The sequence below is a fragment of the Bubalus kerabau genome, chromosome 15 (assembly GCF_029407905.1).
Source record: "Bubalus kerabau isolate K-KA32 ecotype Philippines breed swamp buffalo chromosome 15, PCC_UOA_SB_1v2, whole genome shotgun sequence".
NCBI lineage: Eukaryota > Metazoa > Chordata > Mammalia > Artiodactyla > Bovidae > Bubalus > Bubalus kerabau.
This window is the reverse complement of record NC_073638.1, coordinates 3445427-3589605: the sequence shown is the minus strand read 5'-3', so window position 1 is coordinate 3589605 and position 144179 is coordinate 3445427. Positions and strand designations below refer to the sequence as shown.

Here is a 144179-nt window from a genome sequence, read left to right as displayed (position 1 = left end):
TTAAACCAATTTTTGTAACACATTTCATAATTCATAATTTATCTCATTTAATAATTGAACTCAGTGTTGTGCTAATTAGAATAAAAATAAAACCTAGACAATTTTGTATAATTTTCTAGTTCAAAATTGGTTTATCAAATTATCTCTCACAAAAATTTGGAGAAATTAGTCTCTACAATAGTCAGTCTGTTCTGCTTACCTACTCTGAGAGGCTGAAGGGAGGCCTCCTCCCTTTCATGTACTTGTTAGAAACAAAATATCCATTAATAGAGATAAACACACAAACAAAACAATGAACAGGCTTGTAGGAAGAAGATTGGATAATTTGGCCCTGCAGAAATGAGAGTAGTACCTCTCTTTGTGTCTCCGAGTTTATAGAATCCAATTAGGATGCCTCCTGAGTCCTTATTACATTTCCTGGTTTCGGCTGTGTGAGAAACAGGTAATTCCTTTCTTTTTTGTGTAATCTCAGTTGAAAGGCTTCCTGTTACAGCTATAACACAACATATGCATTACTAAAAATAATTGCAATATGCAAAATCATCAATAAAAAAAAGAACTGAGGGTAAGTGTGAAGTTAGAAGCAAAACTCCTCAAAAACTTCATCAAGGACACAAAGAGAAAAGTGGGAACTAAAAAATATATAATTCCCTGTTTTATACATGCTAAACCATCAAGAAAATATTCATATCATAATAGATACTGCAATTACCTTGTGGAAAAAGAAAAGACTTTTCTGTAAAGGGACATAAGATGGATTAAATCTTGTGATTTATTGTTAAATGCCAGAAACAATACACAAAGTGTAATATTTTGCAGACTTAAAGCCTGAAGCTTCTTCTTCTTTTTTTTTTGCCTCTGAGAGTCAGGTCCTTCAAAGATCTGTTTATAGGAGATATTTGTTTCATAAAAATTAAAAAAAAAATGTATATGATTCATAGCCATCTTCAATAACTTTCTGTATAAATTCTGGAATTTCTTTTATAGCTTTTAATCTTAAATCATGGCTTTGTTCAATAACTGAAAACTGGAAATTTTATTGATTTTTGAAATCACAAACTGGTATTAATAGGAGCCACTTCTGCAGGATTTGGCAATTTCTGTTTAAAATCTTATTTTATAAATAGTTCTTTATATTTGATTATGGAAAAGGTTTTCTAATTTTTAATGTTTGGTCTTCAGTATAAGTGCAACAATCTTTCTATTACTTCTACTTCTTTATGTCTTGTTCTTACTGACTTTGCAGTGCTTGATGTCTTTCCAACCACAATAATTCTTTTGTTTTCATAGCATTGTCTCCGATGGTCCCCAATGTACATTCCCTGCATGCTTGTTGTTTGAAAGTTATCACATGTTCATTTATTTCAAAACGTTTAATTATTTCCAGCTTCTTTCCAATATTTATGCTTTTTCTTTTCTTTTTTCCTTTTAATAAATTGCTCTGTGTTTCCTGATCACTGAGATATATTTGGTATGTTGAATGAGTCTCCAAAAATGCACAATAAATAAATATTAAAATGATCCTTTAGCATAACACATGTACTGAACAGTGAGCCAATAAAATAGAATGTTTGAGGTATGCCTGTAACTTGGAAGGGTTAATTTTAAATTTACACTGGATATGCTTCTGTGACTTTAACCCATTTTTTGTTATTGTGAGCATGCTTAATACCCTACAACCTGAGCAGCCAACCTCTGAAGAACCTTAAGGAAGTGAAACTAGCACATTCCCCAGCCTGGGGCTTGCCATTCTAGGGGACATTTGCAAGGATTGAATAGTGTTTTACTTAATTTTCTCACTTTCCCCCATCTCTCATCCATAAAAGAACCTGGCAACTAGGCCCTGACAAGATGGTTATTTTGAGGTGCTAGCCTGCCATCTTCTCAGTCAGCTGTCTCCCCAATTAAAGTCTCTTCCTTGTCTCAACACCTCATCTCTCGAATTCATTGGCCTGTTATGCAGCGAACAGAGAGAACTTGGATTCAGTAACATGCCCATGTACTCATTTTGTGCATTCCTTTGTGGCTCAGTTCAGCTGGGTACATTTTTTTTATTCACCCAGTATTTCTTGCACATAAATTTACATACAAGCCAATGGAAGTTTTGCATTGTTCTTAAATTACTTCCTAATAGATTGCATTGGGACACACATGTGTTTCAAAATAAGTGTGATGGAAGAACTGACTGTACTTGAAACATAAAGTAGCTTTAGTAAGACACTTAACCTGTCTATTTTTGTAAGCAAACATAACATGCGGCATTAAAATATATTTTTTAAAATTGCAATTATATTTAAAAGTTAAGTAGCCAGCTTTAAGAATAAAAATGATCTAATTTAAATTTTCAGAAGTTTTGGAATATGCAGTGTTAAAGTGTCAGGGGAGTGTGTAATTTCCTTGGTTCTGTCTCATTGCAACAAAAATTTGAAGCGATGAACAGACTGGTATTACAGCCCTCAGACTAACCAGTGTTATAGCCCTGTGTAATTTCCTTGGATGGACCAGTGTTACAGCTCCGTGTTACAGCTCAATTTTATTTAGAAAGTAAAGGAAAATACATTCCTGAGGTGTGAGGGCGGGCCAACCCAAAAGACACAAAGAGAAGAGAAGCCCCGGTCCAATTTTGGCTCCTCTTTTTATATGTTTTTTTCTGCTCCCTTGGGCCTGCCCTATGTAAATTGGGCTAGCCAGGAGTGCTGTTTGTTTTACCTGAGGTTCTCACTCTGCCCTCTGACATTCTTCTGTTCTATTTTCTCGGGCTTTTCCCTTCCTTGTCTTTTAGCCACCGCCATTCTGGACTCCTTTTTTCTATTCTAACTACCTAACAGTAACTGATTGTCCTTTATACATAACCAGGTTTTGTTTCATGGATAAAAAGCCCAGACTCCCAAGATTGCCTTCTGTATCTGAATCATCATATTACTATGTAACCTTAAGTAAGTTACAATAAATGATTGCTTTTATTATCTGTAGAGTAATGATTAACTGTTTCAGTTGACTCAAAGGGAGAAAATCATAGTCTAAAAGTATCTGTTTTACTGTAAGTAAATAAAAATTGATTCAAGACATTGTGTTTACACAATAAAAGGTAGTGTATAATAAATTTAGCATTGGTTCAATTCATTCTCTCAGTCGTGCCTGACTATTTGAGACCCCATGGATTGCAGCACGCTAGGCCTCCCTGTCCATCACCAACTCCTGGAGTTTACTCAAACTCATGTCCATTGAGTCAGTGATGCCATCCAGCCATCTCATCCTCAGTTGTCCCCTTCTCCCTTCAATTTTCCCCAGCATCAGGGTCTTTTAAAATGAGTCAGCTCTTTGCATCAGGTGGACAATATTGGAGTTTCAGCTTCAGCATCAGGCCTTGCAATAAATATTCAGGACTGATTTCCTTTAGGATGGACTGGTTGTATCTCCTTGAAGTCCAAGGGACTCTCAAGAGTCTTCTCCAACACCATGGTTCAAAAGCATCAATTCTCTGGGGCTCAGCTTTCTTTATAGTCCAACTCTCACATCCATATATGACTACTGGAAAAACCATAGCCTTGACTAGACAGATCTTTGTTGACAAAGTAATGTCTCTACTTTTTAATATGCTGTCTAAGTTGGTCATAATTTTCCTTCCAAAGAGTAAGTTACCATCTGCAGTGATTTGGGAGACATATATGTTTGGAAACATATATGGAAACAAAGAAATATTGCTTATTTTAGAATTTACCCCCTATTCTGTCTTACCACATTTTAAATTCTTCATGTTGAAATACACCATTAAGAGAGGGACCAGAAACAAATAATAAATACCAAAAATCCACTGAAAAGAAATTCTGTTAGTATTGGAATAGATTAGAACTTGAAAAGCATTTTCTTTAATGGAACAGATTAAATTAAATATTCAAGGCTTTGTTAGCCATACAGTCTCTGCTGCAAATCATTAAATCTGCTATTATACTCAAAAACAGTCATAGAAAACAAACAAATGGCTATGGCAGTATTCTGATAAAACTATATATTTATAAAAACAGATGGTGATCCAGATTTATCTCAGATGTCCACCAGGAATAAATCCTTACAAAGTTAAAATAGATTTTTAGAATACCTACCTTTTCATTATAGAGTTAATCTATCTAGAGATGAATAAAGGATATTTCAACAGTCCCACATTTAATTTTGTAATATTAGCACAATATTAGCACATCATTAGATTATTCCTGGTGGCTTAGTTGGTAAACAATATGCCTGCAATATGGGAGACTCAGGTTTGATCCCTGGGTTGGGAAGATGCCCTGGAGAAGGAAATGCAACCCAGTCCAGTATTCTTGCCTGGAGAATTTCATGTACAGAAAAGCCTGGAAGGCTACAGTCCATGGGATTGCAAAGAGAAAGACACAACTGAATGACTAGCACTTCAGATTATTTCACTAATTTCTGAAGAAATTCTGTTCTAGTGGTTGTCAATATTGGGAAGATTATTAAACATATCTGTGAGGCAGAAATCACTAGGCAGTTTCATTTTACTAAAAAGAACTGACTTGGCTTCTGCATAGATGGATCTATAATAATTATTTCATATAACAGTTGTATTTCCGATTAATTAAACCAAGTCAGTGATTATATATGTTATTTTCTAAGACATCAGCATATTTTGCCTAAAGGACATCCCAGGCTTTGTACTAATCTAACAAATTTTAATATTTACTAACATTTACCAGGTTTTTGCAACCTCAGAAATAGTGCCATGGTAAACTGGAAAATTCTTTGTTTCAAAAGGAATTGTTCTGTACAACGTTAATTAGTTAACAGCATTCCAGTTTTCTCCCTACTAGATGCCAAGAGTGCTCCTGCAGTCAAAACAATAAAAACTGGCTCCAAAAATCATGGGAAAATATAAATTGAGAACCAGTGACATTTACTCAGAAATTTTATATATATATATATATATATATATATATGTGGTATTTAATGGTATTGTTATATAAATAACTATGATAGGGAGCTTCTAAGTTGGCTGCCAATAATTCTTAGCTCCCTGTTGTTCAGTTGCTAAGTTGTGTCTGACTCTTTGTGACCCCATAGACTGCAGGCAGCACACCAGGCTTCCTTGTCCTTTATTATTTCCCAGAGTTTGCTCAAACTTGTATCCATCAAGTCAATGACACCATCCAACCATCTCATCTTCTGTCACTGCCTTGTTTATGCTTTTGCATAAACTTCTCCCTTGAGTGTCAGATGGAATTAATGATTTGCTTTAACCAATTTTCTGTGACAAAAGTGATGAAATGTAACTTCAGAAATAAACTTAATGATAGATTATGTCTTGATCATCTCTTATTCTTGCTCTTGCTCCCTCTGATGAAAGACAGCTGCCCTATAAAGTGACCCAGGTGGAGAGAAACTGAGAGACAACTTCAACCAACAGCAAGTAGATAAAACCACTGGTAAAAACCATACCAGTGAGCTTGGAAGGGGACCCTCCTTCAGTTGTGTTTTGAAATGACTGCAGATCCCAGTGACACTTTGTTTGCTGTGTCTGCATGTTGATCTCAGAAACTGTAAGATAATAAAAGTCTGGTTTTAAGATTTTAGATTTTGAGGTATCTTGATATGCAGTTATGGATAATTAATACTGTGGTATTTCACTTAGTTAAAATTAATTTGTTATGAATTTTAGACTTCTCAATTTTTTTTTCATCTTTTATAAGGCAAATTCCAGGTCACTGAGTCATCTAGTGCTCAGCTGTCATGATTTTTTTTTTTTCTTCTTCTTCAGTTTTAATTTCCTTTTTATAATTTGTCTAAAATCTCTAATTTACACTTCATAAGACATACATCCACTACTAGATGATGGAAATGTACAAGAAAAAGAAAGTATTTGTGAAAATAGCAAAAGACTGGTATGCATAATAACAAAACATCAAGAAATACTTGTTTTTTAGTATGTTTTAGTGTGCTTTAGTGTTTTGAGTATGTTGCTTCAATATAACCACAAAATCTAAATTTTAAATTAAAAGGAATTATTTTGATGTAGTTCAAAAATTGATATTGCTCCAGATTTTGGAGCCCAAAAAAACAAAGTCTGACACTCTTCCTACTGTTTCCCCATCTATTTCCCATGAAGTGATGAGATCAGATGCCATGATCTTAGTTTTCTGAATGTTGAGCTTTAAGCCAACTTTTTCACTCTCCTTTTTCACTTTCATCAAGAGGCTCTGTAGTTCTTCTTCACTTTCTGCCACAAGGGTGGTGTCATCTGCATATCTGAGGTTGTTGATATTTTTTCCCGGCAATCTTGATTCCATCTTGTGCTTTTTCCAGCCCAGCGATTCTCATAATGTACTCTGCATATAAGTTAAATAAGCAGGGTGACAATATACAGCCTTGATGTACTCCTTTTCCTATTTGGAGCCAGCCTGTTGTTCCATGTCCAGTTCTAACTATTGCTTTCTGACCTGCATACAGATTTCTGTACAGGCTGGTCAGGTGGTCTGGTATTTCCATCTCTTTGAGAATTTTCCACAGAGCTAGTGCAAATATAAAATGCTAATCATAGAGAGAATGCAGAATTACTTTATGTCCATTTTGCTTTCATATTATCAAAAAAGAAAATGACTTCTGAGTGATAAAAGGTTGAAAAAACACATGACTAAACAGAATTAAAGACATAGAAATAGCTAGGCAGATTTGACTCAGCAGGCCTGGGTTGCATATTTCCAATAGACATCTGTCTTTAAGACTGGCTCTTAGTTTTCTTCTGGGAGATAACCTCTGATTCCTTAATATATTCTTTCTGCCCAATAAGAATGTTTTTGTATGTCTGAGGTCTTGGGACTTGCTGTTCCGGAATGGCCAGGTAAGTTTACCCTAATAGTATAATGTATATGAATATCTGTTTTTGCTCCGGGGGAAGCTAGAGTCTGAGTAGCTAAAGTCTCTCATACAAGCTATGAATGCTTAAATGGCTGGCAGCCAGTGAAAATTCTACAGTTCAAGGATCAGGTGAGCTTTCCTAGTCAGCAATATTTTTCCTGTGTTGTTAGACATTGTTTCTAGAAGAATCTTTTCTTTGTACCAGTCCACTGGGAGAGGGACACCTGAAAGCTTGTGTCTGTTTTTTTCCTATACTTGATCTCATGTGCCTTTTCCCTTTTCTGAATTTACTCTGAATCCTTTGACTGTAATTGTAAACATGAGCGTAACAAATCTTCTGAATGAATTATATGAGTTCTAGTGAATCTTCAAGCCTGAGAATGACCTTGGTGATCCATAATGGAGAGAAAATTGTAATAATCATTATAAATGCACATAGTTTCAGATGAATTACACATTTAACTACTACAGTAAACAGTATTTATATTATCAGGATTGAATGGAGCAAGACCCTGTGGGGCTCCTGTGTGTGGAAACATTTCCATATCCTCTGTTTCTTGTTTGTAGGGAATAGACTCCAGCCTCCATGATCTTCCCTGAGTTTGAAAGGGCAGAATCTTGAAGCTGGTGCACTGGGATGACCCAGAGGGATGGTACAGGGAGGGAGGTGGGAGGGGGGTTTCAGGATGAGAAATACGTGTACACCTGTGGTGGATTCATGTTGATGTACGACAAAACCAATCCAATATTGTAAAGTAATTAGCCTCCAATTAAAATAAATTTATATTAAAAAAAAAAAGAATCTAACAGCTGCTAATCATGGAAGGGAGGGCTTCCTCAATGGCTCAGCAGGTAAAGTATCTGCTTGCAATGCGGCAGACACAGGAGATTCAGTTTCAACCCCTGGGTTGGGAAGATCCTCTGGAGAAAGAAATGGCAACTCACTCCAGTATTCTTGCCTGGAAAATCGCATGAACAGAGAAGCCTGTTGGGCTATAGTCCAATGGAGTCGCAAAGAGTCTGAAATGAGTGAATGACTAAGAGCATAAGTATAAACACAATCAGAGAAGGGAGGGGCAAGGGAGGAGCATTCAAGGAACAGTAGCGCAGCCTTGGAGCAGGGTCCTGGTTCCACTCAAGCAGTACACACAACAACATCTTTTAGTTCTTCTGTAGAACTAAAACTCCCACAAACGGAAAATGTTAGCTTTCTTCATTCCAGAGATCAATTTGATAACCTCAAGAAGCTCATCAGGAGACCTCTTGAGGCCAGATTAAAAGAATGTAGGCCCTGTACACCCCCTCATCCTTATCAGCAACCTTGCCCTTGAATCATTGATATCAAATTTACAAAATCCTCCTGGCTTAGGACACACAGTTTTTCAAGGCTTGAGTCCCCCTGTGTCTCCCTTTGCCTTGCAAAGTAATAAAGATTTTCTCTTCTACTTCACCCAAAGCTCTGTCTTTGAGATTCGATTCAGCACCAGTACACAGAGGTGGAGTTTTTGGCATTGATATTGCTTTTGATACTTTTTGTAATGTCACATAAAATAGGTACTGGAATACTTGTCATTATCAAATATGATACCAATTTTGGTATCAATGATAAAACTATAGATGCACGAGCTTAATATCAGATTCTGGAAACACTTGATAACATATTATAGAGCAGACAGTGAGCATAGTGGGAACAGGCATTATAGAATAGATACCTTTATAACTGAAGAACCTAACATAGCACATGATACATATAAATGCTCAATACCTGTTTGTAAAACTAAATGAGTTCTAAGAACCTAAAAAAAGAAGGTATCACAAGGGATTAGCATAGTTACAGAATCAACATGGAAGCATAACCTCATTCCATTAGTATTTTAAGTAAAGTGGTATCTAGTAAGAATGGTCAAGCAGATACAACTCACAAGATGATCTGGATTTCAGAAAAGTGTTAAAATTTCTCATGATTTATTTATTTACCAGTTGGAGAAATGTAGGCCAGATGAGAGAAAAATCAAGTTTGGTCAGAGTTGGACGATAGTACATTTAGATGGTTGAATTACATCTCCTCCACTGATCACTTAAAATAAAAAAAGAGTGATCATTTAGACTCTGTCCTAAGCCTTATCCTATGTAACCCTTTTATCATTGACTTGGATGAAGACAAAAATGTATGCTCATAAAATTTTCAGGTGACAAAAAGCTGAGAGAAATGGTTAATATACGGCATATCCAATCAGTATTTGAAAAGTCCTCAACAGCAATTTGTGTGGAAAATATGTCAGTATTTAGTTGACTGCCAAAATCAATCAGCTGTGACTGTCAGGGATGTTAAATAAATGTGTGTTGTATATAAATTGAGTGGTACAGATATCTGTGCAAATATGTGTGTATGCCTGTGTGTTTCACTCATGGCTGTAGGAAATTACCTCATACAAAATCAATGGAGCTAATAGAATCCATCCAAAGAGGTTGTCTTAACTCAAAATTCATGATTTTTCTCTTACATGTCAGCTATTCTCATATTTATGATCAATCATGCAGTACATAATCATCATCTTTAAGATTCAGCAATTTCTAAGAGTCCTAGTGTGACCAAGAAAGTTGTGTCCTAAATGGCTTTATTAATTCAGGAAAGTAAATTGTCAAGAGGTATTAGGGGTCATCTCAGTAAATACATACTAAACTGTTTTCAGTGATCTATTTTAGAAAGAATTTTGTGTTAGTGATTGCTTCTAGATCAAAGGGGTGGAGAGATGAAAGGCATGTCACAGGACCACCTGCAAGAGGACGTTGAAAGCAGGAAGATTATCTGAAATGTCTGATCAAGAAAAGAAAAGTTTGCTTGAGAAAGGGAGAGGAACAGCCTCTCCTTATCACTTTAAAGGATATAAAATTAATAAGCAAATAGCTTTGGGAGTCATAAGGGAAAATAAAGTTTAAAAAATGTTGGAACATAAGAGGAATTTCCAGCATGTGATTTTCCTCTCTGGTACTCATCCCTTCTGTGAAAATCTCTGTGTCTCACAGACTGTTGTGGGTCCTCTCCCTGTTACCTTCCTGTGGACGTGTCTACAGGAGCTAACACAGGATGCCTTTCTGTGAATTATAACTCTCTTGCTGCAAGCTGAGCTTGAGAATATAATTAACTTTGCTGATAGGAAACTGGGAAATGGATCACAGGTGAACAGCATGATATGGTGCTGAAGTAGGTGGGGAAGAAAACTGCCTCTGAATACTTCAGTAAATGCAGGGGATACTTACTTCTCATTCCATTAAAAGTTATCAGAATATTTATTGTGGCTATTTTTGACTTTAATGGAATACAGTGTGTAAGAAAAGTTTGCATAGGGTGATAAGAGCTAGATCCTGAGAAAGGCAAACAAGTATGGTTTAATTGAAATGATTAAGTACCAACACCTGTCCTAGAATATGACAGCAAAGTTAGGCCCTAAATGGTGCTTGGTAGGAGAGGTCAATTTCATATACTTTAAAATAATAGCATTATTATTATTACAAATGATATGGTGTTTAGAAATATAATTTATTGATGCATAATTTATCAAATATAAATTATATAAATATTATTAATATAATAAATTATAAATAAAGCATAATTCTCAGTAGTATAGTGGGGTTATAATTGCTACTTCAAGCTGTCAGAATGAAAGTTAAAATTTTAGAATGTTCTTCTACCCATACCAAATTATTTGGGTATCTAATACATACTTGGGATTAGAATATTATTTTAATTCATTAACCTCTTGGAGTTGAGAGTCTAATGGGCAAAGAGAAGGAAGTATATCTTCAATGAAGATATACCAACAATAAAGTGTAATTGACAACATCCCTAGTTTCTTCAGTGACCTGGTTCATGAAGAGAGAGAAAAAGCATGTATGTGTCATAGAGAGAGAGATGGAGATAAAGAGATGGAGCTACAAGGAAAGAAAGATAAGAGAGATTGAGATTGGCTTGTTAATTACTTTTAAAATGGAATTAGCTTGTAATAGCATTAATCACTATTCAATAAAGTGAAATCGCTCAGTCATGTCTGACTCTTTGCAACCCCATGAACTGTAGCCTACCAGGCTTCTCCATCCATGGGATTTTCCAGGCAAGAGTACGGGAGTGGGTTGCCATTTCCTTCTCCAGGGGATCTTCCCAACCCAGGGATGGAACCCAGATCTCCTGCAGCACTTTACCATCTGAGCCACCACTGAAGCCCACTATTCAATAAGGTAACTTCAATAAGCAGAACTCTCACTTCATTGTAGCTGATTTGCCTTTTAGAAGATAGGGGAAATAGAATTTGGAAAAGGAAGACAATTATATAAATAGCTTAGTTAAAAATAGTGATGAGGTTTTACATAATTAAATGCAGTCTGCAAGGATTCATTTCAACACTGTCTTAGGCCAGTTTTCCAGAAACAGACTCTGAACTGGCAATTTGAAAGGGGGCTTTTCATTAAGTACAGTCAGCAAAGGTGCTTGAAGAGGTGAGGAAAAATCATCTGAGTGGAGGAAGAATTTGAACTACATTTCCACAATTCAGTTATCATAGAGCCCTCAGTTGATCTCACATTGGGTTTAGGGGCTATGATAGCTCTTTAGAAAAAAAAGGGGCCCAAACTTTGCCACTGACTCCATTAAACAGTTGTTGGATATGGGCTCCCTTTAGGAAAATATTGTAACCTTGGTGAGGGAACTTTCTTCAACTAAAGCAATTTCAGGGGAATCATACACCTGAGAACAGCTAGTGGTTAGCGGCTCAGGGAATAGGAGGTGGATGTAAAGAAAAGGAAATCTGGCTTGGGCATCACAGGATCCACCACAAACATCTAGATGAATCCCATTCACTAGATTATCATTAAACAGTCCCAGAATTTGCCTCTTTAGACAGAGTACTTAAAAGCCTTAAAGAGGCATGCAAGCAGGCTCAGTCACTTGTGTCCGAGGGATTCTGCAAAGCTATGGACTGTAGTCCATCAGTCTCCTCTGTCCATGGGATTCTCCAGAGAAGAATACTGGAGAACGTTACGATGCCCTCCTCCAGGGTATCTTCCTAACCTGAGGAATGAACCCACATCTGCTGCATTGCAGGTGGATTCTTGACTCGCTGAGCCACCTGGGAAGCCTTTTAAAGAGGCATAGCTCCTCAACTCAGCCTCTAAAAATTCAGCAGAAAACTCAAGTATAGAGTTTGTAATTGACAAGCATTTGGAGGTAGCTCGGAAGATGAATGGCAAAAGGAAAGTGAGAGATTCTAAAAAGAGGAGTATTAATCACACAAAACAGAATAGTGTAAAGTTATTGTGTTAGAGGGGACAAATGGGAGAGGTCTGCTTGCTTTTGTTTTTCCTAAACTAACTTTCTGAGGTGCGGCAGACAAATTACAGAAGATAGAATTAAAATTGATTCAGTCCATGAGGTCTGCCTCTATTCCACCTAAATAACACTGGAAAGTCAGGAGCAAGCAATAAGAATTCATAATTTCACAGCTTAAAATAAAGCTATGAAAATCATCAGAATGATAAACCTATAAGGAGAGAGATGTGTGTGTGTGTGTGTGTGTGTGTGTGTGTGTGTGTTTTAAAACTATCTGGTGCAATTCAAAATGAAAGGAAAGAATTATTAGAGGCCAAGGAATAAAGGAATAAACAAGACCCATGGGAAAGGTAGCATTGCTAAGAAAATAGCAGATACTTCTAAAGAAACAGATATTGCCAAAAATGTTCTCTAGAAAAAGACTTTGCTCAACAATCCCTAATTAAAGCTTGCATATCTATATGAGAGATTGATGTCTTTATAAATGCACTTGAATATGTGAAATATATTTATTAGGATATATTTCCATTGTGGAATTATTGCAGATTGCTCTGTTTTATAAAGTTACATTATTGTACACATCCAAATTTATATTTAATACCAGGATTTATGTCTTTTGAAAATGGAGTCATGTAACTGCATCTTACAAACTTATAATTGCACAGAAAATTTCAGTGAATACTTGGTAGAGAGAAAATGCTATAGAGTGTATTCCATATGGTAAAATAGTCACATTTCTTTTGCTCTGGAGTCTGGATGTCCGGGTTCAGATTCCACATTTACCACTTAATAAGTGAGTTCAAACAGTTACTTGAATTCTAGATTCAGTTTTCAAATATGTAAAATGGGGATATTCTTTGTAATTACAGAGCTTATTATAGTGTCTAGTACATTGTAATTATTCCATGAATGACAACTATTATTATTATTACTATTAATTTTTGTGGTGAGCAGAAGTGTTAACAAACTTCCTTAGAATAAAAATGTCTTAGAAAAATAAATGTGGATAAGGAGGAAGAATGAGAGTTTAGTGAGTATAATCAATGAGGTTTAGTAAAACAGAGATACTTGAGGCATGAGAAAGTATGAAATAAGGATTATTTATTCCTAGAAATGAGTTTATATCATTATTTTGAGGAAGTTCATTGGTATACATACATATTTTCAGTAGTTTGATGGGTTAATGATTTGGTGGCCTAATGGTTCTTCACATTTGACTATACTAACAGTAAATATTTATTAATTGCCTACTATGTTTCTGCTACAGTTCTTGGCACTTTACATATTTAGATTCAACTAAGTTTTCCTCCATTTTTTTTTTAAATCAGATAAACTGAAATCCTATTTCAAGTGGAAAAAAATATGATGAGTGTTTCTAGTAACTTGAATATTATTAAATTGAGAAGTCAAAATATAATCCCAGACACACTGATTCTAGAGATTATTATCTTAAATAGTACACTGTTCTATAGTGTATCTACTTGCATGTGTGTGTTCAATGCAATGTAAAACATTGGTGAATAAGCCTGTTATTCATGAAATCAATTCAAGAGGATAAAGTTATCTGATTTTTAGTGATTCTCTAGTACTATTAGACTGTCACTACATATAGTATTTATAGTTCTACCTCTTGGTAAGGTTAATAAAGGGTGAAAATTAAGTAGGGTTTTAGATTTTCTATCTTAAAGGAAATCAGTCCTGAATATTCATTGCAAGGACCAATGTTGAAGCTGAAACTCCCATAATTTGGCCACCTGATATGAAGAGCTGACTCATTGGAAAAGACGCTGATGCTGGGAAAGATTGAAGGCAGGAGGAGAAGGGGACGAGAGAGGATGAGATGGTTTGATGGCACCACTGACTCGATGGACATGAATTTGAGCAAACTCCGGGATTTGGTGATGGACAGGGAAGCCTGGCATGCTGCAGTCCATGGGATCGCAAAGAGTCGGACACAAGTGAGTGACTAAACTAATACTCATTCCAAGTCCTGAATGGCTTACATGGTCAATGGGAAACGGGAACTGTGATTACATGCACAGTACCTATCCATTGATAGGTGGCTTATCACATAATTATTAGAATCAATTGATGAGAAATAAGAGTACCACAATCAACGTAGTCTAATGGACCAACTATCAAAAGCATTGAATTGGCAGCCACTGGTGGGTAACAGTAGGATCACTTTATAAGAATTGACATCATTCTTCCACTGTCTTATGGTCATACACATGGATATTCTATTTTTAAATATGAGGGGCTTTCCTCCCCGCCAAAATTATTTTTTACTAAAATTTTGTATGTTAGTTAGGGCTGCAATAACAAAATGCCACCAACAATGAGCCTTAAAGAACAGAAATACATATTTTCACAATTCTGGAGGCTGGAAGGCTGAGATCAAGATGTTGGCAGGGCTAGTTGCTTCTGAGATGTCACTCCTATAGATGGTCATCCTCTCCTTGTGTCTTCATGTGGTCTTCTCTCTATATGAGTATATTCAAATTCCCTCTTCTTATAAGGACACCACTCTTCAAATAGTCACCATTATCTCCAAATAGAATCACACTTTGAGGTACTGGAGGCTAAAACTTCAATGAAGGAAGTTTGGGGAGTTGAGCCATAGCACATTAAATAAAGTAAATATCGTTCAGTCGTGTCTGACTCTTTGCGACCCCATGGACTGTAGCCTACCAGGTTCCTCCATCCATGGGATTTTCCAGGCAAGAATACTGGAGTGGGTTGCCATCATGGAATAAAAATATATTCTACACTCCACATGATAACAATTATTTTATATTGTCACCCAAGCCTACATGCTACGACAGTCCAGTAGAAGACTCAAATTGAAAGAAGTAATTCTAAACTTTGTTCAACATAGTCTACAAATGAGTCAGATACACAAAAGTGGGGTAGAGTTTCCTTCTCATGTGGTATTTCATTCCATTGATGGGGGATGGAAAAGAGGAAAGCTTCACAAATTCAGATTTTACTCTCTATACCTTTTGTAATCAAAGAAGAATGCTCACACTATACACACACACACACACACACACACAAACCAGGATGTCTGACTTCATTGTTGTTTTTATGAAAGTGTAATAAGCCTTTTGTTTTTCACCTAGTAGTAGCTATGGTTACATTTATCATATTTTCTGGAAGGTCAAGGCCTTTCAGTCTTACCAATCTAGAATATAAATAACTGGGTACTAAATTTATAACACAGGGTCATCAAAAAATTACAAAATAATGGAATATAAAAGGCAAATCCAAATTGAAGGTAAAAAAACTGGTGATAAACTCAGAGTGTAATTTCACTTAACAATTCCTTATTAATCTGTGTAATCATAAATTAACCATTCTTCATGTACCTGAAATGTTTTTCTCCACTATTTATTTCTGCCCCTTAATTTTACTGTGAAGGAAAGAACAGACAACATAATTTTCATGTTCTCCAGGGGACTATGATTAGAATGTTATTATTTAAATAAAGATACAAAGAGTAAGCATGAGCTTAAGTTAAAGCTCCAGTGAATATAGTGGGAATCTTGATAGGCTTAAGAAAAACTATTTTTAAATCTCACCTTTTAGTCACATTACTACAAAAGTAGAGACAATAGTGTTAGATATCTGTCATGTACCTATTCTAGCCTCAACAATTATTACATCATGACAATTTCATTTATTCTTAACCATACTCAGACTCTTTGTCTTTTGATTATGCAGAAATGAGTCCCAGGAACTAAAACTTTTAGAAATAAATATTTCAGCATGTAATTCTAGAATATTCTTTAATAAATATATATTCTTTAATAAATATACCTACAACAGTATTAACATGTTCCTATAAATAAAAATAATTTCTCTTTTTAATATATTTATTTTTAGAGAAATTTTCTGTTTACAGTAAAATCAAAAACAATGTACAGAGATATCACATATATTCCCTGCCCCACTCATGAATAATATTTCCCACCAGAGTGGTACACTTAGTACAATTGATGAACCTGCCTTGATATATCATTATCACTCAAAATTTATACTGTGTTTCACTCTTGGTGCTGTTACATTTTATGGCTTTGGACAAATGTATAATGATATGCAACCATAATTACGCTGTCATACAGAATAGTGTCACCGATCTAAAATTGCCCTGTTTTCACCTATTTATTCCTCCCACCTCACAATCCCTGGCAACCACTTATCTTTTTACTGTCTCCATAGTTTTACATTTTCCAGAATGTGACAGAGTTATAATTATACTGTATGTAGCGTTTTCACATTTGTCTCTATTACTTAGTGGTGTTCATTTGTTTCCTGTATGTCCTTTCAAGGCATGATGATTATTGGCTTTAACTGCTGAATATTAGTAATACAATGTATAATAGTGATAATGATATCATTATATTTAATGCTATGCATAAAAATAATTTTTTCTTAAAAATAAAATAAAATGTGTAGTCAGTTTACATTTTTAAAATTATCACATATATTGTTTTAATATTTGAAAAGTCAAATAAAATCCATATATTGCAACTGGTTGAAATGCAGCTTAAATCTCTCTCTCTTTTTTTTTTTTTTTAAATGTGATGTTAGATTAGGTCTTGTTTGTTTGTTTGTTTAATTTTATTTTATTTTTAAATACATGTCTCTCCTGCAGTCTCTTTTTTACTGTCATTGTTGTTTTTGCTGAGGAGATTAAGAAATATGTTGTAGAAAGTTCTCACACAGGCAGATTTTTTCTAATTGCCCACTGATAACAGAAAAACAATTGCCTGAGATACCTATCACCATAAATATTTTTCCTAGAATGCAAACAGCAAAGAAAAAGAATACAGAGGAAAAGTCTAGGATGTCAAAGGATTGTGTGGAACACTAAAGGAAGAGCCTGTTACTAAAACAAACATGTGTATCACAGACACATGGATTAGAATCTTGATTCTGACGATTAAGAGCTTAACATTGGACAAGTTCTTAATATTTTTGGTCTCAACTTCCAGGTATGTAAAACTGTACATAAGTACATAAGAGTTAAATTGCTGAAAACAGAAGTTTCTTTTTTATTGCTTGATTTCTTTTTAAAATTATTTTTAATTTTTTATATTATATACCTTTTAAAATTTTAAATTATTTTTTTAAAGCATGAAAGCTGCCACAGAAAATGTACAATTCTTACAGAGTAATAACAGTGACGGCTGGTATCAAAACAATCATATGAAACAAATTATCTTTAAAGAAGAGTATAGAGGAAATATTTAGTGATGTTGAAGGCTTGTGTGGAACATTAAAAGAAATAACCTGTGACTGAGAAATAAACAAATAAACAAACAGAAATAGTATGGTTTAGATGTTTGGTTTGGATCAATAGAGCCAAAGTTAAATTTCAACTTTGCATATGCTTTCTGTATAGATTTTGGAAGTGTATTGACTGATCTTTAATTTCCCTCATCTTTCAAATGGATACAATAATATTTACCTCAAAGAGATGATATCAAGATTAAAAGAAACAAATTAGTAAGAACATTGAACTAATTTGCTTCCTAAAGTTCATAACTGTCAAAAATATGATTGGAGGGAAGAGTCTGTGTGAAGGATATATAAATTAAATGTTCATGTATTTATCTCAGCTTTCCTTCGTGCCTACTTGTATACATACACATAATGCTGGCTTGGAGTGACTGCAGTCACAGTGAATCTATCATTTGAAATAATTAATGTGCATGATCCTTAAAATATTTTCTTCACAAATATTTTATAGCTACCTAATTGATTTACAAAGTTTTGTTTGGTTTGTTTCATTTTTAAAGAAGAAGGAAAACAAAGTCAGAAAGAAATACAGAGGAGCTTGCACTCCTTTTGGTGATGTTTCATTTCCTTGGATGGGGACAGATGTGTGACTGTTTATTATTTTCTATGTCTACAATACTACCTAATAATTTTTAAATTATTATTCAACTATACTTAGCTAGCACTCAGAAATGGGAAGACTTTTAAAAATTGTGGAATAATTTAGTTTCAAGTTACAGATAATAAAGTATAAAGATGTGCAGAATGTGTTAATAATGAATGATATGATTATTGATTATAAAGTTTCATTTCCTCTTTCTGTGCTCTTTATTTATTTAATATCTTCTCTTTCTCATACACCTGAACACTTCTCTTCCTTTAAGGATATTAAGTCTCCTTTTCTGTTGCTAATGTTATATTGGTTGACTAATTTAGGGAATAAGGTCAATAACATATAGACTAGATACTATGGTTCCCATACTGTACCAGTATTTGGCTGGAGCTAGTTAGTAGAGATTTCTTAGCTTGATGGAAGTTGGAAAAATTTTTACATTAAATTTCAAATATTAATATATTTTTCTTAGTCAAGCCTGTATTGAAAAGAAAAATTGCTCACTGACTGTTATAATTAATATTTTTTAGAGTCCAACTTAACATTTTAATGAATAATAAAAGACAGGTTTTATATATGTTTTATATGCATGTTTATCTTACCTCATTCAATTTTTTCATAATTATTAAGGCAAGTTCTGATATAAATTTCCAAACATATTTCAGCAGATTGGGAAATGCTGAGTTTTCCACTAGCCTTTATATTCATTATATTTTTGAAGATCATAGTTCATGATTACTTCAGAATGAACTATCTTTCTATGTTTATTCATTTGGAGTAATTGCTGCATTAAATGTTTCAGATATACTTTTTTATAAGAAGTAAAACATTTATTTGAGATCAGATCATTGGTATTTTCTGAAAACATTTATTTTTGCCAGTTAGAATACACTCTATGTTCTGGTAACAGAACTTCATTTTTGCTTTGTGTCCTAATCATGCAGCCTTTATTACATGATTTAAGTCATTCCCAGAGCTAGACATGAACTGAGGACTAAGCCAATTGGTAGATTTCTTCCATATGACCACAAAGGTTCAAAAATGGGTCCATGACCTAGATCAAACCAATCAGAATCACTAAGCTGGATGTGGAGTTTTGAGAGTGAAATTCTAGAGCAGCAAAATCCTCAAGTGACAAAAAGAAGAGGAACTCTTTGATAATAAAACAAAGAATAATAAAAAAAGATAAGAGACAGAGAAATAAACTATATTACTTTAACATTGTTTGAACCAATGATCAACCATGTCTGAACCTGGCATATTTCTTAACTTCAAGAATTGAGTCTAATTAATCCTTTACTACCTATTTAACCTAAGTCACTTTGGTCCTCACTCACTGTGTGTGTGTATATATATATATATATATAATATTTAATATTATGTTTTATTATTTTTTTCAGTTAACTAAATATTCTAATATTCTGCTCAACATTTTGTTAGGTCACCAGAATTTTGAAATGCTATATTCACAGCATTAGGCACATACTGAAGAGTCTTTCATGTCATGGACAATTTCCTTTGATGATCCCCAGGGACATCAAGGTGCAAATGTTATTCTCAGCTCCTTGGCAGAAGAACTAATTCTGTGATGACTAATCTCAGTATGTCTCTGACCTCTAAAAACTGTGCCATATCTGATGAATGGCATCCTAGGAAACAAGGCTTGACACATTTGCTTCTTTGTCTGAAATCAGTTGAGAAAAAACAAGTTAAAATGCATTTTAGGGATGCATTTTGGTCTTTCACTTGGATTAAATGAAGAACAGTGTATTTATTTTCTAATAAATAATTCACTTTCTGAATTAGTTTTTAGGCAGAGAGGTACATTTGTGTTTCCAGAGGTATAAGCAAGAGTGATGATTGAGAACTTAATATAGACATAATCTCTAGCTTTCCCTGATTAGTTCTCCATGGATTTTTGCCAGGGATTAACGTACAGCTGCAAAATTTGCATGGTAATCCTTGGCTATACAATTTGATGGCAGACATTATTTAAGTCATGTCCCTAAAACTAATAAGGATAAAGCATGCATCATTTATTGATTTGCACCTTCATATGGATAGATAAGCAAAGAGAAGATAATAATCTAAAGTTACAAAGAAGTCAACACAGAGATAAAACCTGACAGTAAAATATCTAAGTAAGAAAATTGGATTATAAGCCAATTAGTGCAGAGTGGCTTCAGGGAAGTGATGGGATGTGAGTTGAAGCTCAAATACAGGGTTGGATTAGATGAAAATTAGGTATTCCCATTAGGAACAGAGAAGACATGGACAATGTAAACAGTAAAATTGTGAGCAGTAGATAAAGCCTGGTGGAACAAAGTGGTCATGATTGGAAGAAATATGACATAAAGCTAAAATAAAACTGGTGTAGAACTATGTGAAGGATGCGTTAATAGCAGTGAAAGAATTTTGAGATTTATCTTTAAGTGATAAATACTTTTTATTGGTTTTAGGCCTTTGCACGTAGCTAATACAAAAAAAAAAAAAAAAACCTTGACAAGCACTGCTTTTGCTTCTAGAAAAACAAGTAAGTGAACATTACATAAGTCTTTTCATCAGAATAGCTGACTCTAAAGTGAGTATATGGAGTAGAAAATGGTCAGTGTTCCAGTCTCTTATGTGGAAATGAAAGAATTAAATTCAATTACAAATTTTAAATCATCTGTTGGGACCAAAGGAAGACACTGTTTATATCACACCTCTTTAACTGTAGGATGGAAGGCAAGGTTATATAAACATGGCTTTGGGGGGAACACCTGGAACTGCTCTGTAAGATAACACTACACATAACTGTTGAAATGCTTTATACTTATGGCAAATCAAAACTTTAAATAGTAAAGCATAGAATGGAGGTGCTTAGGAAACAGCAACAGTAAACACATGAATATGCCATTCAGCAGATGGAATGAAAGGAAATGATCACAGGTCTCTTTAAGATGTACAACAGTAGTAATGGGTCCAAAAGCAAATAGCAGGCTTAGCATGGAGTTATCACATAGACTAGAGATCAATGTTGGCTTGAGAAACGAATAGATATTAGTCAAGCAAAAGTTAATATTTGGACAGGGGAGATAAACCGTGTTCCAGACTGAAGTACAGCATGAGAGAAGATGTAAAATTGATGGAGACAATGGTGCATTATCTGGGTTCCTCTGATGGCTCAGTGGGTAGAGAATCTGCTTGCAATGCAGGAGACACAGGAGACAAGGATTCAATCCCTGGGTCAGGAAGATCTGGAGGAAGAAACGGCAACTCACTCCAGTATTCTTACCTGAAAAATCCCATGGGCAGAGTAGCCTGGAGGGTAATAATCCAGAATGTCACAAAGAATTCACTACAACTGGGAGACTAAGCACATGGTGCCTTACAGAAACTGAAAGGCATGAATTGCGTCTTCTAAGGAAACTGGAAAACATGGGTCTAGAAATGCGTAGCCAAGTGCCAAGGCTTGAAAGTTTCATGGCCAAAATAATAAGCACTTTCCCAAGTGATAGAAAAATACTAAGTGCTAACCACAGAAATAATTATTTCCAAAATCTCTCTATCTGTACAAAGATATCATTGTTAAAAAATACTTTATTGAGTAATTTCAGTTCAGTCAGTTCAGCCGCTCAGTCGTTTCCAACTTTGCAACCCAATGGACTGCAGCATGCCAGTCCTCCCTGTCCATCACCAGCTCCTGGAGTTTACTCAAACTCATGTCCATCAAGTCAGTGATGCCATAAAACCATCCCATAGTGTGTCATCCCCTTCTCCTCCTGCCTTCAATCTTTCCCAGCATCAGGGTCTTTTCAAATGAGTCACTTCTTCGCATCAGGTGGCCAAAATATTGGAGTTTCAGCTTCAGCATCAGTCCTTGCAATGAATATTCAGGACTGATTTCCTTTAGGATGGACTGGTTGGATCTCCTTGCAGTCCAAGGGACTCTCAAGAATCTTCTCTAACACCACAGTTCAAAAGCATCAATTCTTTGGCACTCAGCCTTCTTCACAGTCCAACTCTCACATCCATACATGACTAATGGAAAAACCATAGCCTTGACTAGATGGACCTTTGTTGACAAAGTAATGTCTCTGCTTTTTAATATGCTGTCTAGGTTAGTCATAGCCTTTCTTCCAAGGAGCAAGTGTCTTTTAATTTCATGGCTGCAGTCCCCATTTGCAGTGATTTTGGAGCCCCCAAATAAAGTCTGTCACTGTTTCCACTGCTTCCCCATCTATTTGTCAAGAAGTGGTGGGACTGGATGCCATGATCTTTGTTATCTGGATGTTGAGCTTTAAGCCAACTTTTTCACTCTCCTCTTTCACTTTCAGCAAGAGGCTCTTCAGTTCTTCGCTTTTTGCCATAAATGTGGAATCATCTGCATGTCTGAGGTTATTGACATTTCTACTGGCAATCTTGATTCCAGCTTGTGCTTCATCCAGTCCAGAATTTTGCCTAATGTACTCTTCATGTAATTTAAATAATCAAGGTGACAATACACAGCCTTGACATACTCCTTTCCCTATTGAGAACCAGTCTGTTGTTCCATGTCCAGTTCTAACTGTTGCTTCCTGGGTAATTTACTCTACCTAATAAAATGTATATTATCCTTTCTTTGCTATATTCAACCTAAAACTTAAACCAATATATACATTTTATAAGAATGGAAAACTTTAATTCTGACAGCTTTTTAAAATATCTATTTAATTAATAAGTGTTTTTAACTGCCTTCTGTGTGAAAAAAACAATCTGTGCCAGTTGCTAGAGATACACAGATTAAAACATTAATCAGATAAAGTACAAAGTCTGAAAGATGAGATCAATTTATAAACAAGTCATCTAAAGGGGCAATTGGATTAGTAAAAAAATGGAAAAGGAAGTAACAACAGTGCTTAGAGTTCTTTGGTGCTCAGCTTAAATATTGATTTGTGGGGAAAGATCTCTCAATGGCAATTTGATAAAATATTTGATGAAAAGTCATATAAGCATTGAAAATAAGCTTGCAAGTTGAAACTAATTTCAAAGAACAGAAGAAAATCATGAAAAATATAAGCACTGAGATCAGATACAAGTTGAAATAATTAGTAATGCGCCAGGCATTCTTACATACAACAAAGAATTAGAGTATATGTCTTGCCCTTATGGATGCTACATTGTAGTGAGAAAATGGATATAATAAATGAATAATTACAGTATCAGAAATATTAAAATTTATGAAGAAACATAACTGTGTTAGAAGTTAGGGAATATTGGGTTGTATGTCAGGAAACAGTCTCTTTCTGACACTTGAATAAAGACCTCCAAAAGGTAATGGAGCCCTGCAGGCATCTGATAATCTGATTGTGGTGCTGCCTGAGTTTAAGGAAAAGCAAATGCATTGGTACTGAAGGAGATCAGATCTTTAAGGGTCTACATAAAGGCTCAATGTCAGGTGTCCACCTAAGTTAAGGTGAAATAACCCTAAGAATCCATATCAGTATGCACACATTTCAAAAACTATTTCCTTCCCCAAGCAAAAATTAAATGAATAAGATACTAGACATTAAAGCCAAACAAGATTGCAAAGAGGACTGGGTCCAACCACTGCAAGTTGCAGATGATAAAATTGCATACAGAGAAACAAAATTATTAGCAGAATGGGGTTGGGACTAGAAATTAGGTCCTTTCAATGATAGGCAGTTTGTTCTTTCCTATTATCCCTGCTGACACACACAAAGTAAGCTCCCAGGGGTTGTCTTGCTATAGCATCTAGCTTAGTATTGAATACAGTAAGCTGCATGTTTCACTACCTTTTTCAAAGTGACATGACAATACAGAAAGTTGTTGTCATTTTATCCATGAAATATTACCTATAATTTATTGAAGACAGAAAAGCCAATTTTTATACAGTAAAACTGCTTTATCCTTAGGCTTTCAATAGGAATAGCATAAAAATATTTTTTTAAAACTAGGGAAATTTGGGTATCACTTTTGGAAGGAACTCAGCTACTTTCAAAAAATATTGCTTGATAGGCTCACTTCAACTCTCCAAGATCACTTAAAATAACTAAAGCTGACTTTTTTGCTTATTTTTGAGTTTTCTGGAATATGAATCAATTTGCTATCTTCTATTCCTTTAGTTTTTATTTGGATTTTGTGAATTTGCTAAAAGACATCTTTTCTTAGCAGGGTTCTTTGAATCACTTGCACCTCATAAAAGTCCATTATTATTGCCTCATTCCCCAGCTTCTACACCTGGGCCAGGATATTGCTTCTGACATGGTTTTGTGACCTTTGTAAAGCTCATGGCCTTTCACTCTACTAGCTCTGCTGTTCCAGAAAATATTAATGTGTATCTGTCAATATATCATCAACAGTAAGTGATCTTGGCACAGGCATTGCTGTCTGAAGTTAATCACTATATTTCTGCTGATGTCAGTCTATCTATAGCCTTCAGATATATTTGCATTTTTGCATTTATTTTTTAATGTTTGAAAGCATGTTTTGTTATAAAAATTTGTAAATATTCTTAAAGAAAAAGAAGTGATAAATGGTAATAGCTTCTTCCCTATCCTACTTAAAATTTTGATATTTGGCAAAACTAATACAATTATGTAAAGTTTAAAAATAAAATAAAATTAACAAACAAACAAACAAAACCTCATAGTACAGCTTAAGTATAATATTAGTAAGAGTCAATTCTGAGAGTTCAGTCCTAAAGATAAGGACATTTTCTGAAGAAAGGGAAAAGCACATAAGCAAATGGGAGAGACATTGTGAAGAATGAATTTGTTTTCTTCCCAATTCTTAGTTTTAGAAATGACAGTGCAATTGCCATAGCAGTAAAGTTTGTCTTTTTTTTTTTTTTTTTAACATATTTACTTTCCTTTGTCCTTAGAGTCCTTTGTCTATGGGACAGAGGTTTCACCAACAGTAATAGATTAAATTGTTTTACACTCATCCCACTAATGTTCTGTGCTGTGCTTAATTGCCCAGTCATGTCAGACTCTTTGCGATCCCATGGGCTATAGCCCACCAGGTTCCTCTGTCCATGGGGATTCTCCAGGCAAGAATACTGGAGTGGGTTGTCATGCCCTCCTCCAGGGGATCTTCTCTACCCAGAGCTGGAGCCCAGGTCTCCTGCAGTACAGGTGGATTCTTTACCCTCTAAGGCACCAGGGAAGCCCTCTAGGTGGGGTCTAGTTCTCTCACCTTGAATCCAGGCAAAGGTTGTAGACTACATGCCCAAAAGAATAGTGTGAAAATGATGTCACTAGTTTCCAGACCTAGATTTAAGAAATTTAGGTGACTTCTGCTGCCTGTCCATTGAATACTCATCTTGGTTGCCAGCTGCCATGCTCTGAGGAAGCTTAACTAGTCCTTAAGAAAGATTCTTGTAGGAAGGAACTGAAGTATGTTATAGTCCAAGCTGAGGTCCCAGCTGACAGTCAATGCCAGTTTTCCAGCCATATGAGTGAGCTCATCTTCAAAAACTATCTTCGGGCTCCAGTCAAGCTGAAGTAAAGGAGCCAGTGATGAGAACCTCATACCAACACTGCACAAATGTCAGGATAATTAAAAAAAAAAAAAAAAAAAAAAGATTCTTTGGTTTTAAGTAATGAAGTATTGAGTGTTTTTTATGTACCAAAAGAGTTCCCATTCATGAACATATACATAACAGTCAGATTTGCTATTTCTGTAAGAGTGTTCTGTACTTGCTTACACTAAGGGACTATATTCTCCACAAAGCTATTTACATGTACTTCCTGAGAACAGTGTTAATCTTCCTTTAGAGCAGGTGGATTAATTAGTTACTAGAAGAATAGTAATATGATTGAAGAAATTTGCACTAAATCTTGAATGGCTAATTGTGTGTTTAAGCCACTCTGAAAGCTTTAACTAGCAACATTTTAACAAACAAAATAAACTGAAAAGCACTGGGAATATGGCCAATATTTTGTAATAATTGTAAATGGAGTTAATCTTTAAAATTTTATTTTAAAAGGTTCAATGCATGATACAGGGTGCTCAGGGCTGGGATGACCCAGAGGGATGGGATGGGGAGGGCAGTGAGAGGGGTGTTCAGGATGGGGAACACATGTACATCCATGGGAGATTCATGTCAATGTATGGCAAGACCAATACAATATTGTAAAGTAAAATAAATAAATAAAACTGGAAAAGATTATTGAAAAAGTTAAAAAAAAAAAGTTGTTTCATTAGATTTCAACAAACCAAAGAACACATAAATATTTTCCCCTTCAAAAAACAAATCGAAAAAAAAATATTAGAAAACATGGGAAAGAATATTCTCAGAAAGGGTCATATTCTAGAGTATACAAAACATATGGATTGTCCTTAGTGTTTTGAGCCTTTAACCTGAATAGGTTAAATCAAGGATATACCTCTTCTGTTAGTTATGAAAGAGGTGACGTATACTGCATTGCATTGTATTTTAAATAACCCATTGTTCATCCTCAAGACTAGTTTGTATGTTTCTTTAAGGTAGGAGTGAAGTCTACTTCATCTATATATTTTAGCACACAGCTAATAAAAGGAATTTTGTACAATTCAGATATTAAAAAAGAACATTTTATGTGAAACAATATGTAGCATTCCGTACACATGTTTACTACTTTTTTATTAAAATATCCAAATCTCATGAGACATCAACATAAAACAGTTGTTAAATGAATTATATATATATATATATATATATATACACACATACATACACACATATGCATATGTATGCAAGCTTATGTTTATATGTATGCACACACACACACACACACACATATATATATATATATATATATACACACATATGTACACATATTGGATGCAGAGGCCCCACAGAGACTAAGCAGACATATCTTTAAGTGTTTGAGTATCTCTTGTAGAGTCATGGGTCAGCAGTGGCCTGCCGCAGGGATGGGGCGCTGGATGCAGCAGACCTGGGTCACCCATCATGTGGCATAAGCCCTCATGGAGGAAATTGCCATTAGCCCCACCATAGAGCTTCTGGGGAGATGACCCACAAACTGCAGAAAAAATTACACCAAAGAAATTCTCACACTGTTAAGAAACTTCTAGGACTCACAACAGATCCAGCATGGGGAATCTGAGGATCCCCACTGGGGATCCAGCAAAGGGAAAGAGAGCCCCCAGGGAATTTGACTTTGAAGGCCAGCGGGAGACTGAGCAAGATTTGCCTGTGAGTGTCCAGGAGTCTCCAGTGGAGGCATGGGTCGACAGTCTGGCCTCAGGTCAAACAACCGGGAGGGAATGCAGCCCTGACCTGACCATCAACAGAAATTTGGATCAAAGAATTACTAAACATGTCCCTGCCCATCAGAACAAGACTTAGTATCCCTCACAATCACTACCTCCCATCAGGAAGCTTCCATAAGCCTCTTATCCTTATTCATCAGAGGGCAGACAGATAAAAGCCACAATCACAGAAAACTAACTAAATTGATCACATGAACCACAGCCTTGTCTAACTCAATGAAACTATGAGGCATGCCATGTAGTGCCACCCAAGACGGATGGGTCATGGTGGAGGGTTCTGAAAAAACATAGTCCACTAGAGAAGGGAATCGAAAACCGCTTCCGTATTCTTGCCTTGAGAAACCCATGAACAGTATGAACAGGTAAAAATATATGACACTGAAAGATGAACTACCCAGGTTGGTAGATGTCCAGTGTGCTACTGGAGAAGAATGGAGAAATAACTCCAGAAAGAATGAAGAGATGGAGCCAAAGGAATAATAATGCTCAGTTGTGGATGTGACTGGTGATGGACATAAAGTCTGATGCTGTAAAGAACAATATTGTGCAGAAACCTGGAATGTTAGGTTCATGACTCAAGGCAAATTGGAAGTCATCAAACAGGAGATGGCAAGAGTAAATGTCGACATTTAAGGAATCAGTGAAATAAAATGGACTGAAATGGGCAAATTTAATTCAAATGACCATTATGTCTACTATTGTGGGCAAGAATTCCCTAGAAGAAATGGAGTAATCCTCAAAGCTAACAAAGGAATCCAAAATGCAATACTTGGGTGCAATCTCAAAAATGACAGAATAATCTCTGTTCCTTTCCAAGGCAAACCACTTAATATCACAGTAATCCAAGTCTGTGCCCCAACAACTAATGCTGAAGAAGCTGAAGTTGAACAATTCTGTGATGATCTACAAAATCTTCTAGAATTAACACCCCCCCCCCAAAAAAAAAAAAAAAAGCTGTCCTTTTCATCATAGGGGACTGCAATGCAAAAGTAGGAAGTCAAGAGCTACTTGGAGTAATGGACAAGTTGGGCCTTGGAGTACAAAATGAAGCAGGACAAAGGCTAATAGAGTTTTGCCAAGAGAACGCTTTGGTCATAGCAAACACCCTCTTCCAACAACAAAAAAGACGACTCTACACATGGACATCACCAGATGGTCAACATCAAAGTTAAATTGATTATAGTCTTTGTAGCCAAAGATGGAGAAGCTCTATACAGTCAGCAGAAACAAGACCAGGAGCTGACTGTGGCTCAGATCATGAACTGCTTATTGCCAAATTCAGACTTAAATTGAAGAAAGAAGGGAAAACCACATTCAGGAATGACCTAAATCAAATCCCTTATGGTTATACAGTGGAAATGACAAACAGATTCAAAGGATTAGATCTGATAGCCAGAGTGCCTGAAGAACTATGGATGGAGGTTCATGACATTGTAAAGGAGGCAGTAATCAAGATATCCCTAATAAAAAGAAATGCAAAAAGGCAAAATGGTTGTCTGAGGAGGCCTTTTAAATAGCTGAGTAAAGAAGCTAAAAGCCAAAGAGAAAAGAAAGATAATACCATCTGAATGCAGTGTTCCAAAGTATAGCAAGGAGAGATAAGAAAGCCTTCCTCAGTGATCAATGTAAAGAAACAGAGGAAAACAGTAGAATGGGAAAGACTAGAGAAAAGACTTCAAGAAAAATAGAGATAACAAGGGAATATTTCATGCAAAGATGGGCTCAATAAAGGACAAAAATATTATGGACCTAACAAAACCAGAAGATATTAAGAAGAAGTGGCAACAATACCCAAATAACTATACCAAAGAGATCTCCATGACCCAAATAACCACAATGGTGTGATCACTCACCTAGAGCCAGACATCCTGGATTGTGAAATCAAGTGGGCTTTAAGAACCATCACTACAAGCAAAGCTAGTGGAGATGATGGAATTCCAGCTGAGCTATTTCAAATCCTAAAAGATGCTGCTGCTAAAGTGCTGCACTCAATATGCCAACAAATTTGGAAAGTTCAGCAGTGGCCATGGGGCTGTAAAAGGTAAGTTTGCATTCCAATCCCAAAGAAGGGCAATGCCAAAGAATGTTCAAACTACCGTACAATTTCACTCATCTGACACGCTAGCAAAGTAATGATAGCTTACAGGTGAATGGTATTGGATTCATGATTTTCAAAGAAGAAGATTTACCTTTGGGACCAGGGACCAGGCTTGATCACTCAAGAGATTTTCTGTAGCAGAATTTTACTAAAGTATGAAAAGGGACAGATAAAGCTTCTGACACAGACATCAGGAGGGAGATGGAAATTGCCCCCCTTGCTAGTGTTAGTAAGGGAGTTATATACTTTTTAAATTGGTTATTAAAATAATTTTTAAAAATGTCTCAAGGTTGTAAAGATCTTACTAGACCCACTCCCACAATAAACATTTCAGAGATAACAGAATTAGTCAAAATGTTTCCAGGAAGAATACGTCTTCAAGCAGGGTATATTGATGCTGCTGCTAAGTCACTTCAGTCTTGTCCGACTCTGTGCGACCCCATAGATGGCAGCCCACCAGGCTCCCCTGTCCCTGGGATTCTCCAGGCAAGAACACTGGAGTGGGTTGCCATTTCCTTCTCCAATGCAGGAAAGTGAAAAGTGAAAGGGAAGTCGCTCAGTCGTGTCCGACTCTTCGCAACCCCATGGACTGCAGCCCACCAGGCTCCTCCGTCCATGGGATTTTCCAGGCAAGAGTGCTGGAGTGGTGTGCCATTGCCTTCTCTGATATAATCCTTAATAAGGAATGTAGAAAGAAAGTTTGTCCTTTCCTCCTTGAGAATTCCAGATTCTATCTCCTCCTTGAGAACCCCAGACCCCTTTCTCCTCCTTGGGGACTCTTGACTTCTTATCAACCTGCCTAGGAATTGACTCTCTCAGCAATGCTCAAAATTCTCCAAGTGAGGCTTCAACAGTACATGAATCAAGAATTTCCACATGTTCAAGCTGGATGAACCAGAGATCAAATTGCCAGCATCTGTTGGATCATAGAAAAAGCAGCAGAGTTCCAGAAGAACATCTACTTCTGCTTTATTGACTACGCCAAAGACTTTAACTGTGTGGATCACAACACACTGTGGAAAATTCTTAAAGAGATAGGAATACCAGACCACCTGACCTGCCTTTTGAGAAATCTGTGTGCAGGTCAAGAAGCAACAGTTAGAACCAGACATGGAAAAATGGACTGGTTCCAAATCAGAAAAGGAGTATCTCCAGGCTGTATATTGTCACCCTGCTTATTTAACTTACATGCAGAGTACATTATGTCAAATGAAATCCCGAGCTGAATGAAGCACAAGCTGGAATCAAGATTGCAGACAGATATATAAATAACCCCAGATATGCAGATCACACCATCCTTATAAGCAGAAAGAGAAGAGGAACTGAAGAGCTTCTTGATGAAAGTGAAAGTGGAGAGTGAAAAAGCTGGCTTAAAACTCAATATTCAAAAGACTAAGATCGTGGCATCTGGTCCCATTACTTCATGGCAAATAGATAGGGAAACAGTGAGGGATTTTATTTTCTTGGGCTCCAAAATCACTGCAGATGGTGACTGCAGCCATGAAATTAAAAGACACTTGATCTTTGGAAGAGAAGCTATGACCAGTCTAGACAGCAATTTAAAAAGCAGGCATTACTTTTCCAACAAAGGTCCATTTAGTCAAACCTATGGTTTTTCAAGTAGTCACATATGGATGTGAGAGTTGGACTATAAAGAAAGCTGAGTGCCAAAGAATTGATACTTTTGAACTTTGGTGTTGGAGAATATTCCTGAGAGTGCCTTGGACTGCAAGGAGATCAAACCAGTCAATCCTAAGGGAAAACAGCCTTGAATATTCATTGGAAGGTCTGATGCTGTAGCTCCAATACTTTGGCCACCTGATGCAAACAACTGACTCATTGGAAAAGACTCTGAAGCTGGGAAAGATTAAAGACATGAGGAGAAGTGGATGACAGGGGATTAGATGGTTTGATGGCATCACCGACTTGATGGACATGAGTATGGACATTGATGATGGACAGGGAGGCCTGGCATGGTGCCATCCATGGAGTTGTAAAGAGTTGGCCATGACTGAGCAACTGAACTGAACTGATGCACACACATATATATACACACAGCCTGGAATCAACTTTACTGGGAGAAACATCAGCAACCTCCTATACCCAGAAGATACCACTCTAATGGCAGAAAGAGAAGAGAAACTAAAGAGCCTTTTGATGAAGGTGAAAATACTAGCTTAAAACTCAAGATTATGGCATTCAGTCCCATCACTTCATGGCAAACTGATGGAGAAAAAGTGGACACAGTGACAGATTTTAGTTTTTGGGTTCCAAAATGACTGCAAACAGTGACTGCAGCCCTAAATTAGAAGACAGTCACTTGTTGGAAGAAATTATGACAAACCTAGACATTGTACTAAAAAGCAGTGACATCACTTTACCAACATGCGTCCCTATAGTCAAAGCTATGGGTTTTCCAGTAGTCATGTATGCATGTGAGAGTTGGACCATAAAGAAGGCTGAGCAGTGAAGAATTGATTCTTTCCAATTGTGTGGTGCTGGAGAAGATTCTTGAGAATCCCTTGCACAGCAAGGAGATCAAACCAGTCACTCCTAAAGGAAATCAGCCCTGAATATTCATTGGAAGGACTGATGCTGAAGCTGAAGTGGCCACCTGATGCAAAGTGCCAAATCACTGGGAAAGATCCTGATGCTGGGAAAGATTGAAGGTGGGAGGAGAAGGGGGAAAATGAGAATGAAAGATTGGATGGCATCACCCACTCAATGAACATGAGTTTGAGCAAACTCCAGGAGATAGTGAAGGACAGGGAAGCCTGGCATGCTTCAGTCAATGGGGTCAGAAAGAGTTGGATATTACTTAGTCACTGAACAACAATAATACACACGTGCGTGCACACACACACACATGTATATCTTTTCTTTCCTGTTTAATCCACTGGCTAAAATATCTAGTATAATGCTGAATATGTTGATTAATTTTAAAATGTAATAAGCCCCTTGTGTGTGCTGTGTGTTGTCACTTCAGTTCTGTCTGACTCTTCGTGATGCATGGACTTTATCCCACCAGGCTTCTCTGTCCATGGGATTCTCCAGGGAGTAATACTGGAATGGGTTGCCATTTACTTCTCCAGGGGATCTTCCCAACCCAGGAATCAACCTGTGTCTCTTGCATCTACTGCATTGGAAGGTGTTTTCTTTACCGTTAGTGCAACTTGGGAACCTTTACATTTCTTGAATAACCCCAACTAAGTAGTATTATATTATTATTTTTCTGAATTTCTTGGTTCAATTTGCTTTTATTTTTTTTCAAGATTTTTAAGTCTATATTCATGAGAATAGTCTATGATTTTCTTTTTGTAATTTTCCAGTGATGTTGAGAATCCCATGGACAGAGGAGCCTGTTGGGCCACAGTCCATGGCGTCTCAAAGTGTCAGACACGACTAAGTGACTAACACTACACTGCTACTACATTTCAGTGCTTTTGATTGTTCTATTCTTATTTTCTATTTCATCCTGGTTCAGTCTTAGAAGGTTGCCCTTTTCTAAAGAGTTTGTCCATTTCTTCCAGTTTATCCATTTTTATTGCCAAATAGTTGTTTGTACTAGTGTCTTATCCTCCTTATATTTCTGTGTTGTCTGCTTTAATTACTCTTTTTTTCATTTCTAATTTTATTGACTAGAGGTCTCTAGTTTTCGTTGATGAGTCTGGGTAATGGTTTGTCAATTTTGGTTATCATCTCAAAGAATGAGCTTTTAGTTTTAAAGATTTTTGCTATCATCCCCTTCATTTCTTTTTCACTTATTTCTGACCTAATCTTTCTGATTTCCTTCCTTCTACTAACTAGTTTTTTGCTGTTATTGTTCTTTTTCTAGTTGCTTTGGATATAAGGTTAGGTTGTTTATTTGATGTTTTCCTTGTTCTTAAGGTAGGCTTGTATTGATATAAACTTCCCTATTAGCACTGCTTTTTATGCATCCCATGGTTTTTTAGTTGTCATATTTTCATTGTCACTTGTTTTTAAGCATTTTTTTTAACTTCCTATTTGATTTCTGCAGTGATCTCTTGGTTATTGAGAAAAGTAGTATTTAGCCTCCTTCTCCCCCCACCCCTCACCCACAGTTGATATCTAATTATGTGGTCAGAAAAAAAGACCTGATACAGTTTCAATTGCTTGTCTTTTTTTTTTTTTTTTTAAATTGAGGTTCGATTCATGACCCAAGATGTGATCTATCCTAGAGAATGTTCCATGTGTACTGGAAAAAAAAAAAAAAAGTGAATTCCATAGCTTTTGGATGCAATGTCCTATAGATATGAATTAGGTACATCTGATCCAATGTGTTGTTTAAGGCTTGTGCTTCTTTATTAATTTTCTCTCTGGATAATCTGTCCATTGGTGTGAATAGGGTGTTAATGTTCCCACTATTATTGTGTTACTATCAATTTCCCTTTAATAGCATCTGCTTTATGTATAGAGGAGCTCCTAAGTTTGGTTCATAAAAGTTTATAATTATTATATCTTCTTGGATTGATCCTTCCATGTCTCTTGTAATGATTTTTAAAGTCTTTATTTATTATTATTTTTTTTAATCTGGTATCAGTATTGCTACTCCCATTTACTTTTGATTTCTGTTTGCATGGAACACCTTTTCTTAGCTCTTTATTTTCGGTTTGTATATGTCCCTAGGCCTGAAGTAGATGTCTTATAGACAACATTTATAGGAGATTTTTTTGTTTGTTTGTTTCCACTAGGCCCGTCTGTGCCTATTGGCTTGAGCATTGAATCCAATAACATTTAAGGTAGTTATTAAAATGTATGATCCTATTACCATTTACTTGACTGTTTTGGGTTTGTTTTTCGTAGATCTTTTCTATCTTTTGTGCTTCCTATCTAGAGAAGTTCTTGTAGCATTTGTTGTAAAACTGGCTTGGTGGTGCCAAATACTCTTACATTTTGCTTATCTGTAAAGCTTTTGATTTCTCCATATAATCTCCTTCCCATGTAGATTAATCTTTATAGGTTTTGTTGTTGTTGCTACTTTAAGTATATTCTGTCACTCCCTTCTGGCCTTCGGAATTTCTGTTGAAAGTAAGCTGTTAGCCATATATGAATTACCTTATATGTTACTTAGATGTGAATTCACTTATATGTTACATTCCCTTATATTTCCTTTACCAGTTTTAATATTTTTTTTTATCTGTGTTTAGTTTTTGTTAGTTTGATTAAATGTGTCTTGGTGTGTTTCTCTTTGGCTTATTCTGTATGGGACTCTCTGGGCTTCCTGGACTTGGGTGGTTATTTTCTTTTTCATGTTAGGGAATTTTTCAACTATCTTCTCAAATATTTTCTCATACTCTTTCTTTTCTTTTCGTCTTCTGTGACCCCTTTGATTCGAATGTTGGTGTGCTTAATGTTGTCCCAGAGGTCGCTAAGACTATCCTCATTTCTTTTCATTCTTGTTCTTCATTCTGTTTTGCTTCAATCATTTCCACCATTCTATCTTCCAGCTCACTTATCCATTCTACTGCCCTATTTCTGCTATTGGTTCTTTCCAGTGTATTTTTTATCTCAGTCATTGTGTTGTTCATTGTTGGTTGTCTAGTCTATTTCTTGTGGGTCTTTGTTAAACATTTCTTGAATTGTCTTGATCCTTGCCTCCATTTTATTTCCAATATTTGCATCATCTTCACTATCATTACTCTAAATTCTTTTTTAAGTAGACTGCCTCTTTCTCTCATTTGCCTGATCTTATGATTTTTACAATGATTCTGCTGCATATCTCTGTCTTTTCATTTTGTTTAATTTATTGTGTTTGGAATCTCCTTTCTGCAGGCTGCAAGGTTGTAGTTTCTCTTATTTGTGGAGTCCACCCCCAGTGGGTGGAGTTGGACCAGTGCCTTGTAAGTTTCCTGGTTGGGTTGAGTGGTGCCTCTGTTTTGGTGGGCCAAGCTGGATCTTGTCTTTCTAAACAGCACTGATCACCCAGTCGTGTGTTTTGGAATGTCTGTGGGTTTGTTATGTCTTTGGGCAGACTGTCTGCTAAATTTCAGATTTGAGTTCCTATTTTGCTATGGTTCAGCATGAAGCATCTGCACTGAAGCTTGCTGGACTTTGGGTGGGACCTCATCTTAGTGTTTAGATATAGGCCTTTGGGAGAACTATCACACATTAATATTCCATGGGATTGAAAGTTCTCTGCTGCTCCAATGGCCTGAGCTTGTGTCTTCCACTTGGAGGTACAGGCCTGACCCTTTACTATAACACCAAGACTCCATAAACCATACACCACAGGAGAGAGAGAAATAAAGAGATAGAGAAAAAAGGAAAAGAAAGAACAAAAAAAGAAAAGAAATAAGAAGGATACAAAGGAAAAATGAAAGAAAAAGAAAAGGAATCAAATAAACATATAAACAAAAAAAGAACATACAGACAAAATCCCAAAACAATAGTGAAAACAACACTCAATATACAAGAACACTTAAAGAAACTCACACACACACAAAGAGGAAAAAAAAAGAGGAAAAAATAAAAACAGGAACCAGAAAAGAAGAGAGCATTCAAGCCAATAAACATATCCATAGTGAAAAACTAAAAACTAGACTACCAAAAGGAAAAAGAAAACAAAGAAGAAAACACAATATAGTGAAAGAATACTCTAGAAACAGAAAAAATAAAATAAATTTATTTATAAATAAATGCATTTTAAAAAGAAAAAAGTAAGAAAAAATAAAAATAGTGCAATAATAAAATGAACAATAATAGAACAATACAAAAAAAGAGACAAAAACAAATATAGAAAGAGTGGTAGTAAGAAGAATGTCCTGCTGTGTCCTCCATTGTCCTCACCACACAGTGAACTCCAGCCAATCTGTCTACTCTGAAAGTGCCCCAGTATTTCTAGGAAGGTCTCTGGACCTGTTGTGGGTGGTGTGTAGTCAGCTCAGACTCAGATATGGCCTTATTACAGTTTGTATTAGCTTCCAAAGTCCAGATTTGCCCTCGGAATCCACAATCTAAAGCTAATTGTGGGGATTTAATCTATTGCACCTACAGGAACACATTTGTTTCCTCTTATTTGGTCACACAGCCCCTGGTCTTTGTGTGGGAGCGTCTGCTGCAGCTGAAGCCTATAGGAACTTGCTACAGTCTGAGTCAGGTCATGTGCTCCCCCAAGGGGAGTTCGCCCCATTTAGTGGATCCCTCCTCCAAGCCAAGCTGCATAGGCTCTCAAGAAGCTGTGTGGGCAGTGATCTGTGCCTACTCACAGCTTTTTGGGAGCTGCAAATTTTGGGGTCACAATCACAGCAGGGTCTTGTCCCCCACCTCTGGCACTTGCACAGGCTTTCATGGTGGCCAATAGGCCAGCATTGCCTGATCTGGAACTGAAAGCTGCAGGTGCCACTAGTCCCACCTCTGGTACTCATGGTGGCCTTGGTGGCACCCAGACAGTATATTTCTCTCTGGGGTTGCAGTCCATAGCTGCAGCACATCCCACCTACAACCCTTGGGAAGGCACGGTCCTGTGAGTATGTGGATTTTAAGAGTCCTAGTGGCAATGATCTCTTTTCTGGTTGGAAGGCCCAGGCTTCTTCCTGGCCCCTCTCAGTTGTTCCATACTAGCCCCCTCAGAGTGTCTTCAGGGGAGTCAACCCCAGTCCTCTCCTTGGGGTCTGACCCCTAAAGCCTGAGCTTCAACACCCAGCCAACGCTCACCACAGATCAGATCAGATCAGTCGCTCCGTCGTGTCTGACTCTTTGCAACCCCATGAATCGCAGCACGCCAGGCCTCCCTGTCCATCACCAGCTCCTGGAGTTCACTCAGACTCACGTCCATCGAGTCAGTGATGCCATCCAGCCATCTCATCCTCTTTCATCCCCTTCTCCTCCTGCCCCCAATCCCTCCCAGCATCAGAGTCTTTTCCAATGAGTCAACTCTTCACATGAGGTGGCCAAAGTACTGGATGCTCACCACAGCATGAGTGCAAACCGGCCTTTCAGTCTGTGAAGTTCTGGTTGGCACTGACCTCTGTGCTGAGTTGTTTTGCCTTCTTAACACCTGTTGCTGTGCTCCCCTCTGAGGTTCCAAAGCTATCCCCTCATCCATGAGGGGGTTTCTGAGTATGCAGAAACTTTTCCTTCTTCACTGCTGCCTCCCTGAGGTGCAGGTCCCTATCCCACTTCCTTTCTCTCTCTCTCTTTTTTCTTTTTCTTTCTTTCTTTCTTTTTTTTTTTTTTTTAAACATCTTTTGCTGTATCTCATTCCTTTGGGATTAGCTTGTCTTTTTTAAAGTCTGGAGTCTTCTTCCAATGTTCAGAAGGTTTTCTGTAGGAGTGTTCCTCCTGCAGATATATTTTTGATGTATTTGTGGGTAGGAAGGTGATCTTCATATCTTACTCCTCTGACATCTTGAAAATCCCACCAATTACATTTTTGATGTCATATTTTACATCTGATTGTTTTGTTTAACCCTTCACTTCTTCTTTTGAATATAGCTGATTTTAGAAGTTTTATATTTCACACTTCCTACTAGCTTTGATGGTGTGTGGATGACATTTTCCCTTTACTGCACATTTGACTTTACTGATGATTTTTTTTTTTTTATACAATTTTTGTGTTTCTAGTTGTGGCCTTTTCTTTTCTGATTAGAAGAAATCTCTTTAACATTTCTTATAAACCTAATTTGATGGTGCTAAACTCTTTCAGTTTTGCTTATCTGTAAAGCTTTTGATTTCTCCATCAAATCTGAATGAGAGTCTTGCGAAATATATTTTGGTTGGAAGTTTTTTCCTTTTATCACTTTGTGTCATGCCACTCCCTTCTGGTCTGCAGAGTTTTTCCTGAAAATTTACTGATAGCCTTATGAAAGTTCCCTTCTGTTTCATTTGTTGCTTTTCCTAGTTGCATTTAGTATTCCCTCTTTATTTTTAATATTTCATTTTTAAAATGCAATGTGTCTTTGTGTGCTCCTTTTTGGATTAATCCTGTAGGGGTATCTCTGTGCTTTCCAGACTTAGATGTTGTCTCCTTTCCCAAGTTAGGGAAGTTTTCAGCTCTTCTATCTTCAAATATGTTCTCAGGCCCTTCCTCTCACTCTTTTCCTTCCAGGATCCTATAATGTAAATATTAGTCTCCTTAATGTTGTCCCAGAGGTCTCATAAACTGTCCTAAGTTCTTTTCTCTCTCTCTCTCTCTTTTTTTTTTTTTTTTTTCTGTCCAGAGTCAGTTAATTCCAGTACTTTGTCTTCCAGCTTATTGATCCCTTCCTCTGTACTATTCAGTGTACTGTTGAGTCCTTCTAGTGTATTTTTTATTTCAGTTATTTTATTGTCAATCTCTGATTAACTGTTCTCGAAATTTTCTAACTCTTTGTTTAAAAGCTTTTAAATTTTTTCTCTGTGCATACATTCTTCTCCAATTCTTTGGTAATCTTTATGATCACTACCCTTAACTATTTCTCTAGAGACTACCTATCTCCACTTCACTTGGTTTTTCTTCTGGGGTTTTATTTTGTTCCTTCATTTGGAATATGTTTCTCAGCCCCCTCATTTTTTGAGTAAGTTTTTATTTCTATAAATCTTATAAATAGACTACTTTTCCCATTTTTTGGAGAAGTGGTCTTTTGTAGCGGATATCCTATGTGTCCCAGCCACACATTGCCATCGCTGCACCAGGGCTATGTGTTCTAGGGTTGCCCGATGTAGGCTGTATGGTTCACTTTAATGTTGTGGGCTGAGTGTTGTGGACAGTCTAATAGGCTTGATTGGTTGTCAGTCTCTGCCTTATGCAGAGGCTGCTGGCTGCTGATTGGTGAGTGTGGGTCATCAGGCAGCTGACTTGGGAACTGAAGGGGCCTCTGAGTCTAATGATGGCTCACTGATGGGCAGAACCAGTGTCCAGGAGACACTAGCCCACCCACTGGCTGGGGAAAATAGATGCTAGCCCACTTGTGGGAAGAGTCAGTTCTTAGGATTTTGTTCCTGGGCCCAGGAATCTCAGAGCTGGTGTTGCATCACTGTAGGGTGGGGTTGGTTCCAGACACAGTTGGTTGTGGGGTCACAGAGCTTATGCTGGCCTATTAGTGAATGGCGTCAAAACCTAACTGTTATCAGGGCAGCATCTGGCCAATTAGTGGGTGGGCAGAATCTGTATGCTTCAAACGTGCTGTTATTTTGCAGCTGGTGTCTGCCCCCTACTGAGTGAGGCTTTTCCTGAGGTTCAGTTCAGTTCATTTCAGTCCCTCAGTCATGCCCAACTCTTTGCGACCCTATTAATCACAGCACGTCAGGCTTCCCTGTCCATCACCAACTCCTGGAGTTCACTCAAACTTATGTCCATAGAGTCAGTGATGCCATCCAGCCATATCATCCTCTAGCGTCCCCTTTTCTTCCTTCCCACAATCCCTCCCAGCATCAGAGTCTTTTCCAATGAGTCAACTCTTTGCATGAGGTGGCCAAAATAGTGGATTTTCAGCTTTAGCATCATTCCTTCCAAAGATCCCAGCTCTCATCACCTTCAGAATGGACTGGTTGGATCTCCTTGCAAGCCAAGGGACTCTCAAAAGTCTTCTCCAACACCACAGTTCAAAAGCATCAATTCTTCGGTGCTCAGCTTTCTTCACAGTCCAACTCTCACATCCATACATGACCACTGGAAAAACCATAGCTTTGACTAGATAGACCTTTGTTGGCAAAGTAATGTCTCTGCTTTTGAATATGCTATCTAGGTTGGTCATAACTTTCCTTCCAAGGAGTAAGCGTCTTTTCATTTCATGGCTGCAGTCACCATCTGCAGTGATTCTGGAGCACAAAAAATAAAGTCTGACACTGTTTCCACTGTTTCCCCATCTATTTGCCATGAAGTGATGGGACCAGATGCCATGATCTTCATTTTCTGAATGTTGAGCTTTAGCCAACTTTTTCACTCTCCTTTTTCATTTTCATCAAGAGGCTTTTGAGTCCTCTTCACTTTCTGCCATAAGGGTGGTGTCATCTGTATATCTGAGGTTATTGACATTTCTCCCGGCAATCTAGATTCCACTTTGTGCTTCTTCCAGCCCACCGTTTCTCATGATGTACTCTGCATATAAGTTAAATAAGCAGGGTGACAATATACAGCCATCATGTACTCCTTTTCCTATATGGAACCAGTCTGTTGTTCCATGTCCAGTTCTAACTGTTGCTTCCTGACCTGCATAGAGGTTTCTCAAGAGGCAGGTCAGGTGGTCTGGTATTCCCATCTCTTTCAGAATTTTCCACAGTTTATTGTGATCCACATAGTCAAAGGCTTTGGCATAGTCAATAAAGCAGAAATAGATGTTTTTCTGGAACTCTTTTTCTTTTTCCATGATCCAGCGTATGTTGGCAATTTGAACTCTGGTTCATCGGCCTGTTCTAAAACCAGCTTGAACATCTGGAAGTTCACGGTTCACGTATTGCTAAAGCCTGGCTTGGAGAATTTTGAGCATTACTTTACTAGTGTGTGAGATGAGTGCAGTTGTGCGGTATTTTGAGCATTGTGCAAAGAAAGCATTGCCTTTCTTTGGGATTGGAATGAAAACTGACATTTTTCAGTCCTGCAGCCACTGCTGAGTTTTCCAAATTTGCTGGCATACTCAGTGCAGCACTTTCACAGCATCATCTTTCAGGAATTGAAATAGCTCAACTGGAATTCTATAACCTACACTAGCTTTATTCACAGTGATGCTTTGTAAGGCCCGCTTAACTTCACATTCCAGGATGTCTGGCTCTAGGTCTGTGATCACACAATCATGATTATCTTGGTCATGAAGATCTTTTTTGTACAGTTCTTCTGTGTATTCTTGCCACCTCTTCTTAATATCTTCTGCTTCTGTTAGGTCCATACCATTTCTGTCCTTTATCGAGCCCATCTTTGCATGAAATGTTCCCTTGGTATCTCTAATTTTCTTGAAGAGATCTCTAGTCTTTCCCATTCTGTTGTTATCCTCTATTTTCTTTGCATTGATCGCTGTAGAAGGCTTTCTTATCTCTTCTTGCTAATCTTTGGAACTCTACATTCAGATGCTTATATCTTTCCTTTTCTCCTTTGATTTTTGCTTCTCTTCTTTTCGCTGCTGTTTGTAAGGCCTCCCCAGACAGCCATTTTACTTTTTTGCATTTCTTTTCCATGGGGATGGTCTTGATCCCTATCTCCTGTACAATGTCACGAACCTCTAACCATAGTTCATCAGGCACTCTTTCTATCAGATCTAGTCCCTTAATTCTATTTCTCACTTCCACTGTATAATCATAAGGGATTTGATTTAGGTCATACCTGAATGGTCTAGTGGTTTTCCCTACTTTCTTCAATTTAAGTCTGAATTTGGCAGTAAGGAGCTCAGGATCTGAGCCACAGTCAGCTCCCAGTCTTGTTTTTGCTGACTGTATAGAGCTTCTCCATCTTTGGCTGCAAAGAATATAATCAATCTGATTTCGGTGTTGACCATCTGGTGATGTGCATGTGTAGAGTCTTCTCTTGTGTTGTTGGAAGAGGGTGTTTGCTATGACCAGTGCATTCTCTTGGCAAAACTCTATTAACATTTGTCCTGCTTCATTCCGTATTCCAAGGCCAAATTTGCCTGTTACTGCAGGTGTTTCTTGACTTCCTACTTTTGCATTCCAGTCCCCTATAATGAAAAGGACATCTTTTTCCAGTGTTAGTTCTAAAAGGTCTTGTAGGTCTTCACAGAACCGTTCAACTTCAGCTTTTTCAGCATTACTGTTTGGGGCATAGACTTGGATTACTGTGATATTGAATGGTTTGCCTTGGAAATATACAGAGATCATTCTGTCATTTTTGAGATTGCATCCAAGTACTGCATTTCAGACTCTTTTATTGACCATGATGGCTACTCCATTTCTTCTGAGGGATTCCTGCCTGCAGTAGTAGATATAATGGTCATCTGAGTTAAATTCTCCCATTCCAGTCCATTTTAGTTCTCTGATTCCTAGAATGTCAACGTCCACTCTTTCCATCTCCTGTTTGACCACTTCCAATTTGCCTTCATTCATGGACCTAACATTCCAGGTTCCTATGCAATATTGCTCTTTACAGCATTGGACCTTGCTTCTATCACCAGTCACATCCCCAAATGGGTATTGTTTTTGCTTTGGCTCCATCCCTTCATTCTTTCTGGAGTTATTTCTCCACTGATTTCCAGTCGCATATTGGGCACCTACTGCCCTGGGGAGTTCCTCTTTCAGTATCCTATCATTTTGCCTTTTCATACTATCCATGGGGTTCTCAAGGCAAGAATACTGAAGTGGTCTGCCATTCCTTTCTCAAGTGGACCACATTCTGTCAGTCCTCTCCACCATTACCCGCCCATCTTGGGTGGCCCCACAGGGGATGGCTTAGGTTCATTGAGTTAGACAAGTCTGTGGTCCTTGTGTGATTAGATTGATTAGTTTTCTGTGATTATGTTTTCAGTGTGTCTGCCCCCTCATGCCCTCTTGCAAAATCCACCATCCTGAGGTTAGTGCAGGCTAACTGTTGGGTAGGCTGTGTCACAGGATCTCTGGCAACAGAACCTTGGTATTCTCAGGTTAGTGCCCAGACACTCATGTGTAGGGTTGGGTCTTGGGCCCTCTGATGTGAACAGTGGTACCCAAAGGTGGCTGTGGGCTCAGGGGCTCTTAAAGTTGCCTGTCTTTGAGAAGATGGGGTTGTATCTCTGCCTAGTTAGTTACTTGTGGCACTGTAGAACTCAAACCTATAGGCCTTTAGGCCAGGGGTATCAGGGTCCTGAGGCTAAGCTATAAGAAGGATTCTAAAATGATGCTTGCCAGAATCAATTTCTACATGGTAGACTGAGTCCCTCCAAAATGGTTTCCACTACTGTCTTTGTCCTCAGGTTCAATTGTTACTTCCTATCTCTGTGGGAGACTCTCTAACAGTAAGTCTGATCCAAGATCTTTTCAAACTCCTGCCTCTGAGCATATGAAATTTTGTGAGCATCCTTTAATGGATTTTCTCCTGTGCTCTGGAATTCTTGAAAGTAAGGGTCACTAGCTTTCAAAGACAAACGCTCTGATAACTCTTCTTCCAGGTACATAACACCTAAACTGAAGAGCCCAACAAGGAACACACTCACCTTTTGACTTTGGGTCAACCTCTGCAATTACAGTTATTCTTCTGCTCATGGATCAGCTACCCAGGAGTGTGAGACCTGACTATATTGTGACTATGTCCTTCCTTCTCATCTCATTGTGGTTCCTTCTTTATATCTTTAGTTACAAAAGAACTTTTCTGATATGTTCCGGTCTTCTTAATTGATAGTTGTCCTGTAAATAGTTGTACTTTTGGTGTGCCCTTGAGGGGAGGTGATCTTAGGGTCTTTCTGCCCTACCATTTTTGCTTGTCTCTCTGATCCTTGTTTTTCAAGGAAAAAAAAAGAAGGGTGTGTGTCTGTGTGTACTGGGGTAGGGAGTCTTCTAGGTTAAAGGGGTGATGATTTCTCTGAAAATGATTCTGAAAGGAGAATTCATTATTAACTGTAATATCCATTCATCTCCTGTTCCTTGGGTTAGCAACATACATGACTATGATTCTCCTGTCCCTCCACTGTGCCGTTCCTGGAGAGGAAGCTACTAAAGAGAGGAAGTACCGGGGTTTGTATGAGCCATTTAAATATAGCTAGCTTAATAATAAATTCTTAATCATTTTTATGTCTTTATTTAATAGAGAATTTGAAATCAAATATATCAACTTTACAAATAATCAACTTTACAATATTGTACAACAATTAATCACTATATGCTTGGATAATATTTTGGAATTCATAAACAAAAATCTTTCTTGCTTGCTCCTGAGTTGAGGGGCAATGCTATTGTATTCAAATATTTAAAAATGTCTCTTTCTCTTAAGCTGAATTGTATCATGAATAGACGTATTTTAGAAAGAGTACTCGGAGAAGGCAATGGCACCCCACTCCAGTGTTCTTGCCTGGAGAGTCCCAGGGACAGGGGAGCCTGGTGGCTGCCATCTATGGGGTCACACAGAGTCGGACATGATTGAAGTGACTTAGTATAGCATAGCATAGAAAGAGTACTGCATATTCCACTTACACCATATAGAAGCCATGGGCCTACTGTTGAATGATACATTTGTGTATTAGTTAAAATAATCCTTGCTTTCTCACAAGCAACAAAGTTACTTTGCTTATATTCTGCTGCTGCTGCTAAGTCCCTTCAGTCATGACCCACTCTGTGCGACCCCATAGATGGCAGCCCCCATCCCTGGGATTCTCCAGACAAGAATATTGGAGTGGATTACCATTTCCTTCTCCAATGCATGAAAGTGAAAAGTGAAAGTGAAGTTGCTCAGTCGTGTCCGACTCATAGCGACTCCATGGACTGCAGCCTACCAGTCTCCTCTGTCCATGGTATTTTCCGGGCAAGAGTACTGGTGTGGGTTGCCATCATCTTCTCTGACTTTGTTTATATAGGGAGAGAGAAAAGCAAAACTGACCCATAGTTCTTAGTGAAGATTAAAAGACTGTTTAGACAAAAGGGCATATACTTTTCAATTTCTATGGTGAGAGAGTGGAGATGAATTATTGCTAGGAGAAAAATAGCACACTTGAATATGGAGTATACTTGTATAGGATATGAGCAATGTTCTGTGAAAGAACATAAACATGAAGTGGTGGGGTTAGGATTGCATTGGTCCAAAGTACCTTGGAGGACACTGAAAACCAGAATCAGAAGATCAGCTTGGCGGAGTGCTGAGATGTGTTGCAGATAGAGAAGGCTGCAAAGAGTCTGGTGCAGTGGTTCAGCAAGAGATCTCTGAGGCTGGTGACCATCTTCACAGTGAAAACATGGAGAAAATCCACAGCACAGTGCTAATAGGAGAGGAAATTGACTTGGGAAGCAAACTTGAATTTACAGCTGGCCTGTGGTCTTTATATCTCATCAGGGAGCTCCTGTCCATACAAATGGCATTTTTCTGAAGTTTCTCATTGACACTTCTCAATATTCTTGCATATATAATGGAGATCAAGCACTGAGCCTTTGGAGTGTGAGCAATGACACAAAGACTCTAGACTACCAGAGAGCTAATCTGAGAGAATATCAAATAACGAGAACTTACACAAAGGAGACCACTTGAATACAAAACCCAGCATCAACCAACCACCAGTAGCACCTTGTGCAAGAAACCTCATCTAAAGGAAAAGAACACCAAAAGAATTAGAAACCCAATCATCAGCAGAGAGGATTACCAACTCACTCAACCTTGCCCATCAGAGGAAAAACAAAAACAAATCCCAGGACAAATCTCACCTATATGAAGCTTACACAAACCACTGGATCAACCATAAAAGGGCAGAAAACCAAAGGAAGAAAGAATTCAGCCTTGAAGCTTGGGAAAAGGAGACCTCAAACACAATAAATTAAAAAAAAAAAAAAAACAAATAATAGAAGGCAGAGAAATGTTGCACAAATGAAGGAACAAACTAGAAACACAGAAGTCCAAATAAATGAAGAGAAAAAAGACAAGCCACCTGAAAAATAATTCAGAATAATGATAGGAAAGATTACAAAAGACCTTGAAAGCAGAATGGAGAATGCCAGAATCAATTAACAAAAACCTAAAATAATTAAAGAATAATCATACAGAGACCAACAACACAATTACTGAAATTAAAAATACTCTAGAAGGAATCAATAGCAGAATATCTGAAACAAAAGGACAAATCAGTGAGCTGGAAGATAAAATGGTGGAAATAACATCTGAAGAGCAGAATAAAATAAAAGGAATGAAAAGAACTGAGGATAGTGCCAGAGACTTCCGGGACAATATCAAACATGCCAGCATTTGAATTTTAGGGGTTCCAGAAGTAGAAGGGAAAAAGAAAGGGTATGAAAAAATTTTTGAAGTGATTATAGCTGAAAAAAGGAGTCAATCAAGTCCAAGAGGCACAAAGTGTCCCATACAGGATAAACCCAAGGATAAATCCAAGAAACATAATAAACAAACTAAGAAAGATTAAACACAAAGAAAAAAATGTTAAAAGCAGAAAGGGAAAAGCAACAAGTAACATGCAAGGGAAATCTCATATGTGTAACAGCTGATCTTTCAGTGGAAATTCTGCAAGCTAGAAGGAAATGGCAGGATATTTTTGTTAGGGGAAGCACACTGATTGAAACCACCCACCCTGGACAGGCACCATAGTAACCATTTGCATGAGTTGTTTTATGACAGGAGATCCTGATAAGGAATACAGAACTAATAAGCCACCACCAACCGGAAGAGTGCAGAAAGGTTTGAAGGAGACACCGCATGTCCGTCCACTTCCCCTAATCCCTCTAGCTAGCATCCATCTTGGCTGAGCGATGCGTGCGCCACCAGGAAAGACTCTGAATTAGAATGATTGGCCAAAGACCAGCCGGAAACTAATCCCATCACCATAAAACCCGAGACTGCGAGCCACGCGGCACAGCAGTTCTCCTGGGTTCCCTTACCCTACTGCTCTCCACCTGGGTGCCCTTTCCCAATAAAATCTCTTGCTTTGTCAGCACATGAGTCTCCTCAGACAATTCATTTCTGAGCTTTAGACAAGAGCCCAGTTTCGGGCCCTGGAAAGGGTTCCTCTTCCTGTAACATTTTGAAAACACTGAAAGGGGAAAATCTACAGCCAAGATTACTGCACCTGGCAAGGATCTTATTCTTGATGGAGAATTAATGGAGAAATCAAAAGCTTTTCAGGAAAGCACAAGTTAAGAGAATTCAGTACCACCAAATCAGCTTTCCAACAAATGTTAAAAGGACTTTTATAGTCAGGAAATACAAGAGAAGAAAAAGATCGACAAAATCAACCCAAAACCATTAAGAAAATGGGAATAGAAACATATATATTAATAGTTATTTTAAATATAAACAGATTAAATGCTCCAACCAAGAGACACAGATTGGCTAAGTGGGTACAAAAACAAGATCCATATATATGCTGTCTACAAGAAATTCACTTCAGACCTAAAGATGCATAGACTAAAAGTGAGAGGATGTAAAAATATATTCCCTGCAAATGGGAGGCAAAAGAAAGCTGGAGTATCAATCATCATACCAGACAATATAGACCTTAAAATAAAGAACATTACAAGAGATAAGGAAGGACACTACATAATGATCAAGGCATTAATCCAAGAGGAAGACATAACAATTGCAAATATCTATGCATCCAACATAGGAGCACCTCAATATATAAGACAAGCACTAACAGACGTAAAAGGAGAAATTGAAAGTAACACAATAATAGTAGGAGACTTTAACACTTCACTCATACCAATGAACAAATAATCAAAACAGAAAATTGATAAGGAAACACATGTCTTAAATGATATATTAGATGAGATGGTTCTCATTGATATCTTCAGGACATTCCATCCAAATGCAGAAAAATGCACCTTCTCAAGTGCACATGGGACATTCTCCAGGATAGACCACATTCTGGGTTACAGGTTAAACTTCAGTAAATTTAAGAAAATTGGAATTGTACCAAGCATCTTTTCTGACCACAACACTATGAGACTAGATATCAATTAAAAGAGAAATAAACAAACAAATAAAAAACTTAAAAAAAAAAACAAAACACAAACACATGGGAATTAAACATTACACTTCTAAATAACCAACAGGTTACTGAAGAAATCAAAAGGGAAATAAAAAAAAAAATTCTAGAAACAAATGACAATAAAAACACAAGTCAAAACCTATGGGATGCATCAAAATCAGTTCTAATAGGGACATTTATAGTAATACAATCCTACCTCAAGAAGCAAGAAAAACATCAAATAGACAACCTCATTTTACACTGAAAAAACTGGAAGAAAAAGAAGAAGAAGAAGAAGAACAACAACAACAACAACAACAACAAAAATTACTAGAAGGAAAGAACTCATAAAAATCCAAGCAGAAATAAATGAAAAAGAAATGAAAGGACTATTATGAACAACTATATGCCAATAAAATGGATATTGTGGAAGAAATGGACAGATTCTTAGAAAAGTTCAGTCTTCCAAGACCAAAGCTGGAAGAAATATAAATTATGAACAACCCAGTTACAAGCACTGAAATTGAGGCTGTGGTTAAAAAAAAAAAAAAAAAAAAAAAGCCCAGGATGAAATGGCTTCACAGGAGAATTCTATCAAACATTTAGAGAAGAGCTAATGCCTAACCTTCTAAAACTCTTTCAAAAATTGCAGAAGGAACACTTCCAAATTCATTCTACCAGGTTACCATCACCTGGATACCAAAACCAGACAAAGACAACAGAGAAAAAGATAACTACAGGGCCAATATCATTGAACATAGATGCAAAAATCCTCAACAAAATTTTAGCAAACAGAATTCAGCAACACATCCAAAAGCTTATACACCATGATCAAGTTGGGTTTATTCCAGGGATGCAAGGGTTTTTCAATATACACAAATCAATCAATGTGATATACTATATTAACAAATTGAAAGATTAAAACCATATGATAATCTCAATAGATGCAGAAAAAGCCTTTGACGAAATTCAGCATGCATTTAGGATTAAACTCTTCAAAAGTCGTCATAGAAAGAACCTACCTCAACATAGTAAAGTCCATATATGATAAGCCTACAGCAAACATTATTCTCAATGGTGAAAAACATAAAGGATTCCCCATAAGATTAGGAACAAGACAAAGGTATACACTTTCACCACTATTATTCAGTAGTTTTGGAAGTCCTAGCTACAGCAATCAGAGAAGAAAAATAAATAAAAGGAATCCAGATAAGAAAAGAAGAAGCAAAGTCTCACTGTTTGCAGATGACATGATACTGTACATGCTGCTGCTAAGTCACTTCAGTCATGTCCGACTCTGTGCAACCCACACAGAGTCGACTGTGTGGCAGCCCACCAGGCTCCCCCATCCCTGGGATTCTCCAGGCAAGAACACTGGAGTAGGTTGCCATTTCCTTCTCCAATGCATGAAAGTGAAAAGTGAAAGTGAAGTCGCTCAGTCGTGTCCGACTCCTAGCGACCCCATGGACTGCAGCCCTCTAGGAGCTTCCATCCATGGGATTTTTCCAGGCAAGAGTACTGGAGTGGGGTGCCATTGCCTTCTCCGATACTGTACATAGAAAACCCTAAAGATGCTATCAGAAAATTACTAGAGCTAATAAGTGAATTTAGCAAAGTCACAGGATACAAAATCAATACACAGAAATCACTTGCATTTCTATATACTAACAATGAAAAATCAGAAAGAGAAATTAAGGAATCTTTACCATTGCAACAAAAGTAATTAAATATCTAGGACTAAATTTACCTAAAGAGACAAAAGAACTGTACACAGAAAATTATAAGACACTAATGAAAGAAATTAAAGATAACATAAACAGAGAAATATTCCATGTTCCTGGGTAGGAAAAAATCAATATCATGAAAATGTATGTATTACCAAATGCAATCCACAGATTCAATGTATCCCTATCAAATTGCCAATGGCATTTTTCACAGAACTAGAACAAAAAACTTCACAATTCATATGTAAGGAAACACAAAAGACCCAGAGTAGCCAAAGCAGTCTTGAGAAAGAAGAATGGAGATGGAGGAATGAACCTTCCCGACTTCAGATTATACTACAAAGCTACAGTCCTCAAGATAGTAAGGTACTGGCACAAAAACAGAAATATAGACCAAAGGAACAAGATAGAAAGTCCATAAATAAACCCATGCACCTATGGGTCCCTTATTTTTGACAAATAAGGCAAGAATATACAACAGGGCAAAGGCAGCCTCTTCAATAAATGGTGCTGGGAAAACTGGACAGCTACATGTAAAAGAACGAAATTAGAACACTTCTAACACCATACAAAAAGATAAACTCAAAATGGATTAAAGACCTAAATGTAAGACCAGAAACAATAAAACTCCTAGAGGAAAACATAGGCAGAACACTCAATGCTATAAATCAAAGCAAGAACCTCTATGACCCACCTGCTAGAGTAATGGAAATAAAAACCAAAGTAAATAAGTGGGACCTGATTAAACTTAAAAGCTTTTGCTAGGCAAAGAAAACTATAAGCAAGGTGAAAAAAGACACCCCTCAGAATGGGAGAAAATAATAGCAAATGAAACAACTGACAAAGGATTAATTTCCAAAATATACAAGCAGCTCATACAACTCAATACCAGAAGGAAAAAAAAAAAAAATCAAAAAGTGGGGAAAAGACCTAAATAGACATTTTTTCCAAAGAAGACATACAGATGGTTAACAAACACATAAAAAATGTTCAAAATCACTCATTATGAGAGAAATGCATATCAAAACTACAATGAGATATCACCTCACATCAGTCAGAATGGCCATCATTAAAAAGTCTACGAACAATAAATGCTGAAGAGGGTGTGGAGAAAAGGGAATGCTCTTGGAATGTTGGTGGGAATATAAATTGATACAGCCACTGTGGAAGATGGTATTGAGATTCCTTAAAAAAAAAAAAAAAAAAAAAACTAGGAATAAAACCACCATATGATCTAGCAATCCCACTCCTAAGCATATACCCTGCTGCTGCTGTTGCTGCTGCTGCATCAATTCAGTCATGTTGGACTCTGTGCGACCCCATAGACAGCAGCCCACCAGGCTCCACCGTCCATGAGATTCTCCAGGCAAGAACACTGGAGTGGGTTGCCATTTCCTTCTCTAACACAGGAAAGTGAAAAGTGAAAGTGAAGTCGCTCAGTTGTGTCTGACTCTTAGCGACCCCATGGACTGCAGCCCACCAGGCTCTTCCATCCATGGGATTTTCCAGGCAAGAGTACTGGAGTGGGGTGCCATTGCCTTCTCCCTGAGGAAACAAAAATTGAAAGAGACACATTATCTCATTTTTCATTGCAGCACTATTTACAATAGCTAGAACATAGACGCAACCTAGATGTCCATTGACAGATGAATGGATAAAGAAGTAGTGGTACATATACACAACGGTATATTACTCAGCCGTAAAAAGGAACACATTTGAGTCAGTTCTAAAGAGGTGGATGAATCTAGAGCATATTATACAGAGTGAAGTAAGTCAGAAGGAGAAAGATAAATATCATATGAAGTGAAGTCGCTCAGTCATGTCCAACCGTTTGTGACCCCATGGACTGTAGCCTACCAGGCTCCTCCATCCATGGAAATTTCCAGGCAAGAGTACTGGAGTGGGTTGCCATTTCCTTCTCCAAAATATCGTATACTAATGCATATATATGAACTATAGAAAAATGGTAATGAAGAATAGAGAATAGACTTATGGACACGGGGAGAGGGAAGAGAGGGTGAGATGTATGGAAAGAGTAACATGGAAACTTACATTGCCATATGTAAAATAAATAGCCAATGGTAATTTGCTGTATGGCTCAGGAAACTCAAACAGGGACTTTGTATCAACCTAGAGGTGGGATGGGGAGAGAGATAGGAGGGAGGTTCAAAATGGAGGGGATACATGTGCACCTATGGCTGACTCATTTTGAGTTTTCACAGAAAATAACAAAATTCTGTAAATCAATTATCCTTCAATTAAAAAATAAGTTAAAAAAGAAAAATGATAAAGGCTATGGGAAGATGACTAATCTAATGATACAGGTAGAGAAGGAGATTAAAGCCACATTACTGTAAGCTTTGAGTACCAAACAAAAAAGTCTGAACATGATTTGGTAGGTAATGAGCAAAAACGATAAAAAAGAAAAAGCACCTTGAAAAATTAGCAAGGAGGACATGCTTGTTATTCAGTGAGCATTGACATAGCCAAAACAACTTGCACTGTTTACAAAGTCATATGATTTTAATTTAAAAAGACCTTGAGATGCTCAGAGATGGACAGAGATGACAGATTGATGACCTTCTCATGCAGCCTAATATTCCAGGAAATCCTTAAAGTTGCCTTTCATTAAAGAAATATTGAAAAGGGGTATGGCTTGCCACAGTCCTTTCAGCTTAAATTATACATTTAATTAGCTTATGACAGTGGATTATAACTAAAGCAAGGGGAACTGATGAATGATACATGCTGTTACTCCAAGGAAAAAATGGAACACATCTTGGGTCAATCAAGCATACACAGAATTTCTGTCTCTATATTTCCTTCTTTTTGTATGTACCTTCATATACCCATTATTATTTAAATAGCTGGTAATTAAATACTGTAAGCTCAAAATACATTTTATTGTTAGCAAAGAACATGTTTGCAACATCATTTTTCTTCTATGGTGTGAAGACCATATTATATTCTTATATTATCAAGAGCCTTCAATGTTGGTAGTATATAAGCAACCTATAAATAATCTAAGTCAATATGGCCTATTGTAATCAGAATTGTCACTCAAAACTGATAGAAGTCTAATCCCAAAATGACAATGTTTAGAAATATAACCACATAATGTTTACACCCTATCACTCTTTTAAGGTCTATTTTACTTTGATAATACTTGTTGAAGTCATTACTATTGATAATGTTTGTATACATACTATTTTCTACTGAACATGCACACATATATCAAGTACAGTAGATCTGTAAATAAACAATATTCCCAAATAATAACAGGCTCTAAAGGGATGGACAATATAGAATGAAATGTAAAAGACAAGTAGGATTCTGAGAAGGTGCAGAAAATAAGGCACCAATTGAACTGGCAGAATCTGTGCTATGTAACTATCTTGTAATCTTGGAAGCTACAAAATGCTTGCAGCTTCAAAAGGGGAAGACTCGAAGATTCAAAACAAGAAAGTTTGGCAGTAAATTATGTATAACCTTAGTCAATTTAAGCTTTTGGCATAGAAGCAACTACCTATATCCCATTTCCAGTCTATGTCAGTGTGTACATGTGTTCTAGAGCAGCTTGCACACAACTTGTGGGGGACAGTGTGAACAAAAATGGCCCTGTTCTCAAATATTAGACAGCTGCATCCTGCTCAGTGATTGCTGCTTCTGATTCTCAGAGATGCAGCCAAGTTGGCTGGCAGCCATTGTTGTTACACTTTCCCCCCATTGCTACCATATTCCTTCTCTTCAGCTGAAGTAACTTCCAGAAGATTTAAAATGCTGGTACCTTTATTTCTACCCTCTTTGGTTTTCTCATTTTCCCTTTTGAGAGCCAGACATTAAAGACATGGGTATTCAAAATTAGCTACATTTGTACAAGTCACCATGTTGGCCCGAAGAAAGGAAAAACTCAAAAATTACCTGTGAGGACCTTAATTTTACCCTTGGCCCAGAGATAAGTTGAAACAGTCAAAAAAGCAACAAGCAGAGCAAAGCAAACAAACAAAACACCCTGAAAGGAAAAAAATCTGGCTTTCAGACTTACCACATTATCAGGTTCAAATATCCAATGTTAACAGAAACAATGATAACAACGAGAAAGCCCCACAGCAAACAAGGAAACAGGAAAGAATGGCCAACAGAAAGGTAAATAAATCAATGGAAATATTCCCCTCAAAAGCCTGATAATGGATCTATCTCACAAAATCTTCAAATTAACTATCTTATATATGTTTAACATTTACAGAAATTTATAGACAAGGCAAGCAAACAATGCATGAACAAAATAAAACTATTAATAAATAGATAGAAAACCTAAAAGGGAACCAGAAAGAAATTTGGGAACTCAAAATTATAATAAATGAAATACAAAATTTTCTGGAAGTGTACAAAGGCAGATTTGAGCAACAAGAAGAATTAGTGAGCTAGAATACAAGTGTGGAAATTATTAAATCTGAGGAGCAGAAAGAAATAAATATATATTAAAGAAAATTGAGGATGCATTGTGGCAGTTTCAGAAGCGAGAAAATACGTGAAGTCGCTCAGTCGTGTCAGACTCTTTGCGACGCCATGGACCCTACCAGGCTCCTCCATCCATGGGATTTTCCAGGCAAGAATACCGGAATGGGTTGCCATTTCCTTCTCCAGGAGATCTTCCCTACAGAGGGATTGAACCTGGGTCTCCTGCATCGTAGGCAGACGCTTTACCGTCTGAGCCACCAGGGAAGTCCAGAAGAGAGAAAGGGACACATAAATCTTTAACAAAATAATGCCTAAAAACTTTCCAAATCTAATGAAAAATATGAATATAAATAGTTACAAAGCTCAATAAGTTCCAAATATCAAGAACTCAAGGAGATCCACACTGAAATAAAGTATAATAAAACTTTCAAAAGACAAAGGCAAAAAGAGAATCTTGAAAGCAACAGAGAACTGGCTCATCACAAATAAAGGATTCTTATTTACAGATTTCTCAGAAATTCTGGAGGTCAGAAGGCAGTAAAAGGGAAAAAAAAAAAAACACAAACAAACTGTCAAACAAGAATCTTATCTATAGCTTAAAACATGAAGAATTTCTTCAACATTTCTTCAAATGTGAGGAATATGAGGAAGAAAATACATTTCAATGAAAAGTTGGGGTTCATTACTATTAGACTACTGAAGGCAGTCAAACATTTCAATAAAGGTAAATATATGGACAATTACAAAAGGAGCATTATTTTAACAATGGTTTTTTAGTCTACTTTTTGTTTTCTACATGATCTAAAAAACTGAAATATTACTTAAAATGTATTGGTCTAAAAACTAGAATCATTGTAACATTGTATTTTTAACTCCATACTTTGTTTTCCATCTAACTTAAGAGACTAGTACATTTAAAATAATTATTAGTTTATGTTTTGGGGCACCCAATGTATAAAGATGTGATTTTGTGAAATCAACAACTGAAAGAGGTGATCTTCAAGCTGAAAATTAGCAGAGTTTTTATATTAATATGCTATTGATACTAAATTGGTATATATTTAGAATGTGGCATGTTTAGGATTTTACTTGTAACTCTCATGGTAACTACAAAGAAATAGCCATTATAATATACACAAAAGGAAATATAGGAAAACTGCTAAGAAGCAATGAAAAAGGAGGAGGGTTCAGGATGGGGAACACATGTATACTTGTGGTGGATTCATTTTGATATTTGGCAAAACTAATACAATTATGTAAAGTTTAAAAATAAAATAAAATTAAAAATAAATAAATAAATAAACAATAAAAAAAAAGAAGCAATGAAAAAAATCTAATAGCAGGGGAAAAGAAGGGAAAAGATACATTAAAAATTTTAAGGGCAAGAGTGAAAATAACATACAACTTATTGGAAACTCTCAAAGTGAGAAGGTAAACAACTGGTATATCTACAGAGCTGAAAGAACAAAACAAAACAACTATTAAACAAGAATACTGTATACTGTGAAAAAAATTCCTAAAAATAATGTGAAATAAATATTCTTTTAGATAAAGACTGAAGAAATGCATCCCTAATGGACATCCATAAAATAAAACAAAACAAACAAACAAACAAAATAAATAAATAAAACAAAGGATTTATTCAGGTAGGGAAAAAAAAAATCACCCAAAATGAAACATGGAAACAAAATTAAGAAAGAATAAAATCTAGTTGGCTTTAAATTATGTAGGATTAAAATGGAAGACAATAACAAAAAATGGTGAGTGATAGTAAATGCAAATTAATGTGTAAATGCAGCAGTATCAGGAGGTAATAAACTACTAAAGTATATTTTATAGTAATGAGGTAAAGATGCATATTATAAACCCTATGTAACAACTGAAGGATAGAATATGTATTTCTAGCAAGTTATTCTTAGGGCAAAAACGAATGATACAAATGTATTCACCCAAACTAAAACAGCAATGACAGGAAACAGAAAAGTATTGGGAGCCACGTTAGGCATTACTGACAAAATGGAGGCACGGCCCCAACTCCCTTTCCTTGTCCCACAGGCACGGACCCAGGATAAAGGAGTTAGGCCTTGTGATTCTGACTTGTTTTTTCCTCTCCTTGGCTGAGTTGACAGAAAAGAATATTAAGATGCTTATTTTTCTTGAAAGGAGCATAAGAAGGCACAAAGTCTTTTGCAGCTGTGCTCAGAGAACAATTCATAAAGTTATTAATCATTGACATTCGTTCAGGACCTTTACAAAAGAGTGTTCCAGGATGAGCACGTAGGCTGCAGCTTGAGGCCATGGGAAGGATTGCTATCTGAAACCTGTTTGTGAGGGAAATGTTTATGGCAAAGCAGTTTGCTGAATTTAGGGCTTCAGAATAATTAAAATAGTTAGAAGCTAAAGATTTAAGGAATGTTGTAATGTTAGCATATTTTACTATAGCTTATAGAGATTAGGGATTTTGGAGATATTAGTGGTTAGAAGCCTTTTTAGAGAAAGTGAGCTCAGGATACTAGGGGCAAACAGGATTTTAGAAAGATAAGAAATAAGCTGAGGAATGTGATATGCAGCCCAGACATTAGCATGAGTTACAATGTATTCACAAGGACACATGAGAAGAAGTAGATAAGATAATCAATGAGGCAGGAACTCCTTTTGAGGGGCAACAATGATTTATGGAGACAACACACCTGGGTCAGTGGGAACTGAAAATGTCAAACCTCTGACCTAATGCTTTTGTAAAAGTATAAAATATCATCTTAAACTTGAAATAAATATGCATTCCAAAAAATTAAATGGGAGGCTGCATCGTTACTCACCAGCACCACCCATCCCTTCGGGTTGATTCCCTGGCTGCTGGATCTGGACTCTGGCAGAAAAGAATACAGATGAACCAAATATAAAAATATTAATATGAGGCAGATTTATCCCCTAATATTTTTATAATTATACCAAATATAAATGGACTAAACATTAGAAATAAAAGATTAAACTTATCAGAATGGACTTAAGCATTGTTTTTTCAGAATGATAAATATTGAATATAAGAATGTATACTGTCTGAAAGACAAAGGCTGAAAATAGTATACTATGTAAAAACAAACCAAAAATGAGGAACAATACTAAAATCATCTACCCAGTATGTACATAATGTATAAAATATGTACATACATCAGAAAAATACATAAATAAGAAATACTCTTAGAGCTATTGATTAGATATATCCTAATGATAATGAACAGTATGAAAAGGCAAAATGATAGGATACTGAAAGGGGAACACCCTGGGTCAGTAGGTGCCCAATATGCTACTGGAGATCAGTGGAGAAATAACTACAGAAAGAATGAAGAGGTGGAGTCAAAACAAAAATAATACACAGTTGTGGAAGTGACTGGTGATAGAAGCAAGGTCCGATGCTGTAAAGAGCTATATTGCCTAGGAACCTGGAATGTCAGGTCCATGAATCAAGACAAATTGGAAGTGGTTGAACAGGAGATGGCAAGAGTGAATGTCAACATTCTAGGAATCAGCGAACTAAAATGGACTGGAATGGGTGAATTTAACTCAGATGACCATTATATCTACTACTGTGGGCAGGAATCCTTTAGAAGAAATGGAGTAGCCATTATGGTCAACAAAAGAGTCCTAAATGCAGTACTTGGATGCAATCTCAAAAACAACAGAATGATCTCTGTTCATTTCCAAGGCAAACCATACAATATCATGGTAATCCAAGCCTATGCCCCAACCAGTAATGCTGAAGAAGCTGAAGTTGAATCGTTCTATGAAGACCTACAAGACCTTTTAGAACTAACACCCAAAAAAGGTTTCCTTTTCCTTATAGGGGACTGGAGTGCAAAAGTAGGAAGTCAAGAAATACCTGGGATAACAGGCAAATTTGGCCATGGAGTACGGAATGAAGCAGGGCAAAAGCTAATAGAGTTTTGCCAAGAGAACGCACTGGTCATAAAAAACACTGTCTTCCAAAGACACAAGAGAAGACTGTACACATGGACATCACCAGATGGTCAACATAGAAATCATACTGATTATATACTTTGCAGCCAAAGATGGAGAAGCTCTATACAGTCAGCAAAAACTGGGAGCTGACTGTCGCTCAGATCATCAAGTCCTTATTGCTAAATTCAGACTTAAATTGAAGAAAGTGGGGAAAACCACTAGGCCATTCAGGTATGACCTAAATCAAATCCGTTATGATTATGCAGTGGAAGTGAGAAATAGATTTAAAGGACGAGATCTGATAGACAGAGTGCCTGATGAACTATGGACGGAGGTTTGTGACATTGCGCAGGAGACAGGGATCAAGACTATCCCCATGGAAAATAAATGCAAAAACAACAAAATGGCTGTCTGGGGAGGCCTTACAAATAGCAGTGAAAAGAAGAAAAGTGAAAAGCAAAGGAGAAAAGGAAAGATATAAGCATCTGAATGCAGAATGCCAAAGAATAGCAAGGAGAGATAAGAAAGCCTTCCTTAGCGATCAATGCAAAGAAATAGAGGAAAACAACAGAATGGGAAAGACTAGAGATCTCTTCAAGAAAATTAGAGATACCAAGGGAACATTTCATGCAAAGATGGGCTCGATAAAGGACAGAAATGGTATGGACCTAATAAAAGCAGTAGATATTAAGAAGAGGTGACAAGAATACACAGAAGAACTGTACAAAAAAGAGCTTCACGAACCAGATAATCACGATGGTGTGATCACTCACGTAGAGCCAGACAACCTGGAATGTGAAGTCAAGTGGGCCTTAGAAAGCATCACTACAAACAAAGCTAGTAGAGGTGATGAAATTCCAGTTGAGCTATTCCAAATCCTGAAAGATGATGCTGTGAAAGTGCTTCACTCAATAGGCCAGCAAATTTGGAAAACTCAGCAGTGGCCACAGGACTGGAAAAGATCAGTTTTCATTCCAATCCCAAAGAAAGGCAATGCCAAAGAATGCTCAAACTACTGCACACTTGCATTCATCTCACATGCTAGTAAAATAATGCTCAAAATTCTCCAAGCCAGGCTTCAGCAGTATATGAACTGTGAACTTCCAGATGTTCAAGCTGGTTTTAGAAAAGGCAGAGGAGCCAGAGTTCAAATTGCCAACATCCGCTGGATCATCAAAAAAGCAAGAGAGTTCCAAAAATCATCTATTTCTGCTTTATTGACTATGCCAAAGCCTTTGACTGTGTGGATCACAATAAACTGTGGAAAATTCTGAAAGAGATGGGAATACCAGACCACCTGATCTGCCTCTTGAGAAACCTATATGCAGATCTGAAGCAACAGTTAGAACTGAACATGGAACAACAGACTAGTTCCAAATAGCAAAAGAAGTATGTCAAGGCTGTATATTGTCACCCTGCTTATTTAACATCTATGCACGGTACATCATGAGAAATGCTGGGCTAGAACAAGCACAAGTGGAATCAAGATTACTGGGAGAAATATCAATAACCTCAGATATGCAGATGACACCACCCTTATGGCAGAAAGTGAAGAGAAACTAAAAAGCCTCCTGATGAAAGTGAAAGAGGAGAGTGAAAAAGTTGGCTTAAAGCTCAACATTCAGAAAACTAAGATTCTGGCATCTGGTCCCATCACTTCATGGCAAATAGATGGGGAAACAGTAGAAACAGTGTCAGACTTTATTTTGGGGGGCTCCAAAATCACTGCAGATGGTGATTGCAACCATGAAATTAAAAGACACTTACTCTTTGGAAGGAAATTTATGACCAACCTACATAGTATATTCAAAAGCAGAGATATTACTTTGCCAGCAAAGGTCCATCTAGTCAAGGCTATGGTTTTTCCAGTAGGCATGTATGGATGTGAGAGTTGGACTGTGAAGAAAGTTGCACGCTGAAGCATTGATGCTTTTGACCTTGGACTGCAAGGAGATCCAACCAGTCCATCCCAAAGGAGATCAGTCCTGCGTTTTCATTGGAGGGACTGATGCTAAGGCTGAAACTCCCGTACTTTGGCCACCTCATGCGAAGAGTTGACTCATTGAAAAAGACCCTGATGCTTGGAGGGATTGAAGACAGGAAGAGAAGGGGATTACAGATGATGAGATGGCTGGATGGCATCACCGACTCGATAGACATGAGTTTGAGTGAACTCTGGGTGTGGGTGATGGACTAGGAGACCTGGTGTGCTGTGATTTATGGAGTTGCAAAGAGTCGAACACGACTGAGCAATTGAACTGAATGATAATGAAAATAATCCAATAGGAATATATCAGAATCTTATGGTTATAATCTCTGATAACAAATTCCAAAATTATAAAGCAAAAATTGACAGAACTAAGTAACGATAAATAGATAATTATTAGAGGAGACATCAATTTTTGTTATTCTCGTTCTTCTAGGCAATAATTTTCAAATCTCTCTGCTACATCTTAACATCCAATTGTCCTCTATGCACAAGAAACACATCTCCCTCTCTCTTATAGAGCATATATAATCTCATTTGGGAGCCTCCCAGATAATCAAGGATAATCTCCTTATCTTCAATCCTTAAATTAATCATATCTTGAAAGACCCCCGACACACACACACACAGAGACTATTGCTTGCTGTTTTTGCCTTATGATATAACAGTCAAAAGTTCTGAGGATTAGGATGTAGATATCTTGGGGAACCATTGTTCAGTCTACCACAAGTGTTCATGCAGATGTCCTTCCTTATCAGAGTCTGATTGTAATGTTGCAGGATTGCTGAGACAACAAATCCAGCTTTCTCTGAAGTGCTGGTCCTCTTATAATCAGATCCTGGGTTAAGTCTCCAGCATAGACAGTCATTCAACTGTAGGAAATGAGTTTCTCTTTGAAACTATTAAGTAATGCCTTAAGTTAGTATATGAATAACAGAGCTTTCATTTTTCTTTTCAATGAATCAGTTATCTAACAACATGAAATTTTGACAATACTTTAATTAAAACCTCCTCCATCTCACTTCAGTGCAGGAGATAGTGAATTTATCTGTGTATCTCCTCCCACCTGGATACATCACGTTTCACAATGAGTGGACATCTTAATACTCTCAATGATCCAGCATGGCACAGTGCATATATACTTCACTTATCATCAATGATGGGATCCTTAATACCATCTACTCTATGAGGAATCCAACTCCAGATTTATATCTTTAGAATCTTCTTCCTTTGATGAGCCTGCTCAGGTTATTGTTGTTGTTTAGTCGAAAAGTTGTGTCTGACTCTTTGTGACTCCATGGACTGCAGCACACTGGGCTTCAATTGTCTTCACTATCTCCTGGAGTTTGCTCAAACTGATACCCATTGAGTCAGTGATGCCAATTAATGATTTCATCTTCTCTTCCTGCACTCAATCTTTCCCAGCATCAGGATCTTTTCCAGTGAACTAGCTCTTTGCATCAGGTATTGGATCAGGTATTGCATCAGGTATCAGGTATCAAGTATTGGAGCTTCAGCTTCAGCATCAGTCCTTCCAATGAATATTCAGAGTTGATTTCTTTTGGGATTGACTGGCTTGATCTCCTTGCTCTGCAAGGGACTTTCAGCACTCCTCTCCAGCACCACAATTCTATAGTATCGGTTCTTTGGTGTTCAGCCTTCTTTATGGTCTAACTCAGACATCCATACATTACTACTGGAAAACCATTGCTTTTACTATATGGACATTTGTTGGAAAAGTCATGTCTCTGCTTTTTAATACACTGTCTAGGTTTTCATAGCTTTTCTTCCTAGGAATAAGTGTCTTTTAATTTCATGACTGCCGTCGCCATCATCTGTGATTTTGGAGGCCCTCCAAATTTAAAAAAAAAAAAAAAAGGAGGTGGGGAATTCTCTTGTAGCTCAGCTGGTAAATAATCCACCTGCAATGTGAGAAGCCTAGGTTCAATCCCTGGGTTGGGAAGCTCCCCTGGAGAAGGGAAAGACTATCCACTCCAGTATTCTGGCCTGCAGAATTCCAAGGACTATATAGTCCATGCAGTCGCAAAGATTTGAACACGACTGAGCAGCTTTCACTTTCAAAATAAATTCTGCCAATGTGATCAAATTTCCCCATAATTTTGTCATGAAGTGATGGGACCAGATGCCATGTTGTTAGTTTTTTGAATGTTTAGTTTTTAAGTCAGCTTTTTCACTATCCTCTTTCACCTTCATCAAGAGCCTCTTTAGTTCCTCTTCTCTTTCTGCTTTTCAGGTAGTATCATCTGCATATCTGAGGTTGTTCATATTTCTCCTAGAAATCTTGATTCCAGATTGGGATTCAACCAGTGTGGCATTTCACTTGATGTCCTCTGCACATATGATCACTAAGCAGGGTGACAATATACAGCCTTGACGTACTCCTTTCCTAATTTAGAACCAGTCTGTTGTTCCAGGTCCAGTTCTAACTGTTGCTTCCTGAACTGTTGCTTCTCAGGAAGCAGGAAAGATGGTCTGGCCTTCCCATTTCTTTAAGAATACTCCACAGTTTGTTGTGATCTTCACAGTCAAAGGCTTTGGCATAGTCAATGAAGTAGATACAGATGTTTTTCTGGAATTCTCTTACTTTTTCCATGATCTAGCAGATGTTGCCATTTGTTCTCAGGTTCTGCCTTTTCTAAAGCCCACTTACACATCTGGAAGTTCTCAGTTCATGTACCATTGAAGCATAGCTTGAGAATTTTGAGCATTATCTTGCTAGCATGTGAAATTAGCCCATTGGTACCACAGTTTGATCATTTTTTGGCATTGCCTTTCTTTGGAATTGGAATGAAAACTGAACTTTTCCAATCCGGTGGCCTCTGCTGAGTATTCCAAATTTGCTGGCATATTGAGTGCATCACTGTCACAGCATCATCTTTTAGGAATTGAAATAACTCAGAGGGATTCTATCACCTTCATTAGCTTTGTTCATGGAAATGCTTCCTAAGGTCCACTTGACTTCACACTTTAGGATGTCTGAATCTAGGTGAGAGACATTGTGGTTATATAAATCATTAAGACCTCTTTTGTACAGTTCCTTTGTGTATTCTTGCCACCTCTCTTTATTTCTTCTGCTTCTGTTAGGTCCTTGCTGTTTCTGTCCCTTATTGAGTCCATCTTTGCATGAAATGTTCCTTTGGTATCTCTAATTTCCTTGAATAGATCTCTAGCAATTCCCATTCGATTGTTTCCCTCTATTTCTTTGCATTGTTCACTTAAAAAGATTTTGTTATCTCTCCTTGCTGTTCTTTGAATCACTGCATTCAGTTGGGAATACCTTTTTCCTTTACCACTTTGCTTCTCTTCTTTTCTCCATTATTTTCAGGCCTCCTCAGACACATATTTTGCCTTCTTGCATTTAGTTTTCTTTGGGATAGTTTTAGTCACTGCCTCCTGTAAAATGTTACCTCTGTCCATAGTTCATCAAGGACTCTATCAGATCTAATCCCTTGTATGTATTTTTCACTTCCACTATATAATCATAAGGGATTTGATTTAGGTCATTCCTGAATAGCCTAGTGATTTCCCCTACTTTCTTCAATTTAAGTTTGAACTTTGCAATAAGGACTCATGATCTGAGCCACAGTCAGCTCCAAGGTTTTTTGTTGTTGTTGTTGTTTTGTTTTTACTGACTGTATAGAGTTTCTCCATCTTCAGCTGCAAAAATATAATCAATCTGATTTTGGTACTAACCATCTGGTGATATCCATATGTAGAATCATCACTTGGGTGGTTGAAGAGGGGTTTTGCTATGACCAGTATTTTATCTTGGCAAAACATTGTTAGTCTTTACCCTGCTTCACTTTATACTCCACTTTGTACTCAAACTTGCCTTTTACTTCAAATATGTCTTGACTTCCTAGTTTTGCAATCCAGTTCCCTAGGATGAAAAGGATATTTTGTGCGTGTGTAATTCTACAAGATCTTGTTCTAGAAGTTCTAAAAATTCCAGGAGATTCATAGAACTGTTCAGCTTCAACCTTTTCAGCATCAGTGGTTAGGGCATAGACTTGGATTACTGTGAAGTTGAATGGTTTGCCTTAGAAGTGAACCAAGGTCATTCTGTTGTTTTTGTGGCTGTACCCTCATAATGCATTTTGGACTCCTTTATGGACTATGAGGGCCACTCCATTTCTTCTAAGGAAATTTTGCCCACTGTAGCGGATAAAATGGTCATCTGAATAAAATTCTCCCATACCCATCCATTTTAGTTCACTGATTCCTAAGATAGTATTATTCACTCTTGCCATCTCCTGCCTGACCACATCCAGTTTACCTTGATTCATGCACCTAACATACCAGGTTCCTATGAGATACTGTTCTTGCTCAGATTAATGAGATATATTTATTTTTCTTAGATTATGTGTGCTCAGTTGTGTCTGACTCTTTTCAACTCCATGGACCATACCTGCCAGGCTCCTCTGTCCATGGGATTTCCCAGGCAAGAATACGGGAGCCATTTTCCTCCTCCCAGGGATCTTCCCAACCCAGGAATCAACTGTTGTCTTCTGTGGCTCCTGATTTGGCAGGCGAATTCTTTACAACTGAGCCACCTGAAAAGCCCCTGTCTTGTATTGGCTTCCTCAGAAACACACTCTGAAATTAGGATCCATGTACAAGTTATTTATTAAGAAAATGCTCTGGGAGAAAGACCAGTGCTGGTGTGAAGGAAGCAGGGGAAGAAACCAAGCAAAGGGGAAATGTCAATCAAATTCTTATGAGAAGAATATTTAACTTTATTCTACAAGGAATCTCTAGAGTGGTAATTGCTCTTCAGAGTTGGTCTATGTTTAAGTCACAGGAGCTGATTTTTACTATGCTCTGCCCATCAGTCATTGACTTCTTTAGGGAGGCATAATTCATAGGCACTAGTAGCATTCTATGTGTGGGAATAGGGGCCCCAGAAACATAATAAAAGTTCTCCAGGAATGAATTTCAAGAGCTTGAACATCAAAATCTTAGAAACAAACACACACACACACACACACACACACACACACAGTAAAAGAAAAAAGGAAGGGGGATGATCCAAGGGTATCTGAGCATAGCTCTGATAGTGACTGCTGGAAGATGATTAACTGTGTACCACCACCTTCTCCTCACTGAATCTCCCACAAAAATCCTTTTGTCCTAATATCTTACCACTATTTCCCTAGCTTGCAGCACTCCACATACATTTGCTTTTGAATTCCTTTTCTCTCTTAAAATACGTTTAATTGGATGATAATTACTCTAAAGTGTTCTATTGGTTTCTGCCATACAGCAATGTGAATCAGCCACTAGTTTACATAGGTCCCTTCCCTCTTGAGCCTCCATTCCATCCCACCCTTCTGGATCATTGCAGAGCACTGGACAGAGCTCTCTGTGTTATACAGCAACTTTCTACTAGTTATCTATTTTATACACGATAGTGTGTATTATATGTCAGTGCTATACTCTCAGTTTGTCCCACCTTCTCTTTCCCATTGTGTCCAGAAGTCCATTCTATATGTTTACATCTCTATTCCTGCCTTACAAATAGGTTCACCAGTGCCAGTTTTCTAGTTTATATATATATATGTGTGTGTGTGTGTGTGTGTGTGTGTGTATGTGTGTGTATGTGTTCAGTTCAGTTCAGTCACTCAGTTGTGCCCTACTCTTTGCAACCCCATGAATTGCAGCATGCCAGGCCTCCCTGTCCATCACCAACTCCCAGAGTTCACTCAGACTCATGTAGCTTGATAATAACAAAACAAAACAAAAAAGACAAAAACCCAATCTAAAGATGAAAGCAAGACCTAAGTGGACATTTATCCAAAAAGAACAGAGATGGCCAATAAACACATGCAAAGATGCTGAACATCACTAATTATTAGATAAATACAAATGAAAACTATAATGAGGTATCACTTCACACTGGTCAGAATGGCCGTCATCAAAAAATTTACAAATAATAAAAGCACAAGAAGGTGTGGAAAAAAGAGAACCCTCTTGCATTGTTGATAGAAATGCAAACTGATGCAGGCACTATGGAGAACAGTATGGAAGTTCTTAAAAAAAAAAACTTAAAATAGAACTACCATATGATCTAGCAATCCCACTCCTAGGCATTTATCCAGAGAAAGCCATAATTCAAAAAGATACATGTACCTCAATATTTATTGCAGCACTCTTTACAATAGCTAGGACATAGAGGCAACCTAAACTTCCATCAACAGAAGAATGGTTAAAGAAGATGTGGTACACATATACAACAGAATGTTAGTCATAGAAAGAAATGAAATTGTGCCATTTGCAGAGACATGTATAGACGTACAGACTGTCACACAGAGTAAAGTTTGTCAGAAAGAGAAACACAAATAACATATAATATTGCTTGTATGTGGAATCTAGAGAAATAATAGAGATTAAGTTATTTGCAAGGCAAAAATAAAGGCAGAGATGTAGAAAGCAAATGTGGATCCCAAAGGTGTAAGGGAAAGTGTGATGAATTGGGAGATTGGGATTGATATATATATATACACACAGCTATGTATAAAATAGATAACTAGTGAGAACATATTGTATAGCATAAGGAACTCTACTCAATGCTTTTGGTGACCTAATGAGAAGAAAATCCAAAAAGTGGGGGGTATATGTATGTGTATAGCTGATTCACTTTACTGTAAAGCAGAAACTAACAAAACACTGTAAAGCAACTAGTCTCTAATAAGCATTAAAAAAAAAAAAATGTTTCCCAAAAGTCATCAACCTTAATTTTCTTGGGTGCTCTAGTGTTTAAGACTGTATACTGTGAGTTTCAGATAAAGCAAATAAGAAAACTCTCTGGTTAATTATGATTATATTTCCTGTTTAAATTACTTTGCAATTGATTGCACTTAAAAAAAAAAAAAAAACTTTTGACAGGGCCAAAGGTAATGATAATGGAAAAGGAAAAATATTAAAGCATCACTTTATGGGAAATAGATGAGGAAACAGTGTCAGACTTTATTTTTTTGGCCTCCAAAATCACTGCAGATGGTGACTGCAGCCATGAAATTAAAAGACGCTTACTCCTTGGAAGGAAAGTTATGACCAACCTAGATAGTATATTCAAAAGCAGGGACATTACTTTGCCAACAAGGTTCGTCTAGTCAAGGCTATGGTTTTTCCTGTGGTCATGTATGGATGTGAGAGTTGGACTGTGAAGAAGGCTGAGCACCAAAGAATTGATGCTTTTGAAGTGTGGTGTTGGAGAAGACTCTTTAGAGTCCCTTGGACTGCAAGGAGATCCAACCAGTCCATTATGAAGGAGATCAGCCCTGGGATTTCTTTGGAAGGAATGATGCTGAAGCTGAAACATAATTTTCCTTCCAAGGAGTAAGCAATTTTTAATTTCATGGCTGCAGTCAACATCTGCAGTGATTTTGGAGCCCAAAAAAATAAAGTCTGACACTGTTTCCACTGTTTCCCCATCGATTTCCCATGAAGTGATGGGACCGGATGCCATGATCTTCGTTTTCTGAATGTTGAGCTTTAGGCCAACTTTTTCACTCTCCACTTTCACTTTCATCAAGAGGCTTTTGAGTTCCTCTTCACTTTCTGCCATAAGGGTGGTGTCATCTGCATATCTGAGGTTATTGATATTTCTCCCTCCAGTCTTGATTCCAGCTTGTGTTTCTTCAAGTCCAGCGTTTTTCATGATGTACTCTGCATAGAAGTTAAATAAACAGGGTGACAATATAAAGCCTTGACATACTCCTTTTCCTATTTGGAACCAGTGTATTGTTCCATGTCGAGTTCTAACTGTTGCTTCCTGACCTGCATACAGATTTCTCAAGAGGCAGATGAGGTGGTCTGGTATTCCCATCTCTTTCAGAATTTTCCACAGTTTATTGTGATCCAGACAGTCAAAGGCTTTGGCATAGTCAATAAGGCAGAAATAGATGTTTTTCTGGAACTCTTGCTTTTTCGATGATCCAGCGGATGTTTGCAATTTGATCTCTGTTTCCTCTCCCTTTTCTAAAACCAGCTTGAACATCAGGAAGTTCACAGTTCACATATTGCTGAAGTCTGGCTTGGAGAATGTTGAGCATTACTTTATTAGCGTGTGAGATGAGTTCAATTGTGCGGTAGTTTGAGCATTCTTTGGCATTGCCTTTCTTTGGGATTGGAATGAAAACTGACCTTTTCCAGTCCTGTGGCCACTGCTGAGTTTTCCATGTTTGCTGGCATATTGAGTGCAGCACTTTCACAGCATCATCTTTCAGGATTTGGAATAGCTCAATCGGAATTCTATCACCTCCACTAGCTTTGTTTGTAGTGATGCTTTCTAAGGCCTACTTGACTTCACATTCCAGGATATCTGGCTCTAGGTCAGTGATCACACCATCGTGATTATCTGGGTTCTGAATATCTTTTTTGTACAGTTCTTCTGTGTATTCTTGCCATCTCTTCTTAATATCTTCTGCTTCTGTTAGGTCCATACCATTTCTGTCCTTTATTGAGCCCAACTTTGCATGAAATGTTCCTTTGGTATCTCTGATTTTCTTGAACAGATCTCTAGTATTTCCCATTGTGTGTGTGTGTGTGTGTGTGTGTGTGTGTGTGTTTTCTATTTCTTCACATTGATCGCTGAGGAAGGCTTTCTTATCTCATCTTGCTAATCTTTGGAACTCTGCATTCAGATGTTTATATCTTTCCTTTTCTCCTTTGCTTTTCACTTCTCTTCTTTTCACAGCTATTTGTAAGGCCTCCCCAGACAGCCATTTGGCTTTTTTGCATTTCTTTTCCATGGGGATGGTCTTGATCCCTGTCTCCTATACAATGTCACAAACCTCATTCCATAGTTCATCAGGCACTCTATCTATCAGATCTAGGCCCTTAAATCTATTTCTCACTTCCACTGTATAATCATAAGGGATTTGATTTAGGGCATACCTGAATGGTCTAGTGGTTTTCCCTACTTTATTCAGTTTAAGTCTGAATTTGGCAATAAGGAAGTCATGGTCTGAGCCACAGTCATCTCCTGGTCTTGTTTTTTGCTGACTTATAGAGCTTCTCCATCATTGGCTGCAAAGAATATAATCAATCTGATTTCTGTGTTGACCATCTGGTGATGTCCATGTATAGAGTCTTCTCTTGTGTTGTTGGAAGAGGGTGTTTGTTATGACCAGTGTATTTTCTTGGCAAAACTCTATTAGTCTTTGCCCTGCTTCATTCCATATTCCAAGGCCAAATTGCCCTGTTACTCCAGGTGTTTTTTGACTTCCTACTTTTGCATTCCAGTCCCCTGTAATGAAAAGGACATCTTTTTTGGGTGTTAGTTCTAAAAGGTCTTGTAGGTCTTCATAGAATCGTTCAACTTCAGCTTCTTCAGCATTACTGGTTGGGGCATAGACTTGGATTACTGTGATATTGAATGGTTTGCCTTGGAAATGAACAGAGATCATTCTGTCGTTTTTGAGAATGCATCCAAGTCATGCATTTCGGACTCTTTTGTTGACCATGATGGCTACTCCATTTCTTCTGAGGAATTCCTGCCCACAGTAGTAGGTATAATGGTCATCTGAGTAAAATTCACCTATTCCAGTCCATTTCAGTTTGCTGGTTCCTAGAATGTTGACATTCACTCTTGCCATCTCTTGTTTGACCACTTCCAATTTGCCTTGATTCATCGACCTGACATTCCAGGTTCCTATGCAATATTGCTCTTTACAGCATTGGACCTTGCTTCTATCATCAGTCACATACACAGCTGTGTATTCTTTTTGCTTTGGCTCCATCCCTTCATTCTTTCCGGAGTTATTTCTCCACTGATCTCCAGTAGCATATTGGGCACTTACTGACCTGGGGAGTTTATCTTTCAATATTCTATCATTTTGCCTTTTCATACTGTTCATGGGGTTCTCAAGGCAAAAATACTGAAGTGGTTTGCCATTCCTTTCTCCAGTGGACTACATTCTGTCAGATCCCTCCACCATGACCCGCCCTTCTTGGGTTGCCCCACAGGGCATGGCTTAGTTTCATTGAGTTAGACAAGGCTGTGGTCCTAATGTGATTAGATTGACTAGTTTTCTGTGAGTATGGTTTCAGTGTGTTTGCCCTCTGATGCCCTCTTGCAACACCTACTGTCTTACTTGGGTTTCTCTTACCTTGAGCATGGGGTATCTCTTCACGGCTGATCCAGCAAGGCGCAGCAATTGCTCCTTACCTTGAACGAGGGGTATCTTCTCACCACTGCCCTTCCTTACCTTCAAAGTGGGATAGCTACTCTAGGCCCTCCTGTGGCCGCACAGCCACAGCTCCTTGTATATGGGGTTGGTCCTCCTGGCTCATTGCCCCTGGCCTTGGGAGTGGGTTGCTCCTCCCGGCCGCCACCCCTGGCCTCGGGCTTAGGGGCATGGGGTAGCTCCTCCGTGCCACTGCCCCTGACCTCAGACGCGGGATAACTCCTCTCGTCACAGTCCCTGACCTCAGACACTGGGTATCTCCTCTCGGCCGCCCCCACGACCTCAGATGCGGGGTAGCTCCTCTCGGCCGTTCCTGTGCCATCGCAGTCTGGTACTCTCGGCTGCTGCCTCTGACCTCAGACATGGGGTAACTCCTCTTGGCCACCGCCCTTTGAGCAAGGGGTCCTCCTGGCTTCTGCCCCTGACCTTAGACACGGGGTGGCTCCTCTCGGCTGCGCTTAGCGCACCGGTCGCAGCCACCTGTGCTTAGCGCCCCAGTTGTAACCATAAATGGACTGAGAGAAGTGCATATGATTGTGGATAAAAGGATCTGAAAATCTTCACAACTATTTCTATTTGACAAGGCTAACACTTATACCCCCCAAACCAAGTGTATCACAACATAAGAAAAAGGATTCTGTAATCTAAATAACCAATAATAAAGAGTCCTGATGGGTAGCCATGTATAAGTATACATCTACTATATGATTAAAGGTGGCAGCTCAAATCCATAGGGAAAGAACTGAAAAATGACTTGGAGATAATTGGTGATGCATTGGAAAAAATAAATTAAAAACAGATGTGTACCTCATATCATATAAAAAGATGCATTCCAGAAAGAGGAAAAAATTCCAGAAAAAAGATAACTTATACTACATACAGGAGAATATTTTTATAATTTTTGTGGTATAGGCCTTTTTAAGTATGACAAATATTAAAAGTAATAAGTAATATGTATGGATAGCTTTTGTTCATAAATGTAGAAAGTTAATATAGAAAGACTATACAGAGTTTAAAAAAATCTTAACTGGGTAAAGCAAATGACTATAATTAGCAAATGATAGATAATTTTCATATAAATAAAGCCCTTATTGATAAACATTAATGATTAAAAACAGAATTTTATTATTAAAAACAAAATAATAATTAATTATTAAATATATATAAATAATATATACATAATAAAAATATATTCAACATTTAACACCTCAGACAATATGTCATGTACTTTACATACATTGTGTGTATGTGTCTGTGTGTATGTATTATTTAACATTTATTATTTACTATGTGCCATGTTCTATTCCTAGTGTTTGTACTTATATCACTTAATACTCAGAATAATTCTATGATGTAGATACTCATTTCATTTTTACAGATTAAGAAAATGCACTTCATTGTAGTTAGATCCCCTTTATCGATCACTGCCTTTTCATGGTGATGGGGATTGTGTAACTCGGTGAAGCTATGAGCCATGCCATGTAAGGCCACTCAAGACCTTAGTGGCCTTATCATAGTCGAGAGTTCTTACAAAATGTAGTCTACTGGAGGAGGGGATGGCAAACCACCCCAGTGTACTTGCCATGAGAACCTAATGAACTGTACAAAAAGATATGACACCAAAAGATGAGTCCCCTAGGTCAGAAGGTGTCCAATATGTTACCATGGAAGAGCAAACTATCAATAGCCCCAGAAAGAATGACGTGGCTTGGCCAAAGCAGAAACGACCCTCAGTTGTGGATGTGTCTCATTATGAAAGTAAAATCTGATGCTGCAAAGAACAATATTGCATAGGAATCTGGAGTGTTAGATCCATGAATCAATGTAAATTGGATGTGGTCAAGCAGGAGATGGCAAGAATAAATATTAACATGTTGCAAATCAGTGAACTAAATCAGTTATTGGTGGACCCTAAAAATAAATTTATCTATCTTATTAAAGTACTACTTTGATTAAAAAAAAAAAAAAAAAACCTGGCACAACAGCCCTGGGAACTTTTTGGAAACTCAATTTTCAGTATTACAGTTCAATATTTCTTCTACTTAAGTGTGAAAATTAAGTATTAAAATGCTTCTTAGGATTGTTACTCAATTGGGTTACAGCTATGTGAAGATCATCAGTATGTATATCATATCTGGCACATATGAATTATTAGAAGAGACTTTGGTTGATTTTATTTGATTTCAATGTAGAACAAAACAGAATATCAAGGTTGGTTTATTAATGCCTCATTTAGGCATTTTAGGAATCAGTGAACTAAAATGGACAGAAATGAGTGAATTTAATTCAGATGACCATTATATCTATGGTCCAGAATCCCGTAGAAGAAATAGAGTAGCTCTCATAATCAACAAAAGAATCTGAAATTCAGTACTTGGGTACCCAAAAGCGACAGGATGATCTTGGTTCATTTCCAAGGGAAGCCATTCTGCATCATGGCAATTCAAGTCTATACCCCTACCACTGATACTGAAGAAGCTGAAGTTAATCAGTTCTATGAAAATCTAAAAGACCTACTAGAACTAACACTTGAAAAAGATGTTCTATTCATCATTGGGGATTGAAACACAAAAGTAGGAAGTCAAGAGATAGCTGGAATAACAGGCAAGTTTGGCTTTGGTGTACAAAACGAAATGGGGCAGAAGCTAGCTGAATTCTGCCAAGAGAATGCACTGGTCATAGCAAACACCATTTTTCAAAAGCACAAGAAATGACTTTACATATGAACATCACCAAATGGCCAATACAAAAATCAAATCAATTACATTCTTTGTGACTGAAGATGGAGAAGCTGTTTACAGACATTAAAAACAAGACTTGGAGCTGACAGTGACTCAGATCATCAGCTTCTCATATCAAAATTCAGAGTTAAACTAAAGAAAGAGGTGAAAACTACTAGGCCAGCCAAGTATGACTTGAATCAAATCCCCTATACATATGCAGTGGAGGTGATGAATAGAAGCAACATTTAGTATTCTGTGTGGAACAACTGATTGTTTCAGGACTGAGAAAGCAGTACAACAGGGCTATCTGTTGTCACTCTGTTTATTTAATTTATATGCTGAACACATTATGAGAAATTCCAGGCTGGATGAGTTACAAGCTGGAATCAAGATCAGTTCAGTTCAGTCCAGTTCAGTCACTCAGTCATGTCCGACCCCATGGACTGAAGCCTGTCAGGCTTCCCTGCCCATCACCAGCTCCCAGAGTTAAGATAGGTAAGAGAAATATCAGCACCCTCAGATATGCAGATGAAACCACTCTAATGGCAGAAAGCAAAGAGGAACTAAAAAACCGCTTAATGAGGGTGAAGGAGGAAATTGAAAAAGGCAGTTTAAAACTAAATATTAAAAAAAAAACAAAAACCTAAGAATATGGCATCCAGTTCCATTGCTGCTGCTGCTGCTAAGTTGCTTCAGTCGTGTCTGACTCTGTGCGACCCCATAGACAGTAGCCCACCAGGCTCCCTGGTTCCTGGGATTCTCCAGGCAAGAACATTGGAGTGGGGTGCCATTGCCTTCTCCAATGCATGAAAGTGAAAAGTTAAAGGGAAGTCGCTCAGTCGTGTTTGACTCTTAGCAACCCCATGGACTGTAGCCCACCAGACTTCTCCATCCATGGGATTTTCCAGGCAAGAGTACTGGAGTGGGGTGCCATTGCCTTCTCTGATCCAGTCCCATTAGGTCATGGCAAATAGAATGGAAAAGATGCTTTAGTATACTGTATTGGTGTTTTTCTTTACAATATTGTAAAGTAATTAATCTCCAATTAAAATAAATAAATTTATATTAAAAAAAAAAGAAGGGAAAAGGTGGAAGCAATGACAGATTTCCTCTTTTGGGCTCTAAAATCACTGTGGATGGTAACTGAAGCCATGAGTTCAGAAGATGACTGCTTCTTGGCAGGCAAGCTATGACAAATATAGATACTGAGTTGAAAAGCAGAGACGTTACTCTGCCAACAAAGGTCCGTATAGTCAAGGCTATGGTCTTAACAGTGGTCATGTATGGTTGTGAGAACTGGACCATAAAGAAGACAGAGTGCCAAAGAATCAATGCCTTCGAACTGTGGTGCTGGAGAAGACTCCTGAGTCCTTTGGACAGCAAGGAGATCAAACCAGTCAATCTTAAAAGATATAACCCTGACTACTCATTGGAAGGACTGATGCTGAAGTTGAAGCTCCAGGATTTTGGTCAACTGATGCAAACAGTGGACTCATTGCATAAGTCCCTGATAATGGGAAAGATTGAGGCAGAAGCAGAAGAGGGTGCCCGGGGATGAGATGGCTGGTTGGCATCACCAATGCTATCAATGAAATAAACTTTGGCAAACTCCAGGAAATGGTGAGGGACACAGAGGCGTGGCGTGCTACAGTCCATGGGGCTGTGAAGAGTCAGACATCACTGGGCGGCTCAACAACAACAACAGCAGCAACATAGTTAGATACTGTGGCCAAGGTCCCACACTAGTTAAAAAGCAGAGTGCAATCAGACCCAGAACCCAAGATTTTAACCATTATATTATTTGGAATTGTAAACTCTCATATCATTATTTTTAAGAGTGATTATTTTGGAAATGGGTGTCAGCTAAATTATGAAACACCCATATTTGAAAGAATACATACTGTAGTGGTTAAACGAAAAGGGGAAACTGTGTATTAACATGGAAAATAATTTGAGAACATGTTGCTAAGTGAGAAAAAATGTTACAGAACACACTGATATATTTAAAAAATTCTATGTGTAGGTAAGTGCCTATGTACCACAAAAATATGGAAAAAGTATTGAAAGGATGCATATTTATGAATATGGTTTTTCTTGAGTCCTGGAGTGGGATAAAAGGGAAAGGAAATCAATAAGAACTTTCCAAAAGTTGTTCTAAAAGCTTCTTAACATTTGAATCTTTACAAAAATATGTAAATTTATAATTCCATTAAAAAAAATTAAAAACCATATTGAACAGTGTGATTTCCTAGGAAATGTAAGTTTGTGTGCAGCATATATGCATAACTTTTAATATAGCTAATATGCCATTGCTAAAATAACAAATTCGAATGGATGTGTCAAAATACTCTGTGAAATAGAACCTGCTATACCAGCATTAATTTTGATAAGTATATATATAGATATAAATATAATGCTTATGATTATTTGGTTAAGAATTGCTTTATGGAATATTTGGGACACTTTTAGACTAATTTACAAAGTGACCATTATGTATCAGCATCTTAATGTGTTTAAGAATGCCTTATCAAAATATATTTTTAGACTGCAGATGAGTCTAGAATGGGTTCAAATGTGTCACATAGAGCAAGCCTGTTATTTCCCCTACACACATTATAATCTATTAATTTTCCATTAAAGTAAAAGTCTCCCAGAGATTTTTTTCTTACAAGTCCACTTTCTGACCTTCAGGTCAATAAATGAGGCTCATATTTCTTTCCCTATAATTCTATCTTGCAACTGGTTTAAGGCATTCATCTTGAGATGCTATTACCAGTGAAGTTGAATTATTACTAATATATACTAAATTTAAATGAACCAGGAAATATGTTTCTCACATTTCACAATTCCTAATGTAGGTACAGTGCCTGATAGAATCCTCCAAATTACCCTAAAAGTTCAAATTGAATATGAACCACGAAATGCTTCTGTTTACATTTGAAAGCTCTATCACTGTCCTGCATTTGGCAAAGGGTTAATTTAAAGCTGAAGCCTTAGTCAGTTAAGTTGCTGCTTGGGTGTCCATAAATAATGCAGATCTGAATTTATTTGGGTCAGCTTTTGTTGTCTTTCAATATGACAATGAAGACTGACTTTTTTTTTCTCAGTTGAAACAAATGTGAGAAAGCAGAAGTATTCCGGCACTTTCTATTCTTGTTTTTCTGTTTCAACATCTTACTGAAGTAGAGTAGCATACACACACTCAGAAAAGTGTAAGTATCGTAGTATATAGCTTAATCACTTTCACAAACAAACACGCAAGTAAACAACACATAGATGAAACAGCAGAACATAACTTGAATCCCAACTTCCAATTTGGCATTATCCATGTCCATGAAGGAATTTGAGGGAAGCTGCCACAAACTGTCTTAGTTCCTTCCATATGAAAGTGGATGCGTCTTAAGAGGGACTCTGAAAGTTGTTAAGCAAAACCTACTGCTGCTCTCTGCCAACCAGTGGTCATACATATGCTTGTATATGCTTTTGGTATATAAGAATATGATTTTGTGCTGTAGGTAAATATGATTTTTTTCTTCTTAAACTATCACAATTTGCTTGAGTGCTTCCTACTACAGAATTAAAATAGAAAAGTTCTTGCAATGGGCTTCTGGTAAATGGCATTGCTGGGCTTTTTACCACTGCACTGGAAAGATAGGCTTAGAATAGCAAGTGTGATATTATTAATAAATACATTAGCACACCTTGTAAAAATCTTCTAAAATCTAAAGCAACCATCTTTACTGCAGAAACAGTTTAATGCCTCATTGACACCCATAGTGAACCAAGAATTTGAAAGAAAAAGTGGGTGCTTGATATTATCTGCATGGAGTAAAAAAAGATTCATTTTATTAATTATGTACATTTAGTATTTACAAATTTTGAAAGAATAATATGATAAAACCCATTATTTAGTTTCCAAATTTCAACCTTCTTTCACCTATGCCTCCACCTCCATCTATCCTTTCCTCATGGATTATTCAAACAAATCAAAAATATTAAATACTTGAATTAAAGAATATGCATCATGTATATATAAAATATAACACTTTAAAATATAACTAAAATATTCCTTTTTATTATGCCTAAAATATGAATGAAAACAGTATCATAATATTACCAAATATTCAGAGTTCAAATATATCCATATTGTTAAATATCATAATTGTTAAAGGATTTTTAAAAATTAGCGTTCTGATAAGTTTTATATGTTGCAATTGGTTGATAAGTTCATGAATCTATAGATTTTTCTTCCTCTCTCTCACTCTCTTGCATGTGATACATGCACATGCTCTCTTACTCTAGCTCTTGTTCTCACTATTTCTCAGTCTCTTACACTTTATTTATTGCTGACTCAGGTAGTTTTCCACAATATGGTTTTGGCTGTTTGCATCCCTGGGGTGTTATTTAACATGCTCCTCTCTCCCTTGTTGCTGTTAGACTTAAGAGTCTTGATGGATTCTGGAATGTGGTACTCTGTATTTTCAGCAGGAAGCACATACAGTCTTAGCTTTCTCTCCTTTTTGTGATTTTAGCTGTTATTGGTAACCATTTCCTGCATTTTTATTTCTCCTGGATTTACAAAATCATGTTCTGATTCTATCATTTTTTATTTGCAATGCTGAGCACTTCCTTAAAGAGAAATTCTGGTACTCAATTATTTAGTTACACATCAGTAAAATTTACATTGGAAGAGCTGGATGCACACTTGGTCCTTTCCCTTTATCAGTTTTCTAATAGTTCCTCTAGATCCTCAAATGTGGCTAATGCTCAATCCCAGTTTTAACACTTGAAAATTGTGTAACACTGAAAAAATCACCTTTCCTCCCTGTATATATGTGAATTTGGTAATGATTTTGAACAAGTAGATATGTAATAATAAATAGAAACCTCAGTTAAATAGAGTTGGAGGATAAATGGAAACTTCAGTTAAATAGAGTTGGAGGATCAGAGGCCAACATGAGAAAGAAAGACTTCTCTTCTTTCCTGGCAAGGACTCAGCCAATCAAAAGCTATGGAGTCTTTGTTTACTATAGCCCTTTCATTTTCTTTTTCTCCCTACAAAACTGTCCTCTTTCCCTTAATGTGCAGGAACTACTACATGTCTTGCCATGGTGGAAGATCCCAAATTACAGTTATCTGCTGATTCTGAATAAGCCCATCTCTGATGGAAAAATATCTGTCAGTGCAGTTTCATGTCAGCAGATGTAATGTGTATAGAGTGCACAGTAGTTTTTCTTGCATACTGTAGGATCTCAGTCCATTATTATCATCATTACTTATTTGTTAAATCTCCCAGATACAGTCTTCACACATCAAGGGTTCAGTTACATAGTTTAGAAGTCATGGGACCAGATGAAGGAGGAGAAAATAGAGAATACTGTTTTTTAAAATGAATAGAATTTTGCAAGTGTAGTCTTATTGAATTAATATTTACTTAACCGCCAAGTGGAAGAAAGCGTGCTGCAGTCATTTTAGGCCAATGGATGTCACTTACAGATGTCTTGTAAATGAAAAGAAGAACAATTGTTAGTGACTCAGTAGTTAAACAGAAAAAGTAAAGTTTATTCAGTTGTGGAAAGATAAATTTGTTGGGAGTCAAAGTATTGTGTAACTGATTTAAGAACTGATATGCGCACACACACACACACATTTGTTTTGTTTTTTTTGTTGTTGTTTTTTTTTTTTTTTAAACTTTACATAATTGTATTAGTTTTGCCAAATATCAAAATGAATCCGCCACAGGTATACATGTGTTCCCCATCCTGAACCCTCCTCCCTCCCCATACCATCCCTCTGGGTCGTCCCAGTGCACCAGCCCCAAGCATCCAGTATTGTGCATGTATATACATTCTACTCAAACTCCAGAATTTCTGAGAAAAATAGGAGTCATTTTGTTTTTGTTTTCACCTGGTACATGTTCATAGTACACTGAATTGTATTTTCACCTAGTAAATGTGTCCTAGTACACTGGATTATTTTCATCAAAAACCCATACTTCTAGCCCCATCTGCCATGTTTATATGCCCTTTCCTGGGTCAATGGATCTTAAAATATTAATTTTTCTATGAAGTTTTATGGGATCAGAGATGGGTGATAAGGGGTTTGAGATAGCAAAATAATAGAGCTAAATAGTATAAACTTGATGTCTTTTGATAAAATCTAGCTTTAGCCTGAAAAAAAAAAAAAACTATTTCTTTTTCAAATGGGATTTTACATAAGCTTGCAAGAAAAGGAAAATATGAGTACTTATACAGATGGCTAACTCTGCAGGTGAGAACTCGATCAATCCAAGGTCAAAATCTCATGTTTAATATAGGCTCATTATTATTATGTTTTCACGTACAAAGATTACATATTTAACCCGGGTCAGCATTTACATAAATGCTTGCTCATTCACTCATAAGTGGTGAATTTTTGAATTTCTAACTCTATAACTAAAAGGAGATTTTAAAGTACTCTCATAAAACTCTGAATTGGTAATTTCAGCCTCAATTTAAAGCCAACATTAATGGTATTATGACCATTATTGTCCCACTGATCTATTAATTTATATTTAGGATTGCTGATTTTCTTTTTATTGACAATAAAGTTCCTTCAACTCATTGAAATAATAGAAAGTTAATAAATCATGTAATCAACATGAGCTGATATTTGGCTCTCCAGAATATGATCTCTCTTCCCATGTTTGACTTCTTGTATATCCTCTGATGTAAAGAAGGAAATGGCTTCCCACTCAAGTGTTCTTGCCTGGAGAACCCCATGGATGGAGGAGCCTGAGGGGCTGCAGCCTATGTGGGCATGAAGCACTGAACACGACTGAGCAACTAAGCACAGCACAGAACAAATATAATAGTTTTAACCTCTCTTGCATCTAGATTGACAGTGTGTGACCTTGCTGCAAGTTTGTGCCATCTTGGACTTTGAAATGGGAATTGATAAGTTTAAGCCAGAGGACATGGAGCATCAATTACAGCAATAGTAGCAACATTCTCCAGGTTCCAGGGACAGGAGCAACAACAGTAGAAGCAGGACAGTGAATGCCCAAAGTTCAGTGTTTAGTGTCATCTGTAGCAGAGGTACAAGCTGACCTGTGTGGTGCTCATCAGCTACAACAGCAATAGAACTGGCATTTGGCCTATTGTTAGTAGTTACTTTGTTTCCCCTCTTCCTGGCCATTTTTCCTCCTGGGTTCTCTAGCCTTCCTAAAATACTTTGTGAACCACTTGTTATCCTCTTCACAAATATTCTGCTTAAATTACCCAACTTGTTTCTTTTGCATGAAGTAAGAAACCTAAAGTGCTATGAGGTGTGGTTACTTACGTGATCAGTTAATTTTCTAGACAGGGCTGAAATGAAAACTTCAGCTAATATTTAGGGAAAGAATTCTGTCCATATTTAGCATACAATGGAAAGAGCAAAAGCATTATTTGCTACCTGAACTCTATTTGTGTGAATATATTGAAAGATCTTTTCAGTAAACTTAAACAGTATTCCAGTGAGTCAACTCTTTGCATGAGGTGGCCAAAGTATTGGAGTTTCAGCTTTGGCATCAGTCCTTCCAAAGAACATCCAGGGATGATCACCTTTAGAATGGACTGGTTGGATCTCCTTGCAGTCCAAGGGATTCTCAAGAGTCTTCTCCAACACCAAGGTTCAAAAGCATCAATTCTTCAGCTCTCAGATTTCTTCATAGTCCAAATCTCACATCCATACATGACCACTGGAAAAACCATAACCTTGAAAAGACGAACCTTTGTTGGCAAAGTAATGTCTCTGCTTTTGAATATGCTATCTAGGTTGGTCATAACTTTCCTTCCAAGGAGTAAGCGTCTTTTAATTTCATTGCTGCAATTACCATCTGCAGTGATTTTGGAGCCCCCCCAAATAAGGTCTGATACTGTTTCTACTGGTTGCCCATCTATTTCCCATGGAATGATGGGACCCGATGCCATGATCTTCGTTTTCTGAATGTTGAGCTTTAAGCCAACTTTTTCACTCTCCACTTTCATCAAGAGGCTTTTGAGTTCCTCTTCACTTTCTGCCATAAGGGTGGTGTCATCTGCATATCTGAGGATATTGATATTTCTCCCGGCAATCTTGATTCCAGCTTGTGCTTCTTCCAGCCCAGCATTTCTCATTATGTACTCTGCATAGAAGTTAATTAAGCAGGGTGACAATATACAGTCTTGATGTACTCCTCTCCCTATTTGGAACCAGTCTGTTCCATGTCCAGTTTTAACTATTGCTTCCTGACCTGCACACAGATTTATCAATAGGCAGGTCAGGTGGTCTGGTATTCCCATCTCTTTCAGAGTTTTCCACAGTTTATTGTGATCCACACAGTCAAAGGCTTTGACATAGTTAATAAAGCAGAAATAGATGTATTTCTGGAACTCTCTTGCTTTTTCCATGATCCAGCGGATGTTGGCAATTTGATCTCTGGTTCCTCTGCCTTTTCTAAAACCAGCTTGAACATCTGGAAGTTCATGGTTCATGTATTGCTGAAGCCTGGCTTGGAGAATTTTGAGCATTACTTTACTAGCGTGTGAGATGAGTGCAATTGTGCGGTAGTTTGAGCATTCTTTGGCATTTCATTTCTTTGGGATTGGAATGAAAACTGACCTTTTCCAGTCCTGTGGCCACTGCTGAGTTTTCCAAATTTGCTGGCATATTGAGTGCAGCACTTTCACAGCATCATCTTTTAGGATTTGAAATAGCTCAACTGGAATTCCATCACCTCCACTAGCTTTGTTCATAGTGATGCTTTCTAAGGCCCACTTGACTTCACATTCCAGGATGTCTGGCTCTAGGTGAGTGATCACACCTGGGAAGGATTGGGGGCAGGAGGAGAAGGGGACTACATAGGATGAGATGGCTGGATGGCATCACCGATTCGATGGACATGAGTTTGGGTGAACTACAGGAGTTGGTGATGGACAGGGAGGCATGCTGCTATCCATGGGGTTGCAATGAGTCGGACATGACTGAGTGACTGAATTGAACTGAAACAATATTCACTATCTAAATTGAAAATTGGTATAAAAAAAAAAAACCTACATGTAGGTGTCAGTAAAACCATTTGAGTTGCATGAGTATCAATATGATTTAGAATATGACATAATCTTATCTAAGCAACTTTATTTTCTATAGGTTTCTGTCTTGTGTGTGCATACATGTGTGCTAAGTGGCTTCAGTTATGTCTGACTCTTTGCCACCCCATGGACTGTAGCCTGCCTGAATCCTCTGTCCATGGGATTTTCCAGGCAAGAATAATGAAGTGGGTTGCTATGACTTCTTCCAGGCGATCTTCCAAACCCAGGGATCAAACCTGTGTCTTTTATGTCTCCTGCATTGACAGATAGGTTCTTTTTCACTGGCAACAACTGGGAAGCCTCTTCTGTTTTGTGCTTGCATTTTAAAAATATGCTGTCTATTTTGGATATCACTTCCCCCTCATAAGTAAGTTTTAAAGGCATTCTAAGGAAGTATAAATGTCTGTGAAGAAAGTAGGTGATCCTAAGTGTCAGCAAATGCCATACATCAGAAGAAAATTTAGAAGCAGTCCAGTGTGACTACATAAGAGACATAATCCTGACTGTATTTATTCTCATCTACTGTGCATGTGAATCACTTCTCTCCATGAGACAATATATAAAATGTATAAAAGTGCTGTTGGTATTGGAAATATTCAACATGCTATTTATATATGGCATAATAACTTTGAAAAAACACGAGGAAATTAACTTTTTCAGTTCATGGGTAATCACAACCAGCATGAGCACCATGAAGCCCTATGTTGGCACAGGAGAAAGTGTTGAATGCATTTTAAAATCTGAATAAGGCCACAACGGGGGACTAAGATGACTTAGTGAAGTAGCTGAGAAAGAGAGTTAACTCAAGACAGATCATGGATCTTCTGATGATAATCAGCAGTCTTCTGCTATGAATTACAAAATTCTGCTGTTGCTGACTTCAAACCTCTCGGGAAACCAGACTGACACAATGCACAGAATCTTGAGACTTAATAACTGGGCCAGTTTTACTAACTAAGACAGGGAGGGAATCTACTCATAAGCTCTTATTAACACATAAGAAATTATTATGGAGAAAGACAATCTACTTGATGCTCATTGCTGTCCTGAGGGGTGGGGTGGGGTGGGGTGGGGGGAGAAAGAGAACTTATGGGTACTATATACCATTTCTTTAAAAGTATCTTTACATTATGCAGACCAGTTAAATGCTGTTGAAAACAAGCTGGACCATGACATGGGCAATTCAAAAATTTCACTTTCCAAAAAGTGATTATAAGTTTATGTATCTGTATAGTTGATCTCAAGCAGTGATAGAGCAAGCTGATAATCATTTCATTTTTTTTATTCCAACCTCTAAAATTCTGTAATTTCAAGTACCAAAAGTGAATCCAGTCACTTGGATTCTTGAACACTGTTCAGATTGTTTCAACCTCTCCTTTAACAAGCTCATTCTCAAAAGGGTCCAGAAAGCATAAACTGCAATGAATATAAACTCACAAAGTTTAACAAGGTTATCAAACATTATACATTGTTACAATAATCAAAGCTTTCTGGTGCTTTTATGATGGTTTGCTTAGTTAACTGAAACTAGATACAATGACACATTGATGGATATACAGATGACAGAAACTTCTTCATTTAAAGTAAAGGGAGAGTAGAAGGGCTCAAGGTGGTTAAATAGGATTCTACTTCTTACATGCTTATGAAGAATTTATCTACAAATGGAACTGTTGTCACAGAGTACTTGCTGAACACTAGTGAAGGACCTCATACATCAAAAAGGACAAAAAAAGAAAAGAAAAAAAAAACCCCACTTAACAGTGTAGGTTGAAAGGGAAAAAAGAAAAACGAGGAAGTGGGAAGTGCACAGCACCGCTGGGGAGAAGCTGAAAGAGAGGAGAGATTCTCATACTCAGAGAATCCCCCTCACAGTGGGTGACCAGCTGGGACAGAAAGGACTTTCAGGGGATTATAGAGGAGCCCAGAAACTGGTCTGTGGAAGGCATGACAGATTAGGATCTATGCACATATTTTGTTCTTCAGTCATGTGCATCCCAGCCTGAGTTGCATGTCTTCGGTGCAGAGGGTAACTGGGGGTGCAAAATGGAGTATAGAGAGTGGACAAAGGGAGGAAATAGCTGTTGGCTGTGAGGAGACAGCCTGAAGGGAAGAAAGTGGGGATATCTACAATCAGGAAAGTTTGCAAAGAGATCTGGGGCACCATAAAACAAGGCACCATTGTTGAGTGGTGCACAAAGAGTGGGGTGCCACTGCAACCCTATTCCAACCCACCAGCCGTTGTCTTCATGAGCACTGGGAAAGGCACCCTTATGAGTAACTCACCCGCCCTTCAAGCCAAGGCCTCATCTGGCTGTGGTGGCCCCAGTGAAACCACATGCTACCCTGCCAGGACCTTCTGGGGAGTCAGCCCTGGATGTCCCAGCCTGAGTCGTGCGTCAACTAAGGCTGGCAAGGGCTGGGTGCTAAAGTGGGAACTTAAGGGAGTGGACTGGAGAAGAGGAGCGCTGTTGGTCCTGTGGAGATGGTATGCAGGGGTGGGAGTGAAGAGCTCTGTGATCAGGAATGCTCCTGAAGGAAGTATGTATGACCTGCCTCCTAAATAAGGCACCATCATTGAGTGGCACACAGGGAGGAAGCTGCCATCACAGACTCTCCCTACATGCCAACTCTGCCTCCACAGGCACAGAGAGCAACTCACATTAGAGCAAGTGTGCACCAGTCTCATAAACTCATGCCAGCCTCTGCAGCCCTGGGCATGAGAGGGAAACACAGTGGATCTACTGTGCTTGCCCTAGCCATGGTCACCTTGCGCTTACCCTGCTAGAGTGTGAATTCAGCCTCTCATCTGTCTCTGCATTTTGCCCCTCCCACCTAAGCAAGCAAGCATGCCCAAAGCAGTCCTATTTTTACTGTTTGTTTTGTGCTCTGTTTGGTTGCTTTTTGGTTTGTTTGTTTGGTTGGTTATCTATTTATTTATTTATTTGTGCTTAATTTGGTTATTTGTCTTCGGGTTTGTCTGTTCATTTTCCTTTTTTTTTTTTTTTAAGTTTTGCATCCTATACAGGTTTCAGGATCATCCTTCCCTGAGCAGGGCGGAAACCTGAGCCCCAGGGTGGCGAGCACAGAGTCTTGTCCCCATGGAATGTTGATCGGTGCAAACCCTCCTGGAGGGCCTTATCACAGTGCTAAGGCCTGGTTTCCCACCCCACCCCTGCCTGCGAGCTCCAACAGTGGATGCCTCAGGCCACACAACCAGCTAGATGGGAACACAGAATCACCCATCAGCAGCCAGTCTTCTAAAGTTGCACTAATCTCAGACACCCCAATACAACCTCCTAAGGTAAACCTGCCAATCAGAATGACAAAACTAAAATCTATCCACGGTGCACAGGAAACATTCCTTCCCAGTAGGAAGCCTACATAGACCGCTGGACCAACCTCAACCATCACAGGGAAGACACCAGAAGGAAGAACTACTACCACAAATACAATGAGTTAAACAAAATGAAATGAGAGATAAATATGTTTCAGATGAAGGAGTAAGTTAAAAATTCACTAGACAAAATAAATGAAGAGGATATAGGCAATCTACCTGAAATAGAATTCACAATAATGATAGTAAAAATGACCCAAGATCTCCAAAATAGAATGGAAGCACAGATTGAGAAGAAACAAACAAAGATTAACAAGGACTGCTGCTGCTGCTAAGTCGCTTCAGTCGTGTCTGATTCTGTGCGACCCCATAGATGGCAGCCCACCAGGCTGTGCCGTCCCTGGGATTCTCCAGGCAAGAACACTGGAGTGGGTTGCCATTTCCTTCTCCAATACATGAAAATGAAAAGTGAAAGTGAAGTCGCTCAGTCATGTCTCACCCTTAGCTACCCCATGGACTACAGCCTACCAGGCTCCTCCACCCATGGGAGTTTCCAGGCAAGGGTACTGGAGTGGGGTGCCATTGCCTTCTCCATTAACAAGGACTAAGAAGAACTAAAGAACAACAACAACAAAATTGATGAAAAATAAAATAACAAATGAAAAGTATACTAGAACGAATCAATAGCAGAATAACTGAGGCAGAACAATGGATAAATGAGCTGGAATATAGAAAGATGTAAATAACTGCCATGGAGAAGAATAAAGAAAAATGAATGAAAAGAAATGAAGATAGTCAAAGAGACTTCTGGGACAACATTAATCACACTGATGTTTGAATTAAAGTGGACCTAGAAGAAGAAGAGAAAGAAAGAGGGTCCAAGAAAGTATTTGAAGACAATATAGTCAGAAACTTCCCTAACATGGGGAAAAAAAAAGTCAATCAAGTCAAAAAAGTGCAGAGCATCCCATAAATTCAGGAGAAATATGCTAATATCTATATTAATCAAAATAACAAAAACTACATACAAAGACAAAATGTTAAGAGCAGCAAGAGAAAAGCAATAAATAGCATACAAGGGAATTGTCATATTATCAGCTGATTTTTCAGCAGAAACTACTGGCCATAAGGGAGTGGGCAGATACATTTAAAGTAATGAAAGGGAAAAACCTACAAACAAGAATATTCAACTGAATAAGGATATCATTCATGTTCAGTGGGCAAATGAAAAGTTTTACAGACAAGCAAAAGGTAAGAGTATTCAGCACCATCAAATCAGTTTAGCCCTACCAGACCACTGCTGAGCAGAAACCCACAAACTGCAGAACAATTATGCCAAAGAAATTCTAACACTTTTAAGAAAGTTCTAGGACCCACAACAGATTTCTCAAACTGGGGATCTGCAAAGGGACTGAGAACCCTTATGGAATGTGAATTTAGAGGACAGTGGGATTTGATTACATAACTTCCACAGGACTGGGGAAACAGACTCCTGGAGGACAAAAACAAAACCTTGTGCACACCAGTATCCAGGAGAAAGGAACAGTGTCCCCACAAAAACTGAGACAGACTTACCTGTGAGTGTCCAGGAGTTTCTGGCAGAGTCATGGGTCAACACTGGCCTTCTTCAGGGTCAGGGGAACTGAATACAACAGTGAGTGCACATGTCCTTTTGAAGAAGGTCACCATTACCTTCAATAACCCTACTACACTTTGGTCTGAGGCCAAACAACAGGTAGGGAATATAGCCTCAACCATCAGCAGAAAATTCCAATAAAGATTTACTGAAAATGACCCCACCCATTAGAACAAGACCCAGTTTCCCCCACAGTCAGTCTCTCCCACCAGAAAGCTTTGATAAGCTTCTTAACTTTATCCACCAGAGGGCAGCCAGAATGAAAACCACAATCACACAAATCTAACCAAACTGATGACATGGACCACACCTTTGTCGAACTCAATGAAAATATGAGCCATGCTATGTAGAGCCACCCGAGACAAATGGGTCATGGTGGAGAGTTCTGACAGAACGTGGTCCACTGGAGAAAGGAATAACAAACCATTTCAATATTCTTGCCTTGAGAATCCTATGAACATTATGAAAAGTGAAAAATATATGACACTGAAAGATGAACTCCCCAGGTTGGTAGATGTTCAATATGCTACGGGAGAAGAGTAGAGAAATAGCTCCAGAAAGAATGAAGAGATGAAGCCAAAGCAAAAACAAAACCCAGTTATTGAGGTGACTGAGTGATAGAAGTAAAGTCCAATATGGAAAGAATAACATTACATAGGAACCTGGCTTGCTGGGTCTATGAATCAAGGTAAATTGGAAGTGGTCAAACAGAATGTGGCAGAATGAACATCAACATTTTAGAAATCAGTGAACTAAAACAGACTGGAATGGGAGAATTTAATTCAGATGACCATCACATCTACTACTGTGGGCAAGAATCCTTTAGAAGAAATGGAGTAGCCCTCATATTCAACAAAAGAGTTTGGAATGCAGTATTTGGATGCAATCTCAAAAATGACAGAATGATCTCTGTTCCTTTCCAAGGCAAATTATTCAATATCACAGGAATTCAAGTCTATGCCCCAACTACTAATGCTGAAAAAGCTGAAACTTAATGGTTCTATAAAGGCCTACAAGAACATCTAGAATTAACTCCCCCCCCCCCAAAATGTCTTCATCATAGGGTACTGGAATGCAAAATAAGGAACTCAAGAGATACCTAGAGTAACAGGTAAGTTTGGCCTTGTAGTACAAAATGAAGCAGGGAAAAGGCTAACACAGTTTTGTCAAGAGAATGAAAGCACTCTCTTCCCAAAACAAAGGAGATAGCTCTAAACATGGACATCACCAGATGGTCAGTACAAAAACCAGATTGATTATATTCTTTGCAGCTGAAGATAGAGAAGCTATATATCATCAGCGAAACAAGACCAGGAGCTGCCTGTGGCTGAAATCATGAACTACTTATTGTAATATTCAGACTTAAATTGAAGAAAATAGGGAAAACCACTAGACCCTTCAGATATTACATAAATGAAATCCCTTATAATTGTACAGTGGAAGTGACAAATAGATTCAAGGGATTAGATCTGATACAGTGCCTGAAGAACTACGGATGGAGGTTGTTGACATTGTACAAGAGGTGATGATCAAAACCATGCCCGAGGAAAAGAAATGCAAAAAAGCAAAATGATTGTCTAAGGCTGAGACAAATAGCTGGGAAAAGACGAGAAGCTAAAGGCAAAGGAGAAAGGGAAAGATATACCCATCTACTTATTTAAATTATATGCAGAGTACATAATGAGAAACGCTAGGCTGGATGAAGCACAAGCTGGAATCAAGATTGCTGGGAGAAGTATCAATAACCTCAGATATGCAGATGATATCACCCTTATGGCAGAACGTGAAGAAGAACTAAAGAGCCTCTTGATGAAAGTGAAAGAGGAGAGTGAAAATGTTGGCTTAAAACTCAACATTCAGAAAACTAAGATCATGGCATCTGGTCCCATCACTTCATGGCAAATAGATGGGGAAACAGTGAAAACAGGGACACACGTTTTTTTTTTTTTTTTTTTTTGGTGGGGGGCCCAAATTCACTGCAGATGGTGACTGCAGCCATGAAATTAAAAGAAGCTTGCTCCTTGGAAGAAAAGTTATGAACAAACTAGGCAGAATATTGAAAAGCAGAGACATTGCTTTACCAACAAAGGTCATCTAGTCAAAGCTATGTTTTTTTCCAGTAGTCATGTAAGGATTGTGAAAGTTGGACTATAAAGAAAGCTGAGCGCTGAAGAACTGATGTTTTTTTGTTGGAGAAGATTCTCAAGAGTCCCTTGGACAGCAAAGAGATCCAACTAGTCCATCCTAAAGTAAATCAGTCCTGAATATTCATTGGAAGGATGGATGCTGAAGCTGAAACTCCAATAATTTGGTCACCTGATGCGAAGAACTGACTCATTGGAAAAGACCCTGATGCTGGGAAAGATTTAAGGCGAGAGGAAAAGGTGATGACAGAGGACGAGATGGTTGGATGGCATCACCAATTCAATGGACCTGAGTTTTAGTAAACTCCAGGAATTGGTGATGGACAGGGAGGCCTGGTGTGCTGCAATCCATGGAGTTGCAAAAAGTCAGACAAGACTGAGTGACTGAACTGAACTGACCTATCTGAATGCAGAGTTCCAAAGAGGAGCAAGGAGAGATAAGAAAGCCTTCCTAAGTGAAAAATGAAAAGAAATTGAGGAAAACAACAGAATGGGAAAGACTAGAGTTTTCATCAAGAACATTAGAGATAGCAAGGGAATATTTCATGCAAACATGGGCACAATAAAGGAGAAAAGTGGTATGGATCTAACAGAAGCAGAAGATATGAAGAAGAGGTGACAAGAATACACAGAATTATACCATAATGATCTTAATGACCCATAAATACATGATGGTGTGATCACTCACCTAGAGCCAGACATCCTGGAGTGTGAAGTCAAGTGGATCTTAGATAGCATCACTATGAACAAGTTAGTGAGTTGATGGAATCCCAGTTGAGCTCTTTCAAATCCCAAAAGATCATGCTGTGAAAATGTTGCACTCAATATGCCAGCAAATTTGGAAAACTCAGCAGTGGCCATAGGACTGGAAAAGGTTAGTTTTCATTCCAGTCCCAAAGAAAGGAAATGCCAAAGAATGTTCAAAATACTGCACAATTGTACTCACCTCTCACACTAGCAAAGTGATGCTCAAAATTCTCCAAGCGAAGCTTCAACACAGTATGTGAACCAAGAACTTCCAGATATTAAAGCTGGATTTAGAAAAGGCAGAGGGAACATACATCAAATTGCCAATACCCGTTGGATGATAGAAAAAGCAAAACAGTTCCAAAAAATATCTATTTCTGCATATTGACCACTCCAAACCTTTTGAATAAGTGGATTACAACACATTTTGAAAAATTCTTAAAAGAGATGGGAATATCAGACCACCCTACCTGACTCCTGAGAAATCCATATGCAGGCCAAGAAGCAACAGTTAGAACCAGACATGGAATAGTGGACTGCTTAAAACTTGGAAAAAGAGTACTTCAGTGCTGTATATTCTCACCCTGTTTATTTAACTTATATGCAGAGTACATCATGTGAAATCCTGGGCTGCATGAAACACAAGCTGGAATCAAGATTGCCAGGAGAAATATCAGTAACCTCAGATATCCAGATGACAGCACCCTTATGGCAGAAAGTGAAGAGGAATTAAGGAATCTTTTGATGAAAGTGAAAGAGGAGAATGAAAAAGCTGGCTTTAAATTCAACCTTCAGAAAACTAAGATCATGGCATCCGGTCCCATCACTTCATGGCAAATTTATGGGGAAACAATGTAAACATTGACAGACTTTATTTTCTTGGGCTCCAAAATCACTACAGATGGTGACTGCAGCCATAAAATTAAAAGACACTTGCTCCTTAGAAGAAAAGCTATGACTAACTTAGACAGCATAATAAAAAGAAGATACATTGTTTTGCTGACGATGGTCCATCTAGTCAAAGCTATCATTTTCCAGTAGTCATGTATGGATGTGAGATTTAGACCATAAAGAAAGCTGAGTATTAGAGAATTGATGTTTGTTTTTGCAAATGTTGTTTGTTTTTGTTTGTTTTTTACTGCGGTGTTGGAGAAGATGCTTAAGAGTCCCTTGGATTGCAAAGAGATCAAACCAGTCAATCCTAAAGAAGTCAGTCCTGACTATTCATTGGAAAGCCTTATGCTGCAACTAAGCTTCAATACTTTGGCCTCATCAAAAAAGATCCTGATGCTGGGAAAGACTGAAGGCAGGAGGAGAAGCTGGGGACACAGTATGAGATGGTTGGATGGCATCACCAACTTGATGGAAATAAGATTGAGCAAGGTCTGGATATGGGTGATGGAGAGGGAAGCCTGGCCTGCTGCAGTACATGGGATTGCAAAAACCCAGACATGACTGAGCACCTGAAGTGAACTGAACTGAAACCAGTTTTACAATAAATGCTAAAGGATCTTCCATCAGCAGAAAACACAAGAAAAGAAAAAGTCCTACAAAAACTAACATAGAACAGCAAATAAATTGGCAATAAGAATATTGTAAACATTTAAATTACTTTAAATGTGAATGAATTAAAAGCTCAAACCAAAAGACAAAACTGGCTGAATGAATTAAATAACAAGACCCATAAATATGTTGTCTACAAGAGGCCTACTTCAGACCTAGGTACACTAGATATGATAAGTAAGAAGATGGAAAAAGAGATTCCAGGCAAATAGAAATAAAAAGTATCCAAGAATAGTAATATTCATCTCAGACAAAATACACTTTTTTTTTACAAGAAACAAAGAAGGACACTACATAATGCTTGAGGAATTGATCCTAGAAGAGGATATAACAATTATAAATGTTTATGCACCCAAAATTTGTTGTTGTTATTCTGTCATATAGTCATGTCCAGCTTTTGGGGACCCCATGGACTTCAGCTTGCCAGGCTCCTCTGTCCTCCAGTATCTCCCAGAGTTTGCTCAAACTCGTGTCCATTGAATCATTGGTGCTCTCTAACCATCTTATCCTCTGCTGTCCCCTTCTCCTTTTGCTTTCATTCTTTCCTAACACAAGGGTCTTTTCCAATGAGTCAACACTTTCCATTAGGTGGCCAAAATATTGGAGCTTCAGTTTCAGCAACATTTCTTCCAATGAATATTCAGGGTTGATATCCTTTATAATTGACTGGTTTGATCTCCCTGAAGTCCAAGGGACTCTGAAGAGTCTCCTCCAATATGAGAATTCAAAAACATCAGTTCTTGGTGCTCAGCCTCCTTTTGGTCCAACTCCCTTTTTCATACAAGACTACTGAAAAAACCATAGATTTGACTATATGTTCCTTTGTTGGCAAAGAAATGTCTCTGCTTTTTAATACACCATGTACTTTTCTCATCATTTCCTTCTAAGGAGTAAGCATCTTTTAATTGTCTGGCTGTAGTCACCATCCACAGTGATTTTGGAGCCCAAGAAAGTAAAATCTATCACTGTTTCCACTTTCCTCCATTCTATTTGCCATGAAGTGATGGGACAGTATGCCAAGATCTTAGTATTTTTAACGTTTAGTTTCAAGCCACCCTTTTTGCTCCCTTCTTCCATCTTCATCAAAAGGCTCTTTAGTTCTTCACTTTTTGCCATTAGAGTAGTATCATCTGCATATCCGACATTGCTGATATTTCTTGAAGCAATTTTGATTCCTAATTGTGATTCTTGCAGCCCAGCACTCCACATGAAGTACTCTGCATATAATTTAAATAAGCAGGGTGACAATATACAGCCTTGGCATACTCTTTTCCCAATTTTGAACCAGTCATTTGTTCCATGTAAGGTTCTAACTGTTGCTTCTTGATCTGCGTAAGTTTCTCAGGAGACTGGCAAGGTGGTCTGATATTCCCATTTCTTTAAGAATTTTTCAGTTTGTTGTGATCCACACAGCCAAAGGTTTAAGCTATTCTAATGAAGCAGAAGTAGACATTTTTCTGAAATCACCTTGCTTTCTTGATGATCCACTGAATGCTGGCAATTTGACCTCTGGTTCCTCTGGCTCTTTGAAGCCCTGTTTGTACATCAGGAATTTCTTGATTTATGTATTTGTGAAGCTTATCTTGAAAGATTTTGAGATTAACCTTTCTAGCAAGTGAACTGAGTCCAACTGTACAGGAGTGTGAACATAAATGGAATTGATAGAATATTACTCAGCCATTAAAAAGAATATATCTGAATCAGTTCTAATGAGGTGGATGAAACTGGAGCCTTTTATACAGAGTGAAGTAAGCCAGAAAGAAAAACACCAAAACAGTATACTAAGGCATATATATGGAATTTAGAAAGATGGTAACGATAACCCTGTATGTGAGACAGCAAAAGAGACACAGATGTATAGAACAGTCTTTTGGACTCTGTGGGAGAGGGTGAGGGTGGGATGGTTTAGGAGAATGGCATTGAAACATGTATATTATCATATGTAAAATGAATCACCAGTCCAGGTTCGATGCATGAGACAGGGTGCTCAGGGCCAGTGCACTGGGATGACCCAGAGGGATGGGATGGGGAGGGAGGTGGGAGGGGGATTCAGGATGGTGAACACATGTACACCCATGGCAGATTCATGTCAATGTATGGCAAAACCAATATAATATTGTAAAGTAATTAGCCTTCAATTAAAATAAATAAATTTATATTAAAAAAATAAAAAGTGCAGGTCAATATATTTCACTGAATCTCCTAATGATTTATGAAGAGGGGTTTATTTAAAATCTCATCTCTTTCTTCTGTTTTTGCTTTTTAGGATTCTGACTGTTTTTAAATTGGGTGGTTTCCAAATAAATGACTTTATTGTGCTTTCCAACTTAAAATAAATAAATAAATAAGTAAATAAATAAATGGAATTGCCCTCCTTTGGGATAGGAATAAAAAACTGGCCTTTTTCAGTCCTGTGGCCACTGCTAAGTTTCAAAGACCTGAACACATGTTGAGTGCAGCATTTTAACAGCATCATCTTTTAGAATTTGAAATAGCTCAGCTGGAATCCCATCACCTCCAATTTCTTTGTTTGTAGTAATACTATCTAAGGCCTACTTGACTTCAAACTCCAGGAAGTCTGGACCTAGGTAAGTGACAGCATCATCATGATTATCTGAGTCATTAGGATCTTCCTTGTATAGTTGTTCTGTGCGTTCTTGCCACCTCTTCTTAATTTCTTCTGCTTCTGTTAGGTCTTTACCATTTTAAAACATTTTTTATTATGCTCATCTTCACATGAAATGTTCTCTTGATATATCCAGTTTTCTTGAAGAGATCTCCAATGTTTTCCATTCTATTGTTTTCCTCTATTTATTTGCACTGATCAATTAAGAAGTCCTTTTTATCTCATTGCTATTCTCTGGAACTCTGCACTAGTTGAGTACATAGTTCATTTTCTCCCTTGGTTCTCTTCTTTCCTCAGCTATTTGTAAAACTATGACAAAAGACACAACACTATACACTGGAGAAGAGAGCATCTCTTCAATAAGTTGTGCTGGGAAAATCGAACAGCTACATATAAATTAATAAAATTAGAACACTCTCAACATTTTACACAAAAATAAACACAAGATGTATTGGCAATACAATGTTGTAAAGTAATCAGCCTCTAATTAAAATAAATAAATTTAAATTAAAAATAATAAACACAAGATGGATTAAATACCTAAATGTAATGTTGGATATTAAAAATTGTTAGAGGAAAACATAGGTTGCATACTCTTTGACATAAATTTCAGTAAGCTCTTTTTTGACCCACCTCCTAGAGTAATGAAAAGATAATTTTGTTTTAAAAAGGAGGCCCAGGTAAACTTAAATGTTTTTCAAAAGAAAGGAAACCATAAACAAAATGAAAAGACAGCCTTCAGAATGGGAGAAAATATTTGGAAATGAAAAAACTGACAGGAGATTATTCTTCAAAACAATCAAACAGCTAATGCAGCTCAATATTAAAGAAAAAACACAATATAGGAGTTTCAAAGAGTTAGATATGACTGAGCAACTGAACAACAATAATAATAGTCACAAAATTGACAGAAGAGCTAAGTAGAAATTTCTTCAGAGAAGACATACAAAAGTATCTTAAAAGGTGATCTACATCTTTAATTATTAGAGAAACACAAGTTACAACAGTACAATAACAACTAGTATCATCTCACAATGGTCAGAATGGCCATGATCAAAAATCATCAAACAATAGACGCTGGGGAGGGTGTGGTGAAAAGAGTACCCTTGTATGCTGTTGGTGGAAATGTAAACTGGTATAGCCACTATAAAGAACAGTCCAGAGGTTCCTTAATAAACTAAAAATCAAGCTACCATATAGCATAGAACTCTCACTGTTAGGTATATATCCAGAGAAAACATAATTCGAAAGGACACATGCGCCCCGATGTTTGTTGCAGCACTATTTGTAGTAGCTAAGACCTGGATGGAGCCTAAATGCACATTGACAGAAGATGGATAAAGATGACATGGTATATGTATTCAGTGGAATGTAACTCAGACATAATGAGGAACATAGTGCCATTTGCAGAGCTGTCGATGAACCTCGAGGCTGTCATACAGAGTGAAGCAAGCCAGAGAAAAACAGACACTGTGTAATATCACTTATACATAGATTCTAGAAAAATGGTAGAGATGAAGCTACATGCAAAGCAGAAATAGACTGTTACAGAGAGCATATTTATTGTTACCAAGTGAGGTAGGGAGAGTGGAGTGGGATGAATTGCGAGATTGGAGCTGAAATATATAGACTAATATGTATAAAATATACAACTAATGGTGACCTGCAGTATAGCACAAGGAACTCTGCTCAGTACTCTGTGGTGACCTAAATGATAAAGAAACCATAAAAAGAGTAATATATGAAAGCTTATGTCTGATTCACTTTGTTGTAGAGCAAAAGACTAACACAACATTTTAAAGCAATTGCACTCCAATAAAAATTAATTAAAAATAGAAAAATGTGTGTTAGTCACTCAGTCTTATCTACTCTCTGTAATCCCATGAACTGCAGCCCACCAGGCTCCTCCGTTCATGGAATTCTCCAGACAAGAATATTGAGTAGGTGGCCATTTCCTTCTTCAGGGGATCTTCCTGACCCAGGAATCAAACCCGGGTCACCCCCATTGCAGGCAGATACTTTACTGACTGAGCTACAAGCAAAGCCCAATTTAGGTAGTCTAGTAATATCTATGCTATGCTATGCTATGCTTAGTCACTCATTCGTGTCCTACTCTGAAAATGCTGAAAAAATAAAGGGACACTCAGTCATATGTGACTCTGAAAATACTGAAAAAAATAAAGGGAGAAATCCTCAGATTTGGGAAATATATAGGTGGAGCATGTTTTTCATGAATTGAAGAAAAGTTTCAGTCACTCTAGCCACTTCAGTGAGTGCTAAGTTGCTTCAGTTGTATCCGACTGTACAACCCCATGGATTGTAGCCTGCCAGGTTCCTCTTTCCATGGGATTTTCCAGAAAAGAATATTGGAGTGGGTTGCCATGCCCTTCTCCAGGGGATCTTCCTGATTCAGGGATGGAACCCGCATCTTTTAGGTCTCCTGCATTGGCAGGAGGGTTCTTTACTACTAGCACCACCTTGAAAGTTCAACCAGGCTTATATAACTGGGCATAAATGCTTTCAAGGTTCAAACATATTGAAGCATATCATCAAGCATATTACCTGTAGATAGCTCCTTCTGAATCACTGTATGGATATTTGACATTTTGTGTATCAACTCAACAGTTGATGAACATTGAGATTATTTCTTGATTTTGCCTATTGTGACAGTAACATTAGGAACATTCACATATGTGTCTTTGTCTGGAAGTGTTTTCCTTTCTCCTGGGTAGATTCCCAGGAATGAAAATGCTAGCACATATGGTAATTTAACATTCTGCTTTAAAAAAAAAGGTGTAAAAATGTTTTTCAAAGTCACTATTTTGTCCTTGTTCAGTTACTCAGTCGTTTCCAACTCTTTGCGACCCCATGGACTGCTGTATGCCAGGCTTCCCTGTCCTTCACCATCTCCCAGAGTTTTCTCAAGTTCATGTGCATTGAGTCCAGGGTGCAATCCAACCATCTCATCCTCTATCATTCCCTTCTCCTCCTGGCCACAACTGTTGCCAGCATCAGGGTCTTCTGCAATGAGTCCACTCTTCTCATCAGGTGGCCAAAAGATTGGAGCTTCAGCTTAAGCATCTGTCCTTCCAAGGAGTATTCAGGGTTGATTTCCTTTAAGATTGACTGGTTTGATCTCCCTGTTGTCCAAGGTACTCTCAAAAGTCTTCTTCCCTGATAGCTATAAAAGGTGTACCTTCTTCCCGCAGCCTGATCTTCAGGGCTACAAACTTTCCACTCACTTTGCTTTTCCCTTGTATACTGTAGCATAAGATCCTTCCCCTAGCTTTTATAGTTTTCCGTGTGAGTCAGATTTTCCAAATTTGGGACTTGTTGGTGAACTGGGGCAGGCTGGAATGCCCTGAACTTTAGGAGACTCTGCCAGCGGAGGAGCTCTTATTAAAGTTAATGCAAGCCTTGTTCTCAGAATGCACCCTCTTTACTTCATTAGTGGGTTTCTCAAACAGGTCAAAAGTGCTTTGTGTCCTCTGAACTCTGACTTTCTTATCCTCAGGAATTGTGTCCAGGGGCTTGATCACTGAGTCCATTCCAGGGCAGTTCCATGTGGCCATCTTTGTGAAATATATCTCACTAAAGGTGGTGTCCTCTTTCTTCAACACAATGCAGCTGAAACTATCCGACCAAGTTCTCAGCGACTTCTTCATCTTGCCGATCTTCTCGGCTGGCTGTGGCTCAATGAGGTCGCACATCTGGGAGACACAAGGCTCGGGCAACTTCCCCAAACTGGTACAGAGCAGAGCGCAGATAACTGCGAGGGTGCATGGGAGGGTAAGTCGGGGCCTCCTCCGTTTCCTGCACCTCCCCACCTCCTCCTCCTCTGGCCAGTAAGTGGGATTCTTTTCAGTAAGCAAAGAATCCCAAAGAGATGAAAAAGTATATATAAAATATATATATTGTTTTATTCTTTCCCCTCCCCCCCCTTTTCTTTTTTTTTGCTACATTTCCCTTAGTGTTTTCTATAAGGCACATTTGTGGTGAGAATTCTATAGTTTTAAAATAGCAAGGCATGTTGAAGTTACGAAAAAAAAAAAAAAAAAAGTAGTTGACATTTCCCCTGAAATACTGGTGCTCTGACTGGATGCAGTAACTGATGAGATTTTGAGTTCCCCTTTTTGGTGGAAAGCGAGAATATATATTAGTTTCATGAAAGATGGTGTAATACATTCGGGTGGCGTTTTTCATTCTACTTTTGCTTTTGAAGTACACAAAGTTTTTTCGTTTTGTTTTTGCATCACTGTACTGTGAAAAGTAGTTAACAGCTGTTAAAAGCTTGTTCGACAAATAGGCACATAACAATGGATATGTATCATGTTCCCTATGACAAACATCCCCTTCCCTTTTTATAGCTGGGCAGTTCCTTCCCTGTGAGTAATAGTTGAAGGAATTAGTTGAATTCCTTACATAGTGAGTATTAATTTAAGTATTAGTTGAATTTAAGCTGAAACTGCCAGATAGTGTTCTCAGGACATGGGATAAAATATCATTTCTGCCAATCCAATTCAGCAACTCTAGACTTGGAACCTAGAGACAAGGACAAGGAACCCATTATGTCAGTGTACAGCATCAGTAACAGGGGCAAATGCTTGAGGTTAGAGGCAGCAAAGTATGGTGTCCAGTTTTCAGCATCAACAATGAAAGCATTGCACCCCAAGGTGCCTATGCTCTGTGGAAAATGCAGCAGTTTTCTGATTGAACTAGTGTTGCTGATTTTGATGCCTCTGTTCCTCCTAAATTTCTGCCTAAATTTTCCAGTTCCAATTATCTTGGCTTCCTGGAGTTTCAGTCAGTTATATAACACCTTTTTGATAAATTCATTGTTTTATGTTTAAATATGCCTCTTGTTGTTGCTGCAGCAACTAAGTTGTCTGTTGCAGCAACTAAGAACAATGACTGATTCTGGGTTCTTCAAAGTAGCCAGCAGTATATGAAAAGACAGTGAATGTACCTTCAGTTCAGTTCAATCTCTCAGTCGTATCCAACAATTTCCAACCCCATGGAGCATGGTAGACTCCCCTGTCCATCACCAACTCCCAGAGCTTGCTCAAACTCACGTCTATCAAGTTGGTGAGGTCATTCAACCATCTCATCCTCTGTCATCCCCTGCTCCTCCCGCCTTCAGTCTTTCCCAACATAAGGGTCTTTTCTAATGAGTCAGTTCTTTGCATCAGGTGACCAGAGTATTGGAGCTTCAGTTTTAGCATCAGTCCTTCCAATGAATATTCAGGACTGATTTTATTTAGTATTAACTCTTTTGATCTCTTTTCAGCCCAAGGGACTCTCAAGAGTAGTCATCTCCAACACCCAGTTAAAAAGCATTAATTTTTCAGTGCTCAGCTTTCTTTATTACTGGGGTCTAGCCCCAGTGGATCGGGGACTTCAAAGGGGAGACAGCTTCAGCGATCAGGATACAATAGAATTAAGGCTATAAAGAGAGATCAAATAAGGATAGCTCAGTGAGAAAAATTCAGTGGAGAAAGAGGCTGAATAACTTGGTTTATATGGAAAGTTAATAAAATTCCAAAATAAGGAATTTGCATCACCTACGTAGGCCACAGGCATCCTCCCATTCTCCCGAAGGAGAGGAGATACTAATGCCTCCCTGATCAGATCTTAGAAGCCCAGGCAAAATTAGTAGGCTTGACAAGCCTCCACGTTCCAGATGGGAATTCAGCCAGAAGATGAGAGAAAGAACGACATGGGGAGACCAAGTTTCAGTGAACAAGGCCCACACTTTATTTTCCAAAGTAGTTTTTATACCTTAAGTTGTGCATAGAGGATAATGGGGGAAGCGGTAGAGTCATGCAAGGACAGCAGTCCTTGATCCTAATCGAAGCCAGGCTTTCAAACTTACCATATGCAAAAGTTTATGTGATTTACATCATCTTCTGGCCAGGAGGCCTGTTAACATTTTAAGATCCTTTCTTCAGAAAACTTTTTTTTCTCTAAAGGTGATTATTCTAAAGTCAGGCGCCACCCTCCGAAAGCATTAGATAAAGTTGCATTCCTATAGGGCAAAAGTGTGGTGGGCTATAACAAGAAAAGAATTAACTAAAGGGTCCAAGGTTATGAACATTAAAGCTACTACTTACATTCCTATACACCAATTATATTAATCAATACACTGCCAGGGACACAGTAGGTAAGGGATATGGAAGCTTAGCAGCAAACATTGGCCCAACAAGTGAAAAACCCTTCACCAATACAATTTCTAATCAATCTTTTAACTGCTCAAAGGAATCTGTATTTAGACAGTTTAGAACATCGCGTGCGTCTTACAGTTGGGAGGCTCTGAACAATCACACGTGGCCAGAAGAACCTATTCAGGCAGGCTAGAGGACTTCCAAAGGAGTTTGTAGGTTGAAACACTCTTTTCATGCCCAGGAACTTTATTAACTGGAGCTGTAAGTTAACTCTTTTTCAGAGAGAGGTGGTGGGGGACATCCCCCCATAAAGTCAGAGGTGTAGGTGAGAGGACTAAGCAGTAAAGTAGGCAGACTCTGGTTTTGGGGGTAGATGCTCGAGAATTTCCAGGGGGACTCCTGAGGCTCGATCCCGCCTTTGCGTATGTCGAGCCTCCTTCCTCATGACCTTTGCCATGGGCAGAGTTCCTCACACTGGCTCCTGGCACTTTATGGTTCAGCTCTCACATCCATACATGGTTACTGGAAAAACCATAGTTTTGACTAGATGGACCTTTGTCAGCAAAGTAATGTCTCTGCTTTTTAATATGCTGTCTAGGTTTGTCATAGCTTTTCTTCCAAGGAGCAAGTGTCTTTTAGTTTCATGGCTGCAGGCACCATCTGCAGTGTTTCTAAAGACCAATAAAATGAAGTTTCTCACTGTTTACATTGTTTTCCCATCTTTTTGCCATGAAGTGATGTGGCTGGATGCCATGATCTCAGTGTTTGGAATGTTGAGCTTTAAGCCAGCTTTTTCACTCTCCTCTTTCACTGTCATCAAGAGGCTCTTTAGTTTTTCTTCACTTTCTGCCATAAGGGTGGTGTCATCTGCATATCTGAGGTTATTGATATTTCTCCCTCCAATCTTGATTCCAGCTTGTGCTTCATCCAGTCCAGCATTTCACTTGATGTACTCTGCATATAAATTAAATAAGTAGGGTGAAAATATACAGGCTTGACCAAATATACAGACTTTCCAAATTTTGAACCAGTCCTTTATTCCATGTCTGGTTCTAACCATTGCTTCTTGTCCAGCATATAGATTTCTCATGAGGCAGGTAAGGTAGTCTAGTATCTCAATCTCTTTAAAAATTTTCTAGTTTGCTGTAATCCACACAGTCAAAGGCCTTAATGTAGTCAGTGGAGAAGAAGTAGATTTTTTTTTCCCCTTGAATTCTATTGCTTTTTCAATGATCCAATGGATGTTGGCTATTTGATCTTTGGTTCCTCTCCCTTTTTTAAATCTAATGTGAACATTGGAAGGTCTTGGTTGATGTACTGTTTAAGCCTTGCTTGGAGAATTTTGAACGTTACTTTGCTAGCATGTGAAATAAGTGCAATTGTGTGATATTTAACATTCTTTGGCATTGTATTTCTTTGGGATTGAAATGAAAACTGACCCTTTCCAGTCCTGTGGGCACTGCTGAGTTTTCCAAATTTGTGGGCATATTGAGTGCAGCACTTTCACAGCATCATCTTTTAGGATTTAAAATAACTCAATTGGAATTCTATCACCTCCACTAGCTTTGTTCATAGTGATGTTTCCTGAGGCCCACTTGACTTTGCACTCCAGGAAGTCTGGCTCTAGGTGAGTGATCACACCGTCATGATTATATGGGTCATTAAGATCTTTTTCATGTAATTTTTCTGGGTATTCTTACCACCTCATCTTAATATCTTATACTTCTAGTAGGCCCATTCCATTCTGCCCTTTATTGTGCCCATCATTGCATGAAATTCTCCCTTGTTATCTCTAATGTTCTTAATGAAAACTCTAATCTTTCCCATTCTATTGTTTTCCTCTATTTATTTGCATTGTCTTCTTAAGGCTTTCAGAAGATTTAATATTATTAGATTCCCTATCAAACACCCAGCTGGCATTTTTTTTTTTCAGGAATGGGCAAGCTGATCTTAAGTTAATATGAAAATTTGAAGGTTCTGAAATAGTCAATCATGAAAAAAGAACATATTTGGGAAGCACACTTACTGAAGTGAAGCACACACTTTTTAAACATTACTAAATTAATTAAGACTGAGTGGCACTGGTATAAAGATAAATATGTAGATAGAGGGAATAGAATTCTGAGTACAGAAGTAAAACTTTACATTAATGATTAACTCATTTCAACAAGGTTCCCAGACAATTCAGTGGGGAAATGAGAGCAGAACAATTGGAGGTTAACATGTAAAAGATGAGGGTGGACCTCCATGCCACACCATACCCACAGACTAATTCACAATGAAATATAAACTTCATTGTAGGAGATAAAATTATACAACACTTAAAAACATTGGAAAAAATCTTTCTGAACTTAGATTAGGCATTAATAATACTAAAAGTGCAAGTGACAGTAGGAAAAAAAAAAAAAAAAACAAAAACAAAAAAACCAGAAAATCCAGATAACACTAAAGTTAAAACATTTGTGTGACAAATGATACCATCAAGAAAGTGAAAAGACAACTCAAAAAGGGGACAAAACAATCAACAAATATATTTTTGGTAAGAGAGTTGTATTTAGAATATATAAAGAACACTTAAAACTGAATAAAAATATAAATGATCAAATTAAAAATTGTGCAAAGGACCTTAAAAGATATTTCTCTATAGTAAGCTTACAAATTGTCAGTAAGCCCATCAATACATGCTCAACATCGTTAGCCACAAGAGAAATTCCAACCAAAACCCCAGTAAGATACCATTTCACATCTGTGGGGATTGCTATTATCCAATAGATAATAAAAAGAATTGATGAGGATTTACAAAATTGAAACTCTCATGAATTGCTGGAAAACAGTGCAGCCACTTTGGAAAATGTGTTGGCATTTCCTCAATATTTAAACATGAACAATGTTACTATATGAAATCCTATTGCTAGATATATAGATAACAAAGTATCCACAGAAAATTGCACATGAGAATGATGTTTGCTCTGGGTTTGTCATATATGGCCTTTATTATGTTGAGGCATATAAGTTCCTCTATGGCAACTTTCTGGAGAGTTTTTTTGTTTGTTTGTTTTTGTTTTAATCCTAAATGGGTTTGAGTTTTTTCAAAAGCTTTTGCTGCATCTATTGAAATGACCATGTGGTTTTTATTATTCAATTTTTTGATGTGATGTTTCACACTGACTGATTTGTGGATATTGAAAAATTCTCACATCCCTGGGATAAAGCCCATTTGATCATGGTGTATGACCCTTTTAATGGGTTGTTAGATTCAGATTGCTAGCATTTTGCTGAGGATTTTGTGCCTATGTTTGTCACTGATGTTGGCCCAGAATTTTCTTTTTTGTGATTTATTGGTCTGATTTTAGAGTCAGGGTGCTGGTGGCCTCATAAAATAAGCTTGTTATTCTTCCTTCCTCTGCAATTTCCTGGAAAACTTTCAGAAGGGTAGGTATTAACTCTTCTGTAAATGTTTGATAGGATTCAACTGTGAAGACATCTAGTCCTGGATTTTTGATTATGGGAAGATTTTTTTTTATCATAATTTCAATGCCAGTACTTGTGATTGGTCTGTTCATATTTTATATTTCTTCCTTGTTGCCTTGGAAGGTTGTATCTTTTCAGAATTTGTCCGTTTCTTCAAGGTGGTCCATTTTGTTGGTGTATTGTTGCTTGTAATGGATTCTTATGATCTTTTGTATTTCTGTGTAGTCCAGTGTAACTTTTCCTTGTTCATTTCTAATTATATTGATTTGAGCCCTATCCCCTTTTTCCATGATGAGTCTGGTGAAAGGTTTATCAATTTTGTTTATCTTCTCAAACAACCAGCTTTTAGTTTAATTGACCTTTGCTATTGTTTTTTTATTTATATTTTATTTATTTCTGATTTGATCTTTATGATTTCATTCCTTCTGCTAACTTTGGGTTTTGTTAGTGCTTCTTTCTCAAGTTGTTTTATGCATAAATTAGGCTGTTTATTTGAGATTTTGCTTGGTTCTTGAAGTAAGTTTGCATTGTTATAAGCCTGATGCTGTGAAAGTACTGCACTCAGTATGCCAGCAAATTTGGAAAACTCAGCAGTGGCCACAGGACTGGAAAATGTCAGTTTTCATTCAAATCCCAAAGAAAGGCAATGCCAAAGAATGCTCAAACTACCGCACAATTACACTCATCTCACACGCTAGTAATGCTCAAAATTCTCCAAGCCAGGCTTCAGCAATACGTGAACCGTGAACTTCCTGATGTTCAAGATGGTTTTAGAAAAGGCAGAGGAACCAGAGATCAAATTGCCAACATCCGCTGGATCATGGAAAAAGCAAGAGAGTTCCAGAAAAGCATCTATTTTTGCTTTATTGACTTTGACTTTATAAGCCTTTGACTGTGTGGATCACAATAAACTGTTGAGAATTCTGAAAGAGATGGGAATACCAGACCTCCTGATCTGCCTCTTGAGAAATTTGTATGCAGGTCAGGAAGCAACAGTTAGAACTGGACATGGAACAATAGACTGGTTCCAAATAGGAAACGGAGTTCGTCAAGGCTGTATATTGTCACCCTGTTTATTTAACTTATGTGCAGAGTACATCATGAGAAACACTGGAGTGGAAGAAACACAAGCTGGAATCAAGATTGCTGGGAGAAATATCAATAACCTCAGATATGCAGATGACACCACCCTTATGGCAGAAAGTGAAGAGGAACTCAAAAGCCTCTTGATGAAAGTGAAAGTGGAGAGTGAAAAAGTTGGCTTAAAGTTCAACATTCAGAAAACTAGGAACATGGCATTTGGTTCCATCACTTCATGGGAAATAGATGGGGAAACAGTAGAAACAGTGTCAGACTTTATTTTTCTGGGCTCCAACATCACTACAGATGGTGACTGCAGCCATGAAATTAAAAGACGCCATGAAATTAAATAACTTTCCTTGGAAGGAAAGTTATGACCAACCTAGATAGCATATTCAAAAGCAGAGACGTTACTTTGCCAACAAAGGTTCGTCTAGTCAAGGCTATGGTTTTTCCTGTGGTCATATATGGATGTGAGAGTTGGACTGTGAAGAAGGCTGAGTGCCGAAGAATTGATGTTTGTGAACTGTGGTGTTGGAGAAGACTCTTGAGAGTCCTTTGGACTGCAAGGAGATCCAACCAGTCCATTCTGAAGGAGATCAGCCCTGGGATTTCTTTGGAAGGAATGATGCTCAAGCTGAAACTCCAGTACTTTGGCCACTTCATGCGAAGAGTTGACTCATTGGAAAAGACTCTGATGCTGGGAGGGATTGGGGGCAGGAGGAGAAGGGGACGACAGAGGATGAGATGGCTCAATGGCATCACTGACTTGATGGATGTGAGTCTGAGTGAACTCCGGGAGTTGGTGATGGACAGGGAAACCTGGTGTGCTGCGATTCATGGGGTTGCAAAGAGTTGGATACGACTGATCGACTGATCTGATCTCATCTCATCTGAAGCTTCTCTCTTAGGACTGCTTTTGCTGCATCTCATAGATTTTGGATCATCAAGTTTTTATTGTCATTTGTCTCTGGGTATGTTCTGATTTCCTTTTTTATTTCTTCAGTGATATATTGGTTAATTAATAACATACTGTTTATCGTTCATGTGTTAGGTTTTCTTCCCCTGCAACTGATTTCTACTTTTATAGTATTGTGATAGAAAAAGATGCTTGATATTTCAATTTACTTAAATTTACTGAGGTTTGATTTGTAACTCAAGATGTGATCTGTCCTGGAGAATGTTCCATGTGCACTTGATAGGAACATGTTCTGCTGTTTTAAGACTGGACACACTTCCTTTAAGATCAGGAATAAGACAAAGATGTTCAGTATTGCCAGTTTTATTCAGCATAGTTTTGGTTTGGAAGGGAATTCAAGTTAGGGGGAAAAAAAAAAAAGAGGTAAAAGTGTCACTGTTTGCAGGTGACATTATACTGCATATAGGAAATCCTAAAGATTTTTAACAGAAAACTGCTAAAGTTCATCAACAAATTTGATAAGGTGGCAAATTGCAAAAATAATACACAAAAGTCTCTTGCATTCCTATACACTAACAGAAGATCAGAAAGAAATCAAGGAAACCTTTCCATTTACCATTGCATCAAAATAAATAAAATGTTTAGCAATAAACTTACCAAAGGAGGCAAAATACCCATACTCAGAAAACTATAAAATATTGAAGAAAGAAGTAAAAATGACATAAACAAATTATGAAGAGATATACCATGTTTTAGGATCGGAAGAATCAATATTGTGAAAGTGACTGTACTACCCAAAACAGTCTACAGATTCAATGCACTCCTCATGAGATTATCAATGGGAATTTGCACAGAATTATGCAAAATATTTTACACTGTATGGAAACACAAAAGACCCAAATAATAAAAGCAATCTTAAGAAAGCAGAAGAATCAGACTCCCTGATTTCAGATTCTACTACAAAGCTACAGCAATCAAAACAGCAGGATACTGTCACACACATCAATGGAAAATGATAGAAAGTCCAGAGATAAATCCACACACCTATGGCCACCTAATCTATGAGGGAGACTAGAATATACAATGAAGCAAGAACCATCTCTTTAAGTAGTAGTTCTGAGAAAACTTAACAGCTACATATAAAAGGATAAAATTAGAATATTTCCTAACATCATAAAAAAATGAAATAAGTTAAAGACCTAAATGTAAGGCTAGATACTGTAAAACTCTTAGAGGAAAACAGGCAGAACACTCTGACACAAATTGCAGTAAGATCAGTTTCTACCCACCTCCTACAGTAATGAACATAAAAATAAATAAATGGGACATAATTAAACTTTAAAAAAAATCACACACCAAAGGAAATGATAAAGAAACTAAAAAGACAACCCTAGAATGGGAGAAATTTGCAAAGAAAGCAATTGAAAATAATCTTCAAAATATACAAACAGCTCACCAAATAAGCAAACCACTCAATCAAAAAATAAGCAGAAGATCTAAATAGATATTTATCCAAATAAACATATATGTGGCTAAAAAGCACATGAATAGAGGCTCAGTGCCACTAATTATTTTAAAAATGCAAATCAAAACTGAAATGCACTTATCACCTCACACAGATCAGAATGGTCACCATCAAAAAATCTACAAACAATAAATGCTGAAAAATGTGTGGAGAACAGGGAGCCATCCTATAGTGTTGGTGGTTATGTAAAATGGTACAACTATGGAGCATAGTTTGGAGGTTCTTTTGAAAACTAGAAGTAGAGCTACCATATTTATCCAACTATCTCACTTCTGGGCATATACTCAGGAAAAAAAATCATAATTTGAAAAAATATATGCATTGCATTGTTCACTGCAGCACTATTCACACTAGCCAGAAAATGAAAGCAACTGAAACATCCATCAACAGAGGAATGGACAAAGGTGAAATGTGTGTGTGTGTGTGTGTGTATGCACATATACATACATACTATGGAATATTAGTCAGCCATAGCAAAGAACTGAATAATACGATTTGCAGTAACATGGAAGAACCTAGAGATTTTCATACTGAGTGAAGCAAGTCAGATAGACAAAGACAAACATGATGTAACTTATATGTGGAAACCAAAAAAATGGGTACAAAGGAATTTACGAAACAGAAATAGAGTTACAGATGTAAGAAACTAACCTATGGTTACAAGGGTATAAGGTGGGTGGTGAAGGGAAAATTTGGAATATTGGTATTTACATATACATACTACTATATATAAAATAGATAACTAGTAAAAACCTAATGCATACCACAGGAAACTCTACTCAATACATGTGATGGCCTATATGGGAAAATAATCTACAAAAAGAGTGGGTATATGTATATGTGTAACTGATCCGCTTCACTGAAGCCCTGAAACTAACAGAATATTATAAGTCAATTATACTCTGATACCATTTTAAGAACGTATATAAATTTTCATAGAAGCATTCCTGCTGCTGCTGCTGATGTTGCTGCTAAGTCGCTTCAGTCGTGTCCGACTCTGTGCGACCCCATGGACTGCAGCCTATCAGGCTCCTCCACCATGGGATTTTCCAAGCAAGAGTACTGGAGTGGGGTGCCATTGCCTTCTCCGGAAGCATTCCTGCTGCTGCTGCTGCTGCTAAGTCGCTTCAGTTGTGTCCGAGTCTGTGCGACCGCATAGACGGCAGCCCCCTATGGGATCCCCCATCCCTGGAATTCTCCAGGCAAGAACACTGGAGTGGATTGCCATTTCCTTCTCCAATGCATAAAAGTGAAAAGTGAAGTCGCTCAGTCGTGTCTGACTCTTAGCGACCCCATGGACTGCAGCCCACCAGGCTCCTCCGTCCATGGGATTTTCCAGGCAAGAGTACTGGAGTGGGGTGCCATTGCCTTCTCCGGGAAGCATTCTTAACAGTGGCTAAACGTTGGAACCAATGCTTTAATTGATTTACAAATAAACAACATATGTTCAAGGAAGTGTTATTTGGCCATAAAAGAAATAAAGTAGAGATATATGCCAAAGCATGGATAAACTTTGAAAACATTATACTAAGTGAAAGAAGTCAGGTACTAAAGACCACATATTATGTCATTTGCACGAAATACCCAGAGTAAGCAAATCTATAAAAAGAGGACATGTGGTCAGTCAGTGCAGTTCATTTGGTCAAGTCATGTCTGCAATCCTGTGGACTACAGCACCCCAGGCTTCCCTGTCCATCACCAACTCCTGGAGCTTGCTCAGACTCATGTCCATTGAGTCGGTGATGCTATCCTACTGTCTCATCCTCTGCCATTCCCTGTCTTCAATCTTTCTCAGCATCAGGGTCTTTTCCAATGAGTCAGTTCTTTTCATCAGGTGGTCAAAGTATTGGAGCTTCAGCTTCAGCATCAGTCCTTCAGTGAACATTCAGGACTGACTTCTTTTAGGATTGACTGGTTGGATCTCCTGTTGTTCAAGGGACTCTCAAGAGTCTTCTCCAACACCACAGTTCAAAAGTATCAATTATTAAGCACTCAGCTTTCTTTATGGTTCAATATCACATCCATGCATGACTACTGGAAAACCAGAGCTTTTACTAGATGGACCTTTGTTTGCAAAGTATTGTCTCTGCTTTTTAATATGCTATTTAGGTTTGTCATAGCTTGTCTTCCAAGGAACAAGTGTCTTTTAATTTCATGGCTGCAGTAACCATCTGCAGCGACTTTGGAGCCCAATAAAATGGACTTGGACAAGAAATGGGGAGTGAATGATAATTGCTATCATATTTCTTTTTAATGCTTACAAAAATATTCTAAAACTGATTAGGGTGTTGGTTGCTCAACTCTGTGAACACACTGAAAACTACTGAATTGTATACTTGAAGTGATCTAATTTTATGCCATATAAATTATATCCCAATAAAGTTGTTCTTTAAAAATGGCATTGGTTTAGCAATCTCTAACAATTTATTCTCATTTCCCAATAAAATACCCATGAAAACAGATAAAAATATGAAAACAAGACCAACCAGTTTTTTAAAGTTAAGGAGAAATTTCTAATAATTAAAATTTGAGAAGTATTACATTAAAAAATGTACACACTTGCTCAGCCAAGTGAAAAATAGCAAAAGTGGCTCACTACTCCCTAACCTTCCATAAATAGGTAGACATACCCTCATCTTTTTGCAATTTCTTGAACAACAGGTTGAAAAGTAATTTCATGTCAACATTGAAATTAAACAATTGTTCTTCCTCCATAGACACTGGTTTTCTTCAACTTTTTAAGTCATTCATCAATATTTTTTTTCTTTTTATTTTCATCAATAGACACAGGTACCGAGAAACCAAGCCTGAATGGATTTAGAGAGGAAATTGTGGGTAGAGAGTTATGTCCTTGGAACTCTATAAATCATTTTGAAGAGTGAAAGTTTGGAGTCTTGTCATTTCTCATGAGTTGCATCTATTTAGGGCAAAGGAAGGTTATAAAATGAGATTAGAAGAATGTACACTCTCAGATATGTACAAAATTTGGCTAGATATGGAAATTGGACTAGGAGTTTTGCAAACAAAACTGCCATTCTGCTGTGAATATGAAAAAATAAATTGGACGGCTTCCTTGTTGCCAGAGAGTGGCATCAAAGGATATACTTTAGTCAAATGGACAAATTCAATTTCTTATTTAACAATGAAAACTAGGGTCATCTCAGTTCTGATGGTTAAAATTTACACTTTGGGGAAATTAAAAAAATATACACAAATACTTGAACAATTGACTGTCTCAGAGATCCTCTGTTTCTTTAAAACCATTTAAAGAAAATAATAACCAGTTGCTAACAAGAAAAAGAAGAATATAAGTTTAAACTTTGCAGTGGTTTATCTCTTCCAGTTCTCCTCTTTTTAATTAACATTCAGCAGTACAGACCACGTTAGTTAATATGAGGGGCAATAATAGCATATATTTTAAATTTTTGTTTTTATTCATCTTTGATTGGAAAAATCAAGGCACCTATGAATTACTATAAGAGAAAGTATTTTTTAATATTTTGTGATTCAAGTATCCACTGACAGAAAATTAACTAGATTACATTGAGTAATGTCAAATATACAAGAAATACTTACTTGATATCAAATAAGAAAGACTAAGTCTAAGAAAAAAGATGGTGTGAGTCCCAGTATAGTATTTTGTCTACGTTTTCTCTCATTTAATTTAAGATTGGGTAAGATTGGCACTTGGCCCATAGTAGTGTTCAATATATATGTTGAATATTGAAAACATCCAAAATGTATTTGAGGATATAGTTTATTTAAGAATTATTTGGTAAATCTCTTTAAGTGAAAATAAGTTGTAACTCCCTAATTTTTTTCCCCTTATAAATCAACAATATCACTTGAGTTTTCTTGCAATGTGGGCTAAAACAAAGCCCAAGTGGCTAAAACTTATGGAACATTTCTAATATTCTGGGAAGTGCTCTAAACATTTTTTAAGTATTAGCTCAGTTAATAGTCACAACATCACTGTGAGGTAAGTGCTATTATTATTACTCTCATTTTAGGGATTAAAAAAAAAAAAAAAAAAGCAGAGCATGGAGAGGCACAATTTTTTGCATTTAAACCCAGGTCACCTGAAATGAAGCCTCCATGCTATAAAGTACCATGTTTTACTGTTTTCCTCTGTTGTAGCCTTACCTGTCTACCAATCTAACATGCAAAGTGATGGCGTTAGTGCTTTGAGGTGCTGATAGGCAGCAAGAGAGGTTGAAATTCAAAAAGTATCCTCTTTTCAACAGTTTGCCTGACACACCAAAAACAAACTGTGAGAGGATATGCCTTTCAGCCGGTTCTTTTTGACTTTTCCTAATTGCAGGAAGAAAAAGCAATATTGCTTGTTTTCTTTTTTTTTCCTTTTCTATCAGTTGAAAAAATGGGAGAATCTTTATCTCATATGTCATTTTGGCATTTTTATATCATTTTTCTAATTACTCCAAAGTTAAGAGAACATAAAAATATAGGAATCATTTGCCAGGTAATTATAGCAATGTAACTTTTCCTTTAGTTTTATTCTTTTCTTTAGTTTTCTTCAAAATCTAATTTTTTATGATACTGATCTTCTCAACTCTCTGTCCTCCAAAATGAAGCAATTTAAGGTGTCATTTTTATAAACATTTTAAAGATTTTCAGCACAATATTTTGAATTATATTTTTAAAAATCTGAGACTCATACAGAAAATTGTTAGAGATCATATTTGCAGCTTATACATGGGAGAAATACATAAACATATTTAGTGAGTGAATTCACTCAGTCGTGTCCAACTCTCTGTGACCCCATGGACTGTAGCCTACCACACTCCTCCATCTATGAGATTTTCCAGGCAAGGGTACTGGAGTGGGTTGCCATTTCCTTCTCCTTCTCCAGAGGATCTTTCCAACCCAGGGATCGAACCTGGGTCTCCTGCATTGTAGGTAGACGCTTTTACCATTTGAGCCACCAGGGAAGTCATATTTAGTACATATTACATAGTAATATACATATAACATATTTAGTACACAAGTTTAATTATGTGAAAGTCACTCAATCGTGTCCAACTCTTTGCAACATTATGGACTATACAGTCCATGGAATTCTCCAGTATTCCAGTATTCTTGGGTATCCCTTGTGGTTCAGCTGGTCAAGAAGTTGCTTGCAATGAGGGAGACCTGGGTGCAATCCCTGGGTTGGCAAGATCCCCTGGAGAAGGAGGGAACGGCTATACATTTCAGTATTCTGGCCTGGAGAATTCCATCGACTCTTTAGTCCATGGGGTCACAAAGAATTGGACATGACTGAATGACTTTCACTTCCCTTTAATTTGTGAATAATTCTGACTCACTATTTTGTGTGCCTGGAAGAAGCAATGCTGAAGTTCCAATACAAATAAGAAAACTTAAAAATGGGTTGAATATGTTTAAGATATCAGGTTTATTTCATATAACATATATTTTGATAACATATAGCTAGAATATGTGATAAAGAATTTTGTAGTTTGAATTTAAGTTGAATTCTAATTTACCTTGTTTTCTTAGCAGGACATGAAGATAAGCATTATTCCAAGAAATGGCAGAAGTATGAGAAATTTTAAAATTCACTATATTTTTTCCTAGGATGCAACTCATTAACCAAATATCCTGGTAGCCTCCATCAGACTGATACATAAGAACCACAGATTTTAGTTACATTTAGGGAAACCCATATCAAACGGCTTCCCTGGTGGCTTGGATGGCAAAGAATATGCCTGCACTACAGGAGACCTGGGTTCAATCTCCAGATCAGGAAGATCCCCTGGAGAGGAAATGGCAACCCACTCCAGGATTCTTGCCTAAAGAATCCCAAGGACAGAGGAGTCTGGTGGGCTATATTGACTAGATGGACTTTTGTTGGCAAAGTAGTGTCTCAGCTTTTTAATATGGCTAAAGTCCGTGATTTTGTAAAAAGTCGGACAGGATTGAATGAATAACACTTTCACTTCACTTTCATATCAAATGGGATTTCCAAACTTAGAACAGAGAATCAACCTTAAAGTTCTATCAACCTTCTCACCTCAAAGCCTTGCAAGGAATTAGTTCTCTCTTTATACCTGATGCTACATAGATAATTGGAGTGTTCTAAAAGCTGTTGATAAAGACATAGCAAATCCCATAGCTCTCTAGGATCCTTCTGCCTTTCCAAGGGCTCTTTTTTCCCCATGATTTATGAGAACAACATCCCTTATAAAAGCAGAAGTCTTGGCTTATATATTCTGGAAGGCAATGTCATTTCAAGTTTCAGTGATATTGACTGTAAATTTTATAGAAGCAACTGAAATTATTCCTAAAATATTTGATTATATGCTATATATAGGGGCTTCCCTGATGGCTCAGTGGGAAAGAAGCCTCCTGCAATGCAGGAGACTCAGGTTTGATCCCTGAGTTGGGAAGATCCCCTGGAGGAGGGCATGGCAATCCACTCTGGTTATCCCATGGGCAGAGAAGCCTGGCAAGCACAGTACATAGGGACACAAAGAATTGAATACCACTGAAGTGAGTGACCATGCATTCTGATATGTGTGTTGCATATAGTTATAGGTACTTATTTGCCACTGGCCAGAAAACAGTAAATAGAGTCTAATAGAGAAGCATGTTCAAAATTTTCAATATCATATATGAAGTGATAAAGTTTTATATAAGTAAAGCAAAGGATAATTTCCATTCAGTTCAGTTCAGTTGTTCAGTCGTGTCCGACTCTTTGCCATCCCATGGACTGCAGCACGCCAGGCTTACCTGTCCAGCACCAATTCCCGGGGTTTGCTCAAAGTCATGTCCATTGAGTCTGTGATGCCATCCAAACCTCTCATCCTCTCTCATCCCCTTCTCCCACCTTCAATCTTTCCAAGCAGCAGGCTCTTTTCCAATGAGTTAGTTCTTCTCATCAGGTGGCCAAAGTATTGGAGTTTCAGCTTCAGCATCAGTCCTTCCAATGAATATTCACGACTGATTTCCTTTAGGATTGACTGGTTTGATCTCCTTACAGTCCAAGGGAGTCAGAAGAGTCTTCTCTAACACCACAGTTGAAAAGCATCAATTCTTTGGTGTTCAGCTTTCTTTATAGTCCAACTCTTACATCCATACGTGACTTCTAGAAAAACCATAGCTTTGACTAGATGGACTTTTGTTGGCAAAGTAGTGTCTCAGCTTTTTAATATGGTGTCTAGGTTAGTCATAGCTTTTCTTTCAAGGAGCAAGTGTCTTTAAATTTCATGGCTGCAGTCACCATCTTCAGTGATTTTTAGAGCCCCCTCAAAATAAAGTGTCTCACTGTTTCCATTGCTTCCCCATCTAATTTCCATGAAGTGATGGGACCAGATGCCATAATCTTAATTTTCTGAATGCTGAATTTTAAGCCAACTTTTTCACTCTCTTCTTTCACTTTCATCAAGAGACTCTTTAGTTCTTCCTTGCTTTCTGATAAAAGGGTGGTGTCATCTGCATATCTGAGGTTATTGATACTTCTCCCGGAAATCTTGATTCCAGCTTGTGCTACATCCATCCCAGTGTTTTGCATGATGTGTTATGCATATAAGTTAAATAATCAGTGTAACGATATACAACCTTGATGTACTCCTTCCCCAATTTGGAACCAGTCTGTTGCTCCATGTCTGGTTCTAACTGTTGCTTCTTGACCTGTATACAGATTTCTTAGGAAGTAGGTAAGGTGGTATGGAATTCCCATGTCTTGAAGAATTTTCCACACTTTGTTGTGATACACACAGTCAAAGGCTTTGGCATAGTCAATAAAGCAGAAGTAGATATTTTTCTGGAACTCTCATTTTTTCTATGATTCAACGGATGTTGGCAATTTGATCTCTGGTTCCTCTGCCTCTTCTAAATCCACCTTGAACATCTGAGAGTTCTTATTTTATGTACTGTTGAAACCTAGCTTGGAAAACTTTGAACATTACTTTGCCAGTATGTGAGATGAGTACAAATGTCCAGTAGTTTGAAGATTATTTTGCATTGCCTTTCTTTGGGATTGAATGAAAACTGACCTTTTTCCAGTCCCGTCTCCACTGATGAGTTTTTTTTTTTTAATTTGCTGGCATATTGAGTGCAATACTTTAGCAGTATCATCTCTTAGGATTTGAAATAGCTCAACCTGAATTCCATTACCTTCACTAGCTTTGTTCATAGTGATGCTTCCTAAGGCCCACTTGACCTCACACTCCAGGATATATGGCTCTAGGTGAGTGATTATCTGGGTCATGACAATCTTTTTTTGTATATTTCTTCTATGTATTCCTGCCACCTTTTCTTAATATCTTCTGCTTCTGTTAGATTCATACCATTTCTGTCCTTTATTAGTAATAAAGTATATTAGGATAGCCTATCCCTTCTCCAGCAGATCTTCCCAACCCAGGAATTGAACCGGTGTCTCCTGCATTGCAAGCAGATTCTTTACTAACTGAGCTATCAGGGAAGCCCAATGATTTTCATTATTTAGAAGCAAAAAGTAAGAAAAAAAAATTTTTAAGTCAAGATTATATTTATTAGCTATGCTACTTAGCACTTCTGATTCTTAACACCTTTATTTGTTAAGTTGGAAAAATAATGCTTATCTTATGGGCTATGTGAGAACAGGAAAACATATCAGTACATCTATCAAATAGTAGATAAAAAAGATAATTTCTAATATTTTTATGTCATTTGGTTATTATACCTACTGCTCTATTTTTCAAATGTAATATTTAAGCATAACATATATAATTTTCACAAACTAGTAAACACGTTACCCAGTGCCCAGGATAAGAAACATAACAGTGCTGTCATCCTGGAAAGTTCCCCCACCCATGTCCTAATCATAAATCACATCCTCCACAAGGATGCTCCCATCATGATTTCTCCTATATTGATAAATTTTGCCTGTTTTTGATAACTACTTCCTAGATCCTCAAATCTGTCAGCATGCTACAAGACCAATAGGACTTTGCAGATATGATTTAAGAATTTGAGATGGAGTAAATTCTCCAAGCCAGGTTTCAGCAATACATGAACCGTGAACTTGCTGATGTTCAAGCTGGTTTTAGAGAAGTCAGAGGAGCCAGAGATCAAATTGCCAACATCCGCTAGATCATGGAAAAAGCAAGAGAGTTCCACAAAACATCTATTTCTGCTTTATTGACTATGCCAAAGCCTTTGACTGTGTGGATCACAATAAACTGTGGAAAATTCTGAAAGAGATGGGAATACCAGACCACCTGACCTGCCTCTTGAGAAATCTGTATGCAGGTCAGGAAACAACAGGTAGAAGTGGACATGGAACAACAGACTGGTTCCAAATAGGAAAAGGAGTACGTCAAGGCTGTATATTGTCACCCTGCTTATTTAACTTATATATATTGAGAAATGCTGGACTGGAAGAAACACAGACTGGACTCAAGGTTGCCGGGAGAAATAAAATAACCTCAGATATGCAGATGACACCACGTTTATGGCAGAAAGTGAAGAAGAACTAAAAAGCCTCTTGATGAAAGTGAAAGAGGAGAGAGTGAAAAAGTTGGCCTAAAGCTCAACATTCAGAAAAAAAAGATCATGGCATCCGGTCCCATCATTTCATGGGAAATAGATGGGAAAACAGTGGAAACAGTGTCAGACTTTATTTTTGGGGGCTCCAAAATCACTGCAGATAGTGACTGCAGCCATGAAACTAAAAGACGCTTACTCCTTGGAAGGAAAGTTATGACCAACCTAGATAGCGTATTCAAAAGCAGAGACATTACTTTGCCAACAAAGGTCCATCTAGTCAAGGCTATGGTTTTTCCAGTGGCATGTATGGATGTGAGAGTTGGACTGTGAAGAAGGCTAAGTGCCGAAGCATTGATGCTTTTGAACTGTGGTGTTGGAGAAGATTCTTGAGAGTCCCTTGGACTGCAAGGAGGTCCAGCCAGTCCATTCTGAAGGAGATCAGCCCTGGGACTTCTTTGGAAGGAATGATGCTAAAGCTGAAACTCCAGTACTTTGGCCACCTCATGTGAAGAGTTGACTCATTGGAAAAGACTCTGATGCTGGGAGGGATTGGGGGCAGGAGGAGAAGGGGACGACAGAGGATGAGATGGCTGGATGGCATCACTGACTCGATGGACGTGAGTCTGAGTGAACTCTGGGAATTGGTGGTGGACAGAGAGGCCTGGCGTGCTGCGATTCATGGGGTCGCAAAGAGTCGGACACGACTGAGTGACTGAACTGAACTGAAGTGACCTAGGTTATTTAGGTAGGCCTAGTTGATCACATAAATCTTTAAAAGCAAAGAAACTTTCCTCACTACTGTGAATGAGAAAGAGTGAAATAGAGGGAGAAAATCAGAGACATGGAGAAAAGAAATCACTAATAGAGACAGAAATACTGGTGGAGAGAGACAGAGAGATGACAGAAAGACAAATAGAGAGACTCAATGGGGAAAGTAAGGTGAGGAACATTCCTGGCATTAATAATTCAGGTCTTGGCTATGACTTGAGGAATGCAGGGCACTTTTGGAAGCTGGGAATGGCTTCAGAAGGGAGTCTCACCTGAAGTGTGCAGAAAGGAACATAACTGCTTTAATTTAGCCTAGTGAGAGCTGATGAGGTTTTGATTTAAAGAACTGTAAGATAACAAATTTGTGCTGTTTTAAGCCACAAAATTTTTGATAATTTGTTACAGCATAAATATGAAACAATACACTAATATTCCTATGGCTGGAATTGCTGAGTTATAGAGTCAGCTTATGCTTGAGTTGATTGGAAATTATCAAAGAACTTCCAAGGCGGTTTTACCAGTCTCTCCTTCTACTAAGAGTACGTGAGAATTTTGGTTCCTACACATTTGGAACTTTCTTTTGTCATTTCCATTCTTCTAGTAAAATTGTATGTACTGTGATTCTATTCTGCATTTCTCAAATAATAAATGAAGTCAAACACTTTTCATGTTTATGGGGCAAGTGGACTGCTTATCTTGTGATGTGACTGGCAAGTCTCTTACCTATTTTTCAATGCATTTGTTTACCTCATCCAAAAAGGTTTTGTTTTTTTGTTTTTTGTGTTTTTTTTTTTTTTTAGTATATTCTTGACATGAGTTATCTCTCAGACATAGTATCATCAATATTGTCACATCTTCTTGTAGTCTGTCCATTTTTCTTCTGCTATCTTACTGGTTGGTGAAGACAAAACAAAAATTAATACACTCTTAGCCTCTTTCTGTATTATTAAAGGAAGCTTTTGCTATCCCAAGATCATTAAAATTTTCTCCTATGATTTTTTTTCTCAATCCTTTATTTTTTGCCTTTTATATTTAATGCAATCTGTCCTTAAGACAAAAGCTTTAAATCTGTTACAAATGACAAAGTGAGGTATGGAGATTTAAACATTAAATAGAAAATTAAAGAAGAGGTTCAACTGTGGTCTTCTGCTGTGCTTATCTACAAACACTGCTTTATCTACTGACCTTGTAAAGTCTTCCCTGATAACTTCCAAGTCGAATGGGTCTTTCCCTTTCTCAGCCACAACATTTCTCAATTCCACTCATGAGGTGTATTTTTAACAATTGTAGATATTATATGCATTTGCATGTGTTGCCTTCCCTCCTGGATTGTTAGACTCTGTGATCAATGGCTGCTTCATTATACATCTCTATGGGATTTTCAGAATTAGCCCAACTTAAAACTGTTTGTATTTATTACATGATTGCTAAAAGAAAGGGAAATAACCATTAATTTCTCTGTTTTACACATATAGTTCACATGGCAACAATACTTGCTATATGACTCAAAAAAATCATGAAAAACTTATTACAAATAACAATCTTTTGGCATAAAAAAAGATCTGAGAAAACAAAAATCTTTCTTTCTCATGGAAAGACATTTTATTTTACTTTATTTCTAAAATTTATTTATTTATTTATTTATTTTTGGCTGTGCTGGATCTTCATTGCTGCCTGTGAGCTTTCTCTAGTTGCAGTGAGCAAGGGCTACTCTCTAATTGTGTGCAGATTTCTCATTTGATGGATTCTCTTGTTGTGGAACATGGGCTCTAGGGCACATGTACTTCAGTAGCTGGGCTCCACAGTTGTAGCTTGAGGGCTCTAGAGCACGGGCTCAGCAGTTGTGGTACACAAGCTTTGTTGCCCTGCAGCATGTGGAATCTTCCCACACCAGGGATCGAACCCTTGTCCCTTGTTTTGACAGGTGGATTAATAACCAATGGACCTCAAGGGAAGTCTGGAAAGGCATTTTATTTTAAATATAGCTGTCTGCACTTGTCAATCCCCACACCCCAATTTAGCCTTCCCCTTAACTCTTCCCCTTTGGTAACCATAAGTTTGTTCTCTAAAGATACTGATCATAACAGATCATTCACTTTAGAGATGCGATGAGAGACAAGCAAGGAATAGGAATCCCAATGGCCAATAGAACTATTATATAATTGACTTCTTTAAGCTCTAAGCCCATCAGACCAAATCAAAGTAGTGCATATATTCAGCCTCCTCTATGTCTCCTGTACTCAAAATTTTCAAGACAATATATATTTCAGAGAATCACTTGGGGCCCAGATTTTGTCACACATGACAAGAAAATATATCAATCATGTGGATATTAGCTACGTAAATGACAAAACAATACTTTATTAGCACTGCTGCTGCTGCTGCGTCGCTTCAGTCGTGTCCGACTCTGTGCGACCCCATAGACGGCAGCCCACCAGGCTCCCCCGTCCCTGGGATTCTCCAGGCAAGAACACTAGAGTGAGTTGCCATTTCCTTCTCCAATGCATGAAAGTGAAAAGTGAAATTGAAGTTGCTCAGTCGTGTCTGACTCTTAGCGACCCCATGGACTGAAGCCCACCAGGCTCCTCCGTCCATGGGATTTTCCAGCCAAGAATGCTGGAGTGGGGTGCCATTGCCTTCTCCGTTATTAGCACTAATTTTTGACTATTCAATACCTCATCAGTAACACATAATTGCATTCCAGTTAGTGGTGGCTAAGAAAGTAGGCTCTCTAACCTAAAGTAACCAAAATTTATAATTCACTTCTTATATAAACAAAGTTTTTTTTTCTTTTTTTCCCCTCCACCTTTTGACCTTCTACCTTAAAATACTCTTACTTTTAGACAATTGTCAAGAATATCTGTGTTTTTTGGAGTTTTGCATAGGAAGTTATGGACAATTAAAAAGATCCATTTCCATTCTCTAAGAGTAAAATGCTATCTCATGTCCTTCTTTAGTTATGCCAGGAGCATTTTTTTAGCACTTAGAAAAAGTTGTGCTGTTAAGATAAAGTGTGATTTTAACACATTTGAATAAATTAGAAGAACATATGTATTTTCGGAGAAATTGATAGAAGTGTTTGAAACACAAAGAGCTACACAATTGTTTTTTAAATGGATGTTAGAAGATTTCACTACAAGGCAAGATCAAGTTTGATTTTTACCTAATGAACCTGAACTTTCTGCCAGTATGAGTCATTTCAGCAGCACACCTGAATTCACAGAGTACGACCACATCAGTTTCTGATAGATTAGTAGGCAATGAGAGTACTCAGCCTTGATTAAGCTGGGAGATTGCAAATTCCTGATCTTGATATCAAACTCTATTTCTTATAGGCAAATCATTCTACTCTAAAAAAGGATGAGATAGTATTTTAATTAAGTGCTCAAAACAGCTAATTTATAGCTAAAGCTTAATATATACCACGAAGATTTCTATTTTATATATTTACTTTCAAAAATATCTCCAAAGCAATGTTTTTCAAAGTGGTTTGCTTAGTTTTGAGAAGTAGTTTTCATATCTTAAAAAAGTAAAAACATAACAGGATTCATTTTATCTTAAAGGCATGATAAATCTTTAGGTATTTACCCTAGTCTGGACAACAACTTTGATTTTTCACTGTAATTTTTGTTGAGATTGTTTTTCAGTTGTCACAACCATATAAGACTGATAATTCTTGTAACTAAGTCCAATATACTTTAATTTCTCCAGCCCTTGAGAACAAAGGGTTACTCTCTAGTGAAGAAGAAGGCAAATGGGAAACACTGGAAGAACTTACTATTAGTAAGTGATTATTATTGCTATTAGTGATTATTATTATATTTTAATTTCAAGCATGAGCTCAAAAAGGAGTCATTGTGACTGGCTTATGATTACTTTCTGTAAAAGTCTGCATCTTACTCATTTTTGTCTCCACAAGACTCAACACAGCATCTACCATCTGAGCAGAAACTAAAAAAAAAAAAAAAAAAATGCTTCTAAGATATTTTTGCATTGTGAATGCCTAGAAGCTTAAGTGCTGCTTATCTAAGACCTACTTTATTCTATTTTCATTATATTTGAAATTTGTAATTGTGGAAAGAAAAGGGTACCCATGGATATTACAGTACCTACAGCCCAGTAGGGCTATGGTGCTTACACCACCTACCCCACTCTTGGATATGTACAGCCACTCAGGCATATGCACCCTATGGACAGCCCACTGATGTCAGTTATACCCAGGCTCAGACGAATACAGCCTATGGGCAGACCACATATGCAACTTCCTATGGGGAGCCTCCCAATGGATATTCTACTTGAACTGCACCCTCCACAAGGGTATTGTCAGCCTGTCCAGTATATGGTACTGCTGCTTATGATACAATCACTGCTACAGATATTACCAACCAGGCCTCTTATGCAGCTTATTCTGCATATGACACCTAGCTTGCTCAGCTATGGACAGCAGACTAACTACTATGGTCAACGAAGCAACTATGAACAGCAGCCACCCACTAGTTACCCTTCATCCCCCAGTGGATCCTATAGCCAGGTTCCAAGGCAATATAGGCAACAAAGCGGCAGCTACGGGCTACAAAATTCATTCCACACAACCACCCCAAGAGCACCCCACTCCCATTTACAAGCAGGAGTCTGGAGGATGTTCCTGGCCAGAAGAGAACTGGAGAATGAGTGGCCTGGTTTACCTGGGCAGAGGAAAAGGGAGATTTGACTGTGAAAAGTATAAGCAGAGGTGGGCAGGGAGGAAGATGAGGTAGAATGGTTGCTAGAGAGTGAAGTGGCTTCAATAAGCTTGGTGGACACATGGATGAATGACAAGATCTTGATTTAGGCCCACTGTAGGTCTAGATGAAGACTCTGGTGACAGTTCAGTTTATGTTTAAGGACAGATTAAATGCCAGTGTGACATTAGATGATCTGGCAGACTTCTTTAAGCAGTGCAGAACTGTTAAAATTAAGGAGTGGACAACCCATGATTAATGTCTACTTGGACAAACAAACAGGAAAACCCAAAGACTATGATGCTACAGTGTCCTATAAAGATCTGCCAAAATTGCTGTAGAGTGGTTTGATGGGGAAATTTTTAAGAGATTCTCTTGCAAAAAGGAAGCTTCCAATGAACAGCATGTGGGAAGGAATGACACATTGTGAAGACAGATGGATACCACTACCTCCTGAGGAGGTCCAGGGGCCTTGGAGGTCCTGAAGGACCCATGGATCACATGGAAGGTTGTGGAGTAGACAAAGAACCTTCCCACACAAGGCCCTGGGGTTTCCAAGAGAACCCATTTTGAGGAGGAGACTGGAAGTGCCCTGATTCAGGGTGTGGAAGACAGAACTTCATCCAGAGTGCAACCAGTCTAAGGCCCCAAAACCCAAACACTTCCACCCGCCATCTTTCCAACTCCCAGGTAGTGAATGTGGCAGGGGTGGCCCTGGTGGTAGGTGGGAAAGAAAAGGTGATGTCATGGACCCTGGTGGTCCCAGTTCAGTTCAGTTCAGTCACTCAGTTGTGTCCGACTCTTTGCAACCCATGGACTACAGCACGCCAGGCCATCCTGTCTATCGCCAAGTCCCAGAATTTACTCAAACTCATGTCCATTGAGTCAGTGATGCCATCCAACCATCCCATCCTCTGTCATCCTGTTCTCCTCCTGCCTTCAAAATATCCCAGCATCAAAGTCTTTTCAAATGAATCAGTTCTTCACATCAGTTGGCCAAAGTATTAGAGTTTCAGCTTCAGCATCAGTTCTTCCAGTGAACAATCAGGACTGATTTCCTCTAGGATGGACGGGGTGGATCTTCTTGCAGCCCAAGAGATTCTCAAGAGTCTTCTACAACACCACAGTTCAAAAGCATCAATTCTTCAGCACTCAGCTTTCTTTATAGTCCAACTCTCACATCCATACATGACCACTGGGAAAACCATGGCTTTGACTAAATGGGCCTTTGATGGCAAAGTAATGTCTCTGCTTTTTAATATGATGTCTAGGTTCATCATAAATTTTCTTCCAAGGAGCAAGCGTCTTTTAATTTCATGGGTGAAGTCACCATCTGCAGTGATTTTGGAGCCCAGAAAAATAAAGTCAGCCATTGTTTCCACTGTTTCCCCATCTATTTGCCATGAAGTGATGGGACCAGATGTCATGATCTTAGTTTTCTGAATGTTGAGCTTTAAACCAATTTTTTCACTCTCCTCTTTCACTTTTATCAAGAGGCTCTTTAGTTTTTCACTTTCTGATATAAGGGTGGTGTCATCTGCATATCTGAGGTTATTGATATTTCTCCCGGCAATCTTGATTCCAGCTTGTGCTTCATCCAGCCCAGCATTTCTCATGATGTGCCTTGCATATAAGTTAAATAAGCAGGGTGACAATATACAGCCTTGACATACTCCTTTCCAAACTTGGAACCAATCTGTTGTTCCATGTCTAGTTCTAACTGTTGCTTCCTGACCTGCATACAGATTTCTCAGGAGGCAATAAGGTGGTCTGTTATTCACATCTCTTGAAGAATTTTCCCACAGTTTGTTGTGATCCACACAGTCAAAGACTTTGGTGTAGTCAATAAAGCAGAAGTAGATGTCATTCTGGAGAAGGCAATGGCACCCCACTCCTGTACTCTTGCCTGGCAAATCCCATGGATGGAGAAGCCTGGTGGGCTGCAGTCCATGGGGTCCCTAAGAGTCAGACACGACTGAGTGACTTCAATTTCACTTTTCACTTTCATGCATTGGAGAAGGAAACGGCAACCCACTCCAGTATTCTTGCCTGGAGAATCCCAGGGACTGGGGAGCCAGGGAGCTGCCATCTATGGGGTCACACAGAGTCGGACATGACTGAAGCGACTTAACAGCAACAGCAACAGATATCTTTCTCGAATTCTCTTTCTTTTTTGATGATCAAACGGATGTTGGCTATTTGATCTTTGGTTCCTCTGCCTTTTCTAAATCCAGCTTGAACATCTGGAAGTTCACGGTTCACATTTTGTTGAAGCCTGGCTTGGAGAATTTTGAGCATTACTTTACTAGCATGTGAGATGAGTGCAATTGTGAGGTAGTTTGAGCATTCTTTGGCATTGCCTTTCTTTGGGATTATAATGAAAACTGACCTTTTCCAGTCCTATGGCCACTGCTGAGTTTTCCAAATTTGCTGGCATATTGAGTGCAGTACTTTCACAGCATCATCTTTTAGGATTTGAAATAGCTCAACTGGAATTCTATCACCTTCACTATCTTTATTGGTAGTGATGCATCTTAAGGCCCACCAACTTGAATTCACATTCCAGGATGTTTAGCTCTAGTTGAGTGATCACACCATTGTCATTATCTGGGTTTTGAAGATCTTTTTTGTATAGTTCTGTGTATTCTTGTCACCTCTTCTTAATATCTTCTGCTTCTATTAGGTCCATACCATTTCTGTCCTTTATTGAACCCATCTTTGCATGAAAATTTCCCTTGGTTTCTCTAGTTTTCTTGAAGAGATGTCTAGACATTCCCATTCTATTGTTTTCCTCTATTTCTTTGCATTGATCACAAAGGAAGGCTTTCCTATCTCTCTTTGCTATTCTTTGGAATTCTGCATTCAAATGGGTATATCTTTCCTTTTCTCCTTTGCCTTTTGCTTCTCTTCTTTCCTCAGCTATTTGTAAGGCTTCCTCAGACAACCGTTTTGCCTTTTTGCATTTCTTGCCCTTGGGGATGATCTTGATCCCTGCCTTCTGTACAATGTCACAAACCTCTGTCCATAGTTCTTCAGGCTCTCTATCAGATCTAATCCCTTGAATCTATTTGGGGCTTCCACTGTATAATCATAAGGGATTTGATTTAGGTCATAACTGAATGGTCTAGTGGTTTTCCCTACTTTCTTCAATTTAAGTCTGAAGTTTGAAATAAGGAGTTCATGATCTAAGCCACAGTCAGCTCCCAGTCTTTTTTCTTGCTGACTGTGTAGCATGTCTTCATCTCTGGCTGCAAAGAATATATTCAATCTGATTTCAGTGTTGACCATCTGGTGATGTCCATATGTAGAGTCTTCTCTTGTGTTTTTGGAAGAGGGTGTTTGCTATGACCAGTGTGTTCTCTTGGCACAACTCTATTAGCCTTTGCCCTGCTTCATTCTGTACTCCAAGGCCAAGTTTGTCTGTTACTCTAGATATTTCTTGACTTCCTACTTTTTCATTCCAGTCCCCTATAATGCAAAGGACATCTTTTTTGGGGTGTTAATTATAGAAGGTCTTGTGGGTCTTCATAGAATTATTCAATTTCAACTTCTTCAGTGTTACTAGTCAGGGCATAGACTTAGATTACTGTGATATTGAATGGTTTGTTTTTTAAACGAACAGAGATGATTCTGTCATTTTTGAGATTGCATCCAAGTACTGTATTTCAGACTTTTTTGTTGACTATGATAACTACTCCATTTCTTCTAAGGTATTCTTGCCTGCAGTAGTAGATATAATGGTCATCTGAGTTAAATTCAACCATTCCAGTCCATTTCAGTTTGCTGATTCCTAAGATGTCAATGTTCACTCTTGCTATCCCTTTTTGACCACTTCCAATTTACCTTGATTCAAGGTTCCTATGCCATATTGCTCTTTACAGCATCGGACTTTACTTCCATCACCAGTCACATCCACAACTGGGTGTTATTTTTGCTTTGGCTCCGTCTCTTCACTCTTTCTGTAGTTATTTCTCCACTGATCTCCAGTAGCATATTGGGCACCCACCGCCCTGGGGAGTTCATCTTTCAGTGTCCTATCTTTTTGCCTTTTCATGTTGTCCATGGGGTTCTCACTAAAATGGGTTTGCCATACTTTTCTCCAGTGGATTGCATTTTATCAGAACTTTCCACCATGACTCGTCTGTCTTGGGTGGCCCTACAGGACATGGCTCATAGTTTCTTTGAGTTAGACAAGGCTATGGTCTGTGTCATCAGATTGGTTAGTTTCCTGTAAATGTGGTTTTCAGTCTGTCTTCTCTCTGATGGAGAAGGATAAGAGGCTTATGGAAGTTTCCTGATGGGAGAGACTGACCTAGGAGGAAATGGGGTCTTGCTCTGAATGGGTGGGGCCATGTTCAGTAAATCTTTAATCCAATTTCCTGTTGAAGAGTATGACTGTGTTCCCGCCCTGTTATTTACCTGGGATGGAACTATGGTGGAGGTAATGAAGATAATGGTGACCTCCTTCAAAAAGACCCATGTAGGCACTGCTGCACTCAGTGCCCCCAGCCCTGCAGCAGGCCACCACCGACCCACCCCTCCACCGGAGACTCCTGGACACTTACGGGCAAGTCTGGGTCAGTTTCTTGTGGGGTCACTGCTCCTTTCTCCTGGGTCCTGGTGCACACAAGGTTCTGTTGTTGTTGGCAAAGAGTTTGTTTTCCAGTCCTGTGTAAGTTTTGGCATTTTTATGGTGGTTCCAGTGGAATGTTAAGAGGTTGCTGTGGTGGAAATAGAGTTGGCTTCAGTGATGATTGGGACATTAAACATGGTGGCTTTAGTGGAAGAAAATAAGGTGATCTTGGGTGACCCCTAGGAACTTAGATGCAATAGAGGAGTGGTAGAAGAGGCAGGTGTGGAGGACCTGGAAAAAATGGCTAAAGGTGAGCACCACAGGAATGCAGACACCAGTTCCACTGGACACAGAGACCCTGCAGAACTGCACTGACTACCAGATTTATTTTTTAAACCAGAAAATGTTTTGAATTATAATTCCATATTTATATTATTAGTCACAACATTGTGATTATTCCTTGTCTATTGTTGTTCAGTCACTAAATCATGTTTGACTTTTTGAGACCCAATGAACTGCAGAATACCAGGCTTCCTGGTATTAGATCTGGAATTAGATCAAATTCATGTCCATTGAGCTGGTGAGGCTATCCAACCATCTCATCATTTGCCTCCCTCTTCTTCTTTTACCTTCAATCTTTCCCAGCATCAGGGTCTTTTCTAATGAGTCAGTTCTTCACATCACATGGCCAAAGTATTGGAGTTTCAGCTTCAGCATCAGTCCTTCCAATGAATATTCAGGGTTGATTTCCTTTCTGATTGACTATCTTTGATCTCCTTGCTATCCAAGGGACTCTCAACAGTCTTCTCTAGCACCACAACTCAAAAGCATCAGTTTTTCAGTGCTCAGCCTTCTTTATCATCCAACACTCACATCCATACACAACTATTGGAAAAATCATAGCTTTGACTATACAGACCTTTGTCAGCAAAGTTATGTCTTTGCTTTTTAATATACTGTCTAAATTTCCTTTCATGGAACTTGCCATTGCAGTGATTTTGGTGCCCCCCCCCCCCAAAAAAAAATAAAATATGTCACTGTTTCCACATTTCCCCCTTTTATTTGCCATGAAGTGAAGGGACCAGATGCCATGTTCATAGTTTTTTGGAAGCTGAGTTTTAAGTTAGGTTTTTACTCTCTGCCTTTACTCTCATCAAGAGGTTTCTTATTTCCTCTTCACTTTCTACAATTAGAGTAGTCCTCTGCATATCTGAGGTTGTTGTTATTTCTTCAAGCAATCTTGATTCCAGCTTGTGATTCACCCAGCCTGGCACTCCACAAGATGCATTCTGCATAGAAGCTAAATAATCAAAGTGACCATATGCAGCCTTGCTGTACTCCTTTCCCAATTTTGAACCAGTCAGTTGTTCCATGCCTCTTTCTAACTGTTGCTTCTTGAACTGCATAGAGATTTCTCAGGAGACAGATAAGGTAGTGTGGTATTCCCATCTCTTTAAGAATTTTCCAAAGTTTATTGTGATCCACACAGTCAAAGGGTTTAGCATTGTCAATGAAGCAGAAGTAGATTTTTTTTTTTCGAATTCTGTTGTTTTCTCTGTGATCCATCGAATGTTAACAATTTGATTTCTGGTTCCTCTTCCTTTTCTAAATCCAGTTTGTACATCTGAAAGTTCTCAGTTCACATACTATTGAAACATAGCTTGAAGGATTTGGGGCATAAACTTACTAGTATGAGAAATGAGTCCTTGTCTGTACTTTAGTATTTTTCTCCATTTGTGAATAAACATTAAATAAGTTAAATAGTAGTGTTTTCTTTTTTCCTTCTTCTTCTTTTAAAGATGATTGTTTACGCAAAATTAAACAATGGAAACCCCTTGTGAGCATGCTCATTATCACTGTGGAAAAACAAGAGTGCTTCTAATTGTAAAAATGTTCATACTTGTGATGTTTTAAAAATAAAATTTCAAAGTTTTATAAACAAGCAAAACAAAACAAAGAAATAAATGTATAGCTGTGCTCAATCATGGGTTCACAAGAGGCTTGGGGCTCAACCCCAAAAACTCTGATTGAGTCTTGGGTAAAGCCTGGGGAGATTTTAATGTTCAGTAGGCTTGAAAACCATTACTGTCCAAGTGCAGTGGTTCTCAGATTGTCAAGTACATAGAAGTCATCTATGTACTGTAAAATATTTGCTGCAAAATAAAATTTTCCTTGAAAAGCAAATTTGAATTTAGGCAGTCTAAAAGTGAGACTAACACTTTTTTTTAATATAAAGGCTCAAATAGTGATGTTGCTGAGGGTAGCTATTCATTCTGGTTTGTTTAGCATGTTGTTGCTGTTGTTTATTGGCTAAGTCGTTTCCAACTCTTTTACAGCCCCATAGACTATTGCCCACCAGGCTCTTCTGCCTATGGGAATTCCCCAGCAAGAATTCTGGAATGAGAAGTCATTTCCTTCTCCAGGGGATCTTCCTGACCCAAGGATCAAATTTGTGTCCTATATTGATAGGTGGATGATTTACCACTAAAAGCCCCCTTGTCTAGTGTATAGGGGTTTAACTATCAAACTAAGACTATCCTGGTAAATTGGGATAGTTGATATGCTTAGTTATAGGTCCATGAACCACACTGTATATCATAAGACCCCAAGTCAGATGTTTTCAAACTGTGGTGTGCTTCAGAATCACCTTAAAGTCTTAGATGATACCTACACCCAAAACTTTTCCTTCTCTAGGTCTGGGGAGTTGTTCTGAAACTTTACATTTAGTAAAAGTACCTAGATGATGCCAATATTGCTAGTATAAGGACCACATGAAATAGTCATAATTTCTGTTTGCTGCAAATTAAAATTGCCTACAGAGTTTTTAAACTACTGATGCCTGGACCTTGTCCACAAAGATTGTTTTGTGGACCCAAAAACTCACTGTATATGATTTGTGATTTTAAAATTCATTCCAAGTAATTTCCATGTTCAATCCAGACTGAGATTTATGGTGAATACATATATTACAGTATCCACAATTCAAATAAAAAATTATTTTTGTTTATTTAACATTTATGTTTATTTATGTCACTCTCTGATCTATGAATGCAATATCATGCATGACTGAACAAAGATGAAATTCTGGATACATATCAAGTTATTTCTTTTCCTGGATATTCTTATTTACTAAATTAAAAAAAAAATGTGAATAAGATTCATAACATTCCCTCTTTGGTGTAGGTTGTATCTCTGTCATACTTTTAGTCACAAATCTTTGAAGACAAGTAGGACAAGAACCACCTTCCTGGAAGAAAGCCTATCTTACCTCTTTGGCTTACTTTCCCCTGCTTCTCCTCTTTTCTTCTGAAACTTTTCCTTCTTTCAACAGATGGTTTCTCTCTCTCTCTCCCTCTCTCCTTTCTCTCTCCTTTAAACTGGCTTTGTCACAATTACCACCAACACCATGTATGCATGTGTGCTAAGTTGCTTCAGCTATATCAGTCTCTTTGCAAACCTATGAACTATAGCCTGTCAGGCTCCTCTGTCCATAGGATTCTCTAGGAAAGAATACTGGAGTGGGTTGCTATGTCCTCTGCATAAAAACAAACAATTTCTAAAATCCATTTCCCTGATGTGGTTTCCTGTTCCCTGAGAGAAACTCTACTAACATCTTTTAACTGTTTCTTGTGATATTTACTGTTATACTTCTCAGAAATAACTCATAGTGCTATCTGAGAATAAACACAATACATTGAATTTTTATGTGGATGATAAGAATTTAACTTTTTATATACTGCTACTCACAAATAAATCATTACTTTCCCTACTATCCTTGCAATATATTTATGTTATTCTTTTAGGATTAAACCAATATTCAATATATGTTATTATGAGCATAACTTATTCACAGTTGAATCACAACTCATATACAATTATTTTCTCCTTTCTGTAAAATTTTTGTTTTCCCTGGTCTTCATAATTGCCTTTTTGTTTGTTTGTGTGCTTATTTTTATACATATACATAACTATTTCATCTCCAAATACTCGTACACAAATATATTTGTATGAAAGTTAAAAAAAAAAAAAGTGAAAATGTTAGTTACTCAGTTGTGTCCAACTCTTTGCCACCCCACGGTCTGTAGCCTATCAGGCTTCTCTGTCCATGGAATTCTCCAGGCAAGAATACTGGAGTGGGGAGCCATTCTCTTATCCAGGGGATCTTTCTGACCCAAGGATCGAACCTGGGTCTCCCACATTGCAGGCATATTCTTTACTATCTGAGTAGCTATTTTAGAATTTTCTCTTTTCTTGTTTTGTTAATTTACTGTTCATGAGTTACTTATTTTAAGGATCACTTGTCCTTTGTTCCAGTCTCAACTGGAGTCCTGTCAACCTGTAGCCATTGTTTGGTTGAAACATGTACTTGAGTAGTTTTCTGAGATAATGTGTGAAAGGTAAATTTTATTTTGGATGATGCTGTGTGAAATGCTGATGTATGGCAAATGCCATCACAATGTTGTAAAGCAATTATTGTTCAATTAAAATAAATAAATAAAAATTTAAAAATTAGGCTTATTTATTTATAAGGAATATGATTCTAGGTAGAAATTAACCTTCACATTAAAAAGATCATACACTATGGTCAAATTGGATTTATCCCAGGGATGCCAGGATTCTTCAGTATATGCAAATCAATGTGATACACCATAATAATAAATTGAAAGATAAAAATCATATGATAATTTCAGTAGATGCAGAGAAATCTTTCAACAAAATTCAACACCTATTTATGATAAAAAAAAAACCTCTTCGAAAATAGGCATAGAAGATACCTATCTCAATATAATAAAGGCCATATATGATAAACCCACAGCAAACATTATTTTCAATGATGAAAAACTGAAAGCATTTCCTCTAAGATCAGGCACAAGACAAGGGTGGCCACTTTTCAAGACTATTATTCAACGTAGTATTTTGCCATAGTCTTCTCTACAGGAGTAAGAGAAGAAAAAGACATAAATGGAATCCAGATTGGAAAAGAAGTAAAACTCTCACTGTTTGCAGATGACATGATACTATACGTATAAAATTCTAAAGATACCCTAAGAAAAATTACCAGAGCTAATCAGTGAATTTAACAAAGTGGCAGGATACAAAATCAATACACAGAAACATTTTCATTCCTCTGTACTAACAATGAAATATCAGAAAGAGAAATTAAGGAATCAATCAAATTTACCATTGCAACAAAAATAATAAAACATCTAGGAGTAAACCTACCTAAGGAGACCAAAGATCTGTATATAGAAAATTATAAGAATTATAAGATACTGATGAAAGAAATCAAAGACAATGTAAACAGATGGAAAGATATTCCATGTTCCTGGGTTGGAAGAATCATTATTGTGAAAACAACTATAATACCCAATGTAATATACAGATTCAATACAATCCCTATCAAATTACCAATGGTGTTTTTCACAGAATTATAGTTTCACAGAACAAAAAAAAAAAAAAAAAAAAAAACTTTTCTGGAAACAGAAAAGACCCTGAATATCTAAAACAAACTTGAGAAAGAAGCATGGAGCTGGAGGAATCAACCTTCCTGATTTTAGACTACACTATAAAGCTATAGTCATCAAGACTGCATGGTATAGGAACTAAAACAGAAATATGAACCAATGGAGCAAGATAGAAAGCCTAGATATAAGCCCACACACCTATGGATACCTTATTTTTGACAAAGGAGCCAAGAATACATAATCGGGGAAAAAGAGTCTTTTCAATAAGTGCTACTGGAAAAACTGGATAGCTGTATGTAAAAGAATGAAATTAGAACACTACCTAACACTATACACAAAGATAAACTCAAAATGGATTAAAGACCTAACTTTAAGACCAAAAACTATAAAATTTTTAGAGAAAAGCATAGGCAGAAACTGACAGGAAGATGGCAGAGGAGTTAGACAGGGATATTGCCGGCTTCCCCACTAATTCATCAAAAACTCATGATATGGAACAACTTCTACAAAGAAACATTTAGGGACCAGCAGAAGACCCCAGGCTTCCAGAGGGTCAGGCTAAGTTCCGTGAAATGAGAGAGAGGATGGAGACATTAAAAAGGGGAAAGATGGAGATTTTCTGGGCAGGAGTTTGTGCCCTGAGGGAAGCAGGGAGTCCTGAAACAGGAGGAGGTCCTGTGTATAGGGAAACTCCCTCACAGGTGGGCCCAAGGAGAAGCTGCAGAGTCTTGAAAAACCAGGCAAAGCAGGAACTTAGAGGGCAGAAAAAGGAGAAAGCTGCACGTCTCAGCCTTTTGACAGTTCATGAACTGTGGCCCCAACCAGATGGTGGGCTTGGGGAACCAAAATTGGGGAGGCACCTAGACAGCACACACAGCCCTTGCAGCACAGAAGGCGGGCCCAGGTAGCCGAGTATGACACAGCATCCAACCTCTGGTTCACATACAACCCTCACTGTGCAAATGCTGGGGTCAGAGTGCTGATAGAGGGGAGGCATGGAGACTTGGACAGTGCATATAACCCTCATGGCACAGTGGGAAGAACACATAAGCCCTGAGTCAGAAGGTAGCAGTGAGAAGAAACAAGTGCCCACAAAGCGTGTGATACAGAGGGCGAGCATGGGGAGCCAAAGCAAGTCCACACAAGGCCTGTGACACAGAGGTCAGCCCCAGGAGCTGAAACAAGCACACCCAATCTCTACAAAGCAAAGGGCAGGCCTGGGGAGCCAAGACAAGGGCACACAAGCCCCGTGACATAGAGGGTGAACTCAGGGGGCTGAGGGAAGCCCACACAAGTCTCTGCGATGCAGAGGGCACAAGAAAAGATCCATACAAGCCCATACCCAGCAAGCTTCAGCCAGCAATGCAGGGTGGGACAGGGGGACAGAAGCACAAACGATGATCCCAGGGACAAGTAGGGGGCTGGCAGCACTGCAAATACGCTGAGAGGGCCACTTTGAAGCAGCTGTGGAAATGGACATGTTTAACTCTCCCAAAGCCAGAAGGACTGCTCAAAGGCACAGTTAACTCCTAGACACACCAAGACCTATTACTGGATGCTGCAAAGCCCTTCAGAGAGATGAGATCCTGCTCCATCAACCAGAACAAAGGTATAAGCTCCCCTAACCAGGAAAGCATCACCTAACCCAACCCCATTCATAGTGGCAGACTCCAAAACCAAGAACTAGTACCTTGAGAACCTTTTTTTACTTTTTTCTTACAAATCACACTGATTATTCCCCTTATGTATCTCCACCTTCACATTAGTCTTTCACAGTACTGTGGAGTTTTCCTCTTTGTTTCCGTTGTTATAAAAATTAAAAAAAGATCATTTTAAGATTCTTTTTTCCTATAAATTGCACTGTTTATTCCCCTACATATTTCAACCTTCACATTAGCTTTTTGCTGTGCCATGGAGTTTTCTTCTTTGTTTTTCTTGTTTAAAAAAAAAAATCATTTTAAGATTTTCTTTTCTTTTTCATAAATCACACTGTTTATCCCCCTTACATATTTCCACCTTTGTATTAGCCTTTTGTGGTGCTGTGGAGTTTTCCTCTTTGTGTTTCTTGTAAAAAAAAAAAAATATATATATATATATATACACACACACACACACACACACACATATATATATATATAAAGATTTTTTTCCTCTTTTTCACCTTCCCCACCCCCTGAGGAGGTTTTTTATTTTGTTTTTGATATATTCAACTGTTTTACCTATAGTTCTTTACCATCTGTAGCTATTCCTGAATATATATAATTTTTTTTTCCACATGCATCTGTTTTTCTTTGTTTTTCTATTTTATCTTTTCTTTCTTTTTTAGTCCCCCATTCCACCCCCTCCTTTTATCTTTTCCCTCCTTTCTCTTATTTTATTCTCTCTTTTTTCCTTCTCCATTTTATCATTCACTCATATTTTCTCACTGAGTAAGTCAAATTGTTGAGCTCTCTTTGCTATATTCCACAGTTGGCCCTCTGCTAATGCTCAGATTTCCAGATTGAACATTATCTAACTCTTCTTTTAATTGGTTGATATCACTCTGCTTTTTCTTGCTCACTAAGTCAATCTCCTGTACTCTTATATTTAGAACACTTTGGTTATAACTGCATGTGTGGAAGTGTGTGTATATGTTCCATTATTTCCGTAATTACCTGCTTGATCTCCTCCCCCTAGAACACAGGCACAAGTCACCCCTAATAAGAAATCAGCAAAAACCACCCAACCAACATTTCCCCCCAAAGGCAAAAACCAAAGGGAAGAAATAATACAATCCTAAAGCCTGAGAAAAGGAGACCTCAAGTGTCTCCTTGAGAGCAGCAAGTGAAAAAAAAAAAAAAAAAAAAGGAGCAAGTGAAAAAAAAAAATTATGAAGAGACAGAGAAATAAAACACAAATGAAAGAGCAAGGTAGACACTCACAAGACCAAATAAACAAAGAGGAAATAAGCAACCTCCCTGAAAAAGAATTCAGAATAATGATAGTAAAGTTGCTCTAAAGATTGAAAATAGAGTGGAGAAAATGCAATAATTATTTAATACAATCATCAAGGACATAGAAGAAATAAAGAATAAGCAAAAATTACTGAAATTAAAAACACTCTAGAAGGAACCAATAGCAGAATAACTGAGGTAGAGGAACAGACAAGTGAGCTGGAGTAGAAAATGGTGGCAGTAACTGCTGAAGAGCAGAATAAAGTAAAAGGAATGAAAAGAATTGAGGATAGCCTTGGAGACCTTTGGGACAATAGTAAGCACACCAAAGTTTGAGTTATAGGGGTCCCAGAAGAAGAAGAAAAAAAACAAAGACACTGAGAAAATTTTTGAAGTAATTATAGTTGAAAACTTCCCCAACATGTGAAAGGAATTAGTTGATCAAGTCCAAGAAGCACATGACAACTCAAAACCTATGGGATTCAGCAAAAACAGTTCTAAGAGGGAAGTTTATAGCGATACAATCATACCTCAAGAAACAAGAAAAGCATTGAATAAACAGCTAATTCTACATCTAAATCAGCTGGGAAAAGAAGAAAAAAGAACCCCAAAGTCAGCAAAAGGAAAGACATCATAAAATTCAAAGCAGTAACAAGTGAAAAAGAAATGAAGAAAATAATAGAAAAGATTAATAAAACTAAAGGCTTGTTCTTTGAGAATATAAACAAAATTGACAAACCACTAGCCAGACTCTTCAAGAAAAAAGGGAGAAAAATCAAATCACAAATTTAGAATTGAAAAAAAAATACAACAAACAACACAAAAATACAAGGTATCATAAGAGAATATTATGAGCAACTATATGCTAATAAAATGGACAACCTAGAGGAAATGGACAGATTCTTAGAAAAGATCAATCTCCAAAGACTGAACCCAGAAGAAATAGAAAATCTAAACAACCCAATTGCAAACACTGAAATTGAAACAGTGATCAAAAATCTTCCAAAAAACAAAAGCCCATGGACACATGGCTTCACAGGGGAATTCTATCAAACATTTAGAGTTGAGCCAATGCTTATATTTCTGAAACTCTTCCAAAAAACTGCAGAGAAAGGAACACATCCAAACTCATTCTATGAAACGACCATCACTCTGATACCAAAACAAGGCAAAGACAACACAAAAAAAGAAAATTACAGGCCAATATCACTGATGAATATAGATGCAAAAATCCTCAACAAAATTCTAGCAAACAGAATTCAACAGGATGTTAAAAAAAGCTCATAAACCATGATCAAGTCAGGTTTATTCCAGGGATGCAAGGATTCTTTGATATACACAAATCAATCAACATGATAAACCATATTAACAAATTGAAAGATAAAAACCATATGATCATTTAAATAGATGTGAAAATGACTTTGACAGAATTCAGCATCCATTTATGATATAAAACACTTCAAAAAATGGACATAGAAAGAACCCACCTCAGCATGCTGCTACTGCTGCTAAGTCACTTCAGTCATGTCCAACTCTGTGTGACCCTATAGATGGCAGCCCACCAGGCTCCCCCGTCCCTGGGGTTCTCCATGTAAGAACACTGGAGTGGGTTGTGATTTCCTTCTCCAATGCATGATGAAAAGTGAAAGTGAAGTCCCTCAGTTGTGTCCGACTCTTAGAGACGCCATGAACTGCAGCTTACCAGGCTCTTCCATCCATGGGATTTTCCAGGCAAGAGTACAGGAGTGGCATGCCATTGTCTTCTCCGCACCTCAGCATAGTAAAGGCCATATGTGAAAATCCTACAGCAAACATTATTCTCAATGGTGAAAGACTAAAAGTATTACCTCTAAGATCAGGAACAAGACAAGGGTGCCCACTTTCACCACTATTATCCAGCATATTTTTGGAAGTCCTAGCTACAGCAGTTAGAGAAGAAGAAGAAATAAAAGGAATCCAGATTGGAAAAGAAGTAAAACTCTCACTGTTTGCAGATGATATGATACTAGGCATAGAAAACCCAAAAGAAATCATCAGAAAATTGCTGGATTTGATCAGTGCATTCAGCAAAGTCACAGGATACAAGGACAATACACAGAAATCACTTGCATTCCTATATATTAGCAATAAAAAATCAGAAAAAGAAATTAAATAATTAATCTCATTCACCATTGCAACAAAAAGAATAAAATATTTAGGAATAAATGTACCTAAGGAGACAAAATAATTGCATAGAGAAAACTATAATAAGTTGATGAAATAAATCAAAGATGGCATAAACAAATGGAGAGATATTCTTTGTTCCTGGATAGGAAGAATCAATATTGTGAAAATGAGGATACTACCAAATGCAATGTATATGATTCCTATCAAATTACCAATGGCATTTTTCTCAAAACTAGGACAAAAAACATTCACAATTCATATGGAAACACAAAAGACCCTGAATAGCTAAAGCAGTCTTGAGAACAAAGAATGGAGCCAGAGGAATCAATCTTCCTTATTTCAGACTATACTACAAAGCTACATCATCAGGAGAGTTTGGTACTGCCACAAAAACAGAAATACAAAGCAATGTAACAAGGTAGAGAACATACAGATAAACCTACAGACCTATGGGTAACTTACTTTTGACAAAGGGGGAAAGAATATACAATGGGGCAAAGATAGCCTCTTCGATAAGTGGTGCTGGGAAAACTGAACAGTTATGTGCCAAAAAATGAAATCAGAACACTTCCTAATGTCATACACAATGATGAACTCAAAATGGAAATAACCACCCAAGTCGAAGAGAGAGTCCCAAACTGGATAAACCCAAGGAGAAAGACGCCAAGACATATTAATCAAATTGAAAAAAATTAAGTGCAAAGAGAAATATAAGAACAGCAAGGGAAAAGCAACAAATAATGTACATGGGTATCTCCATAAGGATGGCAGCTGATATTTCAATAGAAATTCTTCAGGCCAGAAGGGAATTTCAGGGTATATAAAGTGATGAAAGAGAAAAACCTACAACCAAGATTACTTACCCGACAAGGATCTCATTCACATTTGAAGAAGAAATCAAAAGCTTTACAGACCAGCAAAATCTGAGATAATTCAGCACCACCAAACCAGCTATCCAACAAATGCTTAAGGACGTTCTTTAGACAGGAAACACAGTAAAGGTTTATAAACATGAACCTCAAATCATTAAGTAAATGATAACAGGATCATACTCATCAATAATTACCTTAAACATAAATGGGTTAAATACTCCAACCAAAAGACAAAGAGTGACTATGTGGATCCAGATGCAAAACCCCTAGATATGCTGTCTACTAGAGACCCACCTCAAACCTAGAGATACATACAGACTGAAAGTGAGAACCTGGAAAAATATATTTCATGCAAACGGAGACCAAAAGAAAACGGGAGTAGCAATACTCATATGAGATAAAATTAACTTTGAATTTGACAGTAGCACAGTAATAGTGGCTGACTTTAATAATCAACTCACACTAATGGATAAATCAACAAAACAGAAAATTAACAAGGAAGCACAAGCATTAAATGATAAATGAGCCAGTTAGACCTAATTGATATCTACAGGGAATTTCACCCCCAAACAATGGATTTCATCTTTTTCTGAAGTGCATATGGAGCATACTCCAGGATAGACCATATTCTGGGCCACAAATCTAGCTTTGGTAAATTGAAAAAAAAAAAAAAAAAGTTGAAGTCATTTCAAGAATCTTTTCTGATCACAATGTGGTAAGATTAGATATCCACTACAGGGAAAAAAAACTATATAAAACACAAACATATGAAGATTAAACAACACTCTTCTGAATAGCCAATAGATCACTGAAGAAATTAAAAAGTAAATAAAAATATGCATGGAAACAAATGATAATGAAAACACGATGAACCAAAACCCAGGGGAGTCAGTAAAAGCAGTGCTAAGAAGGAAGTCCATAGCAATACAAGCCCACCTCAAGAAACAAGAGAAACATCAAATAAACAACCTAACTGTACACCTAAAGCTAATGGAAAAAGAAGAACAAAAAACACCCAAAGTTAGTAGGAAAAAAAAAAAAAAAAACATAAAAATCAGATCAGAAACAAGTGAGAAAGGAATGATGGAGACCATAGCAAAGATCAACAAAACTAAAAGCTTGTTCTTTGAGAAGATAAACAAAATAAACAATTAGCCAGACTCCTCAATAAAAATAGAAAGAAAACTCAAATCAATAAAATTAGAAATAAAAATGGAGAAATCATAACAGACAACACAGAAATACAAAAGATCATAAGAGACTAATTTGAAGAACTATATGTCAATAAAATGGACAACTTGGAAGAAATGGACACATTCTTAGAAAAGCATAACCTTTCAAAACTGAATCATAAAGAAATATAAATTCTGGACAGACCAATTCCAAGCATAGAAACTGAAACTGCAATAAAAAATTTTCCAACAAACAAAAGCCCAAGACCAGATTCCTTCAGAGGTGAATTCAACCAAAAACTTAAGAAAATAGCTAATACCTATTTTACTCAAACTCCTTCAGAAAATTTCAGAGGAAGGAAAACTCCCAAACTCATTCTATGAGGCCACCGTCACCCTGATACCAAAACCGGACAAATATGTCATAAAAAAAAGAAAACTGCAGGTCAATATCACTGATGAACATGGAAGCAAAAATCCTTAACAAAATTCTAGCATATAACAACATATCAAAAACATCATACATCATGACCAAGTGGGCTTTATCCCAGAGATGCAAAAATTCTTCAATATTTACAAATCAATCAATGTGATACACCATATTAACAAGCTGAAATATAAAAGCCATATGATTACCTCAATAGAAGCAGAGAAAGCTTTTGACAAAATTCAACACCCATTTATGATAAAAAACTCCCAAGAAAGTAGGCTTAGAAGGAACATATCTTTACATAATAAAATCCATATATGAAAAAACCTGCAGCGAACATTATCCTCAATGGAGAACAATTGAAAGCATTTCCTCTAAAATCAGGAACAAGAAAAGGGTGCCCACTCACCACTACTGTTCAACATAGCTTTGGAGTTGCTAACCACAACAATCAGAGAGGAGAAATAAAAATGAATCCAGATTGGAAAAGAAGTAAAACTCTCACTGCTTGCAGATGGCATGATCCTCTACATAGAAAACCCTAAAGATATCACCAGAAAATTACTAGAGTTAATCAGTAAACATAGTAAAGTTGCAGGAAATAAAATTAATACACAGAAATCCCTTGAATTCCTATATACCAGCAATGAAAAACAGATAAAGAAAGAAGCAATCCCATTCACCATTGCAACATAAAGAATTAAATACTTAAGAATAATTTTGCCTTAAGAAACAAAAGACCTGCATATAGAAAACTATAAAGCACTGATGAAAGAAATCAAAGATGACACAAATAGATGGAGAAACATGCCATGTTCATGGATTGGAAGAATCAGTATAGTGAAAACGAGTGTACTAACAAAGCAATCTATAGATTCAACACACTCCCTATCAAACTACCAATGGTATTTTTTTTAAAGAATTAGAGCAAATAATTTCACAGTTTGTGTGGAAACACATATAACCTCAGATAAACAAAGCAATCTTGAGAAATAATAATGGAACTGGAGGAATCAACCTTCCTGACTTCAGATTATACTACAAAGCTACTTTCACCAAGACAGTATGGTATCGGCCCAAAGACAGAAATATAGGTCAATGGAAAAAAAGATAGAAAGCCCAGAGATAAATCCAATGGACACCTTATCTTTGACAAAGGAGGCAAAAATATACAATGGAGAAAAAACAGCTTCTTCAACAAGTAGTGCTGGTAAATCTGGTCAACCATGTGTATAAGAATGAAACTAGGACATTTTGAAACACTGTACACAAAAATAAACACAAAATTGATAAAAGATCTAAATGTAATGCCAGAAACTTTAAAACTCTTAGAAGAAAGCTTAGGCAGAACACTCTCTGATATAAATCACAGCAAGATCCTCTATGACCCACTTCCTAGAGTAATGGAAATAAAAACAAAAATAAACAAATGAGGCCGAATTAAGTTTAAAAGCTTTTGCACAATGAAGAAAACTATAAGAAGGTGAAAAGACAGCATTCAGAATGGGAAACAATAACAGACAATGAAACAACTGTCAAAGAATTAATTTCTAATATGTACAAGCAGCTCATGCAGCTTACCAGAAAAGCGAACATGCCAATCAAAAAGTCAGCAAAAGAACTAAACAGACATTTCTCCAAAGAAGACAGTCAGATGGCTAATAAACACATGAAAAGATGGACATCGCTCATTATTAAAGAAATGCAAATCAAAACCACAATGAGGTATCATCTTATGCTGGTCAGAACGGCTGCTATCAAAAAGTCTGCTGCTGCTGCTGCTAAACCGCTTCAGTCGTGTCCGATTCTGTGTGACCCCATAAACAGCAGCCCATCAGGCTCCCTCGTCCCTGGGATTCTCCAGGAAAGAACACTGGAGTGGGTTGCCATTTTCTTCTCCAATGCATAAAAGTGAAAAGTGAAAGTGAAGTCACTCAGTCGTGTCCGACTCTTAGCAACCCCATGGACTGCAGCCCACCAGGCTCCTCCATCCATGAAATTTTCCAGGCAAGAGTACTGGAGTGGGGTGCCATTGCCTTCTCTGATCAAAAAGTCTACATACAATAAGTTCTGGAGAGGGTGTGGAGAAAATGAAACTGTCTGACACTGTTGGTGGGAATGCAAAATGGTGCATCCACTATGTAGAACAGTGTGGAGAATACTTAAAACATGAAATAATTTAAAAAATAAAATATACAAATATGGAAGTACTTCCCAAATTTTATAGATTCAATACATTATCTTTCAAAATATTAGTTGATGTTTTTACAGATATTGACAAGGTGACAAGCCCCAAAACAAGGTGACCTTAAAATTTATATACACATCCACTGGATTCAAAAACAATTATGATCCTGGAAAAAAAAAAAGGCTAGAAGATTCACAATGTGTAATTTCAAAACTTAGAAGTTATGATAATAAATATTATAAGTACAGACATACAGATAGGAATATAATTAAGAATTCAGAAATAAATTTCATATTTGTGGTCAATTGACTTTTGACAAAGACTCTGTGACAAGTCAATGGAGAAAAAATAGTCTTTTAAATAAGTAGAGGTGGGGAAACTGGATATCCATATGCAAGCACTGAAGTTGAACCATTTAATGACATCATACACAAAAATTGACTAAAAATGGATCATAGACTTAAATATAGGAGTTGAAATTTCAAAATTCTAGAAGAAAACAGGTGTAAGTCTTAAAAATTTGAATTAGATAATAGCATCTTAGATAAGACATCAAAAGTACAAGGAACAAGAGAAAAATTAGATACCTCAGACTTTATGAAAGTTTAAAACTTTTTGAATAAAATAATACTTTGTAAAGTGAAAAGACAACCCACATAATTGGAGAAAACATTTGCATATTCTATTTCTGTTAGGCTTTCTGAATATTTGAAGAATTATTACAACTCAACAATAATAAGGCAAACAATAAATTGGCAAAATATTCAAATAGACATTTCTACAAAGAAGATATGCAAGTGGTCAGTAACCACGTGAAAATATACATGCTCAACATGATCAATACTTATAGAAATGCAAGTAAAAACCACAGAGAAAGTGCCTTGCCCATGAGTAGTTGTTTGACAGGCTGGGGCACTGGATCAATTGTCAGCCCAGGAAGATATCAGCAATGACTACTTTTCTGTTTGTTGTAGGGCAAGAGAAGAGGAGCAGGGCAGAGCCTGCCCTTGGAGGCCAGATATTTCAGGGTATGGGAAGAAAATCACTGCACACTAGCTAGATGATGATAAAGCCTACAGGAAAATTCCATGTGTAGGTTGTCAAGGAAAGTAAATGAAAACTTTGCCATTCATTTGATAGCTGAGCAACCTGTAACTGAAGTTGAGAATTCACTAATAGTGCACAATGGCACGGTGAGGGTAGGGGGTGACTCTTGACCACCAAAAATAGTAATAAACTTTGACAGAAAGAAAAACTAAAACATGGAGTTATTGTGGACTCCAATTGAGACAACACAGTCACTAGAGCAAATTGTATACCCTCTTTCCATCTTATAAGGTGGTACAGATGAGCATTTCAATGTTAAAATATGTGAGAAAAAAAGTGTTCCTTGTATTGAATAAAGAAAATTGTCACCAAGAAAAAATCAAAACGCAAAAAACCATAATAATGCACTAGCACTTCTTTCCTACTTGGATGAATATATATATATTATTTACATATATATATGTATGTATTATAAATATTTATATTATTTAAATTTTATATAATATAAATTTTTATTTAATATAAAGTTTATATTTATATAATTTAATATTTATATAAATTAAAAATTAAAAATTTATAAATTTATAATTTATAAACTTATAAATTTTTAAATTTATAGTTTAAAATTTATATAATTTAATATTAAATGTATATTTATATTATATAAATTTATATTTATATAATATAAATATTTATATTATATAAATTTATATAAATATAAATAATATTTATAATATATACATATATATAAATATAAATTATATATATATATATTCATCCATGTAGGAAAGAAGTGCTATATTTATATTATATATGACTTCCCTGGTGGCTCAGACGGTAAAGTGTCTGTCTACAATGCGGGAGACCCGGATTCAATCCCTGGGTTGGGAAGATCCCCTGGAGAAAGAAATGGCAATCCACTCCAGGACTATGCCTGGAAAATCCCATAGACAGAGGAGCCTGGTAGGCTACAGCCCATGGGATCACAAAGAGTCAGACACGACTGAGTGACT

The 144179-nt window shown here is 37.6% G+C and overlaps 1 pseudogene; it reads left to right on the top strand.

Annotated features, from left to right (window-relative positions):
• The first annotated feature begins 84382 nt into the window (after positions 1-84382).
• Positions 84383-128775, top strand: LOC129628693 (RNA-binding protein EWS-like; annotated as a pseudogene).
• The last annotated feature ends 15404 nt before the right edge of the window (positions 128776-144179 follow it).